Below are 110,516 nucleotides of genomic sequence, written 5' to 3'. Positions count from 1 at the left end.
TGGGCTTGCTGGCATTAGTAGTGCAGCTAGTACCATATTGTGACGAATTTGCAGGGAGACTTGCGAACGTTCTATTTAGCTCTTAGTGACACACATATCCATCTCAAACACCTAAGTGGGACAATTTATTAGGGGTTTGAGTAGAATTAGGCAGTCTGCCGCAGTTTTTTTCAAAACTGAAAGTCATCACAGGCACAGCACAAAATCCTGTTGTATGCTGTCAGTGTAGGTTAGAAACTAGCAATCATCATCATCGTCTGTGGTTGCTGTGTGATTTCTTCTAATCGTTTTGTAAAAAAAAAAAAAAATTACAGTTTACACTTTAATTTTGAAAATGTTGAACCCAAAGGGCTAGGGTAGAGAGTGTGGGCGTCCAACTACTGCAGGGGTCAGAGGCCGTGGTCCTGGGTGGGGGTGAGACACCACCTGCTCATGAGGGAGCAGGGGAACGCCGCAGAGCTACACCCCCTAGGTTCATGTCTCAAGTTGCTGGGACTCGTGGTAGAGCACTCTTGAGGCCAGAACAGTGCGAGGAGGTGATGTCGTGGATTGCGGACAATGCTTCTAGCCATTTGTCCACCAGTCAGTCTTCCACGCAGTCCACCCATGTCACCGAAATCAGCACTCCTCCACCTCAGCCTCCTTTCCCCCATTCTGCCCCCTCCCAGGAAAATTTGGCATTTGAACCGGCATACTCTGAGGAAGTGTTTCTGGACCCTTCCCAGAGTCACAAACCACTTATCCAGTTGCTGCTGAGCTCTTTCCCGATGCCCAGGTTTTCCACCGGTCACAGTCTGTGGGTGATGATGATGTTGTTGACGTAGTGGAAGAAGTGTGTAAAGAGGTGTCGGACGATGAGGAGACACGGTTGTCAGACAGTGGTGAAGTTGTCAGGGCAGGAAGTCCGAGGGGGGAGCAGACTGAGGGATCGGAGGATGATGAGGTGACAGACCCAAGCTGGGTTGATAGGCCGGGTGAACACAGTGCTTCGGAGACGGAGGCGAGTCCTCGAAGAGAACAGGTTGGAAGAGGCAGGGCCAGAGCTGGTGCATCAGCGCCAAATGTTTCACGTAGTGAAGCTCCCATGGCGAGGGCTAGATTTTCAGAAGTCTGGAGGTTCTTTAAAGAAACACCGGATGACAGACGGACTGTGGTGTGCAACCTGTGCCACACCAGGATCAGCAGGGGTTCCACCACTACCAGCTTAACCACCACCAGTATGCGCAGGCATATGAATGCTAAACACCCCACTCAGTGGAACCAAGGCCGTTCAACTCCGGCCGGGCACACCACTGCTCCTTCCCCCGTGTCATCTGCTGCCTCTGCTAGTCAGCCCCCTGCCCAGGACCCCAGCCTAAACACCTCCAGTGCGAAAACCACACCTTCGCCTCCACGATCCTCCACAGCATCCACCAATGTCTCCATTCGTAGCGTCCAGCTCTCTATACCCCAGATACTGGAGCGCAAGAGGAAATACAGTGCAACTCACCCACACGCCCAAGCCCTCAACGTCCACATCTCCAAATTACTCAGCCTGGAGATGCTGCCCTATAGGCTGGTAGAGACTGAGGCCTTTTGCAACCTCATGGCGGCGGCCGCCCCTCGGTATTCGGTCCCCAGCCGCCACTACTTTTCCCGATGTGCCGTCCCAGCCCTGCACCAACACTTGTCAGACAATATCATCCGTGCCCTGACCAACGCCGTTTCTGACAAGGTCCACCTGACCACAGACACGTGGATGAGTGCTGCCGGGCACGGCCACTATGTATCGCTGACGGCACATTGGGTTAACTTGGTGGAGGCTGGGACCGAGTCTAATACAGGGCATCACGGCGCAGACTGATCTGTGGCTGGCACCGCTGAACCTGAAGCCAGGCATGGTTGTGTGTGACAACGGCCGTAACCTGGTGGCAGCTCTGCAACTCGGCAGACTGACACATGTGCCATGCCTGGCCCATGTGTTAAATCTCATAGTTCAGCGTTTCCTCAAGACATACCCCAACCTGTCTGATTTGCTCACGAAGGTGCGCCGCATCTGTGCGCATTTCAGGAAGTCCAGCACAGATGCTGCCACTCTCAGGGCAGCGCAGCGCCGCCTCCAACTGCCCTCTCACCGACTGTTGTGTGACGTGCTCACGAGGTGGAATTCAGCATTAACCATGTTATCCAGAGTTTACCAGCAGCGCATAGCGATTGTAGACTGCCAGATGTCAACTTCCACCAGAACTGGTAGTCAGGTCAGTCAGCTTCCTCAAGTCTACAATGAGGAGTGGACGTGGATGTCTGATATCTGTCAGGTGCTGAGTAGCTTTGAGGAGTCAACACAGATGGTCAGTTGCGATGCCGCCATCATCAGCCTCACCATCCCGCCTGTTGAAAAACTCTCTGGTCAGCATGAAGTCAGAAGATTTGCGCTCGTCACAAGAGACGGGGGAAGAAGATTCCCTTGTTGATAGCCAAAGCACCCTCAGGTCTGTTTCTCAGCGCATATCGGAGGAGGAAGAGGAGGAGAATGTTGGCGAGACAGAAGAGGGGAGCATTGCTCAGTCCTTCACTGTTCAGCGTGTATGGGCAGAAGAAGAGGAGTTGGAGGAGGAGGAAATGGACAGTCAGGCCAGTGAGGGCAGTGAATTCTTGCGAGTTGGAACTCTGGCGCATATGGCATTTCATGCTAGGTTGCCTATCCCGTGACCCTCGCGTTCAAAGAATTTATTCCAGCACCGATTACTGGGTATTCACTCTCCTGGACCCATGGTACAAGCAAAATCTTTCCACTCTCATCCCTGGAGAGGAAAGGAGTGTGAGAATGCATGAATACCAGCAGGCCCTGATGCACAAGCTGAAACTGTATTTCCCTTCTGACAGCGCTAGTGGCAGAGGGCGTACTTCTGCGGGACAAGTAGCGAGGGAGAGTAGGCGAGCAGGCAGCTTGTCCAGCACTGGCAGGGGTACGCTTTACAAGGCCTTTGCCAGTTTTATGTCACCCCAGCAAGACACTGTCACCTGTCCCCAGTCTCGGCAGAGTAGGGCTGATCTTTACAGAAAGATGGTGAGGGAGTACATAGCTGACCATACCATCGTCCTAAATGATCACACAGCTCCCTACAACTACTGGGTTTCAAAGCTGGACATGTGGCACGAACTGGCGCTGTACGCCTTGGAGGTTCTTGCCTGCCCTGCCGCTAGCGTGTTGTCCGAGCGGGTTTTCAGTGCAGCTGGTGGCATCATCACCGATAAGCGTACACATCTGTCGACTGACAGCGCTGAGAGGCTGCCGCTTATCAAGATGAATAAAGCCTGGATTTCTCAGGATTTCCATTCTCCACCAGGTGAAAGAAGCTCAACCTGAATAATGTATGCACTCCTCCTCCTCATTTTCCTCCTTCTCCTCCTCTTTGTACACTAAAGCAGAGGAAACTGGCTATTTTTTGCCAGGGCCAACTGGCTCTAGCTATAGTACTCTATGTATTTAATTTTTCTGGAGGGCCACCTACCCGGTCCTCTGTTTTAAACAATTTTTGGGAGTGCCACATACAGGTACTCTATGTATTTAATTTTTCTGGAGGACCACCTACCTGCTCCTCTGGTTTGAAAACTTTTTTGGACTGCCACATACAGGCACTATCCAAATGTAATTGTCTCCATAGCAGCCTCCACACGTCGTCTTTATAGCTTCCTCCACACGTTTTCTCCATTGCTACCTCCACACATCATCTCCATAGCTGCCTCCCAAAGTCGTCCATATAGCTGCCTCCATACATCGTCATTTTATCAAACGAGCTGTGTCAGACAGAATTTTCAGGTGTTTCACCAGATACATAATGGATCTCGGCCCATCTGTCGCCGCCATGCTGGAGACCTGAAGTTGCAATAATAGCAGCGCAATATGGATGCCCAATACTGTCGCTCATAATCATGGAACTATTTCCGAAAAAAATTAAAAATAAAACCGCTATGCTATTCCATTATTCCTAGATGAAATATTCAAACGACCCCGCCTGCTTTGAAAATTATAATTTTTTCAAAGTGAACGCTTCTGGCCCCCAGGCCCATTTTGGGTGGGGAGGAGCCGAGAGACAGGGGCTTGGACAGGGCAAAGCTCGTCTGGCAGCAGACCGCCAGCTCCATCCCAAGATTAGGCAGCCTCAGAGGTATCCATGCATACTGCCCCTGCTATTTCCTGTCTATTTCGCCTCCACGATCCTCCACAGCGTCTACCAATGTCTCCATGCGCAACTTTCAACTGTCTATACCCCAGAAGCTGGAGTGCGAGAAGAGATACAGCACATCATCCCCTTATCAAACAAGCTGTGTCAGGCAGAATTTTCAGGTCTTTCACCAGGTACATAATGGAACTCGGCCCATCTGTCGCCGTCATGCTGGAGACCTGAAGTTGCAATCATAGCAGCGCAATATGGATGCCTTATACTGTCGCTCTTAATCATGGAACCATTTCCGAAAAAAGGTATCCATGCATACTGTTCCTGCTATTTCCTGTCCATTTTGCCTCTACGATCCTCCACAGCGTCCACCAATGTCTCCATGCGCAACTTTCAACTGTCTATACCCCAGTCGCTGGAGCGCGAGAGGAAATACAGCACATCATCCCCTTATCAAACGAGCTGTGTCAGGCAGAATTTTCAGGTGTTTCACCAGATACATAATGGAACTCGGTGCATCTGTCGCCGCCATGCTGGAGACCTGAAGTTTCAATCACAGCAGCGTAATATGGATGCCCCATACTGTCACTCTTAATCATGGAAGTCGTCTCCATGGCTGCCTCCACATGTCGTCCCCTTATCAAACGAGCTGTGTCAGGCTCATTTTTCGGATACGTTATGGAACTTGGTCACTATGTCGCCACCATGCTGTGTTATCGACTAAATATACCGTCAACCTTTTGTTCACATAGGAAATCATTTCAGCTCTTCTTGCTTACCTCCTTTGGTTCCTCTCTGCCGCCTTAACCAGGCAAAATACTGATACATACAGTGCTACACATTATCCTCGCCAAAAGGAATTTTTTAAATTGGTTTGAAGCCTGAGTCCATTCGGGGTATGTCGCCATGCCACTCTCTAGCCTGCCGCTGCTGCCGCTGCCTCTGCATGCCGTCTTCTATAATGTCAGGGTCAATTATTGGATGTTTTAGATGCTATCTAGCCTCATTCGGTCACTTTGTCATCGCCATGCTGTTGTCTATAATTTTGGCCTAATGGTGCGATTAAGCAGCCTCGGAGGCATCCATGCATGCTGCCCCTGCTGTTTCCTGTCCATTTCCGTGGTGTTTCCATCATTTTCTGAGGTTTCCAGGTGTTTGGCCAAGCTTTCCTGTGCAGACCCTTGGTCCCCTTGAAAAATGCTCAAGTCTCCCATTGACTTCAATGGGGTTCGTTATTCGAGATGAGCACTCGAGCATCGGGAAAAGTTTGTCTCGAATAACGAGCACCCGAGCATTTTAGTGCTCGCTCATCTTTAATTACTATACATTATTTCCAAACAGGATAATGTTTACCTGGAGCCAGGTAAATGCACAGATATTCTGGACATCATAGAAAAATCTAGAAGCTGTACAAATCTCATTACACTAAGCTTCACATAGTGAAAGTGCAGCAGATGATGATGGACCCTACGTGGGGTAATAATAAAGGTGCCTATATGAGAGCAGCATAACACCGAGGGATAGAAACTCTCTGATATATAGAAGCCACATCTCTGAAAATGGCTGGATAACATTTTGAAATAATTGACAAATACAATTGGAGCACAGTGCAATTTTTGTTTTAGTGTTTTTGCACCTTTTTTTATGCCATTTCACAAAGTTCACCAGGTTAGTTTTTTTTAGTGGAGTTTCTATAAGTTTTCAGATGGGGACGTTTGAAAAAGTTTGAAAATTTTGGCACAACCACGGCAAAAAGTAACAATTTTATTTGGTGCAAATGAACTCCAGTCCAGACCAGGTGTAGGCAAGGGGTTGATTCAACATTTGAGGCTTGTGCAATTCTTCAGACAAGAAACCAACACTCAAAATCAACCATTAAGATAGTGGTTAGACTAAAGATTAATTCCCCAACGTGGGTGCTCTTTGTGTCCAGTCATTTTTTTGTGATATTCATCTTTTAAAGAACTAACTAAATAATAATAATTGTTGTTATTCAATAGGTTTTCACAAAATACATTAAACCTTATATAAAGGAAAGCCAGAAACCAGAGCAGCTTCAATTTTTAAGTTTACATTTAAAAAAAAAAAGTTACTACATTTACAAAAAATACTTTTTTCAGACTGTTTTATTCAAATTACTTAACCATATGAAAAAAATGGTGAAGTTTCTGTGTAGTCTGTGGTTATTACAGCCTCTAGGTGGCTTTCAGCCATTGGAGGGGGCCATGGGGTCATTACTGTTGGAGGGGCATGCCAAGGGCATCTGCACAACTACTGGCATGGAAGCCATCAGGACACAGGATATCCCTGGAAGTCCGGTTGCTGGAAGGTCACATGGTAGAAATGTTACCAGGGTAAGTATCATATGGGTAACCCTATTAGGTTCTTATATTTAATAGGGCGTGCAGCAATTTTCATCAGCTCCATAGAGATTAATGGTGCAGAACCGTCATGCACGGCCGTCTGCTCCATTACTCTGAGGTACCTGGGACCCTATCGGACCCCTTGTTTTCGTGATCTGTGGGGGTCTCATTACTGAGACCCCCATCGAAGAGCAAGTTAGGCCCTATCCTGTGTATGGGGCCTAACTTGTGTTCATGGGAAAACCCCTTTAAGTAGGGAACCACCTGTTCAGATTATGTAACGGGAGGCGCAGTGCTGGTCCAGGCTCCACACTGTGGCTTCATTTCCATTGCTATCCCAATGAAATTGGTATTAATAACACAGACTTATGTGATGGCTGTGCCGTCTGCAACACACTTGTGATGTCACAGCAGTTTTTCCTAATGGAAACATTTGTGATGTCACAGCAACCCCTTGTACCAAAACTAAATTGTGATGTCACAGTAGCTTTCCTGATACTCCCTTGTATGCAAATACAATTCTGCAAATAAGAGTTAATTAAAGACTATCAGGTAAAGGCAAAGAGGAGGACCTTAAAGGGAACCGATTTCAAGTTTAGACCTAGAATCCAAATAACAGGCTCATGTTGCTTAAAACCCCCACAAAGTTCTTTCGTGCAATTGAGTAGAGAATTGCTACGGACATGTTCTTACAGAATCTGAGGTGTTGACCCCACTGCTCCCTGGGAATGTCCATCATTTTTGCTGTGTGGGGACATTTGGTTGCTAGCAGTGTCACCACACAAATTGCTACTATAACAATACCTAATGACCTTAAAGAGAACCCGTCATGCAAAATAACCCCCCTAAACTAAATATATTTTCATAAACTGCCATTAGAGAGCATTGCCTCTATCCCTTCATTGTCCCTCTACATGCCTGTAAACCTAAGCAATGAGGTCCTAAAGCTGTATGCAAATGACCTGTGAAATGTCCAATGAAGCATTAGCATATTCAAGCTGTCCACTCTATTCATGAGTGGGAGGCACAGCCACACCCCCAGTGCATGACTGACAGACTGTACAATGTTGTGAGGCTGTATAATGATGTGCTTCCTGGTGCTGGCGGCCACACCCCCTGCAGCCTGTGTGTGTGTGTATATATATAAGAGAGATACAGCAGCTCCAGGCTGCAGCCATGTTACAGCAGAACATGTCAGATTCATGTGTAGCTGATGTCTGTGTATTAGGAGGATGCAGCATGTCAGCAGATGCAGCAAACACATTAGCCATGCTTTACTATACATTACACACAGACATGAGCAGGGGGAGGAGAGGGGAGGGGTAACAGGAGTGACATCACTGGCTCTGACCATGTGACCAGCCTCATTTACATGATAAAAAATAGATGATTTTACAAAGAATAATGTATGAAATAACTATATAAAGGCTGGGATGGATCCTTGTGAGCTGCTCCAACAGGTAGTAGTGACAGGACAAGTGACACAGACCTGATGACAGGTGTCCTTTAATTTATTCCAGGCACAAGAGCCCACTAGCAGTGCCATGTTCTGCCATCGGATGAATCCTTTTGACTTGTTGACGGCTGACAATGAAGAAGAAAATAATCTGCTTCCATAGAGCACACAGTGCACATTTTTTATTTAGGATATTTATAAAATGAATTGTCATGTTTATTATTTTATTTTGAACCTGCAATAATAAGATATTGTTAACATATTCCTAACACACGTGCAGAGCATGAACATTTCCCCCGTCTTCCCTTTGAGGTCTGTAGCTCCTAAGGGTCTGTGTAATAACACTCCGGGATGCGGCTTGCTGTGGGCACACATGTGGCCACAGGGCTTCATCCAGGAAATACCAGATAGTGACATATTTTCCTTTTCATCCTAGTATCTTTCCATTGCTGAGCGGCAAGATCATAACTGAAATGTCTTATTTCCTGTACCAAAACAAATGTGTTTTCCAGCATCGAATACATTCTGCTTTGTTTCTGACTGTTTAGGGTGATAAAAAGTAGAATGTAACATTGGTAACGTATTCAATATAATGTACTTACAACAAACCCACTTATTACTATAGTAAGCAAGCAATGAGATTGTAACAATGTTCAGGGCGACACACAGACAACTTATTACTGGCTGCAGTTAGATGTAACTTGATTATAATAACAGACACAATGAGAATGAGACGCTACATAGTCACCTAAGAAGACTTTAATATAGAACGTGGTCTAAGGAGCCTACTTCTAGGGCAGCTATTAAACACTAACCAGCTCTAACCTTGTGATTTTTTTATGGTTGGTGATGTATAAAGATATAAAGGAGCATTATAGCAAAAATTATATTAAGGTTCTATTGCAGAGTAACACCCCTCCATTATTTATTGTCGGTTGAACAAAAATGCCAGATCTTTTAAAATTATTATCCCATACTATGCTTTCCCCCCCCATTAAATTTTCTGTAAAAAAATGATCAAAAGTGGGCGTGAGACACAAGAGCTTCCCACCCCAATGGTATTTTACAGAGATTGTCCTCTATGTTTCTGCACCCTGAACCACTCTTAGCTTGTGATCCTATCTCAGGACACCTGTGCGCTCTTATTGATGGCTGGAGGATTCTGGAATAATGTAAAAGAGACCCCAAATCGATGCAGCCTGCTCATCATGACAAGCCCAATAATGCCGAAGCTGCGCCACAAGCCGCAGAAAGGACGCCAAACCTCCCTACTCAATGGGACACCATAGAAGGGGCAAGGACGTATTTACTTGATAAGAATGGCCCACAGCTCTTCACCATAGAGCAAGTGATGGCACTAGAGGTCGACCCCTCGCCTTCAAAGTTTACAGCATGATGTGGGTGTTCCAGTCCCGCTCTATTCAGGGGACAAAGTGTTCATAGCCAGTGGCGTAACTAGGAGAGACTGGGCCCCATAGCAGATTTTTGCATGGGGCCCCCCTTCCCCTTAAAAAAAATATACATACGTAGGCTGCATTCACATAAACGTGTGCTCGCCCGGCTATAGCCAGGCAGGCACACATCGGGCGTGCTGGAGAGGTGATCACGGCTCACCCCTCCCCTCTCCATAGAGAATAGAGCCGCATGGTCGTTCTTATGGCCATAGATAGAGGACGCTCTATCTCTGTTGCGGCCACGGCTAGGAACAGTAAGTACTTGTTTTGCTCACTGTACCGAGCCCAGGCACTATAGATGCCTATGAGGGATGTATATCCGTCAGCGAATTTGCAGCCAGATATACATCCCCCATATGTTCTTGTGAATGCACCCCTACACGGACATATTTATACAATTACACAAATTTATATACTGATACATATACACCTTTATATACTTATATACACATAAAGTTCTACACATGTATTGTCGCACCCATATACATACAAGTATACACACACATTTATGCACTCATATACATTTATACACTAATACAGAGTGTATACAAACTCAGGCTACATTCACACACATGTATGGGGGACGTATATACGTCCGATATACGTTCCCCATACAATTGTATGGGCTCACGGCGCCCTACGGGAGCGGTACGGTGCTCCGTTATGGCCGTGCGCCATAACTTCCTATGGAGAGGGGCGGGGGTGTATTTATATACACAGTATATAAATATACACAATATATACACAATATACACAGTACATACACAATATACACAATATATACAATATATACATAAATAAACAGTATATACAATATATACATATATAAACAGTATATACACAATATATACATATATAAACAGTATATACACAATATATACACAGTATATACATAGTATATACACACAGATAAATACATATGAATATACTTACCTTTTAGGATGCTTGGGGGCTGTTTGGGTAACCACCCGGCCGTGGCGTCAGGCGGGTGTTCCGGTAGTTGTTCGGGCAGGAGGGGGGGGGGGTTGGAGCTGTTGGTTGTTCGGGCGGGGGGAGGGGGTTATGCGCTCGGGCCGGGAGGGAGGGGGTAGGGTGATCCGTTCGCCGGGCGGGAGGGTGAGGGGGGTGTGTTCGCTGGGCGGGAGGGCGGGGGGTGTGTTCGCTGGGCGGGAGGGCGGGGGGCGTGGTCGTCAACTGTGCAGTCCTGTGTAGTGGGGTAGGCGGGCCTCGCTCACCTGTGACAGCGGACTGGTAAGGGAGGTGGGAGGTGGCTGGTGGGCGGGCAGGCGGGCGGGTCGGTCAGCGAGGTGGTGGGGGGGGGGTTCAGGGACTGGACGATCCAGGAGAGGTGGGTGCGCCTGGAGAGAGGTGGGTGGTAGCTGGGACAGAGGGAGGGGCCCGGGGGACGCGATCTGCCAGGCACCCGGTAGTGCATTCCCGGACCACTTTGCAAAGCACTGCACACAGGGTCCGTGCATCCCCGGGCCCCTGAACCTCATGGGCCCCGTAGCAGCTGCTACGGCTGCTACGGCGGTAGTTACGCCACTGTTCATAGCATTCTCCCAGCTTTTACAGCAGGAATTAAGACGTTCGATACAATTACTGTTGAGCAGCTTTGGGCACCCACATTGAGGCGATTACAAGGAAATCAACATGTCGGAAGTTAGCTGAGACTCACTCTAAATTTGAAGATCTCCCAAAAAATAAGCTTGTCCTAGAAGTTGTTATAGATGAGCTTCTCAAAACGCTTATTCTGTACATGCAAGACAACTATATGGATATGGACCTGAAGCTCCTCATTTGAATGGCTTGCCATGTGACTTCACTGCTATTCTGTTAAAAAGTTCTCAAGTCAACTAGAACTATGGAAATCATACAATTTTGTGGCCATGACAAGGCTGCACAAACCAGTCAAAGGTGTAGATCCCTGAAAAGCTATCCAGACTGGTCTTTGCGGTGTTCATCTAAAAACATCCAATGGTCTAAAAGCACAGATCAATGAAAGCATGAAGCACTCTTGATCATGACGTTTTACATTCAAATTGAGATTAAATACCCTAGAGGCAGCCCATGTCACATCCAGTGGGCGGCCTCATGTGAAAACAAACCCAATGAAATTACCATCCATAAAAACATTATTACATCCTAAACAATGGACAAACCTGTACATGAAGTAAAAGTCAAATCAAAATTCATATTTTTATAATATAAAGGTGTCCATAACCTAGTATTAGACGTTCTGTCCATGTGATCAAGGCAAAGACGTAGATTAATTAGGAATGGACTCCTCCTTCTGGGATCCTTCCCACTAGAGTCATGCCATGGATAAAAAACATGGGAAGCGCTACCAAGGGAACCAAGGAAGCTTGGATGCTCATGTATTGGGAGGACATAATCGGTGGGAATGAAAGGCCTAAATCTACTGGAACTGAACGTCATGGAGGATTCCTGGTACATAAAGGAGATAATTTCCAAATTTAGGAAGGAAAAAATTCAAAGACATAAGGTAAATATAAAAATTAGAGTTAAACACATGTAACAATGCTAAAAAGTGTTAAATTGTTAAATAGGAGCGGATACGAAGAGAATATTTATCAGGAACAAACATTAAGGGAAACACCAAGCAATGAAGTTGGTCCTTACTTTTTCTTCTGATAATTATAAAATAAGGGCAGTGAATAAACTTCGACTTAGTAATGATTAGTAATAAAAATGTATTTTTATAGTTCATTCCCTTAGGATATATACATGTTGGAATCCATAAAGACCATCGAACCCTCCTTGTTCAACATTTTAATTGCAACATCTGTCCAATTATTAGTTTCTTTTAGAATCTTTCTGAGAGAAGGCCTCAAATTAGGGATGGTACTTGGGCTTGGTTTTAATTCTCGTAGATCATGTTCTTTTCTCTCTTGGAAAAGAGTCATAGACTCAGACCTGGGCTGCACCAGATAAAATGAAGGATTTTTGACCCTATGAGGTTGTAATGGGTGTAATGTATTAGAACTTTTTGGTGTTGTTGTATATGAAGAAACAAGATTGAGAAGAGTTACTTGTTCATTGAATCACAAATTCTTATTACAATATTACAATCTTGGATGGTGGCAGAATGATGTACCAATGCTCCTGACAGGTGTTAAAAATGTTTTCTAACATTTAAATCCCTTGCAAAAACATCACACATTGTCATAACATTGACAACGTCCATCATGCTGACTGCTTCTGGCTCTGAACTTTTCTGGTGAGGATGCCGTCCAGTTTGTTTAACTTTTCTCCCCCCACGTCATTTTTTTAGGCCTTTTTAGGTCTCTTCTTCCTGTAATAGGATGTTTTTATGTACTGGAATCCAGTTCTGACTGTTGTGTCAAATAATCAGAAGAATCTGTCAAGGCAAAATCTACTTTGTGCAGAGTAACATTCATATACGTTGATCCACGTTTTTTAATTATGGACCTTCTAGGTATTTTTTCCCATCTACCCCACTTGTAAACTTTTGTTTCCACCAAAATTTTATTGATGATTTAGAAACAAACGGCACAAACAGGGTCCAATTGTGGATCAAAATGACTAGTGATACAATAGACCTTCCATATCATAGTTAATATGTAATTTACGTCCTATGAGATTACATCCTAGGAGTGCAGGTAAATATCTTGTTTTGGGATCTTGTATGGTCACTAGGAAAGCTTAGGCAAATGTCTCCCTTGAGACATTTGTCTCCCATGACACATGTTATGTATAGGGAGTAGCCAGCTTCTCCCTCCACTGCAGGGAAGTAAATCATTAGAGAACACAGATCATGCCAGAGCACCCACACTATTAAAACAAGGGGAAACATACAACTGGGGGAGACAAGCAGGGTGATTTGGGAAAGCTTGGGGGGGGGGGCGGTGACTCCACACCCCTCATCCTGCTTGTTCCTGGCCCATGGTATTTCCAGACCAATAGCCCCTAAGGAACCGGGGGATAAGATGACAACTTCTCCTTCCATGGGTTCCACACTTTGTGAAATCTATCTTGGGTATCTGATAACAGGCTACTTAACTGGTCATTAATCATAATCCAAGTTAGTTTAATTGTAACATAGGGAAAGGGTATAACTTTAGATTTCCAGGATCTCACAATAGCGATTTTAGCAGCTAAAAGGATATATTGTATCAGTTGACGTGTGGTTTTACAAATTTCTGTTACTCGTCCTTTCAGAAGGGCAATTACCGGATCGAATTGTGGTTGGCAGTCCTTCAAGTGGTGCATCAGATCCCAAACTGTTCTCCACAATCTCGCTAGTACCTGTGGCATTCCCTTGTGGCTAAATGTCCCTTTTTGTCCACAGTCCCTAAAACACCACAAGTCCGAGTTCAGATGCATCATAAACAACCTGGTAGGTACCTTATACCATCTAAACAATACTATATACCCAGCTCCTATCAATAAAGCATTGATTGATAATTTGGATGTAGTGTATGCCATATCTCACCATTGGGGGAGTTCCATTGACAGTCCTAACTCATCTTTCCATTTTGTCATATGAAAGAGTTTTGTGTCAGGAGTGGACAGCTTCGTATAGAGTGAGAAGATGCAACTCCCAACCTCAGGATTCTTACAAAGAAACTCCAAGGCTATGTTCACATGATGTATAACCGCTGTACCGTAGTACGGCGGGCATACATCAGCGATGGGGAGAGGAGCAGGGGATAAGCGTTTCCCACCCCCGCCCCTCTCCATATAAATACACAGTGCATGGCACGGTATTCCGTCAAAAGATAGGACATGTCCCATCTTTCCACAGGCTACGGAAAGGTACGGTGCTGCACGTGTGCTGCACTGTACCCGTCTTGTACGGCGCCTTGAGGCTAAAGAAGTGTATGGGGGATGTATATACGCCGTATATACATCGGCCGTATATGTGTCCCAATCGTTTGTGTGAATGTAGCCTAAGAGTGTCAATACTTGTAAACTTATGATTCAACTTTTATTTCATGTTCTGGTTTGTATATTGTTTAGGATGGAATTCTGTATTTATTGAAGGTCATTTCATCCAGGTTTTATTCACATGATGCCTCCCACTGTGACGTGGGCTGCCTCTTTGGTATATAATCCCGATTTGAATACAGGCGGTCCCCTACTTAAGGACACCCGACTTACAGACAACCCGTAGTTACAGACAGTCCCCTCTGACCTCTGGTGAAGCTCTCTGGATGCTTTACTATAGTCCCAGATTGCCATAATCAGCTGTAAGGTGTCTGTAATGAAGCTTTATGGATAATCCTTGGTCCCATTACAGCAAAAAATGTTTAAACTCCAAATGTCACTGTGGCCAAATTTTTTTTTGTCTGGATCTACAATTATAAAATATACAGTTTCGACTTACATACAAATTCAACTTAAGAACAAACCTCCGGACCCTATCTTGTACGTAACCCGGGGACTGCCTGTATAACACAGACAGTCATGATTAAGAGTGCTTAGACACTTGAAATGCATTGATCTGTGCTTTTAGACCATTGGATGTTTTGATTGTCAAATAAAAAGATGAGCACCGCAAAGACCTGGATGGATTGCTTTTTTCTGATTAACTACCTATGTAGCTAGGTGATCTGTGCCTCATGAGTCTTGGTGCAGATGAGTAGGGTAAGTTGGCTTGAATCATTTAACCCGGAAGAATTGGGCTTGCTTGTTCGAGATAACTCTGGTTCTCTCATTTAAACTTCACAACAGGCTTCTTTTGCACATACTTTATTTAGAATAGCCATGCATAATGTTCAAGGATTAGATTCACCTGTGAAAAGAAGAAATGCCTTTCAGGCTTATGAATCCCTGCAATGTGATGTTTCTTCAAGAATTACATTTTTCCCATGTCCTAAATACAGTATATGCATAACCATTTTCCTGGCTACATCTGATGTAAGGAAGAGAATAGTGGGCCTCTTCTTCACCAAGCCTTGCAGACCAAGGTTACAGATCCAGAGGAGCAGTTTCTTCTACCCAATGGTACCCTTCAAGACGATCAGGTTGCTTTTTTCACATATTATTATGCCCCAAATGAAGGTCAATTGAAGTTTTATTCCATGTTTCACCAGTTAGACCTAAATATTATAGGTTGTGTGTTTCTCAGCAGGTCAGTTCATTTTTCGGCTTTTAGAGCGCCGGCCAGATAATCCAGCCAGCACATGTTGCGAGTGTGATGAGATTTGGATTCATCCCACTTGGGCCTAAAGCACTCCCTGGAGTGTCATGTTTATGCTGGTTCCTAACATATTTTACCTCACAAATAAAAAGTTTCCAAGTTCAGGCCCGTGATCCAAATCATGTACATGAACATCACACAATATGTTTTGTTTAGTTACAAGCTGATATAATGTAATAGATGTACTCAGCATCACATCAGTTTCTGTAATTACCAAAACTGGGAGCAAGACAGACACAGAAATATCTGATGTGACAGATGACAAGGTGATTAATCATGTACCGAGCTTCTCTTGGCTGTCAAATCATCACTGATAATAAGAAAATATTATCCTTGTGGAGACCTTCAGTGTGCTGAATGATTTGCTTGCAAAACGAAAAAGATTAATTTATGCTGAGCCCAAATAGATGGATCCTTCTTCTCTGTGGAATCCAAGCTTCCTCCTCACATGCTTCTAGGAGTTGTCAGAATACTGGAGGAGCATGGTTTAGATCCATTACCTTAACTCCAAATAAGTCAGGCTACTATTTTACTACTATTTGAATTCACACAATAGATTTGGAAAGCCATCAGACGCTTTCACATTTTGTTATTTTATGGCCATGTGCCAAAAGAAAGTTTTCCTCAATCTCTCTGCACCCAATATACCACAATGACAAAGTGAAAACAGAATGTTAAAATGATTGAAAAGTTCAAATTAAAATATTGCTGTCACACATGGGGGTGTGGGAGAGTCTCTTGGGGGCTAGAGTCGGTGGACTCCCTGGACCACCGCGGGGGATGTTGGTACTAGCCGCAACCCGGGACCGGAGTCTAAGTGGCCCCTGGTCTTCGCCAGAGCCTGCCGCAAAGCAGGATGGTCTTGCTGCAGCGGGTGCCACCAAGTTGTTCCACAGGTGCAACTAGGCCTGCGGTGGCAGCCAAGGCAACCAAGCAGGAAACCGGACACAGGGAAGGCAGGACCTCGGGAAGGCAGGACCAAGGGATGGCCCCCGGATACAGGACCGCCACAGTAACACAGGACCGCCACGGGAACACCACAGGAACACGGGAATGCCACAGGAACACAGGAACACAGGAACGCCACAGGAACACGTGAAACATGGAGGCGTTTGGAAACGCACAAGAGGAACACTTCAGTGGAATGACTTGAAGATCTGGCAGAGAGTGAAGGGAGGTGCCGGATTATAAAGGACAGCTGGATTAGCCGGCGCCAATTAGAGGAACGCTAGCCCTTTAAATCCTAAAGAACCGCCGCGCGTGCCCAATTGAGTGTGGACGCGCACGGCCCAGTCAGAGCAGAATCGCGGCCTATTTGGGACCAGAGCCGAGCAGGAGGCAGGAGAGGTAAGTCCGGGCCGGGGAGCAGGGACACCACATCATGGAGCACGGGTGTACCTGCGATCTGCGACATGGATCTCAGGGGCACCCATGACAATTGCAATGAAATAAAATATGTAGCCCCTTTTGTTAGTAGTTTGGTGAGTCACATTTGGTAGCAGCCTTCTGTTTTCCTGGGTTGTGTATAAGGCTACAAGGTTTGCACCCAAATTTGGATTTTTTTACATTCTTCTGTGCAGACCCCCTCAAGTGTTGTTAGGTTAAATGAAGTCCATCAGTGAATAGATACACGTATGCATGCACTTAAAGCCGAATGCGGATGATATAGAATGGTGGGTTGGGGAGGCAGAGCATCCAAACTGGGCAGGTGTTTCCGATGAGTGTTTGCTGCAATATGTAATATGAAGCAAGCACTCACCGGCTATGGAGAGGGCTCAACCCTCTCCAAATACCTACAGCCGTGTTGGTTAAAGAAAATAAACTTTATACTCACATCATCCCTTGTTCCCTTATTATACCCACGCTTCACTGCACAAGTGCCGTCAGTAGAGTGCATGCGCAATGAAGGCAGGAAACTAACGAGAAGAGGTGTCAATGTGGGATCTTCCGATGTGAGCCTGATTTGCCTCATTGGAGTCACAATCACCACACAGTGACTTTAGGACCAGCAGCTTCTAACATCATAAAAAGTAATTTACTTCATTAAGAAATGTCATGTATATTGGCCAAATATGAAACTGCTATCCCTCCATGTATCGCCATTTACCTGGTATTCTAAAGATGATGTATACCTCACAATGTAAAAAGGACCAAATAAGTGATGTGTGTATGTAGACTGCTGCCTTTCTATACACAATAATATATATTACATATATAACTACAGTGTATATTATTATATAATGTACCTGTAAATACCTTATAATTAACTAAATAATCAAAATTTATAACCATTTTACATATTTAGCTTCTAAAAATGTAATGTCTGTGCAAACAATTACAAAACACTTGTACAAATGTTCTATTCCTTTACTTCTGTTACATGAATCATCAGCAGGTTTGCTTTTGTACACCATTTTTATGCTGATATCACAAAACAGTAGACTTCCTCTCATGTGGTATCTTGTTCTGTCCTGACAAACACCAGAGAGTGTCCTGCTGTCAGCTCCTACCTTTACCTTAGCTTTAACCTTAATTGACATTTTACCAAACTTATTCTAATGGAGAAATCAGAAATTGTTTATTGCTGCTCTTTTCCTCCCCTCACTCCACAGCTCTATGTAGCGACCTCGGGTAACAATGGTGCCATTGGATCAATTGGACCCAGCCCTTTGTTTGCTTTTGTATCTAGGGCTCTTATTTATATCGCAGTTGCTGTGGAAAACATGATAAAATGATAAATACATTGCCCTAGGGGACTTTTATGACCTCATGGTGGAAAATAACAAAACACAGACTTAATACAATATTATTTTTTAAAATAAAGTATTAAAATTACCATAAAACAATAGGGAATCCATTTCTTATATTTTGCATGTGTTCATTTAAAAATGCAAAAAAAATGTTGTTTTGTAATGTTAACCCCAAAGGGCCCACTGAAAATGGATTCAAATCATTTTAAAAAGCCTAATGATTAACAAAGAAGCCAATCCATGATGAGACCTGGTGATATAAGGCTTCTTCCTGACTGGAAGGTTCCTAAGCAATCAAGTTCATGTACATTCTAAAGTTTGTCACATTGGGGCTCATTTAATAAGGGCCCGAACGCTGCACTTTCGTCGGGTTTCCCGAATATTTTCTTTTTGCGCTGAAATGCCCCAGGATTTTGGCACACGTGATCGGATTGTGTTGCATCGGCGCCGGCTTTCACGCGACAGAAATTGGGGGGGGGGGGCGTGGCCTTCGGACAACCCGACGTATTCGGAAAAACCGCAGGATTTAAAAAATAATTTGTGTCGCAAGATCAGCACTTACATGCACCGGGACCAACAAGGTGAACTCCGGTGGACCTTGTCTTAGCAGCGACACCTGCTGGATATCGGGCACACAGACCTTAGTGAATCCCTGCAGACCCGAACAATGTGCCACGGGATCGCGTCTGGACCGAGTAAGTAAATGAACCCCATTGTTTTGACCTTGACTTCTGCTTCCTGGATCTCCAATCAAGCCAAACTCTGTATGTCCTAACCTCAATGAGTACTTACACTACATTCACATATGCCCCCCTTGTTGCAATGCAGTGGTGTCTCTCACCTCAGTTAGATTGGTTAATCATTAAAGTCATGGCTACTCCAAAAGGTTGCAACCTGGTTGTCAGGCTTGCAGGTTGTGGATCCTCTAGACCACTGCAGACGATGACTCAAGCAACTACCTGAAACCGGAGTCTAAGTGGTACCCGGTTTTCACCACAGCTCGCCGCAAAGCGGGTTAGACAAGCTGCGGCATGGTACCACCAGGTTGTTCTTCAGGCGTGACGTGTCTGCAGTGGCGGCCAAGGTTGAGGTACAATAACAGCAATCAATCTCGTGGTCAAAGTCCAGGCACAGGGTCAGGGCAGGAGGCAGAGATGCAACGTCAGAGTTCAATCCGGGGTCAGCAACAGGAGGTCCAAGCAGAGGGGTACGGGAACACAGGACAGCAGCACGGAGGAACACTGGTACACGGAAACACGGAGGAGCTCAGGTAACACAGGAACACGGAGGGACACAGGAATGCAGGCAAATCGCAGTAAAGCTTTCTCTCAGGCTGTAAGGCACAAAGATCCAGCAGGGCTTGCAGGAAGAGGCAGGCTTATATAGAATTGGGTAATATGGCCAGCGCCAATTAATGGCGCGCTGGCCCTTTAAATCTGGAGAAGGAGCCGCACACGCGCCCTAGCAGTCGGGGACGCGCGCGCACCGTGGAGGGAAGCGAGCCGGGAGTCGGGACAGGTGAGATGCGCTGGCGGCGCGCTGGTGGGGGCAGAGCAGCATGGGTGAGCCCGTGGGTCGCGGGACCACCCGTGACACTGGTGAATTCCAGAACCCCATACAGAGGTTATATAGTAATCCTTGGAGGCCCCTAAACAATGCCCTGAGGATTAGTCTATAATCAAACCCAGCAGTGCGATCCACACCAATTGAGTGTCATAGTACAATGAAAGGTAATGGACCAGTCTACAATCAGCTACAGCTTCTAAATAGTAGCCATTAACACAGTAGAGTCTAAAGGGCTACCTACAACCAATTAGCATTATCTATGTTAAGAAAAGAGAAATAGAATCTCCTTTGAGACACAAACAAATGTTTCCTGTGTGTCATCAACCAGTGACAATAATAAAATATGCCACTCAAGTCATGCACAGAGCCATGGGGAGAGATTTATCTTCAAGTTTCTGAGGTAAAACTGTTCTAGTTGCCCATGGAAACCAATCAGAGCTCAGCTTTATTTTTATAAACAGCTGTGGGAAAATGAAAGCTGAGCTCTGATTGGTTACCATGGCCAGCTAGAACAGTTCTGCTCTAAGAGACTTATGATAAGTAGATTCTTATAGAGTCTACGGCCTTGTGCATGAGCCTGTATGAAGTGACTGCATTCATGTGCTAACTCTAAAATATACTACATGTTGTGTGCATGAGCCCTCCGATTGTAGGAACTTGTGGCAGGGTAACCTCTTTTGTTACAAAGAGAATTATTTTTTATAATTATAATTGGCAGAATATAAAACGACATATTTATAAGTATATATTTTATATTAATATTACGGTATTCTAATTCAAGACACTCTGACACCTGGGACAAGAACTTGCTGAGGATGTGAGGGTTAAGCTGCTGTTGTTTCGGGAATCCATGTGAGGGTCAGCTGATGGGGCGGGCCAGTAATCTACATACCAGGAAGCTACTCCCAGGCTACACACACTCCTGCTGCTCACTCACAGCGCAGGCAAATATTTCTCTTACTTTTTGCAAAAATTAGTTCTGTAAAGCATACAATATGGTGAAAGGAAAGATTACTGGGCTTTCAGTTAAAGATGTCAGATTCCCAACCTCACTGGGTCAACATGGTTCTGATGCTATGGTAAGCAAATCCTAACCCTGTCTCAATTTCAGGAAAGCAGCACTAAACCTAAAGTTTGCAGCTAGTAAGATGGCAGTTTGTGGATATACTTTACATGGAGGTCAGAAGGATCGTGTACGAGGGTGCTGTGTCTCTGCATGACCCAGACCTCTTCTAACATAATATAATAAATGAGCCATTACAAGACTCAGGTCCATAATCTGTTTTCTCTTACAGTACTAATTCCCTTTTTTACTGGTTGAGAAATTTACTTTCATAGTAGGTGCCCTTTTGTATTTATAGAATTGTGTTAAAGTCTGCATTGAAAGTCCCAAAGTGGCCAAAATTTCTTTACAAAATACCACAATACATACAACTTTATTCTGTCTGACACCATGTTGGAAACCGTAAGGATCCAACAATAGTAAATCTGCCTATTATTATTATTAATAATGAAAATGTCTACATATGTAACATTTTATTGATGCCACATTGTAAATTCAGTCCACTTTTATAACTTGCCAAGTGGCGTAGAATACACAGTGGATCTGTGCATCATAACCGGGATAATCTAAAGTACAATTTAGAATATGAAAGACAAAATAGGTTAAATGTGAACATTTGTAGATAGTAGAGGGTAAGTCTGACTTATTACCATAGGAGTAGCATGACGCTCCTGAACCCCAATGTGTAATCGGTAACAGGGACTCCAGGTACTTAGTGCAGTTTAAAATGTTTTAAATTCTTGAGGAGCCTTCAGGTAAACCCCAACTCTGCCCAGTAGTAGGTTCTACCTCTACACGACCTATAGCTATGCCCTTACTTCTTGTCCTGATTAACTGCCATTTTTTTCATTTATTTTAGATACATGTGACAAAATGTTATGTTCATGTTATTTTACTAAAACTCTGTAAAATTGTAGGTTGGTTAGTTATCTGTTCCCAAACATCAGCTTCTGTCTGTGAGTTGTAATTTCATGATCAGGTTTTCTATTGTACTTTGACCTATTTCAACGAATAAACAGAATGATTAATTAAGCTTCCCTAGACTAGACCTGCAGAGAGCTACTATCTATGCTCACACCTCATGGAGCAGGATTTTTACTTTGGTGTATTATGTTTACTTTCACTGAGCCTAATCATGATATTAATCCTTATATAGCATGCAATGACCCAACTGTCTCACCGACTTTTTTGGCTTTGGACCATCTATCGTATAAAAAAAAAACAAAAGTCAGACAAGGTTTAAGGAAAATTTAGAGTCAGCCCGTAGATCAGGGCAGGTCCCACAAATTCATAGTCGGACGGATAGTTGAGAATAGCAGGTGAAGCAAAAGACACAAGAGCAAAGTCCATGAACCAGCAGTTTGTCAGAAAGGCAGGAAACCATCAGTATGTTGCAAAAATGATACTAAGGTTGGATTCACATCACATTTTTTGCATCCGCCTGATGGACACATTTTTGACTAATGAATACGCTGTAGCACACATGATGGATGCCCAAACAGTGTACGTTTGTTGTCCTATGCGTCTGTATCTGTCGGGATTCTGGATGCGTGAATCCACTGCACCACCGCAGGAGATGACACCTGGGACCGGAGTCTAAGTGGCACTTGGTCTTCACCAGAGCCCGCCGCAAAGCGGGATGGACTTGCTGCGGCAGGGTACCTCCAGGTCGTTCCACAGGTGTGATTAGCCCACAGTGGCAGCCAAGGTCGAGGTACCTCATCAGGAGGCAGTCTTGTGGTCAGTTCCAGGCTCAGGGCAGGCGGCAGAGATGCAAGTTCAAGTCCGGGGTCAGCAACGGGAGGTCCAGGCAGATGGGAACGGTAGCACACGCACACGGGTCACAGGAACACAGCAACGCAGGAACACAGGAACACGGAGGAATTCTGGTAACACAGGAACACGGAGGGACTCTGGGAACACAGGAACACATTGGAACACAGGAATACACAGGAACGCAGGAATACACAGGAATGCAGGTAACTTGCAGGGGAGCTTTCACAATGGCCTAGGCACACAAAGATCTGGCGAGGCAGGAAGGAAGGTGCCGGATTATAAGAAGAAGTTGTTCGGCCAGCGCTGGCCCTATAAATTTCCTACAGCCGTTGTGCGCCCTATGGGAAGAGTCCAAAGCAGCGGAAAGAGCGGGGGCACACGGAGGGACATTTTCCATGTCCTTTTTGAAAATGTATGAAAAACATACTTTTTAACATTGGTGTTTATGGATGACGGAGGCAGAAAAAGTATAGACGTTTTTAAAGTATAGAAACAGATTGAAACAAATGTGACGTATAAGTCAAATAAACGTAGACGGTTGACACAAAATGCATCAATTTTTGTCAATTTTTAAACGTATACGTTTCAGCATACATCATGCGGATGTAAAAACCATAATGTGAACCCAGCCTTATGCAGGAACTATCTAGGAACCTTTAAAGTTCAGGCACTTTCCTGTGGGGGATGCAGAGGATCGATCCTAATTCGTAGAGGGGTCTCAGACAAAGACCAAGGGAGGCCAAGACTGGGAAGGGAGGAGACCGCGGCACAAGTTGCCCCTAGAGTTAAGCAGAGAGTTGAGCTGAGTAGGGTCACCTGACTGGAGGATCAGGGGGCAATGCTCACAGACCTCAGCATAATAATTGTAAACATAACTAAGTAATTGTAGTTTTATTCAATGTTTCTCTTAAGAGGCCATAAATGAAAACAGATGAATATTATGGTTCCATATTATGTCCCTTTATAGCTCAGATTTTGTATCATATAGTGCATTCTTGAAAGTCTACTTGTATTTCACGAGGTGTATAGGTAGCCATACACTTTTGATAATATAATTTAGTAAACATGCTTTCAGGAAGGAAGGAATAAGATGTAATGATGGGTGTCCTACTGAAATTTGCAGTTTTACCTTGAAGGCCCAGCATCCAATGCTCTGCCATATGGATATCTAATTGTATATTTACATTTTTTCAATTATGCAAATGAATGAGGAAAATTTTATGGGAAATAAATGTACAAAAAAGTACTCTGAACCGCCAGGGCAAGCTTTTGGGAGGTGGCCTCCCATAAGTCAATGTCTGTCTTTCAAGAAGCCTTGTAACATGACCAAACCAAAAAATCTGTAAAACCCGGGAGTTACTGTTTTGTTTCTTTTGCTTCTCATCAGTGCAATGCAGGTAACTGGTGTGGATCTGTATGAGGCCATGGCCACACTCAGCATGTTTCCTTATATTAGGTGGTCTCCTCATAGAGACATATTCACCCTCCTTACAAATAGGAGAACTGTGACAATTAGGAAAACTTTATTTTATTATCATTTTAAAGAAATCAACATCTGAGACTGAACTTTTCTCTTTTTCACTGTAACACAGCACACAGACCCTGATTACTCGGCAGCATATGTTGTCATAGAAACTGATGCTGAAGACGCTATAAAAGGCTATGGTTTAACATTTACTTTAGGAAAAGGCACAGAAATTGGTAAGTTGATATTTACTTTGCTTTTTGTTTTCCAATCCTTATTCTTCCAGTGAAGTAAAAAAAATCTAAAGTATAATGTTTTCCTAGATCTGGAGTAGAAAGTTATGGAGCCACACATTAAACGTACGCTATGGAATTTGCTATATAAAGATTATTCTTTTTAGATATACCTAATGCAGATAGCTTTGTTGCAAAAAGGCAACCAAGGTTTAAATACATAAAGTTAGGGTAATATTAAAGAAGAGACACTATAGGCAAAGCCTTACTGTATTTAGTCAATGCTCTGCATGTATTGGCCACAACTATAGGGCCTTAGCATCTTCTGCTTCTTCATAAAGTTGCTGGGCTTTGATCTCCAATGTACTGTACCAGCTTCCAGCTATAATCAGGTGTTGAGAGCAGAATCCTGGAATTAGTCCTAGACAACAGGCATCAAAATGTTTAAGAACATAAATAAGTGTAAAGACTGGAGGTCCATTTAGTTCCAAAACAAAGCTTTAAATTTTTTTTTTATCAGACTTAATCCTCGACGTTCATGTTTTGCTATGCCTCTGCGTTCTATGTCTCAGGTCGCAGGCACACCCGTATGCCTCCGTGTGCCCCTCTGCGTTCTCCTCTGCCTTACTTACCTCGCCAGATTCTACTGGTGCCTCCCTGCCTCCTACGGCGCGCATGCGCAGCTCTGTAAAATTTAAAGGGCCAGTGTGCCTCTAATTGGCGCTGGCTGGCTGCCAATTCTGTTAAATAGCCAGCCCCTTCCTGTGTCCCCTGCCGGATCTTTGTGCCTCACAGTTCTAGAGAAAGCTTGTTTGATGCCCTTTGCATGTACTCCGAATTCCCGTTGTGATCCCGGTTCCGTTATTGACTCTGATTTTGTTCTGCCTGTCATGACCTACCACTACGTCCCTGACTCTGATCCTGTGCTGCCTGTCTCAACCTCCTGCCTGTTCCCAAACACGAGTTTGCCTTACGATTCTGTACTTCGCCTTGGCCACCGTGGACAAAGTTGTGCCCCGTGGAACAACTTCGTGGTACCACGCCGCAACAAGTCCAACCTGCTTTGCGGCAGGCTCTGGTGAAAACCGGGTACCACTTAAATTCCGGTCCCAGGTGTCAGCTCACGTCATCGTCTGTGGTGGTCCAGTGGGTCCACTACCTCTGGTGCCTGACACTAAAGCTTTTTCCCCACTGTCTCTCTTCCTTATTTAAGTAGTTTGTGTAAATCATCTTTCTGTCCTGCATCAACTGAGAGATAAAGGAACCTGATAAAGTTTCTAATGACTCAACTCTTTATAGATGGATAGCTTCATCTCCTCAAAAAGCTGAATTATCAAGTTAAATATGCTCTAGGTATGGAAAGAGTTTATCTTTAGCATGTTGTCTTTATCTCTATGTATGGACTTCAGATACACTGCGCACTCCAGAAGAAGGAAGGATGAGAAAAATGTGTTTTACTTAATGAAGTATAATAGTGTACTATATCAGCTGCTCTATTCATTTCTGCAATAATAAAACAGCTTCAAAGGTTTTGTTTTACTTTAAAAATAAAAGACTTCAGTTGCATTGTCAAGTAAATTTGATCATGAGGAGCCAACACTATGGGTCCAAATTAATTATACTATTTTGCAGTGGTGTGTGCGGTGAAAGCATTGTCCCACCTTGTGGTCGGAAAAAATCTTGAGGACATTGTTGCTAATTTCAGAGATTTCTACAGACAACTTACAAGTGATGGACAGCTCCGCTGGGTATAGTAAACTACTTCACCCTGATAAAACTTTATCTTCCTATGTTCTCTGTTTTTTTAAAAAAAAAATATGTTCTATATTGTAATAAATAATTCTTTTTAAAATAGGAAAATAATAAGTGACTAAGTGCTGTAAATCCTTTTTTAAATGTAAGCAGCAGCAATATTTATGGCTATAAATGTACCTTTGACAACAAGAGTTTACTTCACCAATAGTTAGCCCCCATATAGAAACAAACATACCTGCACGCACCCATATACAAAATATATAACCATTCAATTAAAAGTATGTCAAGGTTTTGAGCAGCATCTACTGTAAATCATTTGGATTTTGTAGTATCCACAACCAGGAGGCTTTACCTGCGGCCTCCAGGGAGAGAAACAATGGAAAAACATTTCAGCATCCTCTTCATTCTGACCTTCTCTGGCTCCAACAAAGGTCATAACAAGAAATGAATGCTAAAAGTAAATTCACAAAGCCTGAACCACAAGCAGCATGAGAAGCCGACAGACTCCTTCATTCGGTACATATTAGCTTATAAAGAAGAGGTCTGCTGGGATTCCGTGCTGTCCATGGTTCAGGCAGCATGAAACTTCTTACAGTTTCTATACAGGCTATGGACTGATTTAGATAGATATGTTTTTTAATTAAATGGTGATTGGACTAAAAATCTTTTTTAGTTATATTATTATTTTTTTTTAATCTACGCTTAGTAAACCTGTATCTATCACTATGTGGGGACCCTTGGTCTCCCGGGCAGCACACCAATGTGTAAGATAGTTATAGGCAAATCTGCTCCTGATAGCGGGAATATAGTTTTCTGATAGAGAATGCAAAATGTCATTGTTTAACAGAAGAAAGATGACAAGTATCATTTATACATAATGGAGCTGCAAAACTGCCTCACTCAGAATACCATAAATCCTGCTTGTACATCATTTTGATTCTTTTTATTTTATTTTATTACAGTTTTTCTCCAGGCAATTTAATTTACTGAGTCATCTTGATCTTTGAAAAAAAAAAAAAATATATACATCTTTGACGTAATAGTTTTTAGCTTTTCACATTTTTTTGGTCCTGCCTACATTAGATTATTATTGATGTGACATAATTACAGGTCTTGTGTGTAAAAGTTATGCTCTCAGGCTAAAGTTAGTTGTTATTGTGCTGTATATTGAGTAGCCAGCTTACAATAGTTAGTTCTACAGTAGGTGTTTAGCCCAGGGCCAAGTAGCTAAGTGATCGGTACTCCGCTGCCTTAAACGCAGCTTTCCATTACGTTTGGATTGTATTTAAAGGTGTATTCTCATTACAGCATGTGAATGTCATTCTTTTTCTTACAAAAAGTTATACCGTTTTCCAATATACTTTCTGTATCAATTCCTCATTGATTTCTAGATCTCTGCTTGCTGTCATTCTATAGAAAGCTTCTAGAAATCTGACCATGGTCACGCAGGTGCACTGCGGTTTGCGGTTTTAGCTCCTATCACTCAGTGGTGGTCAGTGTAAGATTACAGGATGTGGGGTGGGACTCTCTACAGAAAACACTTCATGATTCCTCTAGTTCTGTGAGCTGCCAACACACTAGATCTGCTGTGCCTTTCGAGATAAACAAGGTATCTGTCTGTAGCTTGTAGCTCTCCTCAAGCTGCTGCCGGCAGGGCCTTTATGTCTGTGTATCAATGTACATCAGTGAGTGAGCTCCGTCCTGGACTGCAGGGGGGCGGGGCTAGAGTGCAGGGAGCAGAGAGAGAAACTCAGCTCCATGGTGTCACACAGAAAGATGGCAGCCCAACCCTAAGTCAGAAGTTACAAGGTCATCTCTAGGAGCAACTGAAATTGTGTACACAAGGACTGATAGAGACAGGCTGTAATTATATCTGTGAAATGCTGCATTTTTGTTAATAACAGGGAATTAGAGAATGTGTTATATTGTTATCCTGAGTACATATAAGAAACTTGTCTTTGTGGGAAGACTCCTTTTAAACATATGTGAATAGGGTTGTTGTGAGAGATATGTATAGAGCTTTATCATTCTTGAAATGAAACCTTCTACAGTCTTTATCCCCTTAGATTGAATCTGATGCATAGGACATACTTGTAACCATGAACCACAAAGAACACTACAGCAATAACTTAAGGGTTGTATGGACTTTTAGGCACTCCACCAGCTGTCACATAGTACCACCTTCAGAAATAGTATGCTTCCCTAAATACAATTAATCAAGGCTGAAAAAAAAGGAAATACATTGGGCTAGCATATTAAAATAAATGTTATATATTACAAAAAGGAGGGATCAGACTTTACCGTGGCTCCACTGGATGCTCCCTTTTAATGGAAATCCACCATCAAAATCTAGCATTGATCACTCATAGATCCAGGCACTGAGACTGCGGTACTCTGCTTATAATCGTTATCCATGGCCTTCCATTTACTATTATGCTAATGAGCTAATAGGGCTCCAGGGGTTATTAACAGAACCCTTCTATGCTGTAGCTTCACAGTGTTTCACCCTCCACCCTGCTCTCCCAGCACTTCCTACCTCTCCCTGTCTGATGGAATTTCACTGCAGCACCGGAAGCTTCAGCACACAGTGGGAGGGCGGAAGTGCTCCTGCACAGTATAACAGTCTGTGAAGCTACAGCAAAAAAGGGTTCTAATAACACCCCCAGGAGCCATTCATGAGCTCATTAAGATCATTTTAAAACATGATTTTAGAAGGAAGGATGCCATGGATAAAAAATATAAAGAGATTACCCCAGTTACATGACTGGATCTATGAGTAAGTGTCCCTGGTTTATCATGCTCCATTTTGATGGTAGATTTTCTTTAAGAATGGTCACAGAATGTAACAATGCAATAGCTGACTTGTGATACAAAAGCATAAATGCTTTATGGCCACAAATCACTCTGAGTAGCACAATGCATTTGGTACTTGCAATTCACTGTTAATGGTACAAAGCACTTAAATGCATTGTAATTTATCCTCTTATAAGTCGAGGAAGCCATGCAGTGTTCCACAAGTCTCCAAAGAGTCAGGTTGCATGTAAAGTGGAGCCTGAATAGGTCATGAATAATCCAGAAAACCTCATTAACATTTGTAATAAATCAATATGCAGGAATACCCTATAATCAATCAAAGAAGTCTTGTCCACTTTCCTGACATGTCAAAGTAAACATATACATTATTGCCCCTAAATTACCAGCCACTTTTCTTCTCTTAGTTGAATCGTTCTTTTGTTATTCCTCCTGAAAATGTATGAATAATAAATGTGCATCTTGGATTTACCATCCCCATTTTAAAAATGGTTTGCTTTGACATATTATTATAATTCCTCATATGTAATGTAAATATTTATGTGTATCAGAAACAGAAATATTTCTTGTTTCAGATTGGTCCTGAAAAAGGGGTGGTCCACCTGGCTACCGCTGCAGTACTCAATGCAGTGTGGGATTTATGGGCTAAGCAAGAGCAGAAGGTATTTATATACAGGATGCATGTGCAATGAATACATGTATGTAGAGGGCTTTTATCCTAAGGCAACTTTTGGCTATACAGTCATTGCCAAAAGTTTTGAGAATGACACAAATATTATATTTTCACATGATCTGTTGCCGTCTGGTTTTTATGTGTGTCAGATGTTTTTATCACATACAGGAATACAAGTGCAATCATATTATGAGTAACAAAAGCTTTTATTGACAGTCAGAATGAGTTATTGCAGCAAGTCAATATTTGCAGTGTTGACCCTTCTTCTTCGGGACCTCTGCAATTCTCCCTGTCAGCTCTCAATCAACTTCTGGACCAAATCCTGACTGATAGCCGTCCATTCTTGCACAATCAATGCTTGCATTTTGTCACAATTTGTTGGTTTTTGTTCTGGTACCATTCTTTATTCATGGATGCGTTTTTAGGCAAGACTGTGAGAGAGCCGATTCCCTTGGCTGAGAAGCCACCCCACACATGAATGGTTGCAGGATGCTTTACAGTTTGCATGAGACAAGACTGGTGGTATCACTCACCTTGTCTTCTCCGAACAAGCTGTTTTTCAGATGTTCCAAACAATCGGAAAGTGGATTCATTAGAGAAAATGACCTTACCCTAGTCCTCAGCAGTCCACTCCCTGTACCTTTTGCAGAATATCAGTCTGTCCCTGATGTTTTTTCTGGAGAGAAGTGGCTTCTTTGATGCCCTCCTTGACACCAGGCCTTGCTCCAAGAGTCTCCGCCTCACAGTGCATGCAGATGCACTCACACCTGCCTGCTGCCATTCCTGAGCAAGCTCTGCACTGCTGGTAGCCCGGTCCCGATGCTGAAACACTTGTAAGAGACGGTCTTGGCACTTGCTGGTCCTTCTTGGGCGCCCTGGAGCCTTTTTGGCAACAATCAAACCTCTCCTTGAATTCCTTGATGATGCAGTTTTGTGCAGTGCAATGATGACTGCACGTGTTTCTTTAGAGATAACCATGGTTAACAGAAGAGAAACAATGATGCCAAGCACCAGCCTTCTTTTAAAGTGTCCAGTGGTGTGATTCTTACTTAATAATGACAAATTGATCTCCAGCCCTGTCCTCAACAACACCCATACCTGTGTTACTGGAGCAAATCACTGAAACGATGTTAGCAGCTCCTTTTGAGGCAGGCCTGCAATGAAGTTGAAATGTGATTTGGGAGAAAAGTTTATTTTCTAGGCAAATATTGACTTTATTACATTCAGGAGTATATGCAAATTTCCATTATAAAACCTGATGCAGTAGACTTTGTAAAAATTAACATTTGTATCATTCTCAAAACTTTTGGCCATGACTGTACAGTACAGACCAAACGCTCGAACACACCTTCTTATTCAAAAAGTTTTTTGTATTTTCATGACTATAAAAATTGTAGATTTACACTGAAGGTATCAAAACTATGAATTAACACATGTGGAATTATATACTTAACAAAAAAAAGTGTTAACATCTGAAAATACGTCTTATATTTTAGGTTCTTCAAAGTAGCCACCTTTTGCTTTGATTATTGTTTTGTGCACTCTTGGTCTTCTCTTGATGAGCTTCAAGAGGTAGTCACCTGAAATGGTCTTCCAACAGTCTTGAAGGAGTTCCCAGAGATGCTTAGCACTTGTTGGCCCTTTTGCCTTCACTCTCCGGTCCAGCTCACCCCAAACCATCTCGATTGGGTTCAGGTCTGGTGACTGTGCAGGCCAGGTCATCTGGCGTAGCACCCCATCACTCTCCTTATTTGTCAAATAGCCCTTACACAGCCTGGAGGTGTGTTTAGGGTCATTGTCCTGTTGAAAAATAAATGATCCAACTAAACGCAAACCGGATGGAATAGCATGCCAACTGGGACATTTTACAAGTCGCAAAAAAAAAAATTCTAACTTCAATTTCAACACCTTGAAAAAAATTTCAGGTTAAATTTTTTTTTTTTAAAGTTCACTTTAGATGTAACAATGTAGTACAAAAAACCCTATTTTGGGTCTAAAATGCTTTATTTATAAACACCAAAAGTTGTGCAAATTTTGACTTACAATATTCTTTTTTTCTTTTTTGGAAAGACATTTTTATTTTTAAACATAAAAAAAACCTGCTGGTTAACTGAGATTTATCATACATCTGTCTGTTAGTCTTTTTTGCGCAAAAAGGTGCGCATTTTTTAAAAAAAAGTGGCATAGGTGCAATTTAATACAAGGAGAAGCCATCTAAGATGAACAAGACTAAGAAACGAGACAACTAGAAAACTATAAAGGGAAAAGATAAATCTCTCCTATTGTATTTATTGCAATATATAAATTTTAAACCTTTTCTAATAAAGATTCCTATTTTAATTTTAAGCCTCTTTGGAAGCTGTTGGTTTATATGGTGAGTTGACTTTTTGCTTTTCATGTTGTACTTTAGTGTCAGTGTGTCAATGGCGTGCCTATACACAGTACCAATAGAGCTGGTAAAGTTACAATTTCTTCACTATAAATTAACATAAATATAATCTTTATATAGCGGCATCAAAATACAGATTATGTGGAACATATACAAATAAAATAAGACATTACAGAGTAATAACAGTCATATGGAACAATAGGAATGAGATCTTACCTTTATTCATACCACCCACAGATGTTGCTCTTGAATGGATTTAATTCCTGCAAGCTAATAGTGTTAACCACTGTGCCCACCAAATAGTCAATAAGTATAAAGGGACATTATTATGATATCTTTAAAGAAAATCTACCATTTGATTTAATGCATTATGAACCAAACATAACTTAAGAATGCTGTAACTATACTGATGCAGGCACATATCTTGTTTAGTCCCTGAGTGGAGTGCCTAAGCAATAGTTCTGTGCCCAAACCACAGGAAATGACTGCTCAGCCAATCACTGGCTTCAGTGTTGATTCTTCCACCCAGTGATTAGTTTAGTAGCCATATCCTATGTATCGAGAGGGACCAATAAGTAAAAAGTGAAGGGAACCCAGAAAGTAATGGAATACCAGAAGGGGGTCAGATCTATAAGGATGACTTTAAAAAAATGTTTTTATATATTATTTATAAGAAAAAGAAACAGGACAACACCTTTATGGCACATTCACACGAACGTATGTCCACCGGGGCGGACATGTCCGATCTTTTCCCCGTTTATGGAGCATTACGGTACCACTCCATGCGCCCAATACCGGCCTATGGGGGATGTATACATGGCCGCAACCTTGTGGCCGTATTTACGTCCCCCAATGGTCGTGTGAATGCAGCCTTAAACAGTTAATCGTCTTTGATACCTTAAATGCCCCCCATCATCTAAAGTAGTTCAATTGTCTATGCTTTCAGCCCATACAAAATTTTCTGGTTTCACACTGTATATATACTGTGTGAGTAACTTTCATCAGTAGTAAGACATTTCCCACTTTTGGGCAATGTTAACAGGTTCATTAATTTGGCTACATGGGATGAATACATTTCTGACAAGAATCAGTTAATTCATTTATAATGAAGTCGTAGCAAGAGAAAATGAAGGTTATTTATACTCTGCAGAGGAGATCACGTATGAAAACTTGTTATTGTGTAGAGTAATTTAGCAAAAACTACAGCTAATAGATGGACTGGACAGCAGAGAATTGAGCTGTTACTAAGCCATTACAATGTATCCACAATATAAATGGTTCGTTTGTTGAACATAAACCAATTTAGTCTCTCCCTCTAATTGCATGCTAATAGTGTCATTTATAATCCGTTCTCGGCAGACCCCAGAACAGTTGGTGTCTTGTATTGATTTTAGATATATAACGGATGTATTGACTGAAGCACAAGCACTGGGTAAGCCTCATTCTTATACTTGAAATAAAATCATTACCCCTTGCTTCCCGTGAAAGTTTCATTTGCAATTTTATCTTCCAGAAATTCTTCAAAATGGAAAACAAAGACAGGAAGCAAGAGGTAAAAAACTCTGGACACATGAAGCTGCTTGATGGATACCGTTTCCCTATTGTTAAAGTGATATCCATGGTATTTTTGTCCTCAGATTACATTTGTGCTGTTATTGCAAACATGTTTTCAACTGGGGGGAAAATCCATTTTTAGCTGTATGTGTATGGTATATCCTCAGTGCTCTAGAACTATAAAGTGGTACGGGGTGGGCTATTTATATGGATACACCTAGATAACATGGTAAGTGTTGGTGACATCAACTTCCTGTTTGTGTCACATTAATATATGGGAGGGGGAAAACTTTTCAAGAAGGGTGTTGACCATGTTGGCCATTTTGGATCCAACTTTTTTTTTTCAATGGGAAGAAGATCATGTAGAACATTTTTTAGAATTTGTTTAAAATGCTGCCCATTGTGTTGAATGGTCAATGCAACCCTCTTCTCCTACTCTTGACACACTGATAGCAACACCACAGAAAAAATGCAAGCACAGGGTTCCTGTATTCGTTGTTTCAGATGCTGCACATCTCTTCATAACTTCACAGCATAGACAATTGCCTTCAGATGACCCCACAGATAAATGTCTAAGGAGGTCGGATTAGGAGACCTTGGTGGCCATTCAACTGGCCCACGAGGGAACTGTACATGTAGGAATGCTCGGACCTATGGGGTCATCTGAAGGCAATTATCTATGCTGTGAAAATACAATATGACCCTCATCCCATTGGAAAAAATATAGTTGGATCCAAAATGGGGGACTTCAAAATGGCCACCATTTTCAACACCCAAGTTTTTCCCCTTCCATATACTAATGCGCCACAAACAGGAAGTTGGTATCACCAACCATTCCAATTTTATTTAGGTGTAGCCATATAAATGGCCCACCCTATACAACACAATCTAAGTAGTCACAGAAAGCTGTGCTTGCTTTTCAGAGGAACACATGGTAAAACATGGATACCCAGCATACACCACATCTTGTGCCTGGCTCGGCTACTCAGACAACCAGCTTCAAAAGGTCTGCGTAATTCTCTTGTTATCATATAGTGATCATACAAATAAAAAAGCACCTTTAGAACTTAATCGATAATATATAAATTGTCCTATCACTCTTATGTTCTAGCTTTGTGCTGATGCACTAAAGGAAGGCTGGACTAGGTATGTATTTAAGAGGACTGGAACATTTTTATGTCTCTTTAACATCACCCACAGTGACTGGTTCATGGACTTTCATTAGAACCTTGTAGTCCACTTTTACTTATGAGAGATTTGATGTAAAAAGGCCATCACTATAAAGGGGTTGGCCACTTATCTTTACCCTGTGAAAGTTATGTGTCACCCATGTCATACCCTGTTAAAGTTTGTGTGCACGCTTCAACATAACCACTTCCATATCAGCGGTTGGAAGGGAGTGTGGATGTCCTTGGCACAGGAAACAAATGTACCCCCCAACAGGAGGGAAAAAAAGGGGACAGACTAGAAAGATGCATATAAAGGTAAATCTTTATTGGTAACACATATTCACAATAATTTGGACGATGCCAGCATTAACCCCTACGGGACTCAGCCTCTTTTGGCCTTAAGGACGCGGCCCCATTTTTCAAATCTGCCCTGTGTCACTATAAGTAGTTATAGCTTTAAAACGCTATGAGATATCCAGGGGATTTTGAGATTGTACTTCAAATTAGTTTAAAAATTTGGATAAAATCTTTTGCGTTTAGTTATGAAAAAAAAACAAAATTTGGCAAAAATTTGGAAAAATTCTTTATTTTCAACGTTCTAAATTCTCTACTTTTGATGACTATCTGCAGTCATAGCACCCAAATAAATTCATAACTTACATTTCCAAAATGTCTGCTTTATGTTGGCATGGTTTTTTAAGATTCCACATATTTTACTAGAATGTTACGAGGCTCAGAATTTAGGTATCATTTTTCACATTTTTTGTAAAATCACCAAAACCCGTATTTAGATGGACCTGCTCAACTTCTAATTGACACTGAGAGGCCTAAATAATAGCTAGACTCATAAATTACCCCATTATGGAAACTACACCCCTCAATGTATGAAAAACCTTTTTTAAGAAGTTTGTTAATCCTTTAGGTGTTTAATAGGGGTTAAAACAAAATGGAGGTGCAGTCTGCAAATTGTAATATTTTTTCACAATACATTAATTTGGGGTGGAAAATTAAACATTTACAATGGATTAAATAAAAAAAGGCTCCACAAAGTTTGTTACCCAATCTCTCCCGAGTACACCGATACCCAATATGTGGTGGTATCCTGCTGTATGGGCACACGGCCGGGTATAGAAGGGAAGGAGGCGCCATGTAGAGCAGATCTGCTATGTCACATTGTACAGGCAATAATTTTTGTCTTTTTTTAATGTGGACCTATAGGGGCTTATTTCTTTTGCCTCATGAGATGCACTTATCTGGTACGTAATTTTGGTGCATCTAAAGCTAATTGGTGAGATTTTATTAACTCTTTGTTGGTGGAGGAAATGAAAATCATTAATTTTTAGGAAAATTTTTATGTTTTTTTTTTTGGTCATTAACCATACCATAAAAATAGTATATTATTTTTATTCTATGGGTCGCCACAATTACGAAAAGACCTCATTTATATAGATCTTTTATTTTTTCCCATTTTTACTGAATAAAAAGTAATTTGGCAAAAATGTTGTTAATGTTAGCATCACCGTCTTTCATATGCATAACTTTTTTATTTTTCGCGTCACAAATCTGTTTATTTTTTGCGAGAAGGATTGTTCTTTTTAGTGATCTTATTTTAGAGTGCATAACATTTTTTAAATCACTTCTTAGAGCATTTTTTATAGGGTATTAATTGAAAATTATCTTTTTTTTGGAGCTTTTTGGTTTTTTTTTTTACGGGGGTTCACTTTGCGGTTCTAATAATGATTCTGTTTTATTATGCAGATTGTTACGGATGCAGGGATACCAAATATTTGGGGGGTTTGTGTATTTTATTCAATTGTACTGAATGAAAACTAATTTGAAGAAAATCTTGTTCATTTTAGCATCACCATCTTTTCATATGCATAACTTTTTTATTTTTTCGGCTGACAAATCTGGTTAAGGGCTTATTTTTTGCGAGAAGAGTTGCTCTTTTGAGTGGGCTTATTTTAGAGTGCATAACATTTTTTAAATCACTTTTTAGAGCATTTTTTATAGGGTATTAATTAAAAATGATCTTTTTTCAGAAAGTTTTTGAGTTTTTTTTTCTCCGGCGTGTACTGTGCGGGTCCAGTAATGATTCTGTTTTATTATACAGATTGTTACGGACGCGGCAATACCAAATATGCAGGGTTTTTTTGTGTTTTTGAGTTTTTTATACTCCCATAAGTGTTTTTATGGGAAAGTGACATTTTAGGGGCTTATATTTTAATGTATTTAATTTTTATTTATTATAATGTGTAGTGTTTAGTGTTTTTCACTTTTTTTTTACTCGGAGCGAGCCTTCGTCTCGTCCCCAAACGAAGGCTCGCTCCGAGCCGAAACGTACGTCGGGGACACGGCCTCTCCCGGACAGTGAACCCCTTTACGACTCGGTAAGAACTGGCCTTCATGTTTTGCAGCCACTAGGCTATGCAGCTTACATATAGGATAGCGTTGTCACCATTCACAACAGGCATTTTTTCACACCACCGCTGTCATCTTTTTTTGTCATAAACACATGACCCAACAGCAGGTTTTAGACCTATGCTAGCCCAGTTTTTTGCCAATTTAATTTTTTTATCTTCCTGTTACTCCACTTTGTCCGGGTCCGTCCTCTTCTTCTTATTCTGTATTACACCACTCATGTTTTTATTATACTTTTATTGTATTCAATTGATACCCATAGGACGGTGCCATTTAATGCTGCCATCGTCCACATTATTGTGAATATGTGTTACCAATAAAGATTTACCTTTATATGCATCTTTCTAGTCTGTCCCTTTTTTTCCCTCCTGTTGGGGGGGTACATTTGTTTCCTATTCGAGTTTTGGGGACCAATAAGACTAGGTGCGTTATTGCATGGGGTGACCACATGGTGGGCCACATACTTGGCCTTGGTATACATTTAGGGAAGATTTTTATCTCTCCACACAAAACCCCTTCACCTGTATCCAATTTTTTGTTCAAAATGTCCTTGGCACAACAAACTTGATGTTTCCCCACATGTGCTAATTATCTAAGTGTAACATCTCAAATGTTGGGTTTTTCACTCAGTGCTTCATTTGTTACATGCCTGATGAAGCTTGAACCACATATTACTTTTCTGTTTAGCAAATAAGGCAGTTTAGTTTTTTTTACACAAAAGTATTTAACATCATAGAAGAACTTTGTACCATACTGCACAATTTTTTGTCTGACTTTCCACATTCTTTTCAGTGTAATCTGCTTGCACATTGTGTCACCGCTACTTTATACCCAATTTAACACAAAATTCAGCACTGAAAGGGGCGTTCCTGTTCACAGTCTGACCGTGCAACACAATTATCATGCAGTGTCTGACAGAATTGTGTCGCACTCCCTATGTTAAGGGTGCACCAAAATAGCGTGAAGAGCATGCACCACAATTCATGAATCTAGCGCATCCTGCACACTCCAAAGGCAAACGGCACCTAGCGTAGTTTGCACTATTTGATTTTATATACTGTGGTATTACAATCTTGATGTCCACTTTAACTAATTCATTGAAAAATTGTCCTACCTACACTAAAATATATATTTAAAGGAAATGTCACGTAAACCAACCCATACTTACTGAAAATATCTTTGACCACTGCTATTATACAGCGAAACAACTTTCCCCTTATTCCCATGCCTGAAAAGTTCCACAGTCCATTTGTAAAGTTGATTGGCCATCTATGCAATGACCTTATGCGAGTACAATCATCATCTTTCCTCTAAGCTGTGCCAAGCATATTCATATGCTCCCTGCTCTGAGCCATGCCTCCAGCTCATTCAGCTAATTCGGTTTGAGAGAATTCCTGAGGGAGGGGTGAGCTGATTTCTCTTCAGCCAGTCACATAAAGCCAGTGTCTCTCTCAAACCCCCTCATTAAACCCCTCCCTCAGGAATTCTCTTCAGCAAGTCATACAGCCAGTGCTTAAATAATGTGGATAGATAAATTCATTAAGCTGAAGAGAAAGCAAGCCACTTGTCAGTAAAGAAGCTGGAAGTGTGGCATAGATGGGGAGTCAGCTTTTTAAACTGCCAGAGGAACTTTTCAGACATGGGGTATAACAATATAGGGATAGTTGTACAGGCAGTCCCCGGGTTACATACAAGATAGGATCCGTAGGTTTGTTCTTAAGTCAAATTTGTATTTACGTCGAAACTGTATATTTTATAATTGTAGTTCCAGACATTTTTTTTTTTTGCCCCAGTGACAATTGGATTTTCACATTTTTTTTTATTGTTATTGGACCAAGGATTATCAATAAAGCTTCATTACAGACACCTTACAGCTGGTCATTGCAGTCTGGGACTAAAGGAAATCAGAGAGCTTCCCTAGAGGTCACAGGGAGCAGAGGGGTCCGTCTTTAACTATGGGTCGTCTGTAAGTTGGGTGTCCTTAAGTAGGGGACTGCCTGTACTGCTGTATAATAACAGTTTTTAATGATGTTTAGTTAGTGTGGGTAAGTTTAACTGACATAGAAAAAATGTTGCAGGAGCTAGGGCACTTCCATTAAAAGCATCAAAAGTTTATTTTCATAATCATTAAAAAAAAGCTGTACAGACATTATGGCCACACTGGACTAGACCTATGCATTCGGAACTGTCCAGGTTCTACATAGTTTAACTGACAGGTTCCCTTTAACAAGATGTTCTAGTCTTCTGTGCCTATTTACTATTTTGTATGGGCTTAATTTTTGCATTTTCCTGTTTTTCCAGCCATATTCACTCTCAGATTTGTTTATTCTCAGATTTAAAGTAAAGGTTGGGGCTGATTTACAAGATGATATCAGAAGATGCAAACTTATCCGGGACATGATTGGCCATGACAATGAATTGGTATGAACAACAAAGTGTGAGCTACAAACACACTGGTTACACCCGTATTTATTAACATTTTTTACATGTTTCAGAGTTTCTGTGCTGTTGAAAATTGCATAATGATATGTATGGTGTATTTTAAGACTAATCTGAGGTGTACACAACCTGGGCCTGCAGCCTCAAGTTGTAGCCCGAGCCTCTCACCAGGTGGCATAAGAAAGCATCAGTGATGGAAGTGCTCATTGGTGCAGTAGCCCAGGTATGAGATGAGTATTCAGAGCTTTGTTTGCATCTTTAAATATCTTTAAAGCGAATGTGTTGAAATTGACATACACAGTTGCATCATCTTCTTAAAGAATTTCTTTTCACAGTTTTGTGTGGTCCAACTGACATCCTTTTTATTTTGTGGGTCACTACAATCCAGGAGATACCAAATTTATTTAGGTTTATGATGTTTTAATACCTTAAAAAATCTCATTGATAGGAGAAAATAAAAATTCTCTGAATCATTCTTTTTAATTTTTTTAACTTTATAAATCTTTGGTATTTGGAGCTTTTTATGGATCACTTTTCATTTTACAAACTGTATAACTTTTTGATGTTTTTATGGCTGACAAAAAATTGGGACAGTAGGATGTTTTTAAGCTGCTTTGGGATCTAGAGCTTCCTAATATATTAATGATTTTGTTTGTTTATTATTTTGTGTGTTCTAGGTAAAGGAAGTGAATATTTTGTATTTTGTTTTTATCAGCATCTAAAGTCTCATACTGACTGTGCCGTATGTACATTGACACAGTGTATAGCTGAAGCCCCCTCTAGTGACCAACATTGGAAAGTATTAACACATTTTCGTATAAAATTATTAATTATATGGTTTTTAGTAGTTCCTAAAATAGGTAAAACAATAGAAAATGTCCAAAACATTAATGAAAAAACTTTACCTTTATATACCATTGAATATCTTTACATTTGAAATACCTTTAAACAAGATAGCATCATATAATAGTAACATGGGCATACATAACCTCTGTATATTTTTACATTGTGGTGACACCAGGTAAAATAATTAAAATGCCTTTTAAAATGTTGATGAAAAGCAGAAAACTTTGACAGAAACCATAGCAATATGTATGGGGCAATACACTGTACATATCCATTTGTTATTGAATAATGTAAATTATGGATTAACAGAGTTTTATTGTGATAGGGAAACTGATTTGTTTTACTTTGCCTTAGATGCTTGATGCAAACCAGAGATGGGATGTAAATGAAGCCATTTCTTGGGTAAAAGAATTAGCAGTGTTCAAACCCCTATGGATTGAAGAGCCAACATCACCTGATGATATACTTGGCCATGGAACTATTTCCAAGGTAAAAAAAAAACAGATATAAAAATAGCTAATGCATACATTTTACATGACTTCATCTCCATTAGTTAAGAGTGTCTTACCAGCCTGGTGAAGTATATACATCCATCAACTCACCTGGTCCACAAACTCAACCCTGTGAGCTCCAAATCTCCAAATTCCTATAAAGTCATGTTTTTTCTTATTAATGCAACAGGATAAAACTCCTGCTTACATGTTTCAATTTCACTCCCTTAGGGCTAAAGCACATGGCCATGTCTCTGGTCTGTGAATAACGGGTTATGCAGTGGCCAGATTTCACAGACCTACCACAGTGGCGAGAATGGGATGCCGAGTATCATAATACAAGGAGTCCATTCTTGAGCAGAGACCAAAGAATCCTCTGCTACACAACAAGACAGCGCATTATTATAAATAGTACTTTTTAGATGAGATCCCAGTTTATTACATTACTAAATCAGATGAAAAGTTTGAAAAAGAATGGAGCATGGGACCAGTTTCCACCCTGCATTCTTTATGGTATTGTTTATGGGATGGGTCAATGCAGGAGTCAGAAGTCATACAGAGCAAATACGGACTTGTCACCCTCCCCCCCCCCCCATTAGGCTGATGCCGAGGGGATCCCAGGAGTTGGAAACAACCACTGCTCACCCCCCACTTGGTGCCGATCTGACAGAACTTGTAACAGAGGATTGACCAATTCCTCTAAAAATATGTTGTTTCCATCTTTATCAAATCTACAACACTACATTTTTTGTCCTGACTCTGTAGTGTCATTACATGTGAGATGTTGGCACTTAGTTGTCACCTGAACTTTGTTAACTTTTGTATATGATGGTTTAACTGTAAAAACACTATTTCGGTAAGCAGTGATCGCACAATACTTCAAAACTATGTTATATTTTATTTAGGCTTTAGCACCACTGGGAATTGGAGTTGCTACAGGAGAGCAAGTAAGTACAGCTACCCATATTAACCAAGTGACAGCTGCAGATACCTCAAAATGTTTAGATGGATTATCACTGGAATCTGAGAGGTTAACAGCTGCCGCAACAGAGTGACCAGATGAAAGCCAGACAAAAAGGAGACTACTCTACATCATGAACTAGTATATCAAGTCTATCAGAATGTAGCCTCCCAACCAACTGCACTAAGGAGAATTAGTAATAATTATAGTAAGAAGAGACTTAAGTAAGTAATACAGTATAAGTAATACATGAAAATAAATTTACATTTTAGTTGCAAAATGATGTCACAAAAACCAATTCAATTACGGTCTTGTTTAAGAAGGAAGAGGTTATAGTGTGCTATGGAATAGGTTGGTGTTTTATTAATAAAGATGAATACATTTACAGACAACTACTTATATTTATACAGGCAAAAATTAAATGTAAGAAGTTTGGTTCCATTTCCTAGTAAATTTCATGAGTTAATATTTTCAGCCTGTTTAACTATCATTTAGCAATAGTAAGTGTCTGCATTTCTCTTCCCAGTGCCACAACAGAGTAATGTTTAAACAGTTCCTCCAAGCACGCGCCCTCCAGTATCTCCAGATCGACAGCTGCAGATTGGGAAGTGTGAATGAAAACCTTTCTGTTCTGCTCATGGCCAAGAAATTCAATAGTAAGATTGTAATTATAATCCACAGACAGCACAGGATACGCTACTGGGCGCCACAGCGCTAAATATTCTTCACCGATATATTTCCACTCAGAGAGGTGAAGAATTGGGGTGGATCTATAAGCAGAAAGTGCTTTCCATTATAAGGTAGAAGCTGTTTTTCTGGCCTCTCTTCACATAATTACAGGACTTGTCACAATTTTGATTGTTATTGTGAGCAATGGGGGTCCCAGCAGGGAGGATAGGGGATAACAGAGTCGCATCCTTACTATGTGATGGAGCGACAGGTCGCGCATGTGCCCTGGTGCTCCATTCAATGCAAGTAGCAGAAATTGGGGAGAACAGTGCTTGGCTATCCTCATCGCTCTCACAGTGATTGTAATCCTCTGCTAGGAGGAGCGTTGTATCACTCTTCAGAAGAAACATGGCTCAGGTTATAGCCGAAATCTATTTTAGCGCAACACACTAATCACCACGAGGTCAGAATCTCTCACAATGCACCAGTCTTAATACGTATAAGAGCCCATGCTGTCATGAAGGGGTTAACAATTAAACTACTTTTAGGCCATGTCTCCACATTCACGTGTTTAATGCAAAACCAAGCGTGGATGATAACAGCAAAGCAATTTTGTGTGTTAACTAGAGATGAGCGAGCACTAAAATGCTCGGGTACTCGTTATTCGAGACGAACTTTTCCCGATGCTCGAGTGCTCGTTTCGAGTAACGAGCCCCATTGAAGTCAATGGGAGACTCGAGCATTTTTCAAGGGGACCAAGGCTCTGCACAGGGAAGCTTGGCCAAACACCTGGGAACCTCAGAAAAGGATGGAAACACCACGGAAATGGACAGGAAACAGCAGGGGCAGCATGCATGGATGCCTCTGAGGCTGCTTAATCGCACCATTATGCCAAAATTATGGGCAACAGCATGGCCATGACAGAGTGACAGAATGAAGCTAGATAGCATCTAAAACATCCAATAATTGACCCTGACACTATAGGGGACGGCATGCAGAGGCAGCGGCAGCAGCGGAAGGCTAGAGAGTGGCATGGCGACATACCCTAAATGGACTCAGGCTTCAAACCAATGGGTAGCAGAGAGGAACCAAAGAAGGTGAGCAAGAAGCGCTCAAATAATATTGGTACATGATAAAAGTTTGCCAGTATATTTTGTGGATTACACAGCAGGGTGGCGACAAAGTTAACATGGAAGCCATGAAAACAATCCAAAATTCTGCCTGACACAGCTCGTTTGATAAGGGGACGATGTATGGAGGCAGTGAACTAGTAGTAGATTAAAGGTACTGCAGTTAAAACTATGTTAGTTGGTTCTTGGCATGGAGCTGGCGCTCCGCTGCCAGGCGAGCTTTCGCCAATCCAAGCCCCTGTCTCTAGGCTACTCCCCAAACAGCACTTCTAAGAACCTTTCGGATAAGATCAAGTGTAGTAGCGTTCTTATAAGTTTGGGATATGGCGGGTGAGGGGAATGTAAACATCTGCGCAAGAAGCGCTGAAATAATATCCGTAAATGAAAAAAGTTTTCCAGTATATTTTGTGGCTTACACAGCAGGGTGGCGACAAAGTTAACAAGTTTGATGTGGAATGCCCTGCAATAGCTCTTGGGCGGTGTGCCTTTTATCACCTAGGCTCAGCAGTTTGAGCACCGCCTGCTGTCGCTTAGCAACGGCACTGCTGCTGTGCCTAGAGCTACCGACTGATGGCGCCATGCCCACGGATGGTAATTCGGAGGAGGAGGAGGAGGGGTGGGAGGATTTGGAGGTATAGTAGGCCTTTGAGACCTGGACCGAGGTAGGCCCCGCAATCCTCTGCGTCGGCAGTATATGACCAGCCCCAGGGTCAGACTCGGTCCCAGCCTGCACCAAGTTAAGTGTAGTAGCGTTCTTATAAGTTTGGGATATGGCGGGTGAGGGGAATGTAAACAGATGCGCAAGAAGCGCATGATGCGCATGGAGCTGGCGCTCCGCTGCTAGGCGAGCTTTCGCCAATCCAAGCCCCTGTCTCTAGGCTACTCCCCAAACAGCACTTCTAAGAACCTTTTGTATAAGATCAAGTGTAGTAGCGTTCTTATAAGTTTAGGATATGGCGGGTGAGGGGAATGTAAACAGATGCGCAAGAAGCGCATGATGCGCATGGAGCTGGCGCTCCGCTGCTAGGCGAGCTTTCGCCAATCCAAGCCCCTGTCTCTAGGCTACTCCCCAAACAGCACTTCTAAGAACCTTTTGTATAAGATCAAGTGTAGTAGCGTTCTTATAAGTTTAGGATATGGCGGGTGAGGGGAATGTAAACAGATGCGCAAGAAGCGCTGAAATAATATCCGTAAATGGTAAAAGTTTGCCAGTGTATTTTGTGGATAACACAGCAGGGTGGCGACAAAGTTAACAACTTTGATGTGGAATCCATGAAAACAACCCAAATTTCGGCCTGACAAACCTCGTTTGATAAAGGGACGATGTATGGAGGCAGCTATATGGACGACTTTTGGAGGTAGCAATGGAGACAACGTGTGGAGGCTGCTATGGAGACAATTCAATTTGGATAGTGCCTGTATGTGGCAGTCCAAAAAATTTTTCAAACCAGAGGAGCAGGTAGGTGGCCCTCCAGAAAAATGGAATAGATTGAGTGCCTGTATGTGGCAGTCCAAAAAATTTTTCAAACCAGAGGAGCAGGTAGGTGGCCCTCCAGAAAAATGGAATAGATTGAGTGCCTGTATGTGGCACTCCCAAAAATTGTTTAAAACAGAGGACCGTGTCGGTGGCCCTCCAGAAAAATTAAATGCATAAAGTACTATACCTAGAGCCAGTGGGCCCTGTCAAAAAACAGCCAGTTTCCTCTGCTTTACTGTAGAAAGAGGAGGAGAAGGAGGAAAATGAGGAGGAGGAGGAGTGGATAAATTATTCAGGTTGAGCTTCCTTCACCTGCTGGAGATTTGAAATTAGGAGAAATCCATGCTTTATTCATCTTGATAAGCGTCAGCCTGTCAGCGCTGTCAGTCGACAGGCGTGTACGCTTATCGGTGATGATGCCACCAGCTGCACTGAAAACCCGCTCTGACAAGACGCTAGCGGCAGGGCAGGCAAGAACCTCCAAGGCGTAGAGCGCCAGTTCGTGCCACATGTCCAGCTTTGAAACCCAGTAGTTGTAGGGAGCTGTGTGATCATTTAGGACGATGGTATGGTCAGCTACGTACTCCCTCACCATCTTTCTGTAAAGATCAGCCCTACTCTGCCGAGACTGGGGACAGGTGACAGTGTCTTGCTGGGGTGACATAAAGCTGGCAAAAGCCTTGTAAAGCGTACCCTTGCCAGTGCTGGACAAGCTGCCTGCTCGCCTACTCTCCCTCGCTACTTGTCCCGCAGAACTACGCACTCTGCCGCTAGCGCTGTCAGAAGGGAAATACTGTTTCAGCTTGTGCACCAGGGCCTGCTGGTATTCATGCATTCTCACACTCCTTTCCTCTCCAGGGATGAGAGTGGAAAGATTTTGCTTGTACCGTGGGTCCAGGAGAGTGAACACCCAGTAATCGGTGCTGGAATAAATTCTTTGAACGCGAGGGTCACGGGATAGGCAGCCTAGCATGAAATCTGCCATATGCGCCAGAGTACCAACGCGTAAGAATTCACTCCCCTCACTGGCCTGACTGTCCATTTCCTCCTCCTCCAACTCCTCTTCTTCTGCCCATACACGCTCAACAGTGTAGGACTCAACAATGGTCCCCTCTTGTGTCTCGCCAACATTCTCCTCCTCTTCCTCCTCATCCTCCTCCACCTCCACCTCCTCCGATATGCGCTGAGAAACAGACCTAAGGGTGCTTTGGCTATCAACAAGGGAATCTTCTTCCCCTGTCTCTTGTGAGGAGCGCCAAGCTTCCGACTTCATGCTGACCAGAGAGTTTTTCAACAGGCCAAGCAGCGGGATGGTGAGGCTGATGATGGCGGCATCGCCACTGACCATCTGTGTTGACTCCTCAAAGTTACTCAGCACCTGACAGATATCAGACATCCACGTCCACTCCTCATTGTAGACTTGAGGAAGCTGACTGACCTGACTACCAGTTCTGGTGGAAGTTGACATCTGGCAGTCTACAATGGCTCGGCGCTGCTGGTAAACTCTGGATAACATGGTCAGTGTTGAATTCCACCTCGTGGGCACGTCGCACAACAGTCGGTGAGCGGGCAGTTGGAGGCGGCGCTGCGCTGCCCTGAGAGTGGCAGCATCTGTGCTGGACTTCCTGAAATGCGCACAGATGCGGCGCACCTTCGTGAGCAAATCAGACAGATTGGGGTATGTCTTGAGGAAACGCTGAACTATCAGATTTAACACATGGGCCAGGCATGGCACATGTGTCAGTCTGCCGAGTTGCAGAGCCGCCACCAGGTTACGGCCGTTGTCACACACAACCATGCCTGGCTTCAGGTTCAGCGGTGCCAGCCACAGATCAGTCTGCGCCGTGATGCCCTGTAATAGTTCTTGGGCGGTGTGCCTTTTATCGCCTAGGCTCAGCAGTTTGAGCACCGCCTGCTGTCGCTTAGCGACGGCACTGCTGCTGTGCCTAGAGCTACCGACTGATGGCGCCATGCCCACGGATGGTCGTTCGGAGGAGGAGGTGGAGGAGGGGTGGGAGGAGGAGGAGGCATAGTAGGCCTCAAACACCTGGACCGAGGTAGGCCCCGCAATCCTCGGCGTCGGCAGTATATGACCAGCCGCAGGGTCACACTCGGTCCCAGCCTCCACCAAGTTAACCCAATGTGCCGTCAGAGATATATAGTGGCCCTGCCCGGCAGCACTCGTCCACGTGTCCGTGGTCAGGTGGACCTTGTCAGAAACGGCGTTGGTCAGGGCACGGATTATGTTGTCTGACACGTGCTGGTGCAGGGCTGGGACGGCACATCGGGAAAAGTAGTGGCGGCTGGGGACCGAATACCGAGGGGCGGCCGCCGCCATGAGGCTGCGAAAGGCCTCGGTCTCTACTAGCCTATAGGGCAGCATCTCCAGGCTTAGCAATCTGGAAATGTGCACATTAAGGGCTTGGGCGTGCGGGTGGGTTGCACTATATTTGCGTTTCCGCTCCAGCGTCTGGGGTATGGAGAGCTGAACGCTGGTGGATGCTGTGGAGGATCGTGGAGGTGACGATGGGGTTTTTGTGGCAGGGTCCTGGGCAGGGGGCTGACTATCAGCTGACACAGGGGAAGGAGCAGTGGTGTGCACGGCCGGAGGTGAACGCGCTTGTTGCCACTGAGTGGGGTGTTTAGCATTCATATGCCTGCGCATACTGGTGGTAGTTAAGCTAGTAGTGGTGGAACCCCTGCTGATCCTGGTTTGGCAAATGTGGCACACCACAGTCCGTCGGTCATCCGGTGTTTCCTTAAAGAACCTCCAAACTTCTGAAAATCTAGCCCTCGCCGCAGGAGCCCTCGCCACGGGAGCTTCACTAGTTGACACATTTGGCGCTGATGCACCAGCTCTGGCCCTGCCTCTCCGTCTGGCCCCACCACTGCCTCTTCCAACCTGTTCTGGTCGAGGACTCTCCTCCGTCTCAGAAGCACTGTGTTCACCCGGCCTCTCAACCCAGCTTGGGTCTGTCACCTCATCATCCTCCGATCCCTCAGTCTGCTCCCCCCTCGGACTTCCTGCCCTGACAACAACTTCCCCACTGTCTGACAACCGTGTCTCCTCATCGTCGGACACCTCTTTACACACTTCTTCCACTACGTCAACAAGGTCATCATCACCCACAGACTGCGACTGGTGGAAAACCTGGGCATCAGAAAATTGCTCATCAGCAACCGGACAAGTGGTTTGTGACTGTGGGAAGGGTCCAGAAAACAGTTCCTCAGAGTATGCCGGTTCAAATGGCAAATTTTGCTGGGAGGGGGCAGACTGGGGGGGAGGAGGCTGAGGTGCAGGAGCTGGAGGAGTGCCGATTTCGGTGACATGGGTGGACTGCGTGGAAGACTGACTGGTGGACAAATTGCTCGAAGCATTGTCGGCAATCCACGACATCACCTGTTCGCACTGTTCTGGCCTCAACAGTGCTCTACCACGAGTCCCAGTAACTTCAGACATGAACCTAGGGAGTGTAGCTCTGCGGCGTTCCCCTGCTCCCTCATAAGCAGGTGGTGTCTCACCCCGCCCAGGACCACGGCCTCTGACCCCTGCAGTAGTTGGACGCCCACGTCCCCGCCCTCGTCCTCTACCCCTAGCCCTCGGGTTAAACATTTTGAAAATGAGAGTTATAACTTGTATTTTTTTTTTAACTTTTTTTTTTTTTTTTTTTTGTGTTTTTTAGTTTTTAAAACCAAACGATGCTATCCTATTGCTATGGCTATTTTCTAGCCAAGTATTACAGCACACTACTATGCCAGATGAGATGACGCTGAGTTATGAAAAAAATAAACGTAAAATAAAAAAGGAAATGGCAGACTGTGCCTAGTTGAAATACAACCCCGGGCCCTAATAAATTTTCCCACTTCGGTCTTTGCGATGGATATGTGCGTCACTAAAACACAGTGGTCGCAAGTCTGACTCCAAATTGCTCCCAATTTGATAGTAGATGCACTGCAGCAAGTACAGCCACCAGCAGATCAACCAGAAATCAAATATATATAACGCTACTGTAGGCGTAATTAAGACGTTTGTATTCTCCTATGGCTATTTTCTAGCCAAGTATTACAGCACACTACTATGCCAGATGAGATGACGCTGAGTTATGAAAAAAATAAACGTAAAATAAAAAAGGAAATGGCAGACTGTGCCTAGTTGAAATGCAACCCCGGGCCCTAATAAATTTTCCCACTTCGGTCTTTGCGATGGATATGTGCGTCACTAAAACACAGTGGTCGCAAGTCTGACTCCAAATTGCTCCCAATTTGATAGTAGATGCACTGCAGCAAGTACAGCCACCAGCAGATCAACCAGAAATCAAATATATATAACGCTACTGTAGGCGTAATTAAGACGTTTGTATTCTCCTATGGCTATTTTCTAGCCAAGTATTACAGCACACTACTATGCCAGATGAGATGACGCTGAGTTATGAAAAAAATAAACGTAAAATAAAAAGAAACTGGCAGACTGTGCCTAATTGAAATACAACCCCGGGCCCTAATAAATTTTCCCACTTCGGTCTTTGCGATGGATATGTGCGTCACTAAAACACAGTGGTCGCAAGTCTGACTCCAAATTGCTCCCAATTTGATAGTAGATGCACTGCAGCAAGTACAGCCACCAGCAGATCAACCAGAAATCAAATATATATAACGCTACTGTAGGCGTAATTAAGACGTTTGTATTCTCCTATGGCTATTTTCTAGCCAAGTATAACAGCACACTACTATGCCAGATGAGATGACGCTGAGTTATGAAAAAAATAAACGTAAAATAAAAAGAAACTGGCAGACTGTGCCTAATTCTACTCAAACCCCTAATAAATTTTCCCACTTTGGTGTTTGAGGTGGATATGTGTGTCACTAAGAGCTAAACACAACGGTAGCAAGTCCCCCTGCTAATTCCTCACAATATGGTACTAGCTGCAAATAAAAAAAAAAAAAATATATAACGTTATTGTAGCCCTAAGAAGGGCTGTTGGGTTCTTTAAGAATCACTCCTGCCTAACAGTAAGCTAATAGAACACCCTAACGCTTTCCCTGAGCAGCAGCAGCTCTCTCCCTAGCGGCATCCAGACAGAGAATGATCCGAGCAGCGCGGGCAGCGGCTAGTCTATCCCAGGGTCACCTGATCTGGCCAGCCAACCACTGCTATCTACGTGTAAGGGTACCACGTCATGCTGGGTGGAGTGCAGAGTCTCCTGGCTTGTGATTGGCTCTGTTTCTGGCCGCCAAAAAGCAAAACGGCGGGAGCTGCCATTTTCTCGAGCGGGCGAAATACTCGTCCGAGCAACGAGCAGTTACGAGTACGCTAATGCTCGATCGAGCATCAAGCTCGGACGAGTATGTTCGCTCATCTCTAGTGTTAACCATTTTTTTAAACTCTTCTCCTTTAGGGCAGTTTCACACTGCTTTTGTCAGTCAACCACTGACCGTGCTGAGTACTTGTGCCTGGACAGACAATGCTGCTGGGGTCAGGACCCCTAACATGATAGTGATATATGGTGTAAGGGGTTCTGCTTTTATATTTTACTAAACAGTAGTACCGAGACTGTAATCTGTAAGTGCAGGAACTCCTTACACCAAATATTGCCAGATATGTAAGGAGAACCGTCCCCCACAGTATTGTCTCTCCGTGCCACAGGACTCCTCACAATATAAGGGAAATAAGATCATTATTGTCACTGGTACATTTACAATTCAGCTTGTGAAAATGATCGAATGTATTATATTTTGTATTCATTCAGTTCCTGTCTGTCCACATGCCGGAGGAGTTGGACTTTGTGAACTGGTTCAACATTTGATCATATTTGACTATATCTCAGTCTCAGGAAGCCTAGAAAAGAGGTATGTACATGTGGTACTGAATCAAATAACGAGGCTCCCAGGCCTGTCACTCAGCTTTACAGCCCAACTTAATGGAGTTCAAAATAGGGTTTAAATGGGACCAAGGATTATCAATAAAGCTTCATTACAGACACCTTACAGATGATCATTGCAGCCTGGGACTATAGTAACATCCGGAGAGCTTCACCAGAGGTCATAGGGGGCAGAGTGGTCCGTCTGTAACTAGGGGTCATCTGTAAGTCGGGTGTCCTTAAGTGGGGGACCGCCTGTATAAACAAATTAAATAACAAATTCTGGGACTTGTGGTCCTCCAAGAAATAAGATTGCCTTTTCCATGTTGTGGCAGTGCCAGTTCATATTTTTCTTTTACACAAAATCACAAATATGTTAATCCAATTCCCCATCTGCAATTGGAAGGTTAGTTACACATTTTGTTATTGACAGAAGCAAAAAGTAGAGTAGCCCCCCATTATTTTTCTCACTGTTAATAACAGAAACATAACTTAAGGTCTATTAAGTCTATGGCGAATGAAAGACCTTCTGTTTTTAGTTTCTATTAAGCTTTGCACATCCTTAATGACCGCCACACTTTTTACAGCTGTCAGTTAGGGTACTTCTTCTGAAAAGTACCTTAAAGGTACATTTAGGGTACTTCTTCAAAAATCACCTGTCTCACAAAAACTTGCAATCAAAAAACGTTGTGTACAAATAAAATCTTCAGGTCTTTTTTTTTTATTATGCAAAGGATGGTCATTAAAAAAAAAAAAACACCTATAGATTTAGTATTGCTGTTTGCATATTGACCCAGAGAAAAAAACTTGTGTTATTTAGGTTTGAAGCACAACATTTATATTGGATTTGTTTTCTTTTTTATATGTACTGCATAGAAGGGGTTATAAAAAGTCCCCCAGTAGGGCATGTGAGACCCAAAATTTCACCTACATTCCCCCCCCCTCCCCAAAAAATATCTAGACCCCTTACAACTTTTACCATTTTGCCAACCAACTAAAAAAACTGCCTGTAATGGCACAAATGGAATTGTTTTGGTCAGTACTACTGCATTTTTTTCTATGTTTAAAATGCATAGAAAATTAAATGTCACCACTAAAATTTTTCTCGCAGGTGTGTATAAAAAGAATGCAGGAAATAAATATTGGGAAAAAGGCCTGGTTGTTAATAGGGAACCAGTCATGAGAATTTAGGTCAACAAACCACCACCAACCAGAATCTGCATCATAAGCACGTCCTTCCATAATCTGGGTGATTAATATTTATGCAGAAAAACTATTGAACTCTGCATCAAAATGATCTGTAAGGATTTATTGAGTGAAAATGCCAGGATATCCCAATGCCCAGATGCATCTTCATTAATTTGGGTGGCAGTAGCTGACGGCAACTTATCATACTGGACATCAGCAGTGTTACTCCTTTTTACCCATCTGACTACAGTCATTTACAAGAAGCTTTTAAAGGAAATCTACCAATTGATTTGATGCATTATGAAGCAAACATACCTTGAGAATGCTGTAGTTACACTGATGCAGGATCATATCTTGGTTAATCCTTGAGCTGAGTGGTTTTGCTGAAAAAACAGTTGTAACATTCAGGACCTTGGGAAAGCTGGGTCAGCATGTAGCTCATTACACACCGGAGCTTGGAATTACAAATTGCTGCTAAGTAAAGAAAGACTAAGTATGACTAGTCAAGCACTAATCAACCTGAGCAGCAATTGATTATTTTGTCTGGCAGGAAGAAAACTGCAGGAGCTGATGATGCAATCAGAGAGAAACTCTCCTGCTATGAGAAGTGGGAAAGCAAGTGGCAGAGCTTTTATCAGCAAAACCACTCAGCACAGGGATCAACCAAGATATGATCCTGCATCAGTATAGCTACAGCATTCTCAAGGTATGTTTGCTTCATAATGCATCAAATCAAATGGTAGGTTTCTTTTCAGTTTTTTTTTTCTGTAGAATGTTACATCTCCTAGAAAGAAGGTTTTCATTGTCACTGTCATGCAATGCAGGTGGGTGACAGCATCTTCAAAACAGGTTTCCCTTAAAAGGGTATTCAGTAGAGATGAGCGAACACACTCATCCGAGCTTGATGCTCGTTCGAGAATTAGCGTACTCGAAACTGCTCGTTGCTCGGACGAATATTTCGCCAGCTAAGTATTAGCTTCCTGTTAGGCAGGAGTGAGACAACAAGAACCCAACAGCCCTTGTTAGGGCTAGAATATTTTTTTTTTGTTTGCTTGTGGCTGGGCTTGCTGGCACTAGTAGTGCAGCTAGTACCATGTTGTGACGAATTTGCAGGGAGACTTGCGAACGTTCTATTTAGCTCTTAGTGACACACATATCCATCTCAAACACCTAAGTGGGACAATTTATTAGGGGTTTGATTGAATTAGGCACAGTCTGCCGATTTTTTATTTTTTTTTCAAAACGAAAAGTCATCACAGGCACAGCACAAAATCCAGTTGTGTGCTGTCAGTGTAGGTTAGAAACTAGCCATACAAGAACCCAACAGGCCTTCTTAGGGCTACAATAGCGTTATATATTTTATTTTATTTTTATTTGCTTGTGGCTGGCCTTGCTGGCACTAGTAGTGCAGCTAGTACCATATTGTGACGAATTTGCAGGAAGACTTGCGAACGTTCTATTTAGCTCTTAGTGACACACATATCCATCTCAAACACCTAAGTGGGACAATTTATTAGGGGTTTGATTGAATTAGGCACAGTCTGCAGATTTTTTTTTTTCAAAACTGAAAGTCATCACAGGCACAGCACAAAATCCTGTTGTGTGCTGTCAGTGTAGGTTAGAAACTAGCCATAGCAATCATCATCTTCTGTGGGTGCTGTGTGATTTCTTCTGATCGTTTTGTTAAAAAAAAAAAAAAAACACACCAAAAAACACAAAAAAACCCCAAAAATTTAAAAAACACAAAAAAACACCAAAAAAATTTACAGTTTACACTTTAATTTTGAAAATGTTGAACCCGAGGGCGTGGGCGTCCAACTACTGCAGGGTTCAGAGGCCGTGGTCCTGGGCGGGGTGAGACACCACCTGCTGATGAGGGAGCAGGGGAACGCCGCAGATCTACACTCCCTAGGTTCATGTCTCAAGTTACTGGGACTCGTGGTAGAGCACTGTTGAGGCCAGAACAGTGCGAACAGGTGATGTCGTGGATTGCGGACAATGCTTCCAGCCATTTGTCCACCAGTCAGTCTTCCACGCAGTCCACCCATGTCACCGAAATCAGCACTCCTCCAGCCTCTCAGCCTCCTTCCCCCCAGTCTGCCCCCTACCGGGAAAATTTGGCATTTGGACCGGCATACTCTGAGGAACTGTTTTCTGGACCCTTCCCAGAGTCACAAACCACTTGTCCGGTTGCTGCTGAACTCTTTCGCGATGCCCAGGTTTTCCACCGGTCGCAGTATGTGGGTGATGATGACATTGTTGACGTAGTGGAAAAAGTGTGTAAAGAGGTGTCGGACGATGAGGAGACGCGGTTGTCAAACAGTGGTGAAGTTGTTGTCAGGGCAGGGAGTCTGAGGGGGGAGCAGACTAAGGGATCGGAGGATGATGAGGTGACAGACCCAAGCTGGGTTGATAAGCCAGGTGAACACAGTGCTTCTGAGACGGAGGCGAGTCCTCGACGAGAACAAGTTGGAAGAGGCAGTGGTGGGGCCAGACGGAGAGGCAGGGCCAGAGCTGGTGCATCAGCGCCAAATGTTTCACATAGTGAAGCTCCCGTGGCGAGGGCTAGATTTTTGGAAGTCTGGAGGTTCTTTAAAGAAACACCGGATGACCGACGGACTGTGGTGTGCAACCTGTGCCACACCAGGATCAGCAGGGGTTCCACCACTACCAGCTTAATCACCACCAGTATGTGCAGGCATATAAATGCTAAACACCCCACTCAATGGAACCAAGGCCATTCTTCTCCGGCCGGTCACACCACTGCTCCTTCCCCTGTGTCATCTGCTGCCTCTGCTAGTCAGCCCCCTGCCCAGGACCCCGACCCAAACACCTCCCGTGCGAAAACCACACCTTCGCCTCCACAGCATCCACGAATGTCTCCATGCGCAGCGTTCAGCTGTCTATACCCCAGACGCTGAAGTGCAAGAGGAAATACAGTGCAACCCACCCACACGCCCAAGCCTTCAAAGTCCACATCTCCAAATTACTCAGCCTGGAGATGCTGCCCTATAGGCTGGTAGAGACCGAGGCCTTTCGCAAACCTCATGGCGGAGGCCGCCTCTCGGTATTCGGTCCCCAGCCGCCACTACTTTTCCCGATGTGCCGTCCCAGCCCCGCAGCAGCACGTGTCAGACAACATCATCCGTGCCCTGACCAACGCCGTTTCTGACAAGGTCCACCTGACCACGGACACGTGGATGAGTGCTGCCGGGCAGGGCCACTATATATCGCTGACGGCACATTGGGTTAACTTGGTGGAGGCTGGGACCAAGTCTGACCCTGGGGCTGCTCATATACTGCCGACGCCAAGGATTGCGGGGCCTACCTCGGTCCAGGTCTCTCAGGCTTAGTATGCCTCCTCCTCCCACCCCTCCTCCGAATTACCATCCGTGGGCATGGCGCCATCAGTCGGTAGCTCTAGATACAGCAGCAGTGCCGTCGCTAAGCGACAGCAGGCGGTGCTCAAACTGCTGAGCCTAGGCGACAAAAGGCACACCGCCCAAGAGCTATTACAGGGCATCACGGCGCAGACTGATCTGTGGCTGGCACCGCTTAACCTGAAGCCAGGCATGGTTGTGTGTGACAACGGCCGTAACCTGGTGGGGCTCTGCAACTCGGCAGACTGACACATGTGCCATGCCTGGCTAATGTGTTAAATCTCATCATTCAGCGTTTCCTCAAGACATACCCCAATCTGTCTGATTTGCTCACGAAGGTGCGCCGCATCTGTGCGCATTTCAGGAAGTCCAGCACAGATGCTGCCACTCTCGGGGCAGCGCAGCGCCGCCTCCAACTGCCCGCTCACCTACTGTTGTGCGACGTGCCCACAAGGTGGAATTCAACATTAACCATGTTATCCAGAGTTTACCAGCAGCGCCGAGCGATTGTAGACTGCCAGATGTCAACTTCCACCAGAACTGGTAGTCAGGTCAGTCAGCTTCCTCAAGTCTACAATGAGGAGTGGACGTGGATGTCTGATATCTGTCAGGTGCTGAGTAACTCTGAGGAGTCAACACAGATGGTCCCAACACCATCCCGCTGCTTGGCCTGTTGAAAAACTCTCTGGTCAGCATGAAGTCGGAAGCTTTGAGCTCGTCACAAGAGACGGGGGAAGAAGATTCCCTTGTTGATAGCCAAAGCACTCTCAGGTCTATTTCTCTGCGCATATCGGAGGAGGTGGAGGAGGATGAGGAGGAGAATGTTGGCGAGACAGAAGAGGGGAGCATTGCTCAGTCCTTCACTGTTCAGCGTGTATGGGCAGAAGAAGAGGAGTTGGAGGAGTTGGAAATGGACAGTCAGGCCAGTGAGGGGAGTGAATTCTTGCTCGTTGGGACTCTGGCGCATATGGCAGATTTCATGCTAGGCTGCCTATCCCGTGACCCTCGCATTTATTCCAGCACCGATTACTGGGTATTCACTCTCCTGGACCCACAGTACAAGCAAAATCTTTCCACTCTCATCCCTGGAGAGGAAAGGAGTGTGAGAATGCATGAATACCAGCAGGCCCTGGTGCACAAGCTGAAACAGTATTTCCCTTCTGACAGCGCTAGCGGCAGAGGGCGTACTTCTGCGGGAGAGTAGGCGAGCAGGCAGCTTGTCCAGCACTGGCAGGGGTAAGCTTTACAAGGCCTTTGCCAGTTTTATGTCACCCCAGCAAGACACTGTCACCTGTCCCAAATCAGAGCAGGGCTGATCTTTACAGAAAGAAAGTGAGGAAGAACGTAGCTGACCATACCATCGTCCTAAATGATCACACAGCTCCCTACAACTACTGGGATTCAAAGCTGGACATGTGGCACGAACTGGCGCTGTACGCCTTGGAGGTTCTTGCCTTCCCTGCCGCTAGCGTGTTGTCTGAGCGGGTTTTCAGTGCAGCTGGTGGCATCATCACCGATAAGCGAACACGCCTGTCGACTGACAGCGCTGACAGGCTGACGCTTATCAAGATGAATAAAGCCTGGATTTCTCAGGATTTCCATTCTCCACCAGGTGAAAGAAGCTCAACCTTAAAAACAGCCGCCATAACCAAGCCAATTACTTATAAGAACAGTACTACACTTGATCTTATACAAAAGGTTCTTTGAAGTGCTGTTTGTAGCTCCCGTCTGCTTTGAAAATTATAATTTGGACAGGAGAAAGCTCGCCTGGCAGCGGAGCGCCAGCTCCATCCCAAGATCCAACTAACATAGTTTTAACTGCAGCACCTTTAATCTACTTCTACTTTACTGCCTCCATACATGGTCCCCTTATCAGACGAGCTGTGTCAGGCAGAATTTTCAGGTGTTTCACCAGATACATAATGGAACTCGGCGCATCTGTTGCCGCCATGCTGGAGACCTGAAGTTGCAATCATAGCTGCACAATATGGATGCCCCATACTGTCGCTCTTAACCATGAAAGTCGTCTCCATGGCTGCCTCCACATGTCGTCCCCTTATCAAACGAGCTGTGTTAGGCTCATTTTCCGGGTGTTTCACCAGATATGTTATGGAACTTGGTCACTATGTCGCCACCATGCTGTGTTATCGACTAAATATACCGTCAACCTTTTGTTCACATAGGAAATCATTTCAGCGCTTCTTGCTCACCTCCTTTGGTTCCTCTTCGCCGCCTTAACCAGGCAAAATACTGATACATACAGTGCTACACGTTATCCTCGCCAAAAGGAAGTCCATTTAGGGTATGTCGCCATGCCACTCTCTAGCCTGCCGCTGCTGCCTCTGCATGCCGTCTTCTATAGTGTCAGGGTCAATTATTGGATGTTTTAGATGCTATCTAGCCTCATTCGGTCACTCTGTCATGGCCATGCTGTTGCCCATAATTTTGGCATAATGGTGCGATTAAGCAGCCTCAGAGGCATCCATGCATGCTGCCCCTGCTGTTTCCTGTCCATTTCTGTCGTGTTTCCATCATTTTCTGAGGTTTCCAGGTGTTTGGCCAAGCTTCCCTGTGCAGACCCTTGGTCCCCTTGAAAAATGCTCGAGTCTCCCATTAACTTCAATGGGGTTCGTTATTTGAGATGAGCACTCGAGCATCGGGAAAAGTTTGTCTCGAATAACAAGCACCTGAGCATTTTTAGTGCTCGCTCATCTCTAGTATTCAGGGAATATGAACATCTGACACAAAAACCCATGATGATATAAATAAATGAATAACAAAACTCAATGTCATTAGTCACAAAATGGAGCTTAAATATTTCGATTTTATGATTTATAAAATTTATGGCCTCTCTAAAGTATGCAAAGTTATCACCAAGATGGCCGTCACTGGCCAAGTCCCATGATCCTTTAGTTCTCAGTAACTCCTCCCTCTTATGCTCTGCTCCCAGTGATGATCTAACAGACATTCCTGCTGTGTTACCATAGTAATGATGTGTAACTGCCATCACTGGACATTACCTCACTGAGATGACGTCTCACCACAACACCGGCCATACTGGATGCACTGCAACCATTGCACTAAAGCAAAATCTAGTGGTGATCACATGACCTGCTTCACATGACCAGCCATCTTCTGTCCTGTGTCTGTTCCTCGCTGAGAAAATCAATGGACTGATTATAGGGCCAGTAGCATTTTATGCTATTATTATGCTTATTCCTGGAATACCCCTTTAATGGTTTGTCAACTTACAAAGTTTTCTATAAATTATAAACCTTATAAGCATGAGAAAAACACTGGATAAATACTATTGTGTCCAATCATTCATTGCTCTTTGTTTTAGGATGTGTGAATATGTGGATCATCTACACGAACACTTTAAACACCCTGTGACTATCCGCAATGCAGCTTATATGCCTCCAAAGGTAATGTCAAGTCTTCAAAGCATAAACACTAGAGATGAGCGAGTATACTCGTCCAAGCTTGATGCTCGTTCGAGTATTAGCATACTCGCAACTGCTCGTTGCTCGGACGAGTATCTCGCCGGCTCGAGATTGAGCATTTACTTAACGAAACACAGTGAAGAACACAATGAAAACAATGAACACAGTGAACACAGGATCATTTAAGTGAAGAACACATTGCAGATGTTCCGTACATCTGCTAACTTATCCGAAGACATGCGTGCCGAATGGTGTTCTTCACAAAAGTATGTGAAGAACAATGGGGCAGATTTATCAAGTGTCTAAAAGTCAGAATATTTCTAGTTGCCCATGGCAACCAATCACAGCTCTGCTTTCATTTTACCAGTGCTCATGAATATTTCAAAGGTGAGCTGTGATTGGTTGCCATGGGCAACTAGAAATATTCTGACTTTTAGACACTTGATAAATCTGCCCCAATATGTGTGAAAAACACCTTGCAGATGTTTAGCCCTAAAACCCACATTACAATTTGTTCTGCAATTTCTCCCAAGTACAGAGACATTACTTGTTTTATGGGTGCACAGCGAGGCGCAGAAGGGAAGGAGCCCCTGCAGCTGCCAGGATTTTAGTTTTCTCGTTGCGTCCTTTTGTAGGCTATAAAATTTTCGCTTTTTTCGTTATTGGGGCCATGTGACGGCATTCTTTTTGCGGGATGAGATGTTTTTTTCCAGTGTTGCCATTTTGGGTTGGTATCACCTATTGTTGAAAATTTAGGAACTCGTTTTTGAGGGCAGGAGTAGAAAAGCATCAATTCTGTACTGGATTTTTGACTTTTTTTGTGTTCGCCGTTTAGCCTAACAATCATGTTATCTTCATTCTATGGGTCGATACGATTACGGGGATACCAGACTTGAATATATTTTCTTACATTTTACTAATTTATTCAAATAAAATCGTTATGTGGGGAAAAAAATCTATAATTTTGGCATAACATTTTAACTTGTTTTTTGAGGGACATGTTGTACTTTGCAAATGGAGTACATATTTTTTTTATCACTGTGTATTGCATTTTTTGTAAGATTGAATAGGTAAAAATGATAATTTTTGGTGGGTTTTCAACAGTTTTTTTTTTTTTTTTAAAGGCGTTCAATAATGATTTACTTTTATTCTACGGGTTATTACGGATGCGGTGATACTATATATGTGGGGTTTTAGTTAGGATTTAGACTTTTTGGGGTTATGTCTCGTTATATGTTATGGGGCTTATGGGCATTTTTAATTGAATAATTTTTCCTATTTCCGCATCTAAGACCGGAAGTGGTAATAGCACTTCCTTTAGGGCATTCTTAACAAATTATGACGCATGCACGGATGGTGTGGCGGACACTGAGTGTCTCGACACATACTTATAGTAAGAATCATTCACTCCGGCTTATTGGTATATTTTTATATCTGTCCTGTGTCATAATGGTAATTGTGATCTATGCAGTCATGCTATTGTACCCGCGCAATAATACGGAGTGAATGATACCTTACTATAAGTATGTGTTTAGACACTCAGTGTCTGCCGCACCATCCGCGCATGCGTCATAATTTAAAAATGCCCTATAGGAAGTGCTATTACCACTTCCGGTCTTAGACGCGCACATGATCAGTGCACTTCTGGTTTGTTGGCACGCACGCTGCACTGTTGAACCGCATGATGCGGCTGGGGTAGGTGGACTATATATTGTTACTAGTCATATACTTTGGCACCCGAGGAAGCCTGTTTAAGCAGGCAAAACGCATGGGGACTTTTGCTCCCAGTGCCTAGCTCCTACATCTATGCTACATAGGTAACTATGGTTTGACTTGCTGCACAGGAGCTTGACTTATACCACACTTGTAGACTTGATATTTAATTGATGATATCTTTTTCTACGGCTGTTGCACTTTACCTGATTATAGCTGTTACTTATTACTTTGGCACGGGGTCTACTGGCTTGTTCTAGCACTGATAGTGCTTTTTAAATGTATGCGTTTTGATACTTACCTACAATAAAGTTTTCATAACTTGTAATATATAATGGGCATCTCTACTTTGTCTTATCTGGATGCCTAGAGGCTATTATTTTCTACATATTTAATGCCTGTAAGATGTCGCTGTCCAATCAGACCCCAGAGTTTCCATAGCAACGATTGCCGTCCCCTGAAAACAGTTTGGGGGGCACGTGGGGGAAAGACCCCCCAGATGCATGTAAAATGCCCACTCCGATTGCGGGTGTTACAGCCGGCACCCTGTGTTTGCCGATGCCAGTTCGGCTCCAATCCGGAGCCGAGCCAGCATCATCTCAGTGGCAGATATATCTGCTGCCGAGCACCAAGTCACTGTGGGAAGGTTAAACTAATGCATTACATATTTAACTATAACACAATATGCAGTACAAAAGTCATTAACTCAGGAGCTTCATTTATTTATAAAGATGTTGGCATCTCTACAATTACCACAAAAATGGAAAGCATAGTTTAAACTATACAAATAGAATTAAATTTTTGCCCAAGGCAACAAAATTAAAACAGACTTCAAAAGTTGCAAGTAAAAGCTGTTGTACTCTTCCATCTAGACCTGCAGATAATCATTTTCATATCTTTCAGGATCCAGGATATTCTACTGAAATGAAGGAAGAATCTGTGTTATTGTACCAGTTCCCAAGTGGAGATATCTGGCAGCAGATCATTTCTGAGAATACCGAAATTTAAAACTTATTGTCCAAAAGCTTACAATGTGTTTCTGGATTTCACAAGGGTGAACCAATTCAATCCTATTCAAGGATTTTATTAAGACCCCTGAGTGCACCCCTATTAGAAATAGAGCGACCCCAAGTACCCATACTTATAGTTGACTTCATCTCAAAGTAACAAATGCTTATGGAAAAAGCTTTGTCACAAGATCTTAGAAGAAAATGTTGATACCCTAAACTATGTTACAGAATATCACCAATATGGACAATAGCTTTATCTTTTGGAATTTTGCAGGTGGCAAAAAAAAAATAAAAAATTAGTTTGGCTGAGGAATTAATCCTAGTATTCTGCTGTCCACAATGCATATTCAAGAATAGAATTGCTTCTAACCAGTACATGACCTGGTTCAGGCGAGGTACATTTGTGCCTGGTCAGACTATGACATGCTGCTGGCTTCTGTCACCTAAAAACTTAAGGTCGGCCTGGAGATTGAACAAGACTCTCCTTGATGTCCCAGCATTTAAGTCACTGATTGCTGGGGAGTTGGGCACCTTCTTTGCAGACATTGCCAACCAGATCTCCCCCTTTAGGACCCTACCTAAACTGGTGGCAGACAAACTATATCCAGGCCTCTTAGGGGTTCTTCCAGATCATTGGTAGATGAAGGGGGAGGAGGGAAAACAGGTCATCATTCCTGCTAGCTGACCGTATAAGAGTCCATCATGTTCTTCACAGTTCAAGAGCAAGTGCAGTGTGAGGCCATTATCATCACTGGAGAGAGGAGCCAAAGTAAAAAATGATGCTGTAGAGTGTGTGTGTGTGGGGGGGGCAGAGATGGGGCAAAACACAATTTTTTACTGTAAAAATGCAATGATTGGCCAGTTGAGAGGTTTTCCTTCCTCCAAGCACCATTTGCTGATCACCATGCTGTAACAGTATGGCAACAAGCAGCAAAAAAAAAAAAAAATTCTTAAATCAAAAACAGCAAGTTAGCATGTAAATACCACCTGTTTATTATGAAGATTAACAAGACAATCAAGATTAGTGCAAAAGTACAAAAAATTATTTACAACATTAAGCGCCATAGTGAAAAGTAAAATTTGAAACATCACACAGCCATTTCCATCTTAATGGTTGGATGAGGTTCATAACCTTCAAGCTGGAAATCCTCTGCTTTGAAGTCATTGATGTTTTCCACTGTTCGTAGTATTTTGAGTCTAGGGAATGGCTTAGGTTTCCTTAGAAGCTGAAAGATGGAAATACAGTAGAACAGCAAGATTCAGTAAAAGCCAACAAAAACATTTGCCTTCAAATTTCACAGGTCCCCAATCACAGATGTGCAAAGTGCTGCAGGCTGCTGGAGCCTGAAATCCAGCCTTCATATTGATATATGATGCAGAGGGATCAGTCCAAGGCACAACACTTCACATATGTGATCATGAACTAATCACAAAACTGAATCCAGCCTTAAAAAGGCATCTACCACCAGGATCAAGTACTGTATGAAAGAGCCTGAGGGCCTCCATGGTCCATTGGTGTTAATTTGCCTACAGTCCTTCCTCCTGGTGGTAGATGTCCTTTAAGGCGAGATATCGATGCTGTATGCATTTTGTTCTGGCATAAAAGGTATGAAAACAAACTTAACAAATCTGCATTACGCTGGTAACAGCCCATCCCATCAAGGCAGAGGTTCAATAGAAAACAAAGCGGACTTAAGGCTTATCAACATGCTTGTATATTTTCTGTTGGGAATTAATTTCAGAGAAAAGTCAGGGAGTAGGACTTTAGCAACTATTCATGAATCTACTCATGACACCTGTGCTGTAAACTGATCTGAGTGCTATACACACGGGATTGTTGCACTGCTGGAGATCCAATGCTGTGATGTCTGAACAAGTGGCTGCTGTGCTTAAAATCCCCAAGGTGGAAGACAGAAGGTAGTGCACCTTTCCATTACTGTAGTACTTACAGCAACGATGTGGCATAAACAAGTTACAGTAGGGGAGCCAATGCATCAAACCACCATAAATGCTGCTGCAAGTCCTACTCCACACTATGTTCTGAGAATATTGCCAAACCTTTATACTCCTCTTGGAAGGGTCCACTATGTAGCCTTAGTTACAATTGTACACAATCATATGCAACATGGAGCTGTTGTAAACATTTGCCGACATTACCAACCCTCACCCGAATGAATTATTGCGAAACCAATCACTAAACACTTACTTGAGTTTTCAAAGGCTCAACATGATTCAGGTACACATGAGCATCACCCAGAGTGTGGATAAAGTCACCAGGCTAAACAAAGGAACAAGGCATGTTAGCATGTAACAAACAGGGAAGCCTAGACAGGCAACACTGTTGATATATACAAAGATGCAAATTGGAAAAGTGAAAAAAGGACAGGTTTTTCACAGCCGGCTATGTCTGTTACGGATAACTGTCAGTGTACTGAGATTAGTAAATACTGTATGAGGAAGGGGGCAAAGAACAGTTACAGCAAAGGTAGGGATTAGAATAAATGAAAGTACCTTTAGTCCTGTGACATGTGCAATCATGTACGTCAATAAAGCATAGCTGGCAATATTGAATGGCACACCAAGACCCATGTCTGCAGAGCGCTGGTACAGCTGGCATGATAGTTCATTATTAGCCACATAGAACTGGCACAGAGCATGGCAAGGTGGCAATGCCATCATGGGAAGATCTGTAATTAAAAAAAAAAAAAAAGTGTAAGATTCCTGCAAATAAAAGCCTGTACTGATACAAGTGTATTGTTAAAAAGAAAGTTGCCACTTAACATTCAATCCAACATCCATATACGTGAAGAACTGCAGGATTTTATTACCAGTACTAAACAATTGTTTTACCTATTATGTATAGAAAATGGTTAGTGCACTTACTGGTGAGCTAATAAACTAATAACATAACAGTAAATTCAAAGGGGGGAATGATTTGTTTGAAGCCTTGTCCCACCCACTGACAAAGCAGGAGGTGCATCTCCAATTTGAAACAAAGCCACAATAAATTATGTCAGCTCTAACTACAGAAAAAAAAAAATAAATTAAATTAATAAAATTTTATAGATATTTATTATATGCATAAAAAAAAGTACAAGAAACATGGTAGGGTTACAAGTGGAAAATCTGTTATAGTTACTGACTTTCTTGTAATTTTTGAGTTCCATACCAGTTGATGCAAGCTTTTTTTGTTTTCCCGATTCCCAAATTGGTTTACAAGATTTCCTACTGTAACCAATATAAACAAGTCTACTTATGCTAATATCACCTCATTATTGCAAATTTGAGAATACCTTTAGGGTTCCAGCTACACATAATGATTCTCCTGTCATCAGGATTATTCTTGATGGTGTCAATGACTCCTTGTAGTTGGTCCACACCTTGCCCGGTGTAATCTGAGAATGGGATAACATTTGTGAATAAGGGTCCAACCAACCATATGGGTGTACATCACTCATATGCTGAGAGTATCCAATGACATACAGTCAGACTGTACAATTGTTGCCTCTGAGTGTTTAACCCAGTGTAAGACAACATTGGCGCTCCCCCCCACCCCCACCCCCCAATTCAGGGTAGAGGATGAGTCACAGGGCAACATATTCCACTGTAGTTGGATAGAGTGACAAGAGTTTTACAGACATATGGGGCATCTGCCCAATATGCCCTTACATAACAAAAAAGTTGATTGTGAACATAGTCTTGGAAACTAGTTTATTTCCACTATGTGAATTACCTGTATTGAAGTCTTTGTACTCAGCCCCAAAGTGTCTCCACTGAAATCCATACACTGGTCCAAGGTCCCCTTCCTCGCGGGATACAAATCCTTGCTTATCCAAAAATTGCCTGGAACCATTTGCATCCCAAATTTTTACACCTTTGGCAGAAAGTTCTTTAGCATTTGTAGAGCCCTTGGGAAAAGGAAAAATTCTCATTATGCAAGCTGTGGCAGGTTGTTGGCGGCATGTACTGGATTTACCAGGCCCTTCTTACTGAAGGTGGTGGTCTCAATGCCTGATGGTGGGTCATTGGGAAGACCCACCAATGGCTGGCAGGGTTAGTAGTGCCCCTGGCAAGGAGAGTACTGGGACTGTCTGGACCATTGGTGTGAGAGCACAGCTCTGCAGTATAGAGCATACTAGGCCCTCTGATTCATGCGTCCGTGTGCTCCTATTCCGAGAGGACCCCCGCTACCTGTTAATTCCATGTAAACATCTTAGCTGGTAAGACCTAACCATTTATTAAGTAACAGCAAGGTCTTTCTACAGTCATTATCATTTTATTGTTGATGGTATTCTATATTTGGCCATTTTAGTGGTCTTGTATTACTTATCTATTAACAGTTCTGTTTTCTAGTCATTTCCACACCAAATGTTGCAATGTGTACAAGATTATTTGTGGTTGCAGCCTTTGATTCCTAAATCAGTATCTGTTGGCCTGAACATTGGGATGTGTTCACATAGATTGTCTGCCTCCTGTTCCATTAGTCTGACAGTAGTGAGGGCTCCAACAGAGGGAGTGTGTGTGTCACATTGCTGAGAACCCCACTGTTCAGCAAGTTAGGCCCTATCCAGATATAGCCTACCTTTTGTTTGTGGGAAAACCCCTTTATGATCAAGTGTTTAAAATTCAAGTGCAACAGAGACATCTACTGACAACTATGATACACTGCTTTACCTCAAATCCCAGTTCCACATTACAAATCATGTTTTTTGACATTAAACAGAAAATGTGGGAAACAGATTGTCCTGCTGTAGAAGTTTAATAATGTGGGATACTCAAGTTATACAGCTCAGTATAAGAATAGGACACTTTTTGGAGATACTGGACTAAAACTTTTAACATGACACTCCTTGGCCCATTAAAACACCACAAAGTTTTTGGTAACCATTTTTTGGCTGTACACATCTGCATCCAGATTTCTGTTCATTTAAAAAAAACAAAAGGCACTATCCCTACGGAGAGAAATGGGTGAGCGGCACAAAAAGCCCTAGTATAAGTGTCTAGTAAGCCAAATACCCTCTACACAACCCGAGTCATGCAACATTCATACATTACCTTAATAAACCAGAGCAGTTCTTCCAGCACTCCTTTCCAGAATACACGCTTTGTGGTCAGAAGAGGAAACTGACCTGGGGAAAGATAAACAAAAATATTCTCACAACTACCCTGTGAATTGAAGAATGCAACATCAGAATCACAAAAAAGTTAACGTAATCTTAAAAAGGAAATCTCCTACTTAAAATTTAATGCATATGTAGTTACTCACCCACTCTCTCCTCTTGAAGTAGATACCGGCGCTGTCCTTCAAAAAAACATGAATTCACGCCTCCTGTGTGATGCCCCTCCCACTTCCATGTTGGAGAGGGAGGTGCGTGGCAGTGCATGATTAGCAGCCTGGAGTGGGGGACATCTTGTTCCCATGCACCTGGCAGATAATTATACATTTCTTTTCTAGGTCATCCCTGGTGTGTCAATACTAGCAGAGTACAGCACCAGGATCAAGATAAAGAGGAGCGTAGTTGAGAATTTGTTCATTTTATTTTAAATGTTAGATTTCCTTCAAGACAACAGCTTATCAAATTGCCCAGGCAGAAAATATTTAATTGAAGTCTTCAAAGAAGCGATTCACTTGAGTTGTTTTTAAAGTTACTTCAAGCAAATACAGAGTTCCATTCCCTGTACATGTGTTTTGACCTTGAAGGGGTTGTCAAATAATTGATAAGTTTGTAAGGAAAAAGTTTATACAATTTTAATATACTTTCTGTATTACTCAACGTTGTCAAGATCTGCTTGCTGTCCTGCTAGAGAAAGCTTCATTGTTTACTTTCAGTGGATAGAAATCTGTCCCTCATCATAATGGACCCGCAGGTGCACGAGCCATTATTACAAGGCTCTTTTGTACTTTGATAATGATGACTCATGCACCTGCATGTCCGTCACAGGCTATGGACAGCAAGCAGAGATCCAGGAATCAATACAGAAAAGGATTGGAAAATTGCATAAACCTTATAAATTCCCTGAGAAGTGGACAATCCTTTAAAGCTTGTGTTGAGCAAGGAACAACACATTTAGGTGGTTAACAAGGAAACCAAATCTTGCTTTTTACCAGATGGCAGCGTTTACTTGCATTTGGGAAGGAATATCTCCCCCTTGCATTTTAAGTATTCCAAGTGCAAACTGATCATGTGACCACATACTTAAAAGGAAACCTGTCAGGCCGAGTTGGAACACTAAACCTGCCATAGATCCTTACTGACCATCTGTTTAGTGTCTCAAATGACCCATTTCCCTTTGTGGGTGCAGAAGAAAACACAAAACCAACACTATATTCTTACGAGTGTTTTTACTCATTGCAATTAATACAAGTAATATTCTCTTTAAGAAGTGTTAAAACACATTAAACTGATCGAGAAATGCAGAAAAAAGTTTTCTGCTGAAAATTTTAACTCCAACCCCAGTGAAAGGGACCCCCTGTAATAGCACAACACTGCAGGGGACAGGAGCTCCGCACACACTTACCTCTCAGGTTGTACCGGGTCTGCATACCGAACACGGAGAGGGTGCCGGTACCGGTTCGGTCCTCCTTGCGGTGTCCGTGCAGGAGGATGTGCCGGACCTGCCCCAGATACTGCAGCTCATCATGAGGAGGCTCGAACAGCAGCCCGCAATTCAACCCCTAAAAGATGATAACGGCGTAAGCGATTTATCTACCCGAACCTACTGTGACATCGTGCGGCCACCTACCTGCTCCTGAGCACCGGGCATGGTCACGTCTGCAGCCACCGGCATCTTGTATTCCGCGCTGTCCTGAGTCTCCGGAGATCTGACACAACTGCGCGACTTTTCCCGCTCTTGATTTTGGCGCCTTTTAAGCCTCCTCCTCCTCCTGCTCCTGCTTCCGCTCCCCTCCTCCCTGTCAGTGTCAGCTGTGCCCCGTATACATGAGCAGGACTGTGTTCACACTCATAAACAACATTTCCTAGTGAAAAAAATAGAAGCGTAATGCAATGGTACATAGGAGGTGTTATCGTGAATTTGCCGTGTTTACAAAAAAAAAAACACCACAGCGTAATAAATACAAAATATATTTGAGAACGTCAACACTTTCTGTGCTCAGTTTCACATAAAATACACAACAAATCATTTGGGTTTAGTGCACATAATGTCACTTCTTGTGATAATTCACAAACTATATGATGCCTCCTTATGTGCTCTACCAGTAATTATAAAGCCCCTTCCTTTAGCCCTCCACACACACACAAAACCACCATGTATAATTCCCACAATGTTGTGGCCCTCTCTTTGTAGTGCCCTCCATGTGGCCCTCCACTTATAATACCCTCCCTTTCTAAAGCCCCCCCCCCCCAAATAAATATATAATAACCCCTGCATTCAACTTTGTGCCCCCCATTCTCTTTTTGCTTAAAAATAAATAAATGATCATCTCATATTAAAGCCTCTTTCACGCTTGCGTCTTGCAGATCACTGACATTTTTACCTTCATCTTTGGTCAGTTTTTGCTAGGACTCATTAGCGTTTTTGCGTTTTTTACGCTCATGTTGTTTGCGTTTTTACTGCATTTTTGTTGTGTTTCAAATCACATAATTCTTTAATTGGTACCCACATGCCACTTCCTGCCTTTTTTTCACATGACCCAGCGACCCATCTGTTAAAAATACATTATTATTATTATTATAATTTATTATTATTGCACTTGCATGTGTCTCAGAGTGCAGTGCGTTTTTTGTGTCTCCCTAGACTTGTATGGTGTGCTTTTCACACGCATGATTAGCAAAAGTAAAACATGCTGAGATTTTAATGCATGTTAAAAAATAATGTGGCTGCGTGCATGAAAACAAGTGCAACTCTGACAAAATTCATTGAATATAATGCGTCAGAGTCCAATATGAGTTGTGCACATATAAAACACGTGCATAATAGGGGCCTAATACCCCACATCAGATCTTTTGATTTCAATTAAGTAATGAAAGAAAGTTTAATTTATTTTGGTCAATGTGCAGTTTGCCTCACTAATGTGTAGAGAGCGCCAAATTATTTGAAGACCGATGCACGACGTTAAATAATATGGCCCACCCTGCGCATGCCAAGTGCGCTTAAACTGAGTGCACCAGGTTATTTTCTAGTGCACTCAGTTTAATGGGTGTGCGCCACAATTATCAGGACTTCAGATATAAATGTGGCAGTCGGTGCAAATCAGCACTGGAATGGCACTTTAGGTGCACAGTTTTGTGTTTGTGATGGAAACAGTACAGCTGCGGCATAAAACTGGCGCAAACACTACATAAATATATGTGCAAGCATTTTGCCATTATCTTGGGCGACTAATTGTGGAAAGACTGAACCCAAAGTGTGTAAAGAAGTCAACGAAAGTTGGTGGACAAAGTGTCATAGCTGGGAAATTTTACTACCTGGTAGAGTGAATGCAAGTGTGGAACAATGAAATGGCCACAGTCCATTCAATCCTATTTCCTTACTCCAACATTGGGCTGTTTTTGCTGAGAAAATTGCAACTTTTTTTAGAACCATTTAACAATTTAAATACTTCAAAATTGCAGGAAGAATGTATTAGGTGCAAACACACTGCAAAACCACAAATAAAAAAAATGTGATAACTCATCCCATGAGGGATTTTATTTTGTTCTATTATCATAGTAAATAAGGTTAGAAAAAGACATTGAAGAACATTTGGACTGAAAGCCCAATCTACAGAGACCAAACCTCTCATTAGCAGAAAGAATCCAAAGTCCATCATGTCCAAACCGCTATTGTTTTTATTTATAGTATCAGTTTAGGGATAGAGAAAAGTTTGAAAAATAAGCAGCACAATCAGTGGCGTAACTAGACGCTGATGGGCCTCAGTGCAAAGTCTGTGCCAGGCCCCCAACTATAATGTATTGTTTATAGTAATAGTCTTCTCATATGGGAAAGTGACACCATAAGGGCCCCCTAAACCTCTTGGGCCCAAGTGTGACCGCAACCTCTGCACCCCCTCAAGTTACGCCCCTGAGCACAATGGTTGGTCATGGTAGTCATATGGATAGTTGGGAATGGCTTTAGCAAGACTGTTGCAGAGCACTGACACTTAAAGGGGTCGTCCGAGTTTTGAAAAAAAACTATAGGTGGCCGGGAGCGGGTTGCTTAAAACAATAAAGATGTACTTACCTTCCGGTGCCCTCCGGTGTCCCGTGCTGCTGTCGCTCCGGTCCGGGCGCCATGTAAACAAACATGGCTGCCGAAGCAGCGCTGCATTCTGCTTCCGGAAGGTAAGTACATCTTTATTGTTTTAAGCAGCCCGCTCCCGGCCACCTATAGTTTTATTTTCGGAACTCTCGGACAACCCCTTTAATCAACAGAATTTGGCAAGCAAGTTGTGTTTTTTGCACTTTGTCCATACTCGTCTCCCAATCCATGGAAATCTGAGGAGATTGTTATAATGCAAAAAGACTGAAGAGGGAGCCAGACAATTAGGAAAAGACTTGAAATAGCATTGCAGTACTTGTGCATAATGCAGGCTGAAATAGGTTACATGTCAGATTTTACTGGGAGATGTGATCATACATGGTGTATGTCCTCTGCCCAGGCAGGGGGTATCATCTAATAATGTTCTGGAACGTCACAACTATGATATTATGATTTTAGATTTATGATATTAGATTCTGTGCTCATCCGCTTTTATAAGAATGAAAGGACTGGATTTCTTTTTGTCTTTTCTGTGTTGTCGTGGTCGAGGCCGCAGGTAATCCTAAGGCCGGTGACACACGTGACGTTTTTGTCGCTTTTCTGTTGCGATTTCAAGTGCATTGAAAATGCATGCATTTATCAAATGTTGTGCATTATTTGCAGGCAGCTGTGTCTCTTGGAATTTGAAAAAACACTGTGATCTTCTCTCTGTTGTCTGTGTATGTAATCAAATGCGTTTCAAACTGCAGACCACAAACACATGCGTTTTTCAAAAACGCAACCACTTTGAAAAGCGTAATGAAAACGCACCTCAAAAACGCAGGCAAAAAAAAAACGCAAGATAGAAAACGCCAAGTTAAGTCACGTTACACAAAAATACATTTAAAAAGCCTATATGCCAGTGATGGCGAACCTTTTAGAGGCCGAGTGCCCAAACTGCATCCCAAAAATTTATTGCGAGGTGCCAACCAAAAATTAAAGCAGTAACTTATTGCTCCATGTTCAACAACTTTCAGGGCGCGTTCACACGTTGTGTTTTGACCTGCGTTTTCATTGCGTTTGAAACGCATATGAGGAGAGGTGATTTACCTAATTACATCACTGTTAACGTTTCCGTTAACAAAACAAAGCGTTAACGCATGCGTTTTGTTAACACATGCATTAACATTGCGTTTACAAATGTAAACGATAATGTAATTAGGCAAATTACCTCACATCAGCTGTTGTATATGCGTTTCAAACGCAATGAAAACGCAACCAAAACGCAACGTGTGAACGCGCCCTCAATCATATTGGCCTCCTGAGGACAGCAACAAAGTAGAAAGATGGAAGATTTTCATCATTTTAGCTTCTTTCCAGTTTCCCTCTGTACACAGCAGGAAGATTCTTTGAGTCTTGTCTGGTGTGCTGCGGTGATGGCCCGGTGCCCACAAAAAGGGCTCTGAGTGCCGCCTCTGGCACCCGTGCCATAGGTTCGCCACCACTGCTATATGCAAATATGATGTGTTTTACAAGGATGCAAAAACACAACATGAAAAAAAGCAACAAAAACGCCACCTGTGTCACCGGCCTAACATTTGACATACCATTCTAAGAGAGATGTACTGGAAAATAAAATTATAATTAATTATAATTAATTATTTATAATATAATTATAATTATATCTAATAAGTGCCAGACAACCTTCTTATTTTCATACAGCTGACTGAGTCTTTCTTTATATGAATTTGTTGCAACAGGAAGCACTGCGGTTAATAGGTTAGTCTTCAATGTGTATTAGGGACCTACTTCAAGGGGTTGTCCAGTTTCAGCAGCTGTTATTGATATCAACATTTTCCAATATACTTTCTGTATCAATTCTTCATGGTTTTGTTGATCTCTGCTTGCTGTAATTTTATAGGAATCGTCATTGTTTACTTCCAGTGGATATATATCTGTCCATGATTATGTTGCACAGGAAAGGCTGCAACACATTTCTGACTGTGAGGACGTTGCGTTTTGGTCGCGTTTTCATTGCGTTTGAAACGCATATACAACAGCTGATGAGAGGTGATTTGCCTAATTACATTACTGTTTACGTTTGTAAACGCAATGTTAACGCATGTGTAATGTTAAATGCATGCGTAAACGGAAATGTTAACAGTGTTGTAATTAGGCAAATCTCCCCTTCTCAGCTGTTCTGATGCATTTGAAAACACATATGTTACTGCCACGTGTGAACACACCCCAAAGCGACATGCTCCGTTGTTGAGTGAATGAATCTTGAGTGAAATGATAAAGTACTGTTTTCTGGTAAGTTGCTTTACACAGCTACTTATAATTTCATGTACTAGTGACTTATGCAAAATTTGTTAAAAAGTTAGTGACAATTAAAAGTGTTTTTTTAAAGGTTTTTCAAAAAAGACTGGTTCTGTAAAGCGCTGCTGAATATGATGGCGCTATAAAAATAAAAATTATTATAATTTCCACATCTGCTCATCTCCACCTTCTCTATAACACATTGCTTATTGCTTATGTGTGTTTAGCAAGACAATTTCCATACAGCTTATTGTACTGGATTTATATACATACCGGTAATACAAAAGACAATTGTCGGCATTACATTACTTTACTCATTCTAATCTTTTGATATAAAGCTCTTTTAGGGTTCTGTTAGGCCCAGAATCACTTCGGCAAAAATAAATATAATTTCACATACAGTAACAGAGATCTGTAGTTGCTTTTACAAATTGTTTTTATGAAGTTCTAATGATTTATCCACAATGTATTGTATAAACTGAGGACTGTCAACTTCAATACTGGCTGGGACCCGTATAATGAAATTGTCAGATGAGAATATTCTTGCTTCTACTACTGTGTCTGAGTTTGGGCGCAGTGACACCTGGAGAGGAGAAAAGAATCAATTATCAATAATACAGCAATACATATGGACATCCAACCATGAAAACATAAGACTAAATTTACTAGTAGACCATTATAATGGACAGTTATAAGATTTTTTGCATAGAAATTTCAATGTATTATTTATTTCCTATGCTAAACATGACGGGGGCAAGTTCCCATACAAACCCTCTAACATGGTTATCAATGGGTGACAATTTGTATTTCAGAAGGACTGGGTAACAGCAAGAAGTGGTTACATATATACAGTCATCTGTTTTGTGTACATTACCGTGTATATGTTGAAGATGGTGCCTGAGCCATTTGTTATGTTGGTATGTTCAGTAACCCATCCAAATTCGTCTTTCATTTGACTCACTAAGTTAAACGTTTCATCCGTGTGCTGCTGTACAAGCTGTACAACGTCTTCATATTGTGATCTGGATATATTCACCAATTTGAAGGATGCTTCAGACTTTAAATGCAGCTCTATCACATCAGGACATTCTTGTAGGTATCCAAAGAAGCATAGGTAAGATAAAAGGACAGATTGAACAAACACATTTTTTAATAGGCATGGTATGAAATTAGGATTAAATAAGGAACTACAGCGTATAAAAGTAAGTTACTTGACAGGTTTAGAACGTAATGTTATTTTTGTAAAAATCATTTTGGTTCATAAAAACCTAGCCAATATATCTTGTCAATTGATAGTTCCATCGCTAATATATTTAAAGGGATTTTCCCAGAAACAAAAGTTAGGCCCTATCCAGGGGATAGCTTGTTGACCAGAGGGGATCTCTGCGCTGCGGTCAGCGATCTCCATCAGCTCTATAGAGATTAATGGAGCAGAACGGTCATGCACGTCTGTCTGCTCCATTAGTCTGAAAGCTTTCGCGATCTGTAGGGGTCTCAGCACTGAGACCCCCACTGATCAGCAAGTTAGGCCCTATCCCGTGGATAGGGCCTAACTTTTGTTTGTGAGAAAACCCCTTTTAAAGGCTTTTTTAATTGGTAAATCTTCAAACCTTTTACAATTTACAATACTCTTTAGTAGAGTTGCCTGCCTCTACCTTATGATCTATAAATCATCTTTTGTAGACATACTTGGCACCAAGCAAGGACCAGTGGTTACATTAGTAAACATTCATATTTTACTATACCTTTCATCACAGATTCATAGCATAGCTGACATCTCTTCTGAAACAGCAGGCAATCTGAAGTATTTTGAAGTTCATTACACACTATTTTGCTTGGCATGGATCTAAGGTGGAGTGAAGACTCTGTAACATATGTTCATAGAAATTAGAGAACAACATGTGACTAAATGTGCTAAATTGCTTAGCAAAGAATTATTTTTTCTAATCTAAATCAGATCCCATGAGAATAATGTTGTAATTGGAGGTTGGGACTTAGGGATGACAGACAGGACAGTGAGACCTAAACTGAGCACTCCATACTGTCATCTGCCTACTTACTGGGTGCCACCCTATTTAGTCGATGTTCCCTCAAAAAGAGAAGAGAAAAAAAGTCTCTGAAACATTGCGGAGGTTGCCAATGTCTCAGTGCACAGGCCCTGCTGCAGCGTGGAGCACCAAAGTGGTTTGAGGGATGTTCTGACGGACTGATAAACGGATTATTGTAAACAAAAAACTTGCTTAGACATATCCACAAGCAGGGCCAGCATTAGGGGCTGCAAACTGGACATCTGCCCAGGGCCACCTCTCCTAAAGGGACCCCCTGTTTGTGGACTGTATTGGGAAGTTTGACCTTATATACCTATTATGTGCAGGGGTGTAACTTGAGGGGGTGCAGAGGTTGCAGTCGCACCCGGGCCCAAGAAGTTTAGGGGGCCCTTATGGTGTCACTTTCCCATCTAAGAAGACTATTACTATAAAGCATACATTATAGTCGGGGCCTGGCACAGACTTTACACTGGGGCCCATCATCTTCTAGTTATGCCACTGATTATGTGTTTGCTTTGTTCTTCAAGAATCTAACAAAGTTCAATGTTATCATATTATTAATATGTAAAGTAAAATTTACCTTGAAGTGGTAGGTCGGAATCATTGAGATGACCTCTGATTTTTTTATACATCATGGAAAAAACATCTGCCATGATTTCAAAAACAGACTGTCCAAAGTCATATAAACTTTTAAGCAAGCCTGAAAAATCCCAGTGTTCAAAATAATCGGAGATGATTACTGGATCCCGGTCAGGTATCATATTTGAGGTGCTGTCATCTAACTGATTAAAATGAGAAGGAAACAAATTCTGAAATGATTCATTAAAACTGTTATGGAAGTTTTTAAAAAATGTAATGCTACGATTGAAGAGGGCGCCAACATCTGACATCAGCTGACTGAACAAATTTTCCTTCTGGCTGAGCTGGACCGCCATGTAGTGTTCACTTTTATATTTTTCCTCAATGTTTCCAGAAATCAGACTTAATGGTGGGGGGTCTTTAAATAATTGCTGAGCCTAAAACAGAAATATGATTAGAAATGCGTAATATAAATATTATTTTTTTTCTTACTTTACTTACTTAATGTTTAAAACCAGAGAATTTATAAGTGTGTGACAGCAAAAGGATTAGACTGTCTTACTTGGAGAAAATGGAGTTTTGGAGAAAAATAAAATCTTACATACAGCAGTATATAATGAACAGTTGACATGTTTATTACATAAGTAGTTTTTCTAGCTAACAATCCATGTGGGTTAATAAGGTTAGAACATGTATATTACTGCTACTTTATTAAAACTAAACCTTGGCCTAAGTTAAGACAAAGTTTTGATTTGTATGAAATGACCAGTGAGAAAATACTAGATACTAAAACATTTTCAATTGAACATGTCTTCAAATTACTACGCCAAACAAGTATAAAAGCATGCCAAGAGACCTACGCCGAGTTTTAAGGAGTTACAAGTGTCTGTACTAAAGATAAAAGTACTCATCCATAGTTTCCAAAGAACTGCACAACCTTCAGTGTTATAGAAAAAATCATGGCAAGAGCATTTGAAGAGGGTGATCATTTATTTATCTTTTGTTTACTATGGACCCCAGGGGATATGAAAATATAAAAAAAGGATATACCTGTACTCACCTCATTCCGTTGCCACACATTGCTGCCCTTCATTGCCAGCCTCTGTTTGTATACAGCGGCCAGCAATGGCGACAAAGCATCCCTGCTACAGCCTACAGGCCACAGCCCGATGATATGATCTCTGAGCCTCCATATACAAACAGAAGCCATTGTTGAAAGGCAGCACCATAGTGTACCGAAGCAAGAAAAATATGCCCTACATGTTGTGCCTTAGCTGCATCATCTTGAAAACCATCTTTTATTTCCCCTGGTCAACCTCGGCATAAAGTCAACCCTGAATTCAGGCTCTCTCCACCCTATCCATTGTAAGCCATGCCCCTAATTACTGCTATGTTATTCCGCTCTGCCTGCGAAATCTTGCTCATTGTGGGGAAGATTTATTATGTTTTCTTTACCAGTGGTTTCTGGTGGAGAATGCATGAAAATCTCACTTTCCCCACTATTTCAATGGATTTTCCGTCCAACATACAAATTTAGGTGTTTCATGGAGCAGAGCAGATGGCGGGTGGGCAGCAGCAGAAATTCATTTATGGAGGAGACAATAGCAGAAATCTCCAACAGGTTGGACCTGTTTACACTAGGTTTGTAATTGCTCCACTTTGAGTTTGGCACAAGTACTGCCCATATTAGAAGCTGGCTGTTATGCATCCAGATTATGGGGCACATTTACTTAGAAAGTCATCACTAAAAGTGCTTTTTCTGTGTATAATAGTTGGTGTGACAGATTCATTAAGAATGTGCGCCAGAAATCATTAATCTGTTGCTTCCTTGCACTGACCTAACAGAGTTCACCAATTGTTTTTGTGGTGCGTGCAACACAATTTGCACATAGGGCAGCAAACACAATTTGCAATTGCGCTCGGTCCGAATTATTTGGACCCTGATTTGTGTCGCATAGAGGCTGGCCCAGCTGCGCCACAAAAGGGTCGCGTGCGACACAATAGTGGCGCAGACACTTCTTAAATACCTCTGAAAGCCGATTTCTCCTACAAGAACGTGCAAAGTCCAACAAAAGCGCGGCGCAAAGCCCTTAGTAAATGTGCCCCTATATGTGCAGGCATGAGCGAGACTTCACAGTGAGCAGGACTCAAAAGACAGAGGGGAGGGACGTAGCAGCGAATGGAGACAGAGAGCATAACTTCAGGGTCGAGCTCTGTACCTCTGACTTTATTCTGAGGTCATGAGTGAATGAAAGTAGATTTTTAAGACAATACAGCAATGCTAAAATCTAACAGAATGATGGCTTGGAAGCTTATAAAAAGTTGTTTAAAGTAGTAGTCCAGGTTTAATATTACTCATTGCTACTGACAGGTTCGCTTTAAGACTGTACCGTTGTACTTTGTACCTTTATTTGTTTGTGTACGCCATAAAACTGAACCAAAATTTGAAGAATGGGGCTTATTTACTAAGGGTCAGAATTGGGCATTTTCGTCGGGTTTCCCGAATATTTCCGATTTGCGACGAATTGCCCCAGGATTTTGGCACACGCGATCGGATTGTGGCGCCTCGGCGCCGGCTTTCACGCGTCAGAAATGGGGGGGGCATGGCCGACGGGAAACCCGACGGATTCGGTAAAAACCACGTAATTTTTTTTAAAAAATTGTGTCGCAAGAATAGCACTCATATACACTGGGGCGAAGAAGGTGAACTTCAGTGCAGCAGCGACACCTGCTGGATATCGGGCACAAGGACCTTAGTGAATCACGGCAGAACCCGAATCAGCGTCGGACAACGCGCCACGGGATCACGAATGGACCTGGTAAGTAAATGTGCCCCAATATTTTTATAGTTTTTAGATCTCTCTTTTATCCCTTCAAAAACAATGCTTCCCTCTCTGAGGCCATTCCCCTTTGAGGCATACTAGTTGGAAAAGTGTCATACCAGTTGGAAAACTATGATAAATCTGGCTCAACGCAATTGAGACTGGGCATGAATTAAAACCGAATTCTGTCATAAACCGAAAATACGGCCCCAATATCTTTAAACGTACAATGGACACCTTATGGTATGGCAGCCATTATGGATTGGGTATTTTTCAAATGTGAGACCAGTTACAGGGAAAATCATGGAACATTTGTAGAGTAGAAAATCAATTACACTCATGTACAAGCTAGTAAAAGAAAAACTGCTTATAAAGCAGATTATATTCTATCCTTACCTTAACAGCAAACGTCTGCAAATCCTGCTGGGAGCAGCTGTTTGTGTAGAATTTAATGCAGGGCCATTCAAGACAGGCTTTACATCCTCCCCATTCCGTTTTAAGGGATTGTTTACATTGTGTTTCTGCTTCATTCAGCTTTTCATTAATGTCCTCAAAGAGCTTCACAGCTTCCTATTAATAATACATTGTATTATTAGAGATAAAACATGACCTTGGTTGGATAAAGATTTGGCAAAATGCAGCAGTCTGTTTAATTTTTTTTTTTTTAATGTTTACCCAATGCTGGGCAATGTGGATAGATAGATAGATACCATTTGAAACACATGTAACAAACTCTACCATAGAGGTATAAAAAATAGACTACTGTTGTGCTTATATTCATGCAAATTAAATACAGGTGGTCCCCGTCTTAAGGACACCCGACTTATAGACAGCCCCTACTTACAGACGGACCCCTCAGCCCACTGTGACCTCTGGTAAAGCTCTCTGGATGCTTTACTATAGTCCCAGACTGCAATGCAATGTAAGCTGTAATGAATTATATTATATTATTGATAATTCTTTTTTCTATGACATCACAAAATTTTGAAAATCTAATTTTCGTCTGTAGTTACAATTATAGTTACATATAAATTCAACTTAAGAAAAAACCTGTATACCTTTGCCTGTATAGTACACATCCAGGATTTTTTTAGGTTTAGTTATACACTGAGATGTTGGACCATCGGAATATATCTAACATTCACTGTTACTAATGGTCTTATTATTTTCAGCTTAGCCCTGGATACCTTCCTAAGAAATTTCACTGAATAGCTTCTTGGACTCTCAACATTTAGTGACAATAAATATATCCCAAGCCAAATTGCTAATTGGAAGATAGGTTCTTATTGAAGCTTCTAGAATTCTTGAGATTTTTCAAGCATGTTCACATGACAGTATTTGAAACTGAAACTGAAAACTGAAGTTTTGGGAATTATAATATTAGAATAACCATTGTGTCCTCTACTATGCCTGCTCTCCTGTTTGGATTTCTTACAGTTTTTGGCTGTGTAGGAATTGTTTGTAATTGTAAAATAAGCCAAAAAAGGTAAATTTTTGGGGGTTGTCTTATTTTTGGAGAAACAGGGTATGTTCTACATTTATAGATCTGGTGACATTTTGAAACTAAAGTGGGTACGGAAAATATTCAGGCCCCTTTGAATTTTATACTCTTTTTTTATTGCAGCAAATTGATAAGATCAAGAAAGTTCTTTTTTTGCTCATTAATGTACAATCTGTACCACAAAAAAACAGAAATGTAGATGTTTGCTAATCTATTAAACAAGAAAAACTGAAATAATACATGGTCATAAGTATTCAGACCCTTTGCTGTGACACTCATATTTAACTCACACACTGTCAGTTTCCTTCTGATCTTCCTTGAGATGATTCTACTCCTTCATTGGAGTTCAGCTGTGTTTAATGAAACTATTTGGACTTGATTAGGAAAGGCTTAGCTCACAATGTATGGCTAGGCACATATATGGCCGAGGTTACTAAAGAATTTCTTCAGCACTCAATGTCCCTATGAGCACAGTGGTGAGAGGGGTAAAGAACCAAGATCACTGTGGCTGAGCTCCAGAGATGCAGTAATATGTCAGAAAGCTCCACAAAGGAAACTATCACTGCAACCCTCCACCAGTCAGGGTTTTATGGCAGAGTGTGCTAACGGAAGGCTCTCCTCAGTGCAAGACAAATGAAAGCCGCATACAGTTTACAAGATAACACATGAAGGACTCCCACACTATGAGAAATAAGATTCTCTGTCTGATGAGACAAAGATTGAACTTTTCAGTGTTAATTCTGAGCAGTATGTGAGGAGAAAACCAGGCACTGCTCATCACCTGCCAAATACAATCCCAATAGTGAAGCATGGTGGTGGCAGCATCATGCTTTGGGGGTGTTTTTCAGCTGCAGGAACAGAACGACTGTTTGCAAATGAAGGAAAGAGGAATGTGGCCAAGTACAGAGATATCCTTGATGAAAACCTTTTCCAGAGTGCTCTGGACCCCCTGGGTGGAAGGTTCATCTTCCAACAAGACAATGACCCAGCACACAGCTAAAAAAAAGCAGTGGCTTCAGAATAATTTGTGACCTTTCTTGACTGGCCCAGCCAGAGTCCTGACCTAAACCCAATTGAGCATCTCAGGAGAGACTTGAAAATGGCTTCCAGCAATGTTCACCATCCAACCTCAGGGAACTGGAGAGGATCTGCAAAGAAGAATGGCAGGAAATCCCCAAATCCTGGTGTGAAAAACTTGTTGCATCATTCCCAAGGAGACTCATGGCTGTACAAGCTCAAAAGCTGCTTCTACTCACTACAACCCTCTGAGTACTTATGACCATTTGGTCTAAGAACTTCTGAACATGTGATATTTCAGTTTTTCTTGTTTGATAAATTTGCAAAAATATCTTCATTTCTGTTTATTTTCTGTCAATACAGGGTGTATATACATTAATGAGCAAAAAGTAACTTTTTGGATCTTACCAATTGGCTGCAATGAAACAAAGAGTGAAAAATGTAAAGGGGTTTAAATACTTTCCATACCCACTGTGTGACATTAACCCCTTAACGACGTGTGACATCTCTACACTTCACACGTCGGTAGAGAATGTTCAGAGAGGGCTAATGGCCTGAGCCCTCTACACAGTGAGTGTTTGCTGCATATTGCAGTAAACACCCACCGGTAACCCCTGTGACCCTGGTACATTTTTGTAAATGTATGAAAACATTATAAAACAGGTGATCGCACCGAGCCAAAGTATAAAGGAGACATGTCATTTGGGGTGCACAGTGAAAGACGAAAAATCTATGGCCACAAGAGTATGGTGCAAATGTGTTTTTTCATCATTTTCACTGCAATCAGAATTTTTTTACTGCTTCCCAGTACACGGCATGGAATATTAAATAACGTCTCTATGAATTGCAGTTTGTTATGCAGAAAACAAGCCCCCACAGAGCTCTTTACATGGAACTATAAAAAGTTATAGATTGTTGAAGGTGGGGAGTAAAAAGTGAAAAACGAAAAAGGGCCTGGACGTTAAGGGGTTAAAGTGCATTTGCTTCTTTTCCTTTGCTGTAACAAAATATCAATATCAAATGTGAGCCAATAATGGTGATATAAAATGTGCACATTTTTCACATTCCTCACAACATACATGTGGATAGAGTGAGGCCGCTAGAGAGACACGCAGGGGGCCATGACTTATTTCAGGATGATTCTTGTAGTGAGCAGCTGTACGAGAAGAATAAAAGTGAAGTGGATCCTTAGGTCAGTATAGTTAAGTTCATGTTTTTATTGGAAACTATATCCCAGTGGGAATGTTCTATTTAATGGTTGTTTACTTTAATCGTCTACACTGGAAGTGTCATCACACTGTGATAGTTTAAAGCAGTCGACTGTGTTACCTATTTCAATAGAGTCTGTTCCAAGAAAACCATGCTGAAAGACTCACGAGTCGCCTGGTAGAAGATCACTCTTGATTGTATGTCAGCTAGTGAATAAACATCCGACTTCCTCTGACATTCACAAAAAAATAACTAAAAATCTTGCAAGGATTGTTTCTTATGGAGTGCACAAATTTTATTGAATGGGACATTTTGACAGTAGATAGTTGTTGATTAACTTGATTTAGACTTATATCTGATCAAATGATAGCAATATTGTGATGAATGGGTGGTATATCTTTTACATTGTGTCCAGAATAAAAGATCTTTTCATATGTGATATACTGTATATTCTCGAGTATAACACAAAAAACTGGGAAAAGCTATTGACTCAAATATAAGCCGAGCATGGAAAATGCACTGGACAGGCCTCCCAGTATATAGCCAGCAAGCCCCCAGTAGTATATAGCCAGCAGCCCCCCAGTAGTATATAGCGAGCCTGCCCCTGTAGTATATAGCCAGCCAGACCCCTGTAGTATATAGCCACCAGCCCCTGCAGTATATAGCCACCAACCCCTGTAGTATATAGCCAGCCAGCCCCCAGTAGTATATAGCCCACCTGCTCCAGTAGTATATAGCAAGCCTGCCCCTGTAGAATATAGCCAGCCACCCAGCCCCTCCCCCAGTTTATAGCCTGCCAGCCCCTGCCCCAGTATATAGCCAGCAGCCCCTGTGCCCCAGTATATAGGCAACCCCCTACCCTGTTATGCAGCTGGCCCACGCCCCGTTATGCAGCCAGCAGTCAAGGGCAGTCAAGTCTTTCCACAAGTTTATATAGATGCCAAAAATCTCCACTTGCGCGAATCATCTGCCTAATACTTTTATTACCTTTATCCTTCAGTTTCTTTGCCATCCTCCTCAGTTTAGCCTATTACTGCAGTAGCTGCATAGCTTTGCTGCTCATCTCAGTGAGACCATAGTGTTTACACAAGATCCTGGACAAATTCTTACTGTTGGAGGTGAATGCCTGCTACACTCTGACCTGTGTGAATCCCTCCATCCCAGTCTGTGATTCTGCATAACTTTCTTTGTTCTCTCTGTACCTCAAGCTTTCTAATAGACTTTTCCCCTGCCTGCAGACTCTGTACACGTACACGTGCTGAGGAAACAGGTGGAATAGTGAGACAGTGTAATAGCATGCAAAGCCAGATCACAGAGGGGCTGGGATAACCCCTCAGGATTATAAGCATCATTTTAAAAATTGATTTTAGAAAGAAGGAGGCCGTGGATGACAAATTTTAGAAGATTACCACAACCACAGTGCCTATGACCCCACATACCTACACAGCGGCCTTAATTGGCAGTCTCCATTAGGAGAACTCTTACTTCCCGATCCTTGTCACAAGCTTCTCACTCAGCCAAACCAGTTCCCTATGCTGTACTGAAGAGACCCAACCAGGTCGAAACAGTGCTGTCTACAGTTGGGAATCTGTTCCTTCTGTAATAGATATAATGGTTTGGTTTTAATCCCGCATCATGTCATAAGGCTTCCTGAAGGTCATGCTTGATGTCAAGGGGGCTGCCTTACAAGGCGCCATTGTTTTCCTTATCCCATCCTGGAAAACTTTGTATATTTTCCCGGACTCCTATGGGTCAGCACTAGAGATGAGCGAGCACTAAAATGCTCGGGTACTCGTTATTCGAGACAAACTTTTCCCGATGCTCGAGTGCTCGTTTCGAGTAACGAGCCCCATTGAAGTCAATGGGAGACTCGAGCATTTTTCAAGGGGACCAAGGCTCTGCACAGGGAAGCTTGGCCAAACACCTGGGAACCTCAGAAAAGGATGGAAACACCACGGAAATGGACAGGAAACAGCAGGGGCAGCATGCATGGATGCCTCTGAGGCTGCTTAAATGCACCATTATGCCAAAATTATGGCCAACAGCATGGCCATGACAGAGTGACAGAATGAAGCTAGATAGCATCTAAAACATCCAATAATTGACCCTGACACTATAGGGGACGGCATGCAGAGGCAGCGGCAGCAGCGGAAGGCTAGAGAGTGGCATGGCGACATACCCTAAATGGACTCAGGCTTCAAACCAATGGGTAGCAGAGAGGAACCAAAGGAGGTGAGCAAGAAGCGCTCAAATAATATTGGTACATGATAAAAGTTTGCCAGTATATTTTGTGGATTACACAGCAGGGTGGCGACAAAGTTAACATGGAAGCCATGAAAACAATCCAAAATTCTGCCTGACACAGCTCGTTTGATAAGGGGACGATGTATGGAGGCAGTGAACTAGTAGTAGATTAAAGGTGCTGCAGTTAAAACTATGTTAGTTGGTTCTTGGCATGGAGCTGGCGCTCCGCTGCCAGGCGAGCTTTCGCCAATCCAAGCCCCTGTCTCTAGGCTACTCCCCAAACAGCACTTCTAAGAACCTTTCGGATAAGATCAAGTGTAGTAGCGTTCTTATAAGTTTGGGATATGGCGGGTGAGGGGAATGTAAACATCTGCGCAAGAAGCGCTGAAATAATATCCGTAAATGAAAAAAGTTTGCCAGTATATTTTGTGGCTTACACAGCAGGGTGGCGACAAAGTTAACAAGTTTGATGTGGAATGCCCTGCAATAGCTCTTGGGCGGTGTGCCTTTTATCACCTAGGCTCAGCAGTTTGAGCACCGCCTGCTGTCGCTAAGCAACGGCACTGCTGCTGTGCCTAGAGCTACCGACTGATGGCGCCATGCCCACGGATGGTAATTCGGAGGAGGAGGAGGTGGAGGAGGGGTGGGAGGATTTGGAGGTATAGTAGGCCTTTGAGACCTGGACCGAGGTAGGCCCCGCAATCCTCTGCGTCGGCAGTATATGACCAGCCCCAGGGTCAGACTCGGTCCCAGCCTGCACCAAGTTAAGTGTAGTAGCGTTCTTATAAGTTTGGGATATGGCGGGTGAGGGGAATGTAAACAGATGCGCAAGAAGCGCATGATGCGCATGGAGCTGGCGCTCCGCTGCTAGGCGAGCTTTCGCCAATCCAAGCCCCTGTCTCTAGGCTACTCCCCAAACAGCACTTCTAAGAACCTTTTGTATAAGATCAAGTGTAGTAGCGTTCTTATAAGTTTAGGATATGGCGGGTGAGGGGAATGTAAACAGATGCGCAAGAAGCGCTGAAATAATATCCGTAAATGGTAAAAGTTTGCCAGTGTATTTTGTGGATAACACAGCAGGGTGGCGACAAAGTTAACAACTTTGATGTGGAATCCATGAAAACAACCCAAATTTCGGCCTGACAAACCTCGTTTGATAAAGGGACGATGTATGGAGGCAGCTATATGGACGACTTTTGGAGGTAGCAATGGAGACAACGTGTGGAGGCTGCTATGGAGACAATTCAATTTGGATAGTGCCTGTATGTGGCAGTCCAAAAAATGTTTCAAACCAGAGGAGCAGGTAGGTGGCCCTCCAGAAAAATGGAATAGATTGAGTGCCTGTATGTGGCAGTCCAAAAAATTTTTCAAACCAGAGGAGCAGGTAGGTGGCCCTCCAGAAAAATGGAATAGATTGAGTGCCTGTATGTGGCAGTCCAAAAAAGTTTTCAAACCAGAGGAGCAGGTAGGTGGCCCTCCAGAAAAATGGAATAGATTGAGTGCCTGTATGTGGCAGTCCAAAAAAGTTTTTAAACCAGAGGAGCAGGTAGGTGGCCCTCCAGAAAAATGGAATAGATTGAGTGCCTGTATGTGGCAGTCCAAAAAGGTTTTTAAACCAGTGGAGCAGGTAGGTGGCCCTCCAGAAAAATGGAATAGATTGAGTGCCTGTATGTGGCAGTCCAAAAAAGTTTTCAAACCAGAGGAGCAGGTAGGTGGCCCTCCAGAAAAATGGAATAGATTGAGTGCCTGTATGTGGCAGTCCAAAAAAGTTTTTAAACCAGAGGAGCAGGTAGGTGGCCCTCCAGAAAAATGGAATAGATTGAGTGCCTGTATGTGGCAGTCCAAAAAAGTTTTTAAACCAGAGGAGCAGGTAGGTGGCCCTCCAGAAAAATGGAATAGATTGAGTGCCTGTATGTGGCAGTCCCAAAAAATTGTTTAAAACAGAGGACCGGAAAGGTGGCCCTCCAGAAAAATTGAATAGATTGAGTGCCTGTATGTGGCACTCCCAAAAATTGTTTAAAACAGAGGACCGTGTCGGTGGCCCTCCAGAAAAATTAAATGCATAAAGTACTATACCTAGAGCCAGTGGGCCCTGTCAAAAAACAGCCAGTTTCCTCTGCTTTACTGTAGAAAGAGGAGGAGAAGGAGGAAAATGAGGAGGAGGAGGAGTGGATAAATTATTCAGGTTGAGCTTCCTTCACCTGCTGGAGATTTGAAATTAGGAGAAATCCATGCTTTATTCATCTTGATAAGCGTCAGCCTGTCAGCGCTGTCAGTCGACAGGCGTGTACGCTTATCGGTGATGATGCCACCAGCTGCACTGAAAACCCGCTCTGACAAGACGCTAGCGGCAGGGCAGGCAAGAACCTCCAAGGCGTAGAGCGCCAGTTCGTGCCACATGTCCAGCTTTGAAACCCAGTAGTTGTAGGGAGCTGTGTGATCATTTAGGACGATGGTATGGTCAGCTACGTACTCCCTCACCATCTTTCTGTAAAGATCAGCCCTACTCTGCCGAGACTGGGGACAGGTGACAGTGTCTTGCTGGGGTGACATAAAGCTGGCAAAAGCCTTGTAAAGCGTACCCTTGCCAGTGCTGGACAAGCTGCCTGCTCGCCTACTCTCCCTCGCTACTTGTCCCGCAGAACTACGCACTCTGCCGCTAGCGCTGTCAGAAGGGAAATACTGTTTCAGCTTGTGCACCAGGGCCTGCTGGTATTCATGCATTCTCACACTCCTTTCCTCTCCAGGGATGAGAGTGGAAAGATTTTGCTTGTACCGTGGGTCCAGGAGAGTGAACACCCAGTAATCGGTGCTGGAATAAATTCTTTGAACGCGAGGGTCACGGGATAGGCAGCCTAGCATGAAATCTGCCATATGCGCCAGAGTACCAACGCGTAAGAATTCACTCCCCTCACTGGCCTGACTGTCCATTTCCTCCTCCTCCAACTCCTCCAACTCCTCTTCTTCTGCCCATACACGCTCAACAGTGTTGGACTCAACAATGGTCCCCTCTTGTGTCTCGCCAACATTCTCCTCCTCTTCCTCCTCATCCTCCTCCACCTCCACCTCCTCCGATATGCGCTGAGAAACAGACCTAAGGGTGCTTTGGCTATCAACAAGGGAATCTTCTTCCCCTGTCTCTTGTGAGGAGCGCAAAGCTTCCGACTTCATGCTGACCAGAGAGTTTTTCAACAGGCCAAGCAGCGGGATGGTGAGGCTGATGATGGCGGCATCGCCACTGACCATCTGTGTTGACTCCTCAAAGTTACTCAGCACCTGACAGATATCAGACATCCACGTCCACTCCTCATTGTAGACTTGAGGAAGCTGACTGACCTGACTACCAGTTCTGGTGGAAGTTGACATCTGGCAGTCTACAATCGCTCGGCGCTGCTGGTAAACTCTGGATAACATGGTCAGGGTTGAATTCCACCTCGTGGGCACGTCGCACAACAGTCGGTGAGCGGGCAGTTGGAGGCGGCGCTGCGCTGCCCTGAGAGTGGCAGCATCTGTGCTGGACTTCCTGAAATGCGCACAGATGCGGCGCACCTTCGTGAGCAAATCAGACAGATTGGGGTATGTCTTGAGGAAACGCTGAACTATCAGATTTAACACATGGGCCAGGCATGGCACATGTGTCAGTCTGCCGAGTTGCAGAGCCGCCACCAGGTTACGGCCGTTGTCACACACAACCATGCCTGGCTTCAGGTTCAGCGGTGCCAGCCACAGATCAGTCTGCGCCGTGATGCCCTGTAATAGTTCTTGGGCGGTGTGCCTTTTATCGCCTAGGCTCAGCAGTTTGAGCACCGCCTGCTGTCGCTTAGCGACGGCACTGCTGCTGTGCCTAGAGCTACCGACTGATGGCGCCATGCCCACGGATGGTCGTTCGGAGGAGGAGGTGGAGGAGGGGTGGGAGGAGGAGGAGGCATAGTAGGCCTCAAACACCTGGACCGAGGTAGGCCCCGCAATCCTCGGTGTCGGCAGTATATGACCAGCCGCAGGGTCACACTCGGTCCCAGCCTCCACCAAGTTAACCCAATGTGCCGTCAGAGATATATAGTGGCCCTGCCCGGCAGCACTCGTCCACGTGTCCGTGGTCAGGTGGACCTTGTCAGAAACGGCGTTGGTCAGGGCACGGATTATGTTGTCTGACACGTGCTGGTGCAGGGCTGGGACGGCACATCGGGAAAAGTAGTGGCGGCTGGGGACCGAATACCGAGGGGCGGCCGCCGCCATGAGGCTGCGAAAGGCCTCGGTCTCTACTAGCCTATAGGGCAGCATCTCCAGGCTTAGCAATCTGGAGATGTGCACATTAAGGGCTTGGGCGTGCGGGTGGGTTGCACTATATTTGCGTTTCCGCTCCAGCGTCTGGGGTATGGAGAGCTGAACGCTGGTGGATGCTGTGGAGGATCGTGGAGGTGACGATGGGGTTTTTGTGGCAGGGTCCTGGGCAGGGGGCTGACTATCAGCTGACACAGGGGAAGGAGCAGTGGTGTGCACGGCCAGAGGTGAACGCGCTTGTTGCCACTGAGTGGGGTGTTTAGCATTCATATGCCTGCGCATACTGGTGGTAGTTAAGCTAGTAGTGGTGGAACCCCTGCTGATCCTGGTTTGGCAAATGTGGCACACCACAGTCCGTCGGTCATCCGGTGTTTCCTTAAAGAACCTCCAGACTTCTGAAAATCTAGCCCTCGCCGCAGGAGCCCTCGCCACGGGAGCTTCACTAGTTGACACATTTGGCGCTGATGCACCAGCTCTGGCCCTGCCTCTCCGTCTGGCCCCACCACTGCCTCTTCCAACCTGTTCTGGTCGAGGACTCTCCTCCGTCTCAGAAGCACTGTGTTCACCCGGCCTCTCAACCCAGCTTGGGTCTGTCACCTCATCATCCTCCGATCCCTCAGTCTGCTCCCCCCTCGGACTTCCTGCCCTGACAACAACTTCCCCACTGTCTGACAACCGTGTCTCCTCATCGTCGGACACCTCTTTACACACTTCTTCCACTACGTCAACAAGGTCATCATCACCCACAGACTGCGACTGGTGGAAAACCTGGGCATCGGAAAATTGCTCATCAGCAACCGGACAAGTGGTTTGTGACTGTGGGAAGGGTCCAGAAAACAGTTCCTCAGAGTATGCCGGTTCAAATGGCAAATTTTGCTGGGAGGGGGCAGACTGGGGGGGAGGAGGCTGAGGTGCAGGAGCTGGAGGAGTGCCGATTTCGGTGACATGGGTGGACTGCGTGGAAGACTGACTGGTGGACAAATTGCTCGAAGCATTGTCGGCAATCCACGACATCACCTGTTCGCACTGTTCTGGCCTCAACAGTGCTCTACCACGATTCCCAGTAACTTCAGACATGAACCTAGGGAGTGTAGCTCTGCGGCGTTCCCCTGCTCCCTCATAAGCAGGTGGTGTCTCACTCCGCCCAGGACCACGGCCTCTGACCCCTGCAGTAGTTGGACGCCCACGTCCCCGCCCTCGTCCTCTACCCCTAGCCCTCAGGTTAAACATTTTGAAAATGAGAGTTATAACTTGTATTTTTTTTTTACCTTTTTTTTTTTTTTTGTTTTTTTTTTGTGTTTTTTAGTTTTTAAAACCAAACGATGCTATCCTATTGCTATGGCTATTTTCTAGCCAAGTATTACAGCACACTACTATGCCAGATGAGATGACGCTGAGTTATGAAAAAAATAAACGTAAAATAAAAAAGGAAATGGCAGACTGTGCCTAGTTGAAATACAACCCCGGGCCCTAATAAATTTTCCCACTTCGGTCTTTGCGATGGATATGTGCGTCACTAAAACACAGTGGTCGCAAGTCTGACTCCAAATTGCTCCCAATTTGATAGTAGATGCACTGCAGCAAGTACAGCCACCAGCAGATCAACCAGAAATCAAATATATATAACGCTACTGTAGGCGTAATTAAGACGTTTGTATTCTCCTATGGCTATTTTCTAGCCAAGTATTACAGCACACTACTATGCCAGATGAGATGACGCTGAGTTATGAAAAAAATAAACGTAAAATAAAAAGAAACTGGCAGACTGTGCCTAATTGAAATACAACCCCGGGCCCTAATAAATTTTCCCACTTCGGTCTTTGCGATGGATATGTGCGTCACTAAAACACAGTGGTCGCAAGTCTGACTCCAAATTGCTCCCAATTTGATAGTAGATGCACTGCAGCAAGTACAGCCACCAGCAGATCAACCAGAAATCAAATATATATAACGCTACTGTAGGCGTAATTAAGACGTTTGTATTCTCCTATGGCTATTTTCTAGCCAAGTATTACAGCACACTACTATGCCAGATGAGATGACGCTGAGTTATGAAAAAAATAAACGTAAAATAAAAAAGGAAATGGCAGACTGTGCCTAGTTGAAATACAACCCCGGGCCCTAATAAATTTTCCCACTTCGGTCTTTGCGATGGATATGTGCGTCACTAAAACACAGTGGTCGCAAGTCTGACTCCAAATTGCTCCCAATTTGATAGTAGATGCACTGCAGCAAGTACAGCCACCAGCAGATCAACCAGAAATCAAATATATATAACGCTACTGTAGGCGTAATTAAGACGTTTGTATTCTCCTATGGCTATTTTCTAGCCAAGTATTACAGCACACTACTATGCCAGATGAGATGACGCTGAGTTATGAAAAAAATAAACGTAAAATAAAAAGAAACTGGCAGACTGTGCCTAATTGAAATACAACCCCGGGCCCTAATAAATTTTCCCACTTCGGTCTTTGCGATGGATATGTGCGTCACTAAAACACAGTGGTCGCAAGTCTGACTCCAAATTGCTCCCAATTTGATAGTAGATGCACTGCAGCAAGTACAGCCACCAGCAGATCAACCAGAAATCAAATATATATAACGCTACTGTAGGCGTAATTAAGACGTTTGTATTCTCCTATGGCTATTTTCTAGCCAAGTATTACAGCACACTACTATGCCAGATGAGATGACGCTGAGTTATGAAAAAAATAAACGTAAAATAAAAAGAAACTGGCAGACTGTGCCTAATTGAAATACAACCCCGGGCCCTAATAAATTTTCCCACTTCGGTCTTTGCGATGGATATGTGCGTCACTAAAACACAGTGGTCGCAAGTCTGACTCCAAATTGCTCCCAATTTGATAGTAGATGCACTGCAGCAAGTACAGCCACCAGCAGATCAACCAGAAATCAAATATATATAACGCTACTGTAGGCGTAATTAAGACGTTTGTATTCTCCTATGGCTATTTTCTAGCCAAGTATTACAGCACACTACTATGCCAGATGAGATGACGCTGAGTTATGAAAAAAATAAACGTAAAATAAAAAGAAACTGGCAGACTGTGCCTAATTCTACTCAAACCCCTAATAAATTTTCCCACTTTGGTGTTTGAGGTGGATATGTGTGTCACTAAGAGCTAAACACAACGGTAGCAAGTCCCCCTGCTAATTCCTCACAATATGGTACTAGCTGCAAATAAAAAAAAAAAAAAATTATAACGTTATTGTAGCCCTAAGAAGGGCTGTTGGGTTCTTTTAGAATCACTCCTGCCTAACAGTAAGCTAATAGAACACCCTAACGCTTTCCCTGAGCAGCAGCAGCTCTCTCCCTAGCGGCATCCAGACAGAGAATGATCCGAGCAGCGCGGGCAGCGGCTAGTCTATCCCAGGGTCACCTGATCTGGCCAGCCAACCACTGCTATCTACGTGTAGGGGTACCACGTCATGCTGGGTGGAGTGCAGAGTCTCCTGGCTTGTGATTGGCTCTGTTTCTGGCCGCCAAAAAGCAAAACGGCGGGAGCTGCCATTTTCTCGAGCGGGCGAAATACTCGTCCGAGCAAAGAGCAGTTACGAGTACGCTAATGCTCGATCGAGCATCAAGCTCGGACGAGTATGTTCGCTCATCTCTAGTCAGCACTAATCATGTGTATAGTAAATTATACTGTAAATGCAGATACTTTAGTCATATTACCTGGTTTTCTTCTTTAGTTTTTGCAAGAGATTTCAGAATATTTTCATGTTTCTCCTCATTTTGCTCCATAATTATCTTCATTTGCTTTACACCCATTAAGGCTTTTCTTATCTCTTCAACCACATACTCCTCTCCAACTTTGGAGAGTACTGCATAAAAGAATCAACAAGGTGGTAATATGGTCTCAGAGAATAAATTATATGAATTAGCAAGTAATTTAGCAATTTCCTATTTCTGCAAATCCCTTACACATTTCAAAATCATTCTATAATTATTGAGTACTTGAAGAAGAAAGATAAAAAATCCATAATGATAAACCAGGGACACTTCCACATAGAGTAAGGCACTGTGACTGTGGGAATCTTTTTATATATGTTATCCATGGTCTCTTCACTTCTAAAATCAACTTTTAGAAGTATGCTAGGGTAACCCCTCAGGCTCACTAGCATCATTTTAAAAGTTGATTTTAGAAGGAGACCATGGATAACATATATAAGAAGATTACTACAGTCACAGTGTCCCTGGTTAACCATGATGGATTTTGATTGCTATGACTGAATCCATAGGAGATGTCATAAGTGCCTGATGAAAATCCTCACTCATAAATGCATGGATGAAAATACCCCTTTGACTCCAAGTAGTTTCATACTCAAATTGTAGTGGTTTGATACAAGACAGGCTTCTCTTTATGTTGATCAAATAAGAAGTGTTTTTTAGCATAAATGACAACTTAAAGGAACATTTATTTTAGACACATATTTATATATCTAGGTATAAGCTTTACTATAAATATACATGGGGAAATTTCACAAGGTAAAGTAGGTTTTAGACATTTGAGTGGCGGGAAGGAGATCACTGGGAAGAACGCATTATGAAACACAGTGGGCAACTATCAGGTTAAATTTGCCCCATCTGCACAAAACTGTTACCTTTCATTTTCTTGCTGAGGGAACTGTCCTCTAAATCTGTTGATGTTGGTGCACTTTGGTGGGATTTTAGACATAGTAGGTATATCATCAATGCTAATAAGCATTTCATTATCTCCCTGTAGAAACAAAAAAATGAGGACATCCTTTGTTCCATGTAGTCTGCATACGAAGCTTCCCTTACCTGTGGCTTCTTTATGTCGTGCAAACCATTTTTAAATATTCTATGTATTGGAAACTCATGCATTAAATGTCAAGACTGATTTTCAGAAATTTAGCAGGGTCTTAAAGCTGCTAAAAACTTTCCTTCATTTGCGGAGTTCATCTCTGAAGCCTCCTGAAGTATCCAGTGCTCCAGAGGAGCGAGGCTTTTATCATACACCAGAGCACAATGTATATAATAAATTCCCACAATTAACTAATCACCAATATGCAATTCAGTGCACCAGTAAAAAATAAAGCTTGCTTGTTTCTTCCGAAGATCTCAGCTTCTTCCAAACGGGAAGTTGTTGTTGTCTGCAATGTTACAGATACACAGAAATCCCAAACTAAGAGAGCCCATCACAAGCAAAAGATCACTGTAAAAATGGGAGTGTTACTTGTGTATAAAGGGGGTAGCTTAATATACTCTAAAATATTCCGAAACACTGTTTTAGAGTCAAATTTAGGACCCTAAATTCAATATAGACCCTTGACAATTTCAGTCTCCCACTTAACAGTTTTTTTCAAACATAAGTCAGGCCCTTGTTGACTTCACAGTAGCTACACATTGGTGTTATACTCATGCAGACTGATCCCCCTAATACTTCAAAAGTCTGCAAGCCTCAGAGAAGTCAATAGAGATGACCAGACCTGAATTTTAGGATTAGTGTTCTCCATTCAGCAGATCTGCCCAAACCAGACATGTTGTTTGACGGTCTGTAGGGCTGCCAATCAGGCAGTTTTACCCCCACCATCATGACTATGATTAGCAAAGTGTGTTCATCAGGTGTCCAACTGACCAATCACAGCCAAGCCTTTTTGTTAGTGGCATAAAGCTACCTGATTGGCTGCTCTGCAGTCCTTCATGCAACATGTCCGGGTTAGGCAGAGCTGCCGAATGGAGTACGCCAAACGTAAAATTCAAGTCCCTTCATCTCTGGTAGTCAACCATCCTCCTAGTCTCAGTTGCAACCTCCCAAAATATACGTCTGCAAAGTTACCTGGACCATAGCTCTGGACACCTCTACTAAGATTAACAACTCACGCAACCTACACCACCACCAATAGCCTGCTCAGACCCGTGCTCAGAACAATACTGAACCATTTCAATTAGAGTGTCTGCGGCAACAGAGGCATCCCGTGACAACACAAGTAAAGTACCAACGTGTGTACATTGGTTTACATAAAGTATAAATAGACAAAATACAAAAAGCACAAGCGTGTATCCAATTTGGTCATTCTAACTCATTTTGTGGCTGGAGTTATATGCATATATACAACGATAAAAACAAAATATAATTTTTTTATGTTGGTGGGTGGCGGGATTTAAGATTTTCAATATTACAAAAAATATAAGTAATAATATAAGATAGGGTAAGTATATGAAAGGTAAGTAATATGGGGCCTCTCCCCCAACAATGTTATCTTGCTTAATTTAACTTTTTTAACTTTACTTTCTTATCTCTCTATTCTCCTACCTACATTATAGACTAAATGTCCTTTTGTCTGAATGTAATTATTTAAGTATGGACTTTTTGTTTATTCAGTGTTCAAGTCTCGAACTATACCTTATAGATGAAAGTATAAAAGTAAAGAAGTATATAAAGGGTATGTAGGCTGCTTTAAGGTTTGTAATGCAATCATTGGAGGTATACTTTAGCTGGGTACATTTGTTGCGTTGTTCTAGACTCCACCAAGGAATAGGCTACAGCTCCAGAACTACACAGGTTTGAAAATGCATTTCACCACCATATATCTACAATGAAAAGTACAGCATAAACTTGAAAAATATAAATAAAGTGAAAACATTCATACCAACGAATATCAAAGAATCCTCTTTTGGCATACCTCAGGTCTATTATATATTTTACCTACCGTATATTTCACATTTATATTTATAGCATTTCTTCGGTTATACATAAACATATTCCACAAACAAGGTGTAAACAGAGCCTAAGCATAGGCATAAGCTGTTCAGTCATGAAATAACATGAAATAAAATTGTCTGTGATCAAGTAGATATATAATTGAAAAGACATACAAAATTATTCGGCACACACATGAAGATGAAACAGTATCGAAAGTAAAAATACTATTAGCCAGATTATTTCATATAACAGCTCAAATGTTTTTTACTGTCAACTATCAGCAGAAGAGTAATAGCAGAGGCTTCTATGATGCAGTTATTCTACAGGTCTAAAATCGGTAGAAGAGATATAAGATGTAAAACCTGTTTCTTAGCGGTGGTACAGATGTCCACTTCCTTGATCTTCAGTTCCTAATGTGCTACCAAACAATTTATGTGATGACTTGGTTGTTAATCCAATTAACATAATCACAAATGGATATCCGTGCTGCCCTGGACTTTTAATCCTTCTGTATATCTTAAAGAGAAACCACCAACACAAAAAAGCGCCACTATTAGTTTTATTAATTTGTGTTGGGCTTTCATTGTGAGAAAGAAATATGCAAATAAGCTTTACAAGAATATAAAAGGAAAACTATGCCTTCAGTGCTACCTTAAATATAGCACTATATGAGCGACTTGCAGGAAGCATTGTAATATGACTTGGGATAATAACCAAACAAGTAAGTCTTTTCCAGAAGGAATTTAAAAAGAAGCTGTCATGCAAATTAACACACCCAAAACAAATACTTCATTAAAACCTATGATTTAAAAAGCATTGCCCTATCCCTAAATGGTTCCTTTCCCTGGCTGCAATATTACAAAAATGAGTTTGTATGCAACTCACCAAAAAAGGCCTGCATATTCAGTGGTTATTTGCATTGCCCTGCCTCCTTGTTCCTGATTGACAGGTTGCACTGCGACAGAACATGCTGCTGTGTGGAACATTGAGAGAGAGAGAGAGAGAGAGCCCTCATTGGTCAGGAGGGCTCCATGGAGGCATGGGGAGAAGTAGATATCATTCTATGCTATGATACTGCCATATGATCAGATACATATCCATGGACTTCTAGTCCTTCCCATCCTCCATGATTTCATGGTATCAGATACATACATGGGATAGATGTTGCAAATGTAACAGGCGTTAGTTTACATCAACCTGGTCACACGACATAAAATGCCCAATGATGTAACAGAGCTCTCTCTCAATATTCCACACAGCAGCATGTCCCAGCAGTGAGACTGTTTAATCAGGAAAAGGGAAAGTGCAGTTCACACTGCATTTAGGGGACCCCATTACTACCATTGGACTCAAATCAGGCGAGTTACAAACAGATTTTTTAACATTGCAACCATCAGGGCCGGCTCCAGGTTTTAATGGGCCCCTGGGTGACAGAGCTCTAGTGGGCCCCTTTATGGGCCGCCCTCCAGTAGTCACACTGCCCCCCCTCCGCCGCGTGGACACACGGCCCCTCATCCCCATGTACACATCCCCCCTCCTGTATACACACTGCCCCCCTCCCCCTGTATACACATTGCCCCCTCCCTCTGTATAATACACACTGCCCCCTCCTACTGTATACACACTGCCCCCCTCCCCCTGTATACACACTGCCCCCCCTCCCCCTGTATAATACACACTGCCCCCCTCCTCCTGTATACACACTGCCCCCCTCCTCCTGTATACACACTGACCACCCCACCCCAGTATACACACTGCCCGCCCTCCTCCTGTATACACACTGCCCCCCCCCCTGTATACACACTGCCCCATCCCCTCCAGCTCCTGTATACACACAGCCCCCCAGTAAGTAATGTCCCCACACAGCCCCCCATGTTGTGACCATGATGTCATCACAGGTCCTTCAGCCTCTGCAGCTCCTGCCGGGGAAAGCAGTGACTGCACATGTACTCATCACGATCTGTGTCCGGAGGACACAGATCGCGATGAGAGAGGGAAGGAACCTCCCGGGCAGCGGGGCAGATGTCCTGCTGATCCAGGGGCCCGAGTGGGCCCCTGCAGTACCCCGGGGCCCCGGCACTTGCCCGGGTTAGCCGGGTGCTGGCGCCGGGCCCGGCAACCATGGAAAGGAGCCATTTAGGGATAAGAACAATGCTTTTTAATAATACGATTTTAATGAAGTATTTCTTTTGGGTGGGTTAATTTGCATGGAAGGCATTGGAAGTAATTTATTAAGCCCTTTATGAGAAATTTGTTGTGGAAAGCCTTTTGAGCAAATTTTTGCCAAATGTGTTAAATGTTAGGGTCAAAAGCTTATTGTAGTAGGAGTTGGTATAGGAAGTGGGTTAATATTTCACTACAGAAGACTTAAACCTTTTATCATTTGCTGTGACTTTACAGCCATGCATTATTACATTGCCAATTTTTACATTAGACTATTGAAAACATCTGTTTTTAGTTTGTAAAATAACCAAAGCTGATTTATTCCACCTTTTTGGGTGTGATATTAAGGCGTCCAGGCCACAGTGGAGGTGGAGACATTGCAACAAACACTGTTTTCTGTTCGTATTCTTTCATATTCTACAGTCTTTCTGCCTATGTTCCACTGTCGGATCCAATCTAGCACTCTGGATGCCAAATATACTTAATATAGTCCTGCAGAGCTTTGCTGTTTGAATGCATACCTTCAAAGGCTATGCAAGTTTACACATACCTTTCAGTCCTATAAATCAGGATCTGTGAAAGGAGCCGCATGTCATCCTATGAAAAATGTTCAGTCGTTTACCCTTAAATTGGCCTGATGTGAAGACTGGTGTAGATAGGTGGGATACCTTGATGTGGGTATATACAGAAAATAATGGGGAGGGCCCAATATGGCTATACCTGCACCAATAGCTATGGTTTCTGGCAAATAATTTTTCTGTCATTGATCCCCAGAAAAAATAGATGCACTTTATGGAAATGCACAGGGATAGTTCATAGAGTAGAGTCAGCATCAGCATTGGCACCTGTTTTTTTTAAGAGCAGTTTCTTCAGCTAACAACCACTATGATAACTGCAACTCATTGATGCAGTTATAAGTGTTAACCCAGCTTCAGGATTTTGATCTTGTATATACCAGTACTGGCTATATCAAATGTGAAATAGTATATGATATGATTTATTTCCATATTCCATACAAGTAGGAACAATGGCCTAGATGTATAAATAGTTCAGGGTAGTTTGCCTCACGAATGTGCAGGATGCACCATATTGTTGAGTACTGGTGCAAGGTCTTCAATTATCTGGCGCACCCTTCACAGCTCGAAAAGTGTGCATCTTTTTTTCGGGGGCACCTTTAACATAGAGTGGGGCATATTTACTTACCCGGCCAAGGAGTTCATCCAAAGTGCACTGTTCCGACGATCATGCACTCTGGCATGATTCACTAAGACTGTGCGCCCGATATCCTGGATTTGTCTCTTCCCTGATCAGGTCCACCTGAGTTCACCTTCTTCCTGGTGTATGTAAGTGCATTGTCTTGAGACACAAATTGAAAGTTAAATTCCGCGCTCAGTCCGAATCTGTCAGATCATCTGGTGGCCCGCCCCCCGATTTATGTCACATGGAAGCCAGCACAGCTGTGCCAAAATTCGATTGTGCGCGACACAATCCCCTGCTAAATACCTGTCCCAGCGGCGCAAACCGTGAAAACTATCAACAGTCCGACGAAAGTGTGATCCGCGAACCCTTAGTAAATAAGCCACAGTGTGCGATACAAGTCTGTCAAGGCTCTACATTAAATGTGTCACAAACTCCAACTAAGCACTAAGCCCCTTTCACACTTGCGTTGCAGATCACGTCAGAGTGCAATGAAAAACTGATGTATTTGCCTGCGTTTTTGGTCAGTTTTTGCTAGGAATCATTAGCGCTTTCGCACGTGTTGTTTGCGTCAAAAGCAAACATAGAACTTGCATGTCCCTTTAGGTGCAAATATTTTCTGTCTTGTCGGCACAGTGAATCCACGACACAAAACTGATGCAAACACTTCTTAAATACATGTGCAAGGTTCAAAGATGTTGGGGGGCATTTATTATCGACTTTCAAAAGGAAAACTGGCAATTTCTTTTACCTTTGCTCTTGTGCCTTATTTATGATGTGACGGTGCCACAATATTTTCAACACTCACAAATTTTTCTTTTTTTGGACACACAATTGTGGCGCCACTTGTGAATCCAAATTGTTTTGTAACATAATTTTTGGCGCACACTTACACCAGCTACAAGCTGATCTACAGAGTTCTATTTCATTTTCATGAATGGGGTGGCAGTTCTAAACCTTTATTCACGCGCAAAATCATGAATCCCTTGTGCCACAAACTTAAATGCCACTTAAAATTATAGCATACTTGCTAGGCCACCCTGCAACCAAAATTATAAATGCCTGCCTTTGTTTCAAACAGAGAACTGGCACAACCAGTTTAATAGATCTGGGCCAATGTCTGTCTTATTAAGCACATTAAAAAGGAATCCTTTTTATTTAATAAAATCAAAATTGTGATTTTTTTTAGGTTGGGTCTCATTTATGAACGATTATTAATATTATAGTTATTATTAAAAGTATTATGATGATTTTAAATATTAATGTGATTATAACTACAATTGCTAAATAGAGGCTCAGTCAGTCATTCCTAGAAACCTCTGAAAAAGTTGTAACTAGATATTAAAAGTTGAGGTGTGTTCAATAGGGTTATTATTTATAGGTGATGTGTTTATAGGTACATAAGTTTTAGCGAGTATTGGGCACTTTTGTGGTTTTATTGTACTTGCACCTAATTTTTAACCTAATTGACCTTTTTTTTAAGTATTTGCATTGACCTTTTACTTTTTTTTATCATTAATTTATTGTGTCATCATTTTACATAAAATTACTCCATGCCTAGAGGCATGTAAAGCAAACTGAAAATATATGCAAAATAATTTTTTGTAATTCTAGGTTTTTAAATGAAATTCTGTGCAAATGTTATCAATAAATATTATTATTATAATTAATTACTTTTTTTTAATTTATTTATAAAGCACCATTAATTCCTTGGTGCTGTACCATCAGACAAAAACAGGTCTTACATTTTGTTTTACATTAAAACAAAAAACAGGTACAAAATACAAAACTACACTGATCAGGAGAGGACCCTGCCCATGAGGGGGGAGAGCCATGAGGTGAGGGAGTAGTGCAGGTAATGTGCGTTGTAAGAGAACCTGAACAGGTGGGTTTTCAGGTTACGTTTGAAGGTTTGGAAAGTGGCGAACAGTCTGACACATTTTGGTAGAGAGTTCCAGAGTATGGAAGATGGACGGGAGAAGTCCTGGATGCGGTTGTGAGAAGAGCAGATGGTAATAGAGTAAAACTGAAGGTCCTGTGAGGAATGGAGATTATATATACCACCCGTGTGATGAGTTCAGAGATATATGGAGGGGACAAGATGGCTTTGCAGGTCATGGTTAGTATTTTAAATTGAATTTGCTGTGCAATGGGTAACCAGTGGAGAGACTGGCAGAGAGGAGATGTAGAGGAGAGGCAGAGGAGAATGGAGGAGACATATGGATAAGCTGGGCAGCAGAGTTTACGATAGATTGGAGGGGTGTTAGAAAGTTAGCTGGGAGACCACAGAGAAGAATGTTGCATTAGTCCAAGCGAAAGATGATTAGGCATGGACTAGTAATTTTGTAGACTCTAGATTGAGGAAGGGTCGAGTGTTAGAGATGTTCTTGAGATGGAGGCGGAAGGTTGTAGTAAGGGCCTGTATATGAGGCTTAAAGGATAACGCACCAAGGTGGCTCCAAGGCAATGGACTTTAGGGACCGGAGAGAGTGTGGAGCCATGAATTGTGATGGTTAGGTCAGGTGGGGGAGGGAGGGATGTGTTAGGTGGAGGAAAGATTATGAGTTCTGTTTTGTCCATGTTAAGTTTTAGAAAAGGGGAAGAGAAAAAGGAGGATATGGCTGACAGACACTCTGGAATTCTGGCTAGAAGAGAGGAGATATCTGGACCAGAAATATAGATCTGTATGTCATCTGCATATGAATGGTATTGGAAGTCATGGGACTTAATTAGGTGTCCCAGGCTAGAGGTGTAGAGGGTGAAGAGTAGGGGTCCCAGGATAGAGCCCTGAGGGACGCCAACAGAGAGGGGGCGAGGTGAAGAGGTGGTGTGATAGTGACAGGCAATGAACATCCGGTTGGAAAGGTATGAGTATATCCAGGAGAGGGCACGGTCAGTGATACCAAAAAAACAAAGCATATGCAGCAGGAGATAATGGTCGACAGTGTCAAAGGCAGAGGACAGGGCAAGGAGGAGGAGAACGGAGTAATGATGTTTTGCCTTGGCTGACAGGTCATCAGAAACTTTAGTCAGGGCAGTCTCAGGGGAGTGATTGGGTCGAAAACCAGATTGTAGTTTGTCAAGAAGAAAGTTGGATGAGGCATAGGAAGATAGTTCTAATGTTGTTCCAGGAGTTTTAGGGCAAATTGAAGTAGTGAAATAGGGCGATAGTTCAGCAGAGTAGATGGGTCCAGAGATAGGTAGTTAGTTTACGTTGTTGTATATATAAATCTTGTGTTTACGTTTATGTATCATGGTATGACTAAGGACTTCTAGTCTGAAAATCATCACCTTGTCTGTAGTGAATACTACATTTTTGTCTTTTTAAAATTCTAATTATCACTGGATTTTCATTTTTCATACCTTTGCTGATCAAATATAATTGTTTTTTCAGCTACTGAACTGGGCCCAGACGAGCCCCTGGAGTTCTCTTACATGGCTTCATTACCTATATGGAAATGCTAAACATTTATACTAGAGATGAGCGAGCACTAAAATGCTCGGGTACTCGTTATTCGAGACGAACTTTTCCCGATGCTCGAGTGCTCGTCTCGAATAACGAGCCCCATTGAAGTCAATGGGAGACTCGAGCATTTTTCAAGGGGACGAAGGCTCTGCACAGGGAAGCTTGGCCAAACACCTGGGAACCTCAGAAAAGGATGGAAACACCACGGAAATGGACAGGAAACAGCAGGGGCAGCATGCATGGATGCCTCTGAGGCTGCTTAAATGCACCATTATGCCAAAATTATGGGCAACAGCATGGCCATGACAGAGTGACAGAATGAAGCAAGATAGCATCTAAAACATCTAATAATTGACCCTGACACTATAGGGGACGGCATGCAGAGGCAGCGGCAGCAGCGGCAGGCTAGAGAGTGGCATGGCGACATACCCTAAATGGACTCAGGCTTCAAACCAATGGGTGGCAGAGAGGAACCAAAGGAGGTGAGCAAGAAGCGCTCAAATAATATCGGTACATGATAAAAGTTTGCCAGTATATTTTGTGGATTACACAGCAGGGTGGCGACAAAGTTAACATGGAAGCCATGAAAACAACCCAAAATTCTGCCTGACACAGCTCGTTTGATAAGGGGACCATGTATGGAGGCAGTGAACTAGTAGTAGATTAAAGGTGCTGCAGTTAAAACTATGTTAGTTGGATCTTGGCATGGAGCTGGCGCTCCGCTGCCAGGCGAGCTTTTGCCAATCCAAGCCCCTGTCTCTAGGCTACTCCCCAAACAGCACTTCTAAGAACCTTTTGTATAAGATCAAGTGTAGTAGCGTTCTTATAAGTTTAGGATATGGCGGGTGAGGGGAATGTAAACAGATGCGCAAGAAGCGTTGAAATAATATTGGTAAATGATAAAAGTTTGCCAGTATATTTTGTGGATTACACAGCAGGGTGGAGACAAAGTTAACAAGTTTGTTGTGGAAGCCATGAAAACAACCCAAAATTCTGCCTGACACAGCTCGTTTGATAAGGGGACCATGTATGCCTACAGTTCATGCCAGACGCTGCACTGGCTGCCAGTCTCCTTTCGAATACAGTTTAAAATAATAACCCTCATCCATAAAGCTCTGTATAATGCTGCACCCCCCTACCTCTCCTCTCTTATCTCAGTCTATCGCCCAACCCGTGCTCTTAGATCCGCCAGTGATCTTAGATTAACCTCTACCCTAGTGCGGATCTCCCACTCGCGTCTCCAAGACTTCTCTAGAGCTGCACCAATTCTATAGAATGCTCTGCCCCGGACTATCAGACTAATACCTAACCTCCAAAGTTTCAAACGTGCTCTTAAAACCCATTTCTTTAGGCAAGCCTATAACACTCATTAACTGCATGAAGTGTTAACTCTTCTACTAACCCGTCCTGTGTCGTCCTCCCATCTGTTATCCAGCAACCAACAGGCACCAGACTTCTCTGCAGTCCCATTCACCCTGGACCTGGTATATAAGATGACGGCTGAGTGGTTCAAGCAACAGCAATTCCATTTATTATATTTTGTTCTATTCCCTAAGAAGAATGGCTTGACCATTAAATATTCTTTTACCTCGTGTTACCCCATCATCTTCATAAACCGTAAGCTCTGGTGAGCAGGGACCTTACTCCTGTTGTTCCATACAAATGTTGTGCTCTGTTACATTACATTTGTATTTGTTTCCTATGATTTGTAAAGCGCTACGGAATATGATGGCGCTATATAAATAAAGATTATTATTATTATTATTATGGAGGCAGTGAACTAGTAGTAGATTAAAGGTGCTGCAGTTAAAACTATGTTAGTTGGATCTTGGGATGGAGCTGGCGCTCCGCTTCCAGGCGAGCTTTCGCCAATCCAAGCCCCTGTCTCTAGGCTACTCCCCAAACAGCACTTCTAAGAACCTTTTGTATAAGATCAAGTGTAGTAGCGTTCTTATAAGTTTGGGATATGGCGGGTGAGGGGAATGTAAACAGATGCGCAAGAAGCGCTGAAATAATATCGGTAAATGATAAAAGTTTGCCAGTATATTTTGTGGATTACACAGCAGGGTGGCGACAAAGTTAACAAGTTTGATGTGGAATGCCCTGTAATAGCTCTTGGGCGGTGTGCCTTTTATCGCCTAGGCTCAGCAGTTTGAGCACCGCCTGCTGTCGCTTAGCGACGGCACTGCTGCTGTGCCTAGCGCTACCGACTGATGGCGCCATGGCCACGGATGGTAATTCGGAGGAGGAGGAGGTGGAGGAGGGGTGGGAGGAGGAGGAGGTATACTAGGCCTTTGAGACCTGGACCGAGGTAGGCCCCGCAATCCTCTGCGTCGGCAGTATATGACCAGCCCCAGGGTCAGACTCGGTCCCAGCCTGCACCAAGTTAAGTGTAGTAGCGTTCTTATAAGTTTGGGATATGGCGGGTGAGGGGAATGTAAACAGATGCGCAAGAAGCGCATGATGCGCATGGAGCTGGCGCTCCGCTGCCAGGCGAGCTTTCGCCAATCCAAGCCCCTGTCTCTAGGCTACTCCCCAAACAGCACTTCTAAGAACCTTTTGTATAAGATCAAGTGTAGTAGCGTTCTTATAAGTTTAGGATATGGCGGGTGAGGGGAATGTAAACAGATGCGCAAGAAGCACTGAAATAATATTGGTAAATGATAAAAGTTTGCCAGTATATTTTGTGGATAACACAGCAGGGTGGCGACAAAGTTAACAACTTTGATGTGGAATCCATGAAAACAACCCAAATTTCTGCCTGACACACCTCGTTTGATAAGGGGACGATGTATGGAGACAGCTATATGGACGACTTTTGGAGGTAGCAATGGAGACAACGTGTGGAGGCTGCTATGGAGACAATTTAATTTGGATAGTGCCTGTATGTGGCAGTCCAAAAAAGTTTTCAAACCAGAGGAGCAGGTAGGTGGCCCTCCAGAAAAATGAAATAGATTGAGTGCCTGTATGTGGCAGTCCAAAAAAGTTTTCAAACCAGAGGAGCAGGTAGGTGGCCCTCCAGAAAAATGAAATAGATTGAGTGCCTGTATGTGGCAGTCCAAAAAAGTTTTCAAACCAGAGGAGCAGGTAGGTGGCCCTCCAGAAAAATGAAATAGATTGAGTGCCTGTATGTGGCAGTCCAAAAAAGTTTTCAAACCAGAGGAGCAGGTAGGTGGCCCTCCAGAAAAATGAAATAGATTGAGTGCCTGTATGTGGCAGTCCAAAAAAGTTTTCAAACCAGAGGAGCAGGTAGGTGGCCCTCCAGAAAAATGAAATAGATTGAGTGCCTGTATGTGGCAGTCCAAAAAAGTTTTCAAACCAGAGGAGCAGGTAGGTGGCCCTCCAGAAAAATGAAATAGATTGAGTGCCTGTATGTGGCACTCCCAAAAATTGTTTAAAACAGAGGACCGGGTAGGTGGCCCTCCAGAAAAATTAAATGCATAAAGTACTATAGCTAGAGCTAGTGGGCCCTGTCAAAAAATAGCAATAGCCAGTTTCCTCTGCTTTAGTGTACAAAGAGGAGGAGAAGGAGGAAAATGAGGAGGAGGAGGAGTGCATAAATTATTCAGGTTGAGCTTCCTTCACCTGGTGGAGATTGGAAATTATGAGAAATCCAGGCTTTATTCATCTTAATAAGCGTCAGCCTGTCAGCGCTGTCAGTCGACAGGCGTGTACGCTTATCGGTGATGATGCCACCAGCTGCACTGAAAACCCGCTCGGACAAGACGCTAGCGGCAGGGCAGGCAAGAACCTCCAAGGCGTACAGCGCCAGTTCGTGCCACATGTCCAGCTTTGAAACCCAGTAGTTGTAGTGAGCTGTGTGATCATTTAGGACGATGGTATGGTCAGCTACGTACTCCCTCACCATCTTTCTGTAAAGATCAGCCCTACTCTGCCGAGACTGGGGACAGGTGACAGTGTCTTGCTGGGGTGACATAAAGCTGGCAAAAGCCTTGTAAAGCGTACCCTTGCCAGTGCTCGCCTACTCTCCCTCGCTACTTGTCCCGCAGAACTACGCACTCTGCCGCTAGCACTGTCAGAAGGGAAATAGTGTTTCAGCTTGTGCACCAGGCCTGCTGGTATTCATGCATTCTCACACTCCTTTCCTCTCCAGGGATGAGAGTGGAAAGATTTTGCTTGTACCGTGGGTCCAGGAGAGTGAATACCCAGTAATCGGTGCTGGAATAAATTCTTTGAACGCGAGGGTCACGGGATAGGCAGCCTAGCATGAAATCTGCCATATGCGCCAGAGTACCAACGCGTAAGAATTCACTCCCCTCACTGGCCTGACTGTCCATTTCCTCCTCCTCCAACTCCTCCAACTCCTCTTCTTCTGCCCATACACGCTGAACAGTGAAGGACTCAACAATGGTCCCCTCCTGTGTCTCGCCAACATTCTCCTCCTCTTCCTCCTCCTCATCCTCCTCCACCTCCTCCGATATGCGCTGAGAAACAGACCTAAGGGTGCTTTGGCTATCAACAAGGGAATCTTCTTCCCCCGTCTCTTGTGACGAGCGCAAAGCTTCCGACTTCATGCTGATCAGAGAGTTTTTCAACAGGCCAAGCAGCAGGATGGTGAGGCTGATGATGGCGGCATCGCCACTGACCATCTGTGTTGACTCCTCAAAGTTACTCAGCACCTGACAGATATCAGACATCCACGTCCACTCCTCATTGTAGACTTGAGGAAGCTGACTGACCTGACTACCAGTTCTGGTGGAAGTTGACATCTGGCAGTCTACAATCGCTTTGCGCTGCTGGTAAACTCTGGATAACATGGTTAATGTTGAATTCCACCTCGTGGGCACGTCGCACAACAGTCGGTGAGCGGGCAGTTGGAGGCGGCGCTGCGCTGCCCTGAGAACCCCTGCTGATCCTGGTTTGGCAAAGTTTGCACACCACAGTCCGTCGGTCATCCGGTGTTTCCTTAAAGAACCTCCAGACTTCTGAAAATCTAGCCCTCGTCGCGGGAGCCCTCGCCACGGGAGCTTCACTACGTGACACATTTGGCGCTGATGCACCTGCTCTGGCCCTGCCTCTCCGTCTGGCCCCACCACTGCCTCTTCCAACCTGTTCTGGTCGAGGACTCTCCTCCGTCTCAGAAGCACTGTGTTCACCCGGCCTCTCAACCCAGCTTGGGTCTGTCACCTCATCATCCTCCGATCCCTCAGTCTGCTCCCCCCTCGGACTTCCTGCCCTGACAACAACTTCACCACTGTCTGACAACCGTGTCTCCTCATCGTCGGACACCTCTTTACACACTTCTTCCGCTACGTGAAGAAGAAGGTCATCATCACCCACAGACTGCGACTGGTGGAAAACCTGGGCATCGGAAAATTGCTCAGCAGCAACCGGACAAGTGGTTTGTGACTGTGGGAAGGGTCCAGAAAACAGTTCCTCAGAGTATGCCAGTTCAAATGCCAAATTTTCCTGGGAGGGGGCAGACTGGGGGGGAGGAGGCTGAGGTGCAGGAGCTGGAGGAGTGCCGATTTCGGTGACATGGGTGGACTGCGTGGAAGACTGACTGGTGGACAAATTGCTCGAAGCATTGTCGGCAATCCACGACATCACCTGTTCGCACTGTTCTGGCCTCAACAGTGCTCTACCACGAGTCCCAGTAACTTCAGACATGAACCTAGGGAGTGTAGCTCTGCGGCGTTCCCCTGCTCCCTCATCAGCAGGTGGTGTCTCACCCCGCCCAGGACCACGGCCTCTGACCCCTGCAGTAGTTGGACGCCCACGTCCCCGCCCTCGTCCTCTACCCCTAGCCCTCGGGTTAAACATTTTGAAAATGAAAGTTATAACTTTAATTTTTTTTAAACTTTTTTTTGTGTTTTTTTGTGTTTTTTTTTTTTTTTTGCGTTTTTTAGTTTTTAAAACCAAACGATGCTATCCTATTGCTATGGCTATTTTCTAGCCAAGTATGAAAGCACACTGCTATGCCAGATGAGATGACGCTGAGTTATGAAAAAATAAACGTAAAATAAAAAGAAACTGCCAGACTGTGTCTAATTGAAATCCAACCCCTAATAAATTTTCCCACTTCGGTCTTTGCGATGGATATGTGCGTCACTAAGCGCTAAACACAGCGGTCGCAAGTCTCACTCCAAATTCCTCACAATTGGCTAGTAGATGCACTGCAGCAAGGACAGCCACCAGCAGATCAACCAGAAATAAAATATATATAACGCTATTGTAGGCGTAAGTAAGCCGTTTGGATTCTCCTATGGCTATTTTCTAGCCAAGTATGAAAGCACACTGCTATGCCAGATGAGATGACGCTGAGTTATGAAAAAATAAACGTAAAATAAAAAGTAAATGGCAGACTGTGCCTAATTGAAATCAAACCCCTAATAAATTTTCCCACTTTGGTGTTTGAGGTGGATATGTGTGTCACTAAGAGCTAAACACAACGGTAGCAAGTCCCCCTGCAAATTCCTCACAATATGGTACTAGCTGCACTACTAGTGCCAGCAAGCCCAGCCACAAGCAAACAAAAAAAAAAAAGTATAACGTTATTGTAGCCCTAAGAAGGGCTGTTGGGTTCTTGTTGAATCACTCCTGCCTAACACTATTCTAATAGAACACCCTAACGCTTTCCCTGACCAGCAGCAGCTCTCTCCCTAGCGGCATCCAGACAGAGAATGACGCGAGCAGCGCGGGCAGCGGCTAGTCTATCCCAGGGTCACCTGATCTGGCCAGCCAACCACTGCTATCGACGTGTAAGGGTACCACGTCATGCTGGGTGGAGTGCAGAGTCTCCTGGCTTGTGATTGGCTCTGTTTCTGGCCGCCAAAAAGCAACGAGCAGTTTCGAGTACGCTAATGCTCGAACGAGCATCAAGGTCGGACGAGTATGTTCGCTCTTCTCTAATTTATACCATTTTTTCTTTGGTATTGGCCATTATTTCTGCTCAGCATAAAGCACCTTACATTATTGAGCAGCACAGATACTTACCATTCCCTTGTGTAGTATAGATGCTCCCTGTCTAATGCAAGACGATGGTGGTGTGTTCAGCTCCCATACAGGTCACCTTGCACCCAGGGTAAATGTCCCTCACAATCCTTCGCTGTCTTTCTATGACTCTTACAGTCTCTTTGTATTCTTTTGCTACCTGCTGATGATACTGTGTTACACTTCTTGCTCAGTGGCCACTTTCATCTGACAACATCCTGAAGCAGGATGTGTTGTCCTGGTCTCTTGTAAAAATGTGAACAGCATGATTAGGAGGACTGTTTAAATACCAATTATTTTAGTTGAACCATTAAACTGAAAGTGAAAGTAACAACTCAGATGTCATGGTCACATCTCACTACAGCATTTTCAAGGTTAAAGGCCGGCTTTTGTGATTATATTGTAATAAACATTCCTGCCAGTTACGGGATTCTCTCTACTCTCAGCTCACATGTAAATTCAACAGATGGCCTTGTATGTAAAGTCGACTGTATCATTAGAACAAATTTCTTGAAAAATTTTGGCAGCATATGGGGATTTTCCACATCATCTATTACAATGTGCAAATCACATGTTGTAATAGATTGGGTAAAACAATACAGCCTCTGGTCTTTGTATGATGGTCACAGATCACTGCTTACCAATTACAGCATGAAGAGCAACAATCTAAGCCAATAAGGTGGTACCCATATACCACCAGCTTTTTATTGTCATTGTCAATGTCAGGCACCAGGAGTAGTGGACCCACTGGACCACCACCGACAATGACGTAAGCCAACACCTGGGAGCGTTGTCTAACTGGCACCCAGATTTCACCAGAGCCCGCCACAAAGCGGGTTGGACTTGCTATGGCATGGTTCCACCAGGTCGTTCCACAGGAGCTGGAGCACCTGTGACAGTACCCAGCCCCCCCTTTCAGCCTCACCCTCTTCTTGGTCGGAAGAAACCTCTGCAGAAGGGCAGATGTTGTCCACGAGCTCCCAAGATCTCTCCT

General features: G+C 43.1%; 3 protein-coding genes across 6 annotated transcripts; 1 reads left to right on the top strand and 2 right to left on the bottom strand.

Moving 5' to 3' along the window:
• The first annotated feature begins 20,811 nt into the window (after positions 1–20,811).
• ENOSF1 (enolase superfamily member 1) lies at positions 20,812–62,865 on the top strand. Of its 4 annotated transcripts, XM_072152104.1 has the most exons (16): positions 20,814–21,015; positions 24,368–24,476; positions 26,106–26,221; positions 29,615–29,701; positions 32,060–32,086; positions 33,461–33,533; positions 33,615–33,653; positions 34,579–34,661; positions 34,767–34,801; positions 39,579–39,666; positions 40,885–41,019; positions 41,927–41,968; positions 42,509–42,638; positions 51,006–51,105; positions 59,028–59,109; positions 61,744–62,865. In XM_072152104.1, exons 1-16 carry the CDS (start codon positions 20,932–20,934, stop codon positions 61,846–61,848), a joined length of 1,335 nt encoding a protein of 444 aa, XP_072008205.1. In that variant the 5' UTR covers positions 20,814–20,931; the 3' UTR covers positions 61,849–62,865. The 4 variants fall into 4 exon arrangements, with proteins under 4 accessions (XP_072008209.1, XP_072008206.1, XP_072008205.1 ...); XM_072152108.1 differs by lacking the exon at positions 51,006–51,105 and having other exon boundaries at positions 20,812–21,015; XM_072152105.1 differs by lacking the exon at positions 59,028–59,109 and having other exon boundaries at positions 20,813–21,015.
• TYMS (thymidylate synthetase) lies at positions 62,820–68,752 on the bottom strand. The gene is made up of 8 exons (XM_072152110.1): positions 68,595–68,752; positions 68,370–68,526; positions 66,906–66,979; positions 65,584–65,758; positions 65,144–65,245; positions 64,362–64,537; positions 64,057–64,128; positions 62,820–63,076 (listed from the first exon to the last, which is right to left on the bottom strand). The coding sequence occupies exons 1-8, from the start codon at positions 68,637–68,639 to the stop codon at positions 62,939–62,941; spliced, it is 939 nt and encodes a 312-aa protein (XP_072008211.1). The 5' UTR covers positions 68,640–68,752; the 3' UTR covers positions 62,820–62,938.
• Positions 68,753–73,596: 4,844 nt separating this feature from the next.
• On the bottom strand, positions 73,597–96,191 carry CLUL1 (clusterin like 1). Its single transcript, XM_072152103.1, has 8 exons — positions 96,105–96,191; positions 93,677–93,792; positions 92,748–92,896; positions 79,195–79,368; positions 75,978–76,413; positions 75,095–75,214; positions 74,224–74,438; positions 73,597–73,932 (listed from the first exon to the last, which is right to left on the bottom strand). Exons 2-8 carry the CDS (start codon positions 93,783–93,785, stop codon positions 73,774–73,776), a joined length of 1,362 nt encoding a protein of 453 aa, XP_072008204.1. The 5' UTR covers positions 93,786–93,792; positions 96,105–96,191; the 3' UTR covers positions 73,597–73,773.
• Positions 96,192–110,516: the final 14,325 nt, after the last annotated feature.

This window comes from Engystomops pustulosus, chromosome 5, assembly GCF_040894005.1.
Source record: "Engystomops pustulosus chromosome 5, aEngPut4.maternal, whole genome shotgun sequence".
NCBI lineage: Eukaryota > Metazoa > Chordata > Amphibia > Anura > Leptodactylidae > Engystomops > Engystomops pustulosus.
This window is presented reverse-complemented; position numbering and strand designations above follow the sequence as displayed.

Bases quoted from the DNA above. Each gene is read 5' to 3' on its own strand.
- ENOSF1 (XM_072152104.1), top strand. From the start codon at position 20,932: ATGGTGAAAGGAAAGATTACTGGGCTTTCAGTTAAAGATGTCAGATTC. The intron at 29,702-32,059 runs GTATTTATATAC...TTTAATTTTAAG, and splicing joins GGGCTAAGCAAGAGCAGAAG to CCTCTTTGGAAGCTGTTGGT. The intron at 33,654-34,578 runs GTAAAAAACTCT...CTTGCTTTTCAG, and splicing joins ACAAAGACAGGAAGCAAGAG to AGGAACACATGGTAAAACAT.
- TYMS (XM_072152110.1), bottom strand. From the start codon at position 68,639: ATGCCGGTGGCTGCAGACGTGACCATGCCCGGTGCTCAGGAGCAG. The intron at 68,527-68,594 runs GTAGGTGGCCGC...ATCATCTTTTAG, and splicing joins TGCCCGGTGCTCAGGAGCAG to GGGTTGAATTGCGGGCTGCT. The intron at 64,538-65,143 runs GTATTCTCAAAT...TTTTAATTACAG, and splicing joins GTGTAGCTGGAACCCTAAAG to ATCTTCCCATGATGGCATTG.
- CLUL1 (XM_072152103.1), bottom strand. From the start codon at position 93,785: ATGAAATGCTTATTAGCATTGATGATATACCTACTATGTCTAAAATCC. The intron at 92,897-93,676 runs GTAACAGTTTTG...TCTTTTATGCAG, and splicing joins CCTCAGCAAGAAAATGAAAG to TACTCTCCAAAGTTGGAGAG. The intron at 75,215-75,977 runs GTAAATTTTACT...CATATGTTACAG, and splicing joins TTCCGACCTACCACTTCAAG to AGTCTTCACTCCACCTTAGA.